General features: G+C 42.3%; 2 protein-coding genes across 3 annotated transcripts; both read left to right on the plus strand.

The window, feature by feature from the left end:
• The first annotated feature begins 6,952 nt into the window (after window positions 1–6,952).
• On the plus strand, window positions 6,953–40,599 carry MOB1B (MOB kinase activator 1B). Of its 2 annotated transcripts, XM_084759354.1 has the most exons (6): window positions 6,958–7,224; window positions 17,059–17,225; window positions 19,583–19,676; window positions 24,679–24,812; window positions 28,719–28,882; window positions 31,799–40,599. In XM_084759354.1, exons 1-6 carry the CDS (start codon window positions 7,211–7,213, stop codon window positions 31,874–31,876), a joined length of 651 nt encoding a protein of 216 aa, XP_084615480.1. In that variant the 5' UTR covers window positions 6,958–7,210; the 3' UTR covers window positions 31,877–40,599. The 2 variants fall into 2 exon arrangements, with proteins under 2 accessions (XP_084615481.1, XP_084615480.1); XM_084759355.1 differs by lacking the exons at window positions 28,719–28,882; window positions 31,799–40,599 and adding an exon at window positions 25,457–26,246 and having other exon boundaries at window positions 6,953–7,224.
• A 2,349-nt stretch (window positions 40,600–42,948) lies between these two features.
• DCK (deoxycytidine kinase) lies at window positions 42,949–62,946 on the plus strand. The gene is made up of 7 exons (XM_084758204.1): window positions 42,949–43,237; window positions 48,747–48,862; window positions 53,140–53,333; window positions 54,566–54,713; window positions 57,267–57,382; window positions 59,231–59,321; window positions 60,928–62,946. Exons 1-7 carry the CDS (start codon window positions 43,147–43,149, stop codon window positions 60,952–60,954), a joined length of 783 nt encoding a protein of 260 aa, XP_084614330.1. The 5' UTR covers window positions 42,949–43,146; the 3' UTR covers window positions 60,955–62,946.
• The last annotated feature ends 81,233 nt before the right edge of the window (window positions 62,947–144,179 follow it).

Here is a 144,179-nt window from a genome sequence, read left to right on the forward strand (position 1 = left end):
TGAGGCCAGCCTGGTTTGGCCTAGACATGGAAACCCTGTCTTGAAAAACAAAACAAAACAAAACAAAGCAAAGCAAAACAAAACAAAAGGATTTGGGCCAGAGCAAGCATTCTTTCCCTCTGACATTAGTAGTGTCTGCTTTTAGTTTTATAGTTGAAAAAAACTTATCTTTAAATAGATACAGAAAGAAAGCTAATGTGGGGTGTTAGTTAATAAAGCATTATTATTTCTAGCAACTTTATGAAAATATCTTATTTACTCATTGACAAATCCTATCTGTATATGACGTATCATGATCATATCTACCCCCGGTTCCCTCCTGAGCCCTCTCGACACCCCCATACACACACCGCTCCTTCCCACTGTCCTTCCGGAATGCTGATGATGCACTGATCTCGCCTTGATCGCCGGCAGGCAATCACAGCCGCAGTGTTTGTGAGGGCGGTGACTGTTGTGTCCAGAAGCCTGTGTCTCACAGCACCCCGTCCCATCCTCCTGCTCTTGTGTTTTCTCCGTTCCTTCTTCCTCGTGCTCTGAGCCCTGTGTGTAAAAATAATATAGGGGCCCTTTCTTCCTTCCTTCCTTCCTTCCTTCCTTCCTTTCTTTCTTTCTTTTGAGACAGGGTTTCTCTGTGAAGCCTTGGCTGTTCTATACTCACTTTGTAGACCAGGCTGGCCTCGAACTCACAGAGATCCACCTGCCTCTGCCTCCCGAGTGCTGGGATTAAAGGTGTGCACCACCACGCCCAGCTATAGGGTCTTTTCTATGCCTGTTCTAGCTCCCAAATAATGACATGGAGACCCCCTACATGTATCACTAAGCTGTAAAACACTATGGCTGTTCTAACCTGACTGTGCTGGTCTGGACCACTTCCCAGACATGTGCCCCATTACCTGCCATTAGGCTTGCTCTGGCTGCTCCTGCTCCATGTTTGTCCTCATGGTGGCTACCTCCTCCTCCCTCCTCCTCCTCCTCCTCTTCCTCCTCCTCCTCCTCCACATCTCCTCTTTCCTCTGCAGCACCTTCTCCTCTCCTTTCCTAACCAGCTATTGGCTGTTCAGCTTTTTATTAACCAATCAATGACAATGACGAACAATGTTGGACAGGAGATTTCTTCAATACTAGTGATAATGCCCACATCTGGACTGCAACCAGATTTCTGGGCACAGAAATTAGCATTTGAATACACAGCGCACAAACCATCCCCCAACAGTATGTGTATGTGTGTGTGTCCGTGTGTGTGTGTGTGTCCGTGTGTGTGTGTGTGTGTGTGTGTGTGTGTGTGTGTTTGTATGTGCATGTGTGTGTGTCTATGTATAGATGTCTGTATGTTGTGTGTCTGTGTATGTCTATGTGTGCGTGTGGTGTGTGTGTGTGTGTGTGTAATGACTTGTTATAGATGTTTCACTTGGGCTGAACACTTACTTACCAGTCACTGTTTTTCAGCACTTTAACCAGTTATAAGTCATTCACTGCTTCCCTTTGCAGGAAGAAACTCTCTGGGCAAGGCTGAGGGCAGCACTGTGGGTATAAACACTGTCAGCCTCACCCTCACCAGGCTGTTATCAAGGATTTTGTCACAGTAACAGAAAGCTGACTCCCAGTTTCTCCTTCAGTGCTTTTCTTTTTCTTTTGTTGAAGGAATTAGGCCCAGCATGGTTCCCCCACACTCTGAATTTTGCTGATTGCCTGTGGTATGATTTTAATTTTATTTATTTATTTATTGGCTTTTTGAGACAGGGTTTCTTTTTTTTTTTTTTCTTTTTAAATTTTACTAATTTACTCAGATTAAAACTCAATTGCCATCTGATCACTTGTATCCTCCCATTCCTCCCTCCCTCCCACTTTCACCCTATTCCCCTCCCCTAGGTCTATAACCAAGGGGGACATCCTCTCCCAATATATGGTCATAGGCCTGCTTATTCTTTCTTTGAGTGCCATCAGGCCTCCCCACCAAGGGGAAGTGGTCAAATATGGAGCACCAGAGTTCATGTCAGAGTCAGTCCCCGCTCTCCACATAACTGTGGAGAATGTCCTGTCCATTGGGTAGATCAGAGTAGGGGTCCGATGTTTACTATTGTATTGTCCTTGGTTAGTGCAATAGTTTGAGCAGACACCCCTGGGCCCAGACCCATCCATCACGATGTTCTTCCTGTAGGTTTCCAGGTCCCTCTGGGTCCTTCTATTTCTCCGTCTCCTATATTTCTCTTACCTAGAGTCTTAGTAAGATGTCCTCACATCTATCCCAATCTCCTGGTAAGTGAAGAATTTCATGGGCCATCCCTTTTGGGCTAGTGCCCAATTATAAGTGAGTATATACCATGTGAGTCTCTCTGCTTCTGGATTAACTCATTCATTATGATCATTTCTAGTTCCATCCATTTGTCCACAAATTTCAGGATTTCCTTGTTTTTAATAGCTGAGTAGTATTTCATAGTGTAAATGTACCACAGTTTCTTTATCCATTCTTCTACTGAGGGGCATTTGGGCCATTTCCAGGTTCTGGCTATTATGAATAAGGCTGCTATGAACATGGTTGAGCATATGACCTTGTTGTGTGGTAGAGCATTTTCTGGGTATATTCCAAGGAGTGGAATAGCTGGGTCTTGAGGAAGCCCTATTCCCAGTTTTCTGAGATAACGCCAGATAGATTTCCAAAGTGGCTGTACTAGTTTGCATTCCCACCAGCAATGAAGGAGTGTTCCTCTCTCTCTACATCCTCGCCAGCATGTGGTGTCACTTGAATTTTTTATCTTAGCCATTCTGATGGGTGTAAGATGGAATCTCAGAGTCATTTTGATTTGCAATTCTCTGATGACTAAAGATGTTGAGCATTTCTTTAAGTGTTTCTCAGCCATTCGATATTCCTCTGTTGAGAGTTCTCTGTTTAATTCTGAGCCCCGTTTCTCAATTGAGTTATTTGGTTTGGTGGTGTTTAATTGAGATAGGGTTTCTTTATGTTATCTTGGCTGTCCTGGTCTTGCTTTGTAGACCAGGCTGGCCTCGAATTCACAGTAATCCGCCTGAGTGCTGGGATTAAAGGCATGCGCTACCAAGCCTGGCTTTTTTTTTTTTTTAACCCACATCCTTTTCTCACCTACATTTTCTATGAGTTGGTAAGTCAGATCTAGAGGTTTGATTAGATTCTATTTCTATTTTGGGAAGAGAATTAAAGAAAGAAGAAACACAGATGTGTAAAGGTGACACTTTGCTGGTCTATTTTTACCTGGCATGATTTCCTATGTAAACCTCCTCTGGAGACTTTGAAAGCTGATCATTTGCTGAAGACAAAGACACTTACATCCACGGTTTGGGTTCAGACTCCTCCAAGGCATCACAGGGAGGCCAAAACTTGACCTGGGTGCCTAACAGACATCTCAAAGTGGACATGTTCCAAATGAAGCCTTTGGAGGTAACCCTCAGCCTGACTCACAGTAGTACAAATTGGCAGTACTACTCAGTAATTGGCCACGTGAAACCCACAGCCATCTTTGACCCCTTTCTTCCACTAAACCCCACCACCAACTCCAGGTGCTGTTGGGTTTACTTCATCTTTCTTTCCTTATTTCTGTGAATAACAGCATTGTAAGTAAAATATCAGTTTCTGAGAACCAGTTGGACGGTTTTAGAAGTCCACGGCCTCAGGAGGGATGGATACCAACAGTACATTCGCTGCAAGGGGCAGTGAAATCCAGAAGAGATGCTCATAAAGGTCAAAAGCTAATTGTGAGCCCTGTGGCTTTTTGTTTGTTTGTTTTTTTTTAAATTTTAGCCTATGGCCATTTGCATGTGTTTAATTTTTTTTAAATATTCCAACTAATTGTATATTATTATTACTTATATCGTGCTTTCTGACTTCTTAGTGCTCTTGGATTAAAATACAAATGTTAGCCTGCAGAATCCGAGAGTGTTGCTGAGCACTGGAAGGCCCTGTCTGCTTCCTGTCCAAATGTCCACCCTAGTCCGATGCCACCCTTCTCCTTGCCCACTCTACCCAGGCTTTATAACCTGAAAGAGTAACTTTCTTTAAAACCTAAATTCAGTAGTTAAGGGCAGCGCTAGTCCTGCAGAGGAGCCATGTTTGGTTCCCAGCACCCATATCAGGCGGCTACAATCAGCTATAACTCTAATCTATAACTCTATACATCTAAAAGGGGGTGAGATGAACCCCTTTGATCTCTGAGGGTCCCTGTGTACACACGGTGCACATACCGACATGTAGGCACACACTCACACACATAAATAAAACCCATACACAATCAAAACTTTAGGTCCTGGGAGATGATGACTCAGTGTGAAATGCCACTTATGCAGCAGCCAGTGTGAGGCCTGGAGTTCAGGACCCCAGAATGCTGGTAAGTGCCAGGTGGGTGTGACCACCCACTCATGATTCCCGTGGCTCACAAGACGTGGGTGGGATCCCTGTAGCAAGCTGGCTGGATTCGGTAGTGAACTGTGGATTCGACTGAGAGACTCTGCTTCGCCAAATAAGGTGAAAGCGCTTGAGGCCCCTAAAACCAGCCTTGTGACTTTACACACATTAGCCTACACGGTACACACACACACACACACACACACACACGCACACGCGAGCGCGCGCGCGCGCACACACACACACACACACACACACACACACACTTAAAAACTTTAGTGTATTCAAACTCCAGAACTGGAAAAAAAAAAAACCCAAAACTTTAGAAAGTGGAATTAGATATATACTGCTAAAGGAGAAATCATTAAAAAAAAAAAATCTACTCGAACGCAATTGTCTTTGATTCCAAAATACTCAGTATATCTAGTATACGAAGACTTTCATGTAACAGTCATGGCTTGATTTAAAGTCTAACCTTGCAGAATTATATTCTGCATTATTAACATGACATTTCTCTCTCTCTCTCTCTCTCTCTCTCGAGTTTCTCTGTGTAGTGTAGCTTTGGCTGTCCTAGACTCACTTTGTAGACCAGGTTAATCTCGAACTCACAGTGATCTGCCTGCCTCTGCCTCCTAAGTGCTGAGATTAAAGGCATGTGCCACTACGCCCGGTCCGTTTCTCTCATTTTTAGGACCAACATGTTTGAGTTTTCTCATGTGTCAATCCAAGGAGGCGATGGAATAGAGCAGCGCTCAGCAGTTATGCGTGCAGTCTTCCCTCTGCCCGTCTTTTTCCTGATTCAGCATGATAGGATGCATAGAAGTTATACCAGACGAAAGACAGGGCCACCTAACTCAAATCAGGCGACCAGATAAGAGCTGTGTGCCGTGCCAGGCTTAGAAGGATGCCTTTGGCAGGATAGAACTTTAGAACGGAAAGGTTTCTTTTCTTTTCTTTTTTTTTTTTTCCGAGACAGGGTGTCCCTGTGTAGCCTTGGCTGTCCTAGACTCACTTTGTAGACCAGGTTAATCTCGAACTCACATCGATCCTCCTGCCTCTGCCTCCCGAGTGCTAGGATTAAAGGCGTGAGCCACGCCCGGCTAGAACGGAAAAGTTTCTTAAAGATCATGTAATAGCCAGACTGTGGTGGCAGAAGCAGGCGGATCTCTGAGCTCGAGGCCAGCCTGGTCAACAGAGCAAGTTCTAGGACAGCTAGGGCTACACAGAGAAACCCTGTCTCAAACAAACAAACAAAGAAACCAAACCAAAACAACAAACGATCCAAAGCTTTATTGTGTACTGTTTTGCTGAGTCAGTGTCTGGCTATACAGTCCCAGACTGTTGTCACAGTCAGTATCCTCCTGTCCTTGTAGCCTTCTTTCCCAAGCACACAGCCATGGCTGGGGACCACAGTTAAAAGCGAGTGAGACTGAGGCTCTGATGTCTCAACTATTCTTTCTCAAATATTTCCTAACCTGCTGAGGCAAATCTTACTTTTGGAAGACCTTTATGGGATTATATACTGTACGATAGTATTATATCAAGATTTGAACACAAGGCTTTTACATCCCCAACCTGCTTTTATTACAATAAATTCTTTTCCTGTTATGTTTTGCTGGGAATTGAACTCAGGACCACTGAGCCATCTCTCCAGCCCTCTTGTTTTTGTTTTTGTTTTTGTTTTGTTTTTGAGACAGCATCTCACTGTTTATCTCTAGTTGGCCTGGAATTCAATATGGCTTTGGACTCACACAGATCTGCCTACCTTTGCCTCTCACCTGAGCCTCTTGTTACCTTCTGAGGCTGCCTTTCAAATTATTATTTGCTGTTCCTGAGAGTTCCTATGCTGAACTGGTGTACTTCCAACTTGAGATACTTCTGCCTCGATCTCTGACGTATAGGGAGGGGTTCAGGCAGGGCCACCAAGCACAGTATCAACCACTCTGATTTAACTGCATATGCGTGGAAGGCAGAGGACAACTTGTAGAAACTGGTTCTCTTTACTGTGTGGGTTCCAGGCTGTTGGGCTTGGTGGGAAGCTCCTTTACTGGCTAGGCCATCTTGGGAACCACCAACCATTCTTACACATAAAGCTTTGCCCTCAGCCTCTAAAGCACGTGAGAATTAAAGGTCCTCTAAGGGCCACGCTGACAACTGGTTAATCCATAAGGCCACTGATAATCAGTTTCCCTGCCACTCTGGGGCTCATGATATATCGACCTCAGCTCTCCTTGGCTCCCTCGGTTTCCCTAATTGCTGTCCCCAAGTCATTCTGAGCAGAAAGAAAAAGATGGATCTTTGTTTATAGAAGTGAGCATAGAGGGACTGAGGATGTAGCGCAGTTGGTGGAGTGCTTGCCTAAACTTGAGCACAGAAACCGAGTCCTCTTTAACTGCGATTCTCTCCCTCACTACTAGACCCAGGCATCCAGGAATCGAAGTCCGCTTCCCTCCCGGTGACCGCCGCCTGGCCATGACTTCGGGTCACGTGCTCGGGCAAACTCCACCGCAGGTCAGAGTCGGGTGCTGAGGTGACCCGAAGGTGATCCCGAGGTGGGCAGGGCGCCTGCGCTCTCTCGCGAGACTTCGCTGCCGCGGGGCGCGGAGCTAACTGAGGTGGACGCGGCGGGCGGTGCTTTCTTGGCTGCTCCGCTTCCAGTCGGCCGAGCTCGGCGAGCCCAGGTCCCTAACTTCCGCCCCTCCGCGGGCCGCCGGCAGTAGCGAGGCTGAAGAAGTCGCGGCCGGCGAGCGTCCTCCTTCCTCCTTCTCGTTTCTTCTGATTCAAGCCGGCCGCCCCAGGTTTCGCTCTGCCGAACCGGCAGCTCACGGCGCGGCCGACATGAGCTTCTTGTTGTAAGTAAACCAGCCGCGCCAGCTTTGTTCCGCCGCCCCCTGGGCCGCGGGCTCCCGAGGCCCTGTCCTCCCGGTGCTGCCCAGGTCCTGCCTCCCTGTCCTCCCGGTGCTGCCCGGGCCCTGCCTCCCTGCCCTCCCGGTGCTGCCCGGGCCCTGCCTCCCTGCCCTCCCGGTGCTGCCCAGGTCCTGCCTCTCCGTCCTCCCGGTGCTGCCCGGGTCCTGCCTCTCCGTCCTCCCTGTGCTGCCCGGGTCCTGCCTCTCCGTCCTCCCGGTGCTGCCCGGGTCCTGCCTCTCCGTCCTCCCGGTGCTGCCCGGGCCCTGCCTCCCTGCCCTCCCAGTGCTGCCCAGGTCCTGCCTCTCCGTCCTCCCGGTGCTGCCCGGGCCCTACCTCCCTGTCCTCCTGGTGCTGCCCAGGTCCTGCCTCTCCGTCCTCCCGGTGTTGCCCGGGCCCTGCCTCCCTGTCCTCCGTGTGCTGCCCGGGCCCTGCCTCCATGTCCTCCCGGTGCTGCCTGGGCCCTGCCTCTCTCCGTCCTCCGTGTGCTGCCCTGGCCCTGCCTCTCCGTCCTGTCGGTGCTGCCCGGGTCCTGCCTCCCTGTCCTCCCGGTGCTGCCCGGGCCCTGCCTCTCCGTCCTGTCGGTGCTGCCCGGGCCCTGCCTCCCTGTCCTCCCGGTGCTGCCCGGGTCATTGACCCCCATGTCCATGTCTGCATACTCCAACGTGCTTGGTCTTTGCTCATCTGTCTGTATCTATCGGTACAGTATAGGTGTAGGGTGTGTGTGTGTGTGTGCGCGTGTGTGTGTGTGTTGCCAGATGCCCATTGCTATTTTCTTAGTCCCAAGCATAGAAGGTGGATTGTTCTTATAGTGCTACCCTGACCCCCTTAACATACTTGTTAGGTCTTCGCTAAGTTCCATAGAGATAACTTCAAAATAGGACTGCTTTGAGGGCTTGGATTCCCTGCTGACAGTCTGGGGACTTCAGCACCCTACCTCTTGAAGTGTTTTAGTTTGTTTTTGTTTTTGATTTGTAGGGATTATATTTTGTTAATCACCATCCAGGTAGGAATTAGGTAATGTGCCCAGGATTAATGTAGGTCCACTGGGCTGTAGTTTTGCAACTCTTTTTTTTTTTTTTTTTTTTTTTTTTTTGGTTTTTCGAGACAAGGTCTCTCTGTGTTAGCCTTGGCTGTCCTGGACTCACTTTGTAGACCAGGCCTCGAACTCACAGTGATCCACCTGCCTCTGCCTCCCGAGTGCTGGGATTACAGGCGTGCGCCACCATGCCTGGCTTGCAACTCATTTTTTAATACCAGCTTTAGCCATACATTTAGTGCTGGTCATTATTTTACTTATTATTTATTTAATATCAGTTTGAAGTGAAGGTGGAGGTCAGGGTAGAAAAATGGGACAGGAAGGTTATGGAACCAACAGACAAACTTTAGGTCCCATCTCAATTGTTATCCCATCCCTTGTATCCTCCCATTCCTCCCTCCCTCCCATTTTCCCCTTACTCCCCTCCCCTATGACTGTGACTGAGGGGTATCAGATCTCTTCTTTGGTAGCCTGCTATCCCTGAAGAGTAACTCTTGAACATTTTCTTAAGATTTGCTTTAAGAGAAAGCTACTTGAAAGTTGGCCTTGGTGGCCCACGTCTTTAACCCCAGCACTCGGGAGACATAGGTAAGTGGATCACTTAGTTGATCTACAAAGCCTACAAAGTGAGTAGGACAGCCAAGGCTACACAGAGAAACCTTGTCTGGAAAAAAAAAAAAACAACAACACAACCCCCCCACCCCCACTCCCACCAAAAGATACTTTAAAGCAAAAATTAAAAATCTGTAAAGGCTGTAATCTACCTCACATGCTTCTTTATTATTGTGGAGCAAATGGCATTTAGCAATTCCTGTCTGTTGAGATTTCTCTCTCCCCACTTGCATAAGTTTTAGGCACCCTATTGGTAGCCCCTTACTTTCACATCCTCATATATAGGATACCACTTCTTTTTAGGGTGTTCAGGCAAAGCTGAACTATTAGGAAAGGTTCACCCTGGACAGATTTTTCTCCTAGGCACAGGGTCTGACTTGTGTCAACCTGCCTGACACGTTTGAACTTGTTCATCTATTCTAGGACTGATTCTCAGTCTGTCACTGGGTGGCTTATACAGTAAATTGTTTCATATTTTACCTTTAGCCAACATACCAAGCAACTCCCACATTGAGTGTAATTTTGCATTGCTTATATTCTCTTTTCAAGAATTATTATTATTATTATTATTATTATTATTATTATTATTATTATTATTATTTGAGGCAAAGTTTCCCTGTGTAGCCTTGGCTGTCCTAGACTCCCTTTGTAGACCAGACTGGCCTTGAACTCACAGCGATCCGCCTGCCTCTGCCTCCTAAATGCTGGGATTAAAGGCATGCACCACCACTCCTGGCCTGTTTTCAAGAATTTAAAAGCTGTAAAGTAGCAGCGAGGATGGCTACTTCTGACAGGCTTGTGTCTTGGAACTCATAAGCTAAAGTGGTTGAAGTGTAGGACAGCTGTATTTGACTGAAACTCGGTGAAGGGAAAGGTCCTAGTGCTGTTTTCTGGATATAAATATAGCAGTGTCCTGTTTTTATGTGGTGCAGTATTAGGTGCAGGTATGAGGCAGATTAGTTCAATTTTTTTTCCTGATGATTATTAGTTATATAAGACAGTATTGCTGTAACTAATGTGATCATCTAGAGTGTTTGCACTGTTTGGGGAACAATTTTTAGCAAGGTTAGAAATAGAAGTTAATACATTCTCAACAGGTTTTTCCTACACTTTAACAAGCCAAAAAAGTTAATCTGGAGGGAGCCAGGCACGTGGCACACACCTTTAATCCCAGCCAGCATTTAGGAGGCAGAGCCTGGTGGATCTCTGTGAGTTCAAGGTAAGCCTGGACTACCTAGCCGGTTCTAGGCCAGCCGGGGCTAATAGTGAGACCCTGTCTAAGAAAACAAACAAAATTTTAATCTTGCAATTTTGTTTTCTTTTTTTTTTTTTCGAGACAAGGTTTCTCTACATAGACTTGGCTGTCTTGGACTCACTTTGTAGATTAAGGCCTGCACCACCACGCCTGGTTTAATCTTGCTTTTTTTTTTTTTTTTTTTTTGAGACAGGGTCTCTCTATGTAGCCCAGGCTGGCCTCGAACTCACAGAGATCCGTCTGCCTCTGCCTCTCAAGTGCTGGACTAAAGGTGTGCGCCACCACGTCCGGCAGTCTTGGAATTTTTTTTTTTTTCAAGACAGGGTTTCTCTGTGTAGCCTTGGCTGTCCTGGACTCACTTTGTAGACCAGGCTGGCATCGAACTCACAGCGATCTGCCTGCCTCTGCCTCCCGAGTGCTGGGATTAAAGGCGTGCGCCACCACACCCGGCTAGTCTTGCAATTTTTATTTAATAGTTTCTTGAGTATTATACAGGAGAAGCAAGAAAAGAGGAAAAAATAAGTTAAGTACAGATATTCTCTGGCTTTTGGAACCTTTTTGGGAAGGCTGAGGTCAGTAGATAAAGCAGAGGAAACAGGACAGTGTGAGATAGGGTTAGAACAACATGAGTCATGTCTGAGAAGGAAAGCTCTATTATTAAAACCCCCACAACTCTCACTATGTCCCAGCACAGTGAAGACATGAGTATCATTTATGATAAGATGGACAAGCTTCCTACTTAGTGGGACTTATGTTTCAGCCAGTGACCACAGTATTAAATGTCAGTAAAGTATGTCATGTGGAAGAGCGGAAGTGCTGTGGAGCAAAGTTAGGCAGGGTAAGGACTTCTGGGTGGGACTGGAGGCAGTTAAGGGTGGTCCTGGTGGGTACAGGACAGTCTTCCAGAGTGACACTTTTGTATAAGTTTTGTATGAATGTTCAGGATAAATTTTTCTTGTGTTATGTGAAAAGGCTGGGCTAACCTGTGGTTGTGCTGCACACTGGCCTCTGTGTGTCTGCAGATTAAACTGAACCCCCACATGGTGAATATAGAAACCTAAGGTAGTTTGCAGACTTGAATCTTTAACTGCCTGTGTGGAGAGTGTGGGTACTCTAGAGACAGCAGGTGGTATAGCGACATCCTCTCTAGTGGGCCAGTGTACTCATGGGGTCCTGAAGCCTAGGAAGCAGTTTGTTCTAAGTAGACTACAGGGAAGTTTATGAAAAAAATTGGGTGATATTTAATGTAACGTGAGAGTTTTCTAAGAAAGAAAGGGGGAAATAATACATTTTACTTGGCAGTAAATTGGTGCTTCTCAGTAATGGCCTGTTCCCTATTTTACTGGAGGGATAACATCACAATTACCAAATTAGGATTGCTGGCCTTGTCTTTGGAACATAGGTCTCCTTACTTAGGAGTTTTCCTCCCCATCTTGCTATTTTATGTGTGTAAAATACAGAGAAATTAGGATAAAAGTGATTTTTAGTAATCATCAAAAAGTATATTGAGTGTTTTCTTTTTTTTCTAGCATTTTAAAATTCTTTTGAGAAATAATGAAAAAATGAAAGTACATGACTTCTATTAAATTAAAAAAAATTATGTATACAGTATTCTGCATGCCAGAAGAGGGCACCAGATTCTCATTATAATGCTTGTGAGCCACCATGTGGTTGCTGGGAATTGAACTCAGGGCCTTTGTAAGAGCAGGCTTACCTCTGAGCCATCTCTCCAGCCCAATATAAGGCTTTGTGATAGAGTTAAAACAGTGCAGTTAACTAAGGAACAAAACATGGTTTATTTGTGTGAATGAATATAAATCAGTCTGTTTACCATAGAAACAAAAATGGTTTGGGAATGGAAGGGAGAAAGGAAGAAAATATGTACGACTTTCTATGCTGGGTGCCTTCCATTTTTCTTTTGTAACAATACAAATGTAAGAAAGGAGACCCAGCTTTTTGTTTGTTTTGTTTTGTTTTGTTTTTCAAGGCAGGTTTTTCTGTGTAGCCTTGGCTGTCCGAGACTCACTTTTTAGACCAGGCTAGCCTCGAACTCACAGCAATCTGCCTGTCTCTGTCTCCTGAGTGCTGGGATTAAAGGTGGGCGCCACCACCCCTGGCCCAATTTTTTTTTTCCAGGACAGGGACTCTCGCAAAGCATGGTGGCACACACCTTTAATCCTAGAGGCAGAGGCAGGTGGATCGCTGTGAGTTCAAGGCCAGCCTGGTCTACAAAGTGAGTCCAGGACAGCCAAGGCTAACACAGAGAGACCATGTCTCTGAAAAACCGAAAAAAAAAAAAAAGACAGGGATTCTCTATGTATCTCTGCCTGTCCTGGAACTCACTCTGTAGGCCAGAATCTCGAACTCAGGGAAGCGCTGTGTGTGGGGATCAGGAACTCGGGTGAAAGGGGTGAGTGGCAGGGAGCCCACACAGAATCTCAGGAAGTAAGACTCTCGAGACCAGCCGAGCATGGTGGCGCACGCCTGTAATCCCAGCACTTGGCAGCCAGGCATGGTGGCGCACGCCTGTAATCCCAGCACTTGGCAGCCAGGCATGGTGGCGCACGCCTGTAATCCCAGCACTTGGGAGGCAGAGGCAGGTGGATTGCTGTGAGTTTGAGGCTGACCTGGTCTACAAATGGAGTCCAGGACAGACAAGGCTACACAGAGAGACCCTTTCTCAAAAAACCAAACAAAAACAAAAAAGACTCTGGAGACCAGACTCAAAGGTGCAGCTCTAACTTTGTTGTTCTGTGTATAAGCCTTTAAAAGGTTGAAAGGCCAATCAGACCATCCCATGCTAGCCTCAAGCACCAATAGCAATCAGTGAGGTTGGTGTAGCTGTGAGGAAATGTGTGTGTATGTGTGTGTGTTTGGGGCGGGGGGGGGGGGAGGGGGGGGGGAGACGGGACTCGGGACACACCTGAAGGGCCACCTCAGGAGACTTCTGTAAGGAAGGGGGAAGTAGTCACTGTCCTCGTCTTGGATCCACTTTGAGACTTCACTAGTGTGCTAAGAGTCCCTAGTAGGTGACTACCGTGCAGTGGATCAGGATCTTTTGAGGAGCCGTGGGAGCCGCAGAGACTTCACTCACCATGTCTGTAGGCCTCCAAAAGGCTCATCCCCACAGCTGTGAACTGTTAATATAATACCCCTTATAAGTACTTGTGTTTAACCGTAAGAGTCTAACTTCTTTGTAAGTGTGGTGCTGTGTTGGGAACTAAAAAGGGGAATTTTCAGTCTAATTCTTATCTTCAAAGATTAGCTATTCTCATCGGGTGTTAATAAGATTTTTGAAGCATGTAACTTGTTTGTGGAGGAAAAAAGCACTATAAAATTAAAAATTACATGCGCTCTATAGTACAGCAGTCATACACATTTTTTGCATATACATTGAATGCTGCTGCAGAAGCACATGATGGGAAATGAGCTAAGTCAATAGAGGCTGATGCAGCTATTGTATGCTGTGTCTATTGAAGCTTTAAAAGGAATCTTTTAACACACACTGGACTCACTTTGTAGACCAGGCTGGCCTTGAACTCACAGCGATCCACCTGCCTCTGCCTCTGGGATTAAAGGTGTGTGCCACCATGCTTTGCGAGAATCCCTGTCCTGAAAAAAAAGGTTTTTTTGGGCCGGGGTGGTGGCGCCCACCTTTAATCCCAGCACCCAGCTGCTGGATGTGAGTTCAGGACAGTGAGGGCTACACAGAGAAACTTTGTCTCGAAAAACCTAAGCAGAAGAGAGGAGTGTTAAAGTGTTAGTATCTTAAAACATACTAACATCTCATCTTTAAATTTCTGGACTCTGAAAAAAAAATTGAAAACCAGGTGCTAAGTTGTGATTTCTTTTCTTTTTTTGGTTTTTCAAGACAAGGTTTCTCTGTGTAGCCTTGCCTGTCCTGGACTAACTTTGTAGACCAGGCTGGCCTCGAACTCACAGCGATCCGCCTGCCTCTGCCTCCTGAGTGCTGGGATGCGTGCACCACTGCCCGGCTTGTGATTTCTTTCTTTCCTTACTTATTTGTTCTCAATGTGTTCTGCGCCTGCGTTTACACCTGGGCACCACTTGTGTGCTGCTGCCGGTGGAGGCCAGAAGAGGGCGTCGGATCCTCTGGCACTGGAGTTGCAGGCCTTGGTGTGGGTGCTGGGAAGTGAACCTGCGTCCTGGGCAAAAGCAGCCCGTGCTCTTAACTGCTGAGCCATATTGTTCGCTCTCTTAGTTTTTTGAGACAGGGTTTCTCTGTGCTGCCTTGACTGTCCTGGATAGATCAGGCTGGCCTCGATCTCCTAAAAGGTGTGTACCACTACCACCCATCTTGGGAATTTGGTGTTTATTTTGTTTTTGTTTTTGTTTTTTTTCAAGACAGAGTTTCTCTTGTAGTCCTGGCTGTCCTGGACTTGTTTTGTAGACCAGGCTGGCCTGGAATTTACCTCTTGATTGCTGGGATTAAAGGCTTGCGCTACCATGCTGGTGGGAATTTGGTGTTTAATGCATTATGATTAAATCGAAGAAAAGTCTGCATGCTCTAGTGTGTTCTACAGCTTGACCTTATCCAGCATTTCACCTTTGGATTTGTTCTGCGAGCACTGGGAAGCCACTCAGTGGTTCTCACAGGAGGAGTGACATCTACTTATTAATGGTTTTAAAGAGATCCCTTGGCTGTTGAGTAAAGACATTGGAGGAGGATGTATATGTTCAGAGTTGAGAAATGCCAATCTAATTTTAATTAAGCACTCAAGAAGAGACAACATTTAAATGAGAAAGTGTCATTAGAGTAATGCTGCTGTTTGCGTTGGGTATTTGGGCTGATTGGTAGACTAAAGCTTACTTCACGATCCTTCATAGTAAGGTACAGCTAGGGTTGAGAACTACAGCTGTATCTTGAGGAAGAGGGAAGGGATGTGGAATTTAAACTTCAGAGAAAGGGTTGAGGAAAGCTATGGAGCCTGTAATGGTTCACCATTGTGTGTCCTGTTAAAAGTTATTTTTATAAAACTGTAATTGTTCCTCAGTTTCTCTCTTAACCCAGATACCACACAAATAAATGAGACTTATTTATATTTGCTTAATACTAAGCTTCACAGCACAAGAACTGAGCAGTTATCTCTCTATTCTTAACTCTCTAAGCTATTCTGGTTTGCTTCCAGCTTACATCCCAAAGATACTTGCACTTTGTAGCATTCCTTCTCCAGCTCCTTCTGATGTCTCCAGTGGCACAATCCCCTACTTTCTCTTCCAACTCCTCCTCCCCTGGCTGGCAGGAAATCCAACCCTATTCTCTTCCCTGCTCAGTGACTGGTTGTAAGCTGTTTTATTGACATATCAGGGACAACTGGGAAGTAGTAATATGGGGGTACAGAAATTAGCATTTGAATTACACAATAATCTTATGCCTACAGTGTTGCCTTTAGGCTTCTGTTTTCATTGCTATATCTTCAAATGTCTAAATGTTTTGGGGTTTTGTTTTGTTTAGCTTTTTTTGAGACAGGGTTTCTCTGTAACAATCCTGGCTATCCTGGACTAAATTTTTGTAGGCCAGGCTGGCCTCGAACTCTGCCTCCCAGGTGCTGGAAGTAAAGGCATGAGCCACCATACCCCGCTAAATGTTTGTTTTTGAGACAGGGTTTCTTTTTGTACTCCTGGCTGTTCTGAAACTCAGTATGTACACTAGGCTCACCTCAAACTCTCAGAGATCTGCCTGGCTCTGCCTCCTGAGACCAAAAGTTGTCTACCACCGCACCCTACTCTTAATCTTTTAAAACTATTTTTAAACCTAGTTTAAAACACTCTGTCTGTCTCTGTCTCTCTGTCTGTCTCTGTCTGTCTCTGTCTCTCTCTCTCTCTCTTTCTTGTCCTGCCATCTTCATGGGGGATTGGGTCCAGGATCGTGCAAACATTATAAAGTCTGTATGTATGTGCATAAATGTTTTTATAGAATGTTATGATTCTTGCATATATACTATATTCACCCTCTTATGACTTTTAAGCTCATTTCTTGTTTACTTGCACAGTCTAAGTGCTATTATACTCTATTTAGAGAATGACAGGGAAGCAATGTGTATATGTTTTGTAAAGTATAATTTCCTTGGGTGTTTTCAGTTTTTGTTTGGTTGAGTCTATACATGTTGATTCATGGAGGGCTGTGTGTGTGTGTTACATACACTACACTACATGTATATATGTATACATTATGAAATTTGAGCATATCAGTCATATTACCTGTTTAACCAGAATTCTGTATTAAGGTTGATTGGAAATGCTTCCTACAGTTGGGTAGAGAACATTTACCTTTTTTCCCCCTTGCTCATGGGTTTTTGTGTTTTATTGATTCAAAAGTATGTCTGCATCTTATAAGAAAAATTAAAGCAGAGCAGTTGTGATTCATGCTTTTAATTCTATCTTTAGGGAGAGGCAGGCAGATCTCTGTGAGTTCGAGGCCAGCCTGGTCTACAAAGAGAGTTCCAGGACAGCCAAGGCTACACAGAGAAACTGTCTTTAAAAAAAATAAAAAATAAAAAACAAACCACAAAGTAAAATTCAAAATATTTATTATGGAAGCGCCTCTCTGTTTTTGTAGATCACAGTCTGTAATATAGAATGGTTAGTTTGCTGTGGCGAGCTGTGTTAGTTACAGCTGAAAGTTCTTTTTCTCCCTCTAACTTAGAGAATGTAGAGGAAGTTTGTATGTGTTTTGGATAGTGAGCATAGTCATTACTGCAACTACATTATTGCTAGGATTAATGTAGCTAGTATTTCCCAATAAATTTTGGATATTTAATATGACTTATTTTATCCGGTAATAAAATGTAGATTCTATTGATAGTATTTATTCAAATAATAAAGCCTTCCCTCCCCCTCCCTTTTTCTTTTTAGTGGTAGTCGCTCTTCTAAAACTTTTAAACCAAAGAAGAACATCCCAGAGGGGTCTCACCAGTATGAGCTCTTAAAACATGCAGAAGCCACACTTGGCAGTGGCAACCTCCGCATGGCTGTCATGCTTCCTGAGGGAGAGGATCTAAATGAGTGGGTTGCAGTTAACAGTAAGTAGCTCTTCTGTTTCTCCGCACACTCTGAATTGGGTCAGTGACCTCATTATGTGAATGTTGAGGTGTTATCTAGTCTAGGATCTATTCAGCCCTATAGTCACAATATAGTGATGATGTCACAATCCAGCTTTAGTCTTTATGATTTTTGTATGAAATTTTATGAAATGTCAATAGAATGTTGCTATCAGTATTTTAAGATTATGTGATTAATTAATTATGTGATTATAGTTTTGGACTAAGACAGTTTTCTTATTAAAAATAAATGTTGTTATTGTTGTTTTTCTTCATTTTATTGGTGAGAGCCATCTTACCTATAAGATTTTTTTTGAGGAGCTGGAGAAACAGGCACCCTGCTTGTCTGCTCTTCTAGAGTAGAGTTCAATTCTCATCAACCACATTGTGACTCACAATCATCTGTAATGAGATTTGGTGCCCTCTTCTGGCATGCAGGTGTACATGCAGATAGAGCACTCATATACATACATAAAAACTTCTAAAAAGATTTTTTGATATCTCAAAGATAATCAGAATAAACTTCCAATGTATATGTGTATCATATAGGGTATTACTGTGTATCCCTGGCTGGTAGAGAACTCACTATGTAGATTAGGCTGGTCTTTGATTCAGAGAGATCTGTCTGCCTCCCAGTTGCTGGGATTAAAGATGCAAGCTAACATTCCCTGCCTGCTCTGCCCTTCCTGTCCCCTCCTCTCCTGTTTGCTCTTTATTCTTTTCTTTTTCTTTTTTCTTTCCTTTTCTTTTTTCTTTTGGCACTTGCTTGTGTTTTTGTACCTTTGAGAGCTCATTTATTAACTTATTTAGTTATTTAAAATTTGTTATATTTATTTGTGTGTTCATGTTTGTGTTAGTGTGCATGGGTGGTACACATGCCACACCTCAAATATGTGGAGGTCAGAAGACAGTTTTCTCCCTTTACCATGTGGGTCCTGGGGATCGAACTCAGGTTGTCAGGCTTGGTGATAGGTGCTCTTACCCACTAAGTCATTTTGCCAGCTTGCATAGACTAATTAAGAATTAAGAATGGCTATGTCCCAGCGCTGTGGCGCATGCCTGTAGTTCTAGCACTCAGGAGAGGCCGATGGATCTCTGTGAGTTTGAGGCCAGCCTGGTTTACAAAGTGAGTCCAGGACAGCCAAGGCTACACAGAGAGACCCTGCCTTAAAAAAAAAAAGGAGCCAGGCATGGTGGCACATGCCTATAATCCCAACACTCAGGAGGCAGAGGCAGGCGGATCACTGTGAGTTCGAGGCCAGCCTGGTCTACAAAGTGAGTCCAGGACAGCCAAGGCTACACAGAGAAACTCTGTCTCAAAAAAAAAAAAAAAAAAAAAAAAAGGGGGGGCTGGAGAGATGGCTCAGAGGTTAAGGGCACTGACTGCTCCTCCAGAGGTCCTGAGTTCAATTCCCAGCAACCACATGGTGGCTCACAACCATCTATAATGTGATCTAATGACCTCTTCTGGCATGCAGGTGTACATGCAGGCAGAGCACCATATACATGATAATAAATAAATAATAAATCTTAAAAAAAAAAAAAAGGGGGTGGGGTGGCTGGAGAGATGGCTCAGCAGTTAAGAGCACTTGCTGCTTTTCCAAAGGACCTGGGTTCAATTCCCAGCACCCACATGGCAGTTCACAGCTGTCTGTAACTCCCAGTTCCAGAGAGTTCCAGGTTCATCACCCTCATACAGACATACATGTAGGCAAAACACCGGTGCACATTAAATTAAAAATAAATAAATTATTTAAAAAAAAAAAAAGAGAAACCAAAAATATTTTCTGTCTGTATTTTCTCCGTCTCAGTTGCTAGAAGTGAATGTCTGTGGTACTAGGCTAGCAGCCGATGCTCTTCTCTGGCCTTTGCACGCACACACAGACATTTAAAGTGTGCTGGGTGTTCTTGACTCTTTGCATTTTGAAGTAAGTTTTTAGCTGGTGGGTGGCTTTGGAATGGCAACCCATTATATTTAAATTTATGGTTTCATTATTGCCAACATTTTTCCCCTTAGAATTTTATGATTATCTAGAAACCTTTTTTGTGAAGGGGCATTTTAAATTATTACATTTCCTGGTGTGCTGTCTTTTCTTACTCACATATAGTTTTTTGAATATTTTATATATTAATTTTTAATAAGAATTGTCAATAATTTTTCATACTCTTTGTCCTCTTGCTCTTTAATACATGCTCTAATTTTAGTACGGTCAACAGTTGAGAATTTGTGAGGTTGCTACCTGTGTTTATAGGGAAGAAGAGCCAGGGATTCTGCTTCAGTAGAGTCAAAACTACTTTTCACTGTTTTATTTTACTTATAATAGACATTTGCTTTGCAGCTGTGGATTTTTTCAATCAAATCAATATGCTTTATGGAACCATCACTGACTTCTGTACAGAGGAGAGCTGTCCGGTGATGTCAGCTGGACCAAAGTAAGATACTGTTCATGACCAGTTTCCCTTGTCACTGTGGTTGGGCTCTTAGACGAGAAGACAGCGAGTAGCCATGCATGTCCAGCTTCCAGCAGGTTCCTCAGCGGCTGCCCTGGGAGCAGTCAGCTTGTTGCCACCCTGCCTGCTGGCTGCCTCCTACCTTTCCTCTCCTGCCCCTGCCTGCTGCCTGCCTCCTACCTTTCCTCTCCTGCCCCTGCCCATCTTCCATCCTCCTGAACCAGCCCCCTGGACACTCCTTGCTCGTCGCTGTTTCTTCTGAAAAGTCACTTCATCTATTCTTGGACGGATCCTTGTTCTCTTCTTTTTACCTTATGCTAATATATTTTAATGTCTCACCCCTGTTGCAGGCCCATGTTGAACATTTCTTTCCTTTTGGAGGTGCCTAGGATTCTTCAGTGTAGATGTGCTCTTTCTGCTTAACTTTTTCATTTAAAAAATACTGTTGTTAAGTGTGTGTGTAGGTGTGTGCATGTGAGTGCAGGTGCCCGCGATGGCCGGAGTTACCTGCTCTCTGGAGCTGCCCGAAGTTGGAGCTGATCTCAGGTCCTCTGAGACGGCTTTGCATGCTCCAGACAGCTGAGGCGTCTCTCCAGCTCTAGTGGTTTAACTTTTATAAGGATTATAGTTTGCATTACCTAGTGTTTATACTGTAATAATGTGGCTCAAATCTGGGGTTTCAGGTGTGCCACTCAAGTTCTTTATTCTTTTAAATCTGTCTTGGTTCAAAGGCAGCACTTACCACCTCTTCAGCAATCAATAAATATTGGTTGAGCCAATGCCCTTTTCAAGTTGGCTTTTATCATTACTACCAATAAAGGCTGCTATTTATTAGTGATATGTCAATATAACATATGCTTTACTTCATATTCTAACATTCACCAGAAAAGTACTGGCTTATATTTCACTGTGAACATAAAGAATTTAGTCAGCTGATCTTTAACTTGCAGCAGAGATGTGGAAGCTTGGGAAAGATGTGTTGCTCTCTTAGAAAGAAGTACAACACACACTGGCCATTTTCACTAGAAAAGCAGAGAGCTGTGTCTGATTTGCACTACTTTCTTACCACATGCTGAAGGATTATTTAATATTGAGTTATTATTTTAGTGGTACCAATAGCTACTCCTTAATCCAGGCTTATACCCAGATAACCACACAGGATCTTTTTTTTTTTTTCCGAGATAGCGTTTCTCTGTGTAATAGCTCTAGATACCCTGGAACTTGCTCTGTAGACCAGGCTGACCTCGAACTCACAGAGACCACCTGCCTCTGCCTCCCAAGTGCTGGCATTAAAGGTATGCGCCACCATTGCCCGGCCACATAGGATCTATTAATTAGCCTATAGCACAGTGCTTTGCAATAATCACTCCATCTTAAACCTCCATGCTAGTATAGTTTCCTCTTGTTCTGGTTTCCCACTTGATACTTGCTTTTACTCATCACCTAGGTCTGGCTCATTCCTCCTGGTGCTTCCTGGTCTTCCTCCTCCAGGGTCCAACCTTACCTTCCTTCTCTTTCTCCTCCCCTCACTGGATCAGGATGTCCCTCCCTATTCTCTGTTATTGCTCAGCATTGGCTAGTTGGTTTTATTGGCAACACAGAGAACAAATGGTGACATGTTTACACAAACAGGAAATATTTAGAATAAACATCACATCAATCCACCTGCCTCTGCCTCTGGCTCTGGAGTGCTGGGATTAAAGGCACAAGCCACCATGCCTGGCCTGAGAGTTGAGATTATTTTTGAAACTTCAGGCTGGGCGTGGTTGGCGCATGCCTTTAATCCCAGCACACTGGAGGCAGAGGCAAGTGGATCATTGTGAGTTCTAGGCCAACGTGGTCTACAAAGTGAGCCTAGGACAGCTAAGGCTACAGAGGGAAACCCTGTCTTGAAAAACCAAACCAAACCAAACCAAACAAAAAAACTCCAAAAACTTCAGGACACTGAATATGAATCTTTGATTTACTGTTTGCTTTTGGTTTTTATATGCAGAAATGGGTGAACACCTGAAAATCAATAACAAGTTAACAAGCATTGTGAAGACTTTCAATTTTCATACTGTAGAGAAAAAAATAGAGATGCCTTTTGGTTTCATTTTTTAAATTTATTTTTATTTTATGTGCATCGGTGTTTTGCCTGCATGTATGTCTGTGTGGGGGTGTCAGGTCCCCTGGAACTGGAGTTACAGTCAGTTTAGAGCTCCCATGTGGTTGCTGACAATTAAATCCAGGTCCTCTGGAAGAACAGCCAGTACTGCTAACCACTGAGCCATCTCTTCAGCCCACATTCTTCTTTTTTAAAGATTTATTTACTTTTCTATTATTTTATGTGTATGTGTGTGGACCATGTGTATACAAGGCCCACAGAGGCCAGAAGAGAGGGTATCAGATCCCCTAGAAAATTGGAGTTAAAGATAGCTGTGAGCTACTATGTGAGTGCTGGAAACTAAACCCAGGTCCTCTTGTAAGAGCAGCAAGCACACTTAACTTCAGCCTGAGTTCATTTGTCTTAAGTGAGAAATAGTGATCGGTAAGTCCTAGCTACAGTCTGTCTCTCAAGAGGATCAGAGAAGAGGAAATGGGCTTACAACTGCACTGAGCCTTTAAGTTTATAATAGAATTCTTGACTGGGAACGAGATGCTTGGGAGTCTCCATTTTGAGAGGTTACACTGGAATTGCTGGCCATGCCCTAGCAATGATAAGAAGGATGTTCTAAGAGCTGTTAATTATCAAGGTTATCGCTGCTTGGGATGGGTGTGGGTTATTGTTAAGGTATGGATTTGATAAATCTAAAGCATCCTCATTTGTACTATTGAAGATACTTTTTATCAGTTTAAATACCATGAACTATTTCTCTGTTATTTCCATTTCCTTTGTTGGGCTAACTTATCTATTCTTCGGTCAGGTTCTCAGTCACATCAAACTCCTGCAGAAAAGGTTAGAAAATAGTTGATAAAAAGAGTGAAGTATGCCAGGCGCGATTGTGCACGCTTGTAATCCCAGCACACAGGAGGCTGAGGCAGGAGGATCACTGTGAATTCCGGGCCAGTCTGGCCTACAAAGTGAGTCTAGGACAGCCGAGGCTATACACAGAGAAACCCTGTCTTTAAAAACCAAAAAAGAAAGAAAGAAGAAAAATAAACAAAACAAAAAGAATAAAGTAGCAGCTAGGCGTGGTGGCACACGCCTTTAATCTCAGCACTCGGGAGGCAGAGGCAGGCGGATCTCTGTAAATTCAGGCCATCCTGGTCTACAAAGTGAGTCCAGGACAGCCAGATCTACACAGAGAAACCTTGTCTTGGAAAAACAAATAAAAAAGTGAGTTAGCAGAAGAAATGTTGGAAACTAAAAATCTAAATGACAATTCAGTTTATAGATTTGGAGTTTGAGCTATGCACTTAGTTCTTTAGGGCTATGTTGATGGACATGCTTATTGTACAGTGCAAGAAAAGTCTTATTACCGTAAGTGTGTATGTGGGGTGTGTGTGTGTGTGTGTGTGTGTGTGTGTGTGTCTCAGAGAGAGAGGGGGGGGGGGTTTGGCCAAGGGCTGGAGAGATGGCTCAAGGGTTAAGAGCATTTCCTGCTCTTCCAAAGGATCAATTCCCAGCACCCACATGGCAGCTCACAATTGTCTGTAAGTCCAAGATATGACACCCTCATACCAACACACATAAATTTAAATTAAATAAAGTATTTTTTAAAAGAGGGTTTGGCCTGAATACAGATCAACATTTGCATTTATAGGTAGATCTTTCACGGGTAAATTGTTCACTTTAGACAGGCAGTTCATACATAATTTTACTTATATATTTTTGGCGTATCTTCTTCTCATCTTGTTTTTCAGAGTAGGGGAAATGCATTTCACTTTAGGGTTCCTTGTTTTTGACCTTGTGTTTCTCACATGATAGTTGCATATTAGATGTTTATTAAATCAAAGGGTAATATATCCAAAACCTGAGCTCTTTAGAGTTGCCAATTTCCTTTAAGGAGATATTAGTTCCTCATCCAAATGTACTAAACTACTGAACCATTCTTTCTTTAAAAATTTATATATATATGGCTGGAGAGATGGCTCAATGGTTAAAAATGTCACCTGTTCTCCCAAAGGTCCTGAGTTCAGTTCCCAGCAACCACATGGTGGCTCACAACCATCTATAATGTGATCTAATGCCCTCTTCTGGCTTGCAGGTGTACATGCATACAGAACATTATATGCATAATAAATAAATAAATATTTTTAAAAATATATATGTGAATGTAGGAGTTCTCTGTCTGCATGTGGTCATGAGCCACCATGTGGTTGCTGGATATTAAACTCCGGACCTCTGGAAGAGCAGCAGCCAGTGTTCTTAACCACTAAGCTATCTCACCAGGCCACTGAGCCATTCTTAGTTACGTTAGCATTACTTTGAATTTTCTGTCATTCTTTATACTTAACCCCAAATTTAAAGCTCCTGTAAAAAGAATTGTTTTGTGTTTTATGTAAGGAAGAAAAACAGCTGTAAAGTTAACGAGTGCCATCATAGAATAGAGAAGTAAGTTCTCCCACTTGAGCAATGTATTATTCTACTCTCTGTTAGAGAACTCTTTAAGAAACTTTTGGGGCTGTGCATGGTAACCCCAGACCTTGGGAGGCAGAGACAGGTGGATCCCTTTGAGTTTCAAGCCAGCATGGTCTATATAGTGAGACATTGTCTTAAAAAAAAAAAAAAAAGAAAAGAAAAGAGAATCAGACAGGTGAAGAAAACATCTAAATAGAAGATGAGTTGATGTGATTCCTTAGGTTGGATTGTGGTAAGTGCAAAACAGGCTACTGGTGACTGAAAAATGTATACTTGGAAGAACAGATTGTTTAGAACATGTTTGTGTATATATTCATTATATATGTGTGTGTATGTATATATATATACATACACACACATATATATGTGCACATTTGCCTCTCTTCTGATGTTCTGTTTGCTTTCTATCTTTCCATTCAGATATGAGTATCATTGGGCAGATGGAACAAACATAAAAAAGCCCATTAAGTGCTCTGCACCAAAGTACATTGATTACCTGATGACTTGGGTTCAGGACCAGCTGGATGATGAGACATTATTTCCATCAAAGATTGGTAAAATTATTTAATATAATTGGGATAATTTTGTTTCTACAGTTCCTCTGTCCCTTCTTTTCCCACAGATTTCGTAGTTCCTTGGGACTGTGTAGATGAGTTTGTGCATTAAGTAGTTTCCAAGAAGAGGCACAGAGCTTGTGAGCCCAGTCATAACAAAAGCTGTCTCATGTAAACTGATCGCCCCCCCCCCCCCTTGTATTTGTAGTGTTTTGGTCTGGTTTGGTTTTAGTTTTTCTGAGACAGGGTTTTTCTATGTAACAGCCCTGGCTGTCCTAGACTCACTTTGTAGACCAGGCTGGCCTTGAACTCCCAGAGATCTACCTGCCTCTGCCTCCAGAGTGCTGGGATTACAGGAGTGTGCCGCCACACCCAGCTGTATGCATCTAGTGTTTGAATTGAATTGAATTGAATAGAAAATAAGCTGGGTGGTGGTGGCGCACGCCTTTAATTCCTGCACTTGGGAGGCAGAGGCAGGTGGATCACTGTGTGTTCCAGGCCAGCCTGGTCTACAGAGTCCAGGACAGTCCAGGCTACACAGAGAAACCCTGTCTTGAAAAACTGAAAAAAGAAAAGAAGTAATTTACTTCTTGACTTAATTTATTTATTAAGTTTTAAATTTTATTTATTTCTTGTGTATACAGTGTTTTGCCTGCATGTACACCTGCAGGCCAGAAGAGGGCGTCAGATCACATTACAGATGGATATGAGCCACCATGTGCCGGCTGGAAATTGGACTCAGGACCTCTGGAAGAGCAGCCTGAGCGAGCGTTCTCTCCAGTCTTTGACTTAAATTTATTATTTGCTGAAATTTTTTGTGATATTTCAGATTAAAATGTCACTAACATTTCTAATCAAAAAAGGTTATTTTTTATTTTTCTGAGGCAGGGTTTCTCTGTGTAGCCTTGGCTGTCCTGGACTCGCTTTGTAGTCTAGGCTGGCCTCGAACTCGCAGAGATCACCTGCCTCTACCTCCCAAGTGCTGGGCTTACAGGCGTGTGTCACCACGCCTGGCAAAGAAGGTTATTTGAATGTGTGTTTGGGTGTTTGCATATTTTTACCCTCCTCAAGACTGGGCTTCTCTGTGTAACCTTGGCTGTCCTGGAACTTGCTCTGTAGACCAGATCAGAGATCCGCCAGCTTCTGCCTCCTGCGTTCCTCAGAGTCCTGAGACAGCCAGAGCTACACACAGAGGAACTCTGTCTCATAAACAAATAAACACAAGAAAATTATTCTTAAGATTTTGTTTTTTTCTTTTGTTTTGAGATAGGGTCTCCCTCCTGCCTGAACCTCATGAATGTGACTCCAGGCAGGCACTACCACATATAACATAGATTCTGAAATCAAGATATGTGAGAGAAAGAAGAGACATGAGGGTTTAGCCCGAGTGACTTGTTTGGTGTTCCTATTAAGTTTAAATCGTAACCATTAGACAATTCCCATGTGTTTTTAGTTATCAAAATATACGCAACTGTGTTTTCTGAAAAAACTGTTTAACAGTTTGCCCTCAGAGTATTGTTGAATAACTTTTGGGTAGCATCATGTGCTTTCAGTAGAGCACTACTCTCTGGAGTCTTAGGTCTTCTCGGATCTTAGGTCCTGTTTATGTTTTTCAGGTTTTACTAGTAATGGCCTTTATAGTTAAAGAGAAGATCATTGCTAATGGTTTTCATGTAGTGCTGTGTCTTGTCATCTCCATAGTCTAGAATATGTGGACTCCAGTCTTTTTGGTCTATCATGCCTTTGACATTTTAGAATGTCCCTTGGTTGTGGTGTGTTTGTTTCCTTGTGATCTTTAGTGGTGGTAAATGGGCAATAGATATGACAATGAGCCACTAATACCAGTGTTTGCTTTCCTTGCCAACTTTAACATTTAGAGTATAGCATTTTGTATTCTTTTTTAAAAAAATCTATTTACAACTACTGTGTTTATGCGTGTGTGTGGATGTGGGGGTCGGAGGTCAACTTGGTGGCACCTCTTCCCTCCTTCACTTTTACATGCTTTCTGGGGATTAAACTCAGGCCACTGGGCTCACTCAGTAAGTGCTTTTACTTGCTAAACAATCTCACTGGCCAGCTTGTTGTTGATTTTTGAGACAGGGTTTCTCTGTATAGCCTTAGCTCTCCTGGACCTGCTTTGTAGACCAGGCTGGCCTCACAGCAGTCCTCCTGCTTCTGTCCCCTGAGTGCTGGGATTAAAGATGTGCACCACCGTGCCTGGCCTGGCCCAGATTTTTATTGAAAAATTAAAAAATTGTATATATTTGTTATAGCATGGTAGTAGTATATATATTTATAGTATAATAGCTTTCATAGTAAAATTAGTATGCATTGTGTTATAGTTAACCTATTTTATTCTGTTGTGAAAGCAGCTATAATTACCCAACTATTAAAAAATTATAGTGGTGTTAAATGGAGAATAGTATTATTTATTCAGTAGTATTTATATATTCAATAGTATTATAATTAATATAGTATATTGTTATGAATTTTATTCTTATATTTTATATTAGGTCTTTAGACCTGACTACCATGTATCTTTGCTCCAGATATATCTTATCCTATCCCATTATCCCATAACCATGATTTTAGCTTCTTTATATTTCATCTTCTTTCTTACTCAAAATATAAGTAAGATCAAAGAATAATCTCTTGGGGTCTGGTATGCACTTAGGATAATATCCTTCCAAGTTGTAAATCTCATTTTTATTTTTATTTTCTTGAGCTAGGATCTTGCTCTGAATCTCAGGCTGGTCTTGAACTCACTGTCGTCCTTTCTCAGCCTCCAAGGTCCTGAGATTGCAGATACTTGTCAGTATGCCTGGATCAGAATCTCCTTAGGCTAAGAGTGTGTGCGTGCGTGCATGTGTGTGCGCGCGTGCGTCTGGTAAACTATAAGCATTTTAAACATAACTGAAGTTGTTAATACATTATTTATGTTAGCACATATATGTGTAGTGCTTAATGTTAACAAACTTCACAACCCAGGAGTGAGTTTTAGCTGCACTGCCTCTTAGATATTTGTAAAGTGGCATTATGTTAGAAGTACAGTATGCCATAAAGAATCATTCTGAGCTGGGTGTGATGGCACCCGCCTGTAATCCCAGCACTTGGGAGGCAGAGGCAAGCAGATCTCTGTGAGTTCGAGGTCACCCTGTTCTACAAAATGAGACCAGGACAGCCAAGGCTACACAGAGAAATGCTGTCTCGGAAAAAAAACAAAACAAAAACCAACCTTCTTTGATTAGAAATAAGGTTAGTGACATTTTAATCTGAAATATTACAAAAGAATTCAGCAAATAATAAAATTAAGTCAAGGGCTGAAGAGATGGCTCGGAGGTTAAGCGCACTGACGGCTCTTCCAGAGGTCCTGAGTTCAATTCCCAGCAACCACATGTAATGTGATCTGATGCCTACTGCTGGCCTGCAGGTGTACATGCAGGCAGAACACCATATACATAAGAAATAAATAAGACTTAAAACATAATAAATGAATTAAGTCAAGAAGTAGACTACTTATTTTCTATTATCTGACCTTTCAGTTAAAACTCTAGATGTATATAGCCGGGTGTGGTGGTGCACGCCTGTAATCCTAGTACTGTGGAGGCGGAGGCAGAGGCAGGCAAATTTCTGTGAGTTCTAGGCCAGCCTGGTCTACAAAGTGAGTCCAGGACAGCCAAGAAACCCTGTCTCGGAAAAAAAAAAAAGAAAAGAAAAGAAGAAGAATTCTAAGCTGGGTGTGGTAGTGCATTTTCATTCATCATGTGTGAAGAATTTCACAAAGATTTTATGGGCATGTAAAATAGAAATTCGTGTGCACTACAGTTTTCAGCACTGTTGCTACTCGATGACAAATCATGCTGTTCTGTGCGCTTATTAATAGAGGGGTGCTTATCTCTTTACTAGGTGTTCCATTCCCGAAGAATTTCATGTCAGTGGCAAAAACAATACTCAAACGACTCTTTAGAGTTTATGCTCACATTTATCACCAACATTTTGACCCTGTGATCCAGCTTCAGGAGGAAGCACATCTGAACACGTCTTTCAAGCACTTTATTTTTTTTGTTCAGGTAGGTTGACTAATGAGGCTTTCCTTGCTTCATGTTTATTTTTAGAATTCTGTGAATAAATAGTGCATATACACTATCAGGACGGAACTTGCTATCTCTAATCTGCATTCTGCTTAGTTTCATTAGTCTCTCGGTTTATGGTAGGCAGCCTAGACCAGTTCTAAGATGCCTTGCCTAGCTTGGACTGCGTGAATTCCCAGGCCATGTACAGAGGCTAAATAAGAACTCTGACTGGTGAGTCAGATGTTATGAACGTGTCTATAATGTTGGCCCTCGAGAGGCTGAAGCCTAAAGACTATGCTTTCAAAGCCAGCCTGCTATTTAGTAAGCTTCAGGCCATCCCAGGGCCCTACCATCCTATCTCAACAAACAAAAAATGGATAGCCAACAACTGAAACCAACAGAAACAAGCAACAAACAAAAACCAACCAAAATAGGGGGGGGGGTAAAAAAAAAGGAACTGAATCTGAATTCCAACTGAACTAGTTGGGCGGACATGTAGTGAACTTGGTTGCAAGCATTTTAGCACCCTTTTTTTCTCTTAAACCTCTACTTTAAGAAAAATCTTGGATCTTTATTAGTGGATTCTTTTCTGGATTTATGCTTTGAATATCACATCCTTTTTTTCCTCATTAAAAAAAAAACAAAAAACTTTAATCCCAGCACTTGGGAGGCAGAGGTAGGCGGATCACTGAGTTCGAGGTCTACAAAACGAGTCCAGGACAGTCAAGCCTACACAGAGAGACCTTGTCTCTAAACCCTCCCTCCCAAGAAAAAACCCCCAAAACGAGACAAAAAACCAAGCTGGGTGTGATGGTGCACTCCTTTAATCCTAACACTTGGGAGGCAGAAGCAGGTGGATCACTGTGAGTTTAAGGCTAGCCTGGTCTACAAAGTGAGTCCAGGACAGTCAAGGCTACACAGAGAAACCCTGTCTGGAAAAACAAAACAAAACAAAACACCCCAAACCAAACCAAAACAAAAACCCAAACATATTCTAAGTAATTTTGAAGCTAATGACTATCTGTCCTGTGTGGGGAAAGGAGTCAGAGTGTCTTCTAGAGGTTCCTTAGAGTTCGAACTGACTTGCTAGATGATGTCCCCTTTCTTTAATCCTCAGAGATCTAGCCTTAGGAAAAAAGCCAGGTACGGTGGCCTCTACACACAGTCCTAGTACTCTTAGAGGTTGAGGCAAGAGAATCAGGAATTGAAGGCCAGCCTGGGTTGCCTATCAGTACTTTGTCTTCAACAAACAAGGAATGAAAAAAAAAACTATATATGAGTATATTTTTATTTAATTCTCTAATTAGAGAAATATAAGGAAATGCGAGAGAGTTAGAAATAGATGAGCCAACTAGTATGATTCCTGTTCCTGGAGAGATTACAAGAAGATGGTGGTTGGGAGAAAGCAAGTGTTACTTTGTGTTGTTTTTATATGTGAGCATAAGTCTTCACTTTCCACTGAAGAAAAGTGTCCATTTTCATTAATACTCCTTATATTGAAGGCACAGTTCTTTAAAATTTTCTGTGAAAACACATTTAAAGAGATTGTAATTTAGCCGGGCGGTGGTGGCACACACCTTTAATCCCAGCACTCGGGAGGCAGAGGCAGGAGGATCACTATGAGTTCAAGGCCAGCCTGGTCTACAAAGTGAGTCTAGGACAGCCAAGGCTACACAGAGAAACCCTGTCTCGAAAACCCAAAGAGGTAGTGGGGTGATGGTGGAGAGAGATTGTAACTTTCTAAAACTTTTTTGGGAATTGTTTGACAGTGTCATCTGCAGACCCATAAAAACAAAAACCACATTAATATTTTAGTTAGCAGATTATGATTGCCAAAGTTTAGGAGAAACTGCTGCTTCAGGAGAAAATATTAAGGCCAGTCTGGACTATAAAGCGAGCCCAGGACGTTTTGCACATCTCACCCTAGCGGCAGCACCTTCTGATTAAGAAGATTACTTGCTCGGGCCTTTCAATTTAGGTAATCTTGTTGTGATCGCAGATAGTTTAGACTCCACAGGGCCAACAACAGACTTTCCCAGGTCCTTTTAGTATCTCATGTACTTAAAATATATGTGATCCCAGAATTTCCTACCCACGTGCTCTCAGATAAAGTGCTGTGTACTCTTCGGAGACTAGGTCACGTGTCAGATAGGTGTAACTTCAGACATGAGGAGTATCCAGATGACAGCTGCCTGTTAGAGGTATGTGGACATCACTCATACGTGCCAGGCAACTTATCTGTACTCATTTGCATGAGGCCTCTTCCGTCGCAGATGGAGATTGGGGTGGAAAGACAGGCTAACGGAGGGCCAGGAGCTCAGAGCCATCTGCTTTCTAGTGTGGAATCCTGAGGACTTTTCAGAATTCTAAATTTGAGTTTGCTTTTTTCTCACTCTGAAGATTTGTCAAGATGAAGATAGGACATGCTTTATTTAACAGTATTACTTTAATGTGCAATACAAAAATGTAGGCAGTGGTATGTATTGCCATATGTTGTTGGCCCAGACTGCACTGATCTGAGGGGTAGGCTTGTAATACTGGGCCTAATGCTTCTCTAGACTTCTCCTGTGGCGCTTGGCATATGATGGATGTTAATGATGGATTACATTGGACGTTGAGACTAGTCCATCATACAGAAGATTGGAAGTATATGTGACCTTTATTCATTAAAAAAAATGTAGTTCAGGAGAAATCATTCAAAAAGTCATTTTAAAAGATGTAGTATTTTATTATTGGCACAGTTTGAAGCATTCTGATTTCTTAATTTTTCCATGGAAAAATCTTTTCTTTGCAGTGATATCAAATCCCTATTTGATTGGTATATTTCAGTGTTTATTCCAGAAGCTGATATCCAGTAATGTTCATGGTAATCTGCTTGGGAATTAGATGCAAATAATGTTTTGCTTTTTGTAGGAGTTCAACCTGATTGACAGAAGAGAACTCGCACCACTCCAAGAACTGATTGAAAAACTCACCTCAAAGGACAGATAAAAGGATGAAAAGCTGTGCAAATTCTTCCTCAAGTGGAGCTATGTAGAGTGTACTTGGGTGTTGTTATATTTCGTTTTTATCTGGATTGCTTCTGTTTTAGGTTTGAGGCTTGCTTGGGTTACCTTTTTTTCTCTTCTGAATATTAAAATCATACTCTGTTGCTAGAGGAGCCAAGAACCTTCTCTACAGTTGAAAGGGGCAAGTTTTGTCTTAGTGGTGTACAGTGTTTTTATATTACTTTTATTAACCTGGTTTTGTTTATTGAGGACTTTCTATGATATTGTATGCTGAAAACAAATGGTGATGGATTAGATACCGTTGTGTAAATTGTGGCCCACTTTGAAGTCCCTAAAAAAGACTTACATGTTTTTAAGTGCCTTGATAGGCTCACTTCTGAGGTGCAAAGCACAGATACAGGACTGAACAGAACTTGAAACAATATTAGAATTTCTATCTAGGGCACTTACTTGTGCATGTTGTAAAGTAATCTGTTATAAAAGCCATAGTCTACTCAAATTGATGTCCAGCTTTTACTACATTGAAAAAAACATAATTTGTAAAGTTGTGCATGTAGAACATAAATGTAAAACAACTAAAATTATTTCTTAATTATTTTTGCCATAATTTGTAAAGGTGTGCATGTAGAACATAAATGTAGAACAACAAAAGTTTTAATTATTATTATTTTTTCTTAATACAAAACAAATAATGTAGCTGCCTGAGAACTCAAAAGTGCTGTCTCAGAAGTCAGTAATCACTGTGGTGAGGCATAACCTGGAGGGCTGGGGGGCCCAGGTGGCATTATGGGGTAGTAGTGGAATGCAGTAATTTAACTTGGTCAGGAACCATGAGGTAGCCATGTTCCTGTGAATAGAAACAGGAAAACTCAGAGGGCAATGAAGTAGTGGCCCCAAACAACTCTTATTTTATAAATTCTCATAATATTCAAACCAGGCTGGCAGTGCCAAATCTTCCCAAATCTGCTCACAACCATTCATGATAACGATCTTCTTGTTCTCAGGATCGTCATCCGTGGAACTCCATCCATGGGCCTTGTCCCCTAACTGACAATCAGGGTGCTGTAATTGAGCTCTGCACTGATGACAAAACCATGAGGCTGTATCCATGAGGATAGTAACTAAGTGCTGCCCACAGCCCTTCATTTAAGTGATCTTGATTTCCTCCAGCTGTCTGGGATTTAACTCCTGCTGTCTCAGCGGCTTGGGGTGGTGAGGACTGGCATTCACTTCTGGGGGATTTTGAGAGGCCAGGGATGAAGGCAGGATCGGATGCATTTCTGGGGAAGTGAAGGGCATAGACTTTGTAGTTGATTGCTTCCATCAACCCTGTGGAGCCTCAGGGATTGGAGAGCTGTCTGGTTCCTAATGCCATAGGGCTGTTTCTAGCTGACCCTGCTAGCCCACCCGCCCCGGTCTGGACCACCTTGAAGATCCGAAGCACTTAGTACATTGCCACGAGGCAGCCTTGAAGTGTGGTCGTGTGGAAGGGGGTTGAGAGCTTCAGGAGTGGAGCCATCATGCGGCAGGTCATCCAGCGGGCGCTGCTCCTAGTCAAGATCGGCATCAGACTGTTGTGGATCAGGTGCTGACATTCCTCCTTTTCTTCCCTTTCACTATCTGAACCCAGAAGCTGGAAAGGTGGATAGGATTCTCTCAGGCCTCCCGAGGAGCTTCCTCTGCTTGTTCCCGGGTCCTCAGACTGATGGTGGATTGCAGTCTAGGTCCTGTTCAACAATAGCTGTCATGCTGGCCTAGAGCATGTGGGAGATGTGGAGGCCACTTGAGGAGGCATGGATTAGTGGATCCTGCAGTGAGGGGGTCTGGTCCTCCTGCTGCTGCACCCCCAATGGCAGCTGCTAACTGCTTGAGCTTCTCATGTTTCGTAGCCAGTATGACATCAGCCTGCAGTGTCCCAATCTCATGCTTCTTTCTGTTGAACTCACAGAAGGATCTCTGCTTCAGCCTGGTCAAGACCTCAGCATGTGCCTGGAGTTCCCATCCGGCCTCACTAGCTGCTTCCCTGAGTTGTTGGTATTGTTCCCTCACAGTGACCCCAGCCAAAGTGCTTTCATGAGCTGTCGATATCCCCAGTGCAATTGCAGGAAGAGGCCATGCTCCAGATTTTTACTCCTGACAGACTAAGGGGCATACTCCTTGTGCCTGGCTAGCCCTTTCAGAGCAGGCTGAAGGCTGTCAACCTCTGCTCTCACTCCAGCGTCTGAACCAAGGGATGAAGCATAGCATGGTTACCTTCATGATGTAAAATATGATCCTGCACCGTTTTGACCGTGAGTAGCCCTGAGAAGCGTGCCTGGGCCACCGAGCTAGTAATAACAATGTCCTCGGCATCGTGCCTGGCTTCCAGATTCAGTCCATGATGGATAAACAGGAGCTTAAAGGTAAAACTAGCCTGCATTATTCCAGAAACAATGGTCATGAGCCCTGTCGCCTTCCCACCAGCAGGATATTGTGGCAATCCCTACTCAGCATGAATATTGATTTGATGCAAAACCTTCTCCAAACATACTTTTTCACCGACAACAAGTTTGGGAAGGAAAAGGCTGCAAAAAGAAAGAAATTGGCCTATGTGTCACAGTTCAAGATTATTGTTAGTTGATGTACGGAGGGTCTGTTTTGTTGCGCATCGCAGTCCAGCTGAAGGGAAGAGTTGATGAAGGTCACTGTTCTCCTTGTTCTCAAGTGCTTTCAGGATGAGACCATTGGCTTCCAAATACTGATGGGACAGGCAGCACTACCATCAAAAACCCAGCGGTTGCCCTCATAAGCATGATGTAGACATACGTTAACAAGCAGCTGTCCAGCAGGTCACCGAAGTCGGTGCTTGCTTCAGTAGCATCTGGGTATAAACCTCACTGGGCTCAGCAACCACCAGAGCATGGATTTTTTTGGATGCGCACAGAGGATTCAACCAGTTGTGACCCAAGATTCAAGATGTCAGGCAAGTCAGTGCCCCCACTGTCATTGTTGTAGGAATGATACACACATGATGTGTGTATGCTGATTGTGATAGACGACACGTGATGACCAGCTCCAGCTCCATAGTGATGGACATGTGATGACCAGCCCCAGCTCCATAGTGATGGACATGTGATGACCAGCCCCAACTTCGTAGTGATGGACATGTGATGACCAGCCCCAGCTCCGTAGTGATAGATAAGTTTCTCCAGGGATGTGGCAGCTTCTTTGAGTTGGCATTGTGATGTGAATTGTAATATAATGTGGCAACTGATAGAAGAATTAATCTTCTTCCAATTATTTTTGATATTGACTAATATATTCTGTTCCACAGACATTTAAGGTTCTACAAGCAGGTCTTTTCCCATCTCTTAATATCTGTGATATTGAAATGTGAGGATGTTGAAATGTAATAGCTATTGCATTTTAGCTTCTTTATACATGTAAGTGCACTGTAAGTGTAAAGCTTCAGGTTATATATAGAATTGCCATCTCCAGAAAGGATGCTGAACTGTGAGGTTTCCTAGCAACTGCCAAATGAGCCATAAGTGCAGAATCCCCTTGTACTCCAAAGAGGAAAGGAAAATGAGAACGGTTGGCCACAGGCATTAGTTCGTTGGGGAAATTACAGAAAGGATTAAGTGTGGCGGTCAAATTCTAGAAAGTCCTGTTTTAATACCTGGAATAGAATGGTGACTATTACTTATAATCAGAGTCTTGGAGACTTTTTTTAAAGAAATCAGTTTCCATGAAAAGTTAAAATAGTTTTAGGTACAGACATTAACCATGGAATTAAACAACTATTTGGGGAAATTAATCACTTTTTAGCATTTCCATTCAGTGAATGGAGCTAGTATTTGCCTGTCATTTTAAATGATACACTACCTTGATTATTGGTGCAAATTGAAGCATCCTGACTTTTTATTTTTTCACTGTGAAATATTTTTTCTTTTCAGTGATATTAAGTAATGAAAATGCTAGCTCGGTCATTAATGACTTAAATTCTAGTTGACATGGCACTCTGTTCTATTATCATCAATTACACGTTCGGGAGTTTGGTTTTTAGAATTAATTTTGAGGTTCCCCCTTTCAGTTTTGTTCTTGAGAAATGCTCTTTTTAGACTCTGAAAGTCTTGTTTTTTTTTCAAGACAGGGTCTTTCTGTGTAGCCTTGGTTGTCCTGGACTCACTTTGTAGACCAAGCTGACCTGGAACTTAGAGATCAGCCTGCCTCTGCCTCCTGAGTGCTGGGATTAAAGGCGTGCACTATCACAGCAGGTTAGACTCTGAGTTTTATCTTGTCAGTTTGGATAAATTTGTTTCCCTCAATATTCTCATTCATATTTTGTCTCTCTGTCTGTCTGTCTCTGACTCTGTCTCTGTCTCTCTCATTAGAGACTCATGCCTTTCCCCTAGTAAAATAGAAATGCTTTCTCTGAATTTGTATGCATATGCTTAGTAGAAAAGAGTCTAAAAATTCGGTAAATTTGGCATTGTTGTTACCAAGTGGACAATGATACAATTGAATTTCCTTGCAATTATGATCACTAGGAACTGCCTTTTTCTCCATTTCATTTCTATAATGGTAATTACTCACCAAGTACCAATAATAAAAGGAACATGAAGCAGCTTGGAAAAGGTACCTAATACTGGGCATTGATTAGTGATGCTTATTTATGAACTGACAGCTAGCTAGCTGATTCTTAAAATACTTTTTTAGTATCTAAATAGATAATGTCAACCATTATGGGTTGCTTCAGAATTCTGATGTTTGGGTCCTCTCTGTGCAGGAAATGGAGCACACAGCCACTCCCGGAGGTAGTCTTCCATGGCATATACGACTCCGTATCACCTCTGACAAGGGGCTTCCGTTGCAGCAGCATGTAGAGAGAGGAGTGAGCAGCTGCTTCTGTCCTTTAAGCCTTACGTATAGCATATTGTCAAAATGGGAAACTAGTCCTAGACATCAGTGCTTGGTAGGAGGACTTATCTTCTCACTGTATGTAGATAGGAGTTTGTTTTCACTGTGCCGGAATCTCAGGTGCCACGGTTTCAAGTATTTGCTCAGTTTTTGGGAATAAGGAGATACATATGTATGTATGTATGGTGAGAAAGAGTGGCAGTTCTGGGGAGCCGGCTGGCAGTTGTACATGGTGGTAGATGGCTGTAAGTAAAGAGACATGGCACCAGAACACAGAGAAAGTCAGTTCAATAGAAGTTGGCTAAGTGCCCTTTTATATAGGAAAGATCAGAGCTTGATTGTGCAGGAGAGCTTACTTATAAGTGTCTTTGAGGGTTTTTTTTTTTCAGATCTTTTCATTTATAAATAAGTGAGATAATAATCCCTCTCCTCCTTATTTATTTTTGAGACCAGATTGACCTGCACCTCTAAGAGATCTGCTTGCCTCACCACCCTACATGCTGGGATTAACTGTGCACCACCACACCTGGGTATCCCATTTTTTTATACAGTTATAAAAACACAAGTTGTTTTTCCTCGTTCTTTCATAAGCTCATCCCATACAATTGAATGTAGTAAGTTATCATTATCTTGTTACTCACAGTGCTTTGGTTAAATGTGGATATGATGAAGCAAGATTTAGGAATTATGTAGTTGTCAGACTAGTTAGTGGTGGTGACTGAGTGACATGTTTGTCCTTAGCAGTAGGTGCTGCTGCTGGCCTTGTTCCTTTGCTGACCTCGTTCTTCCACGTCCCACAAAAGCCATGCAATTAGACTGCCCCAGACAGAAAGCATATGTGTGTGCCAGTGGGTGGCTATGGAGCTCTGTGTACCTGAAAATGAATGATTGTTAGATGTTGCCTCTTTTTAACTCTGATTTATTAGTCACTGTAAATTCTAAATGTCACATACAGTGTGTTAGGTAGCAGAGTATATTTTTAATTGTGTATTTCAGACTGAGTTACTACCTGGATTATCAGGATGGATGAAGCACTACACTCTTTCCAGAAATAGAAATGTGGATATTTATATTTTGCATATGTAATCACTAGATTCCATTTTATGTAATGAGCATTTTCCTTGCTTATGGGAAAAGTAGCAAAACAACAGATTTCTTTCTTAGCTTTGTCTACACCCTCTCCAAGAGAGGTTTTGATAACCACTGAAATAGTAGATTATGTGAGATGCAGATACTAAGTTGTCCGAACTTTGTTTCAAAATGAGTATATTGTACCTTACCATCCAGGTGAGAGTTGACTGAGCAGTTCTCTTTGGAGCACTGTTTATTTTAGCTGTGCTGCTAAATGTGGTTGTGGACCCTTGTCACGTGCCCTAGGTGCTTTGAGAATTGGCTATGACTATGTAAGAAAAACCAGCTTCATTTTTTTATTGCACAAAAACAATTTTCAAGCTTAATAGAACCTACGTTAACTACCAAACCAAGCTCACTAACTTGGCTATTCTTTGACAACTAAGCCAGTGGGGAAAGCAAGAGAATAGTTTAGGCTCTACATCTGCGGAGGGCTCCAGACATTGACTGCATTGCAGAAGAGAAGCCAGGTTCATGATGTCACTGCTGGAAGTAGGAACGGTCATGTGAAAACTTTTTTAAAAAATTCAGTTTAATTACTTTGTATTTAAATAGAATTTTAAAACCAAGATTTTTCTATAGAACTTGCTTTCTAATTTTTGCCTCCTTTTTCTTTAAAACTTGTGAATTGTGTAGGATATTTTGATTGAGAGGATAGTATGGAAAAGTGGATCCAATACTTAAAACAGCAGTTTAAAGAAATAAAGCCTTTACTTATCTCCATTGTTTTCTATTTTATTTTAAACAGGCTTTTCTTTCAACTTGACTTTAATGAAAGATTGGAGGTTGATGTACAGGAAAATTATAAGGAATTTTATTCATACATTTGCCAAGTTTTAGCCTACGTATTATGAATAGCATCTAAAATTATGTAAGTATTCAGCACATATCATTTATAACATTAAATTCTAATTGTCTTTTGAAAATATGCTAGACTAAAAGTTTATTTGTAATTTAGAATGTGACTGCATACTAGGAAAACATCTTAGTTTACAACATCCTCCATCTTCAAGCATCCCTCCTACTGCACTTTAAGCATCAGGGTTTTGCCATACCACAGAGACTGACCACAGGAGCTGCTGTTACCAGCGTGGCTGTATGTGAGATGATAAGTGATCAGAGGTCTGTTTCAAGATTTTATAGGAAAGCCCAAAGCTAACAGACATGCAGCAACATTCTGAATGCAAATGATTTGAAATTTTAAGGCTTTCCTAACAAGTTATTTTCTAAGAATTCATTTTGAAGGTATAAGACTGCTCTCTGTCTAACATTCATTTATATACTGACGAAAGAGAAGAAAATACAGATGAAAATATTGGGCCCTCAGTTTTCAAAGCTTTTTGTTGTTGTTGTTGTTTCTCTGTGTAGCCTTGGCTGTCCTGGACTCCCTTTGTAGACCAGGCTGGCCTTGAGCTCACAAAGATCCGCCTGCCTCTGCCTCCTGAGTGCTGGGATTAAAGGTATGTGCCACCATGCCAGGGCCCTCAGTTTTATAAGTGTGGTGCAAGTTCCCCCTCCCTTCCTCCCTCCCTCCCTCTCTCCCTCCCTCCCTCTGTCCCCCCTCCCTTTCCCCCTCCCTCCTTTCTCTTTTGCACATAGTGGTACACAGAGGAAACTTTGGAGTAAAATTCTCAGACATGCAGTAAAGTAAAGCCTTTACAGATTAGTGTTTTCCCACTCACATCTGTGTTGTGTGTATGCACATATCCGCTCACATGCACTCAAGGCTGATTTTACCTGTCATCATTGTTAAAGAATCTGAAGTACTGTTGACATACAAGTTTTCTTTTGTTTGGTTGAAAGGCTTCTTTATGTCACCAAAGTTTTAGTTATTGTTAGTTATTGGTGACGTAATGTGACAATTTCTTATTTTCTCTTCCATTATTATTCCTTGTAAGTGGATATTTCTTCTACTTTTGCACAAATTTGCATTTTTATTTTGATTTCAAAATAGATGTATTGGTTGTAAAATAGATTAGTACATTTTCATACACTTTTCTTCTTAAATTGTCCTGCAGAAATGACTATTTTTAGGGAAAATAGTTTTTTACAGCTACTAAATTGTATTTGTTATTTTTGTACATGCATAACCAGGGTGGTAAAATCACTAATATTTTAGGAAATACCTTTGTTATGTTTGATTTTTCCCTATACATTTAAGTTATTATTTAAAATTAGTAGAAATAATCTCATGAAGATAGCAAATATAAGGAACACTTAAGGTTGGAGTAGAAATCATTTCTGAAGACAGAAATCAGAAGTACTGCCAGTGCCAAGTACTGGAAGCAGAGGGGCAGCGCTCACAGTCTGCTCTCGGCGAGGAAGTGCATGCACGGAGACAAGAGTGTCCTCAGAAGGGGGGCAGCCTCTCTAGGGAGGCAGTTAGGTGGGACAAGAATGGTCTACATAGGAAATGCAACGTGGGCGCCATATTGTAAATTGTGCCAAGATTATGCAAATTGTAGTTATTGATCAAAGTTTGCTTTGTTATTGTTATTTGAAAGGAAATACTGAATGTCAGAAAATTTGTAATGTTTTATTTGAGAGATGTAAATAATGTATACAGTCTTAAATGTGGTGGAATGGGAGGTATTTAATTTCTAGTTTTTTTTTTTTAAAAGAAAAACTGTTCATAAGAAACAAAACCCCTAATAAATAGTTATGTTTGGCCATGAATCCTGACTTTGTATTACTATTTATTTTTACTATAGTTATTTAAACACTGAACACATTTCAAAGCAAAGCAGAGAGTATACAGAACATATTGGACATTTCAACATTTGTTAGGCAGTGCTTTCTGTAATTCTCACAACACTGGTCGTTATCATCTATGTACCTTTACATAATAGAAAACTAACTTTAGAGATTGTGTCATTGGGTCTAGGGTTTAAAGGCTCTTATATGCCTGCAATTTAAACTAATGCTTTTTAAAAATTAATTTACTATGTATACTGTGTTCAGTATACACTTTCACGACAGAAGAGGGCACCGGATCTCATTACAGATGGTTATGAACCACTATGTGGTTGCTGAGACTTGAACTCAGGACCTTTGGAAGAGCACGCAGTGCTCTTAACCTCTGAGCCATCTTTCCAGCCCCATAAACTAATGCTTTCTTTAGTGTATAATATTGCAGTAAAAAAAGAAACAACAGCAAAATAATGAAATATTTGTGGGTTTTTCAACTGAACTAAGAAATAATCTATTATAAATCATTAAATATTAATAAACAATGTTATAGGATAATTTACCCTGATTACTGAAGTTACAAGAGGAAATGTGTATTCTACAGTATTATCAAAATATTATCATTATTTGGAGGTATTTATGTTAGCGGCATTGTTCTTAGATCTTAAGGGTGAAAGTATTTCGGTAGTGGCTATAGTTGTCAGTCACTAATGGTGCAGTGTGTAGACAAAGAGGCCAGAGGTCAGGCTCCAGTATTGTGTATTTCATACTCAGACACATAGTGTATTTATGTGTGCCTGAATGTACATATATGTATACTGGAGCCCATGGAGGTCAGAAGTGGGACCCCTAAAACTGGAATTAAAGGTGGTTGTGAGCTGCTGGGAATTGAACCTGGGTCCTCTGCAAGGCAGGCAGTACTCTTAACCCTTGAGCCATCACGCCAGCCTCTTAATTGAAAAAAAATATTTTTTATACACTATATTCTGATTCTGGCTTCCCTTCCTCCAACTCCTCCCAGATCCTTTCCATCTCTCTACCCACCCAACTCCATAACCTTTCATCAGAATACAAACATATCTGAAGGAGAGAAAACCATGTTTTTTGTTTAGATCACAAATGGAGGATGACAAAAGACTTGTGAGAGAGCAGGTGATGTTTATCCCCTTAGAAGTGGAACCACCATGTGGGGGAGATTGGTTATTACCCAGCTGAAAGACATCCTTGAACAAATTCTGAGAGGAGGTATAAAAATGAGCCAAAAACAAGAGGCGGGGCCTTTGGAGATGGGATAGTTTTGGCTGTTCATCGCTCCACTTTGAGAAGCTCCTAGAGAGAAACGCTTAAGGGAAGGCTTCGGGGCTCCAGGGTCTGGCCGAGGTTCCGGCTTCTGGTTGCTCCAGATTCCAGCAGAAGAAATGCTGCTGATTACTGCCAGGAGAATTGTTTCTTGGAACTGATATCCTTAGGGTTTCGTTATTGTATTCTTTAATCTTCTTTTCCTATTGTTTAGGTTAGTCGGGTTATAAGTGAGGTACTCCAGGTTAATAAGTTCATAATAAAATATATTTGCTAAGAAAATTGAGCCTACAATAAGTCCTTTAGTTTTTGTAGATAATTTGAATCTAACCTCTAGATTGGGTAATTGTTTTATTAGGTCTTTATCCTGACTAAGAATAAACTGCATCTGGTTCGAGTTGTCTTATAGATGAGTGACTGTGTGTGTGTGTATGCAGAGTACATCTCTATATAGACACACATATATAACATTAAAATTAATCACGTGTTAGGCGAAGGACGTGCAATGTTGAGTCATGGCCATGCTGCTGAGAAACACACCTAGTGTTAGGTAACTTTATAAACGGCAGAGTGGAGCATGCAAATTAAGGCGGAGAGCTCTTGGGTGGCTTGATAACTTGTTTCCTGTCTCAGTTCCCCGTGGCCTGTCTTTAAACCAGTAGTTCCTGCTCCCTACTTTCCTGTCATTCCTGGCACTTGGTGTTATTCCGGCACTATGGTAGGATTCGCACTGGTAACGAAAGCAAGCTTAAAATACTGGAGGACAGCTACATGTTTCCAGCCGGAGACACCAGCTGAGGCTCTTACATTTGAATTTACTATCAAGCCTGGCGGGGTCCCAAGGGCTCATGCTGCAGGGCCAGCGCCCCGTTTCGCGCAAGCCCCGCCCCCGGCCCTCAAATGAGCTCATCGCTCAAGGCCCGCCCGCCCCCTTCCTCCCGCCCTCCTCCCTTGGCTCATTGCACGGTGTCCGTAGCCCCGCCCTCTCCAGGTTCGCTTCACAAGCCCCGCCCCCGGGGCCCTCGCTCGCCTGGAGGAACCACACACAGGGCAAATCCCGCAAGCGCGGGAGAGGCTTGGAGGGTGGGAGTCCCGGCCGTCAGGGCGTGGCCGCCCCACAGGCCCGCCCAGTCTCTCCGCCTCCGCGCGCCAAAGTCAAAGTGCCCCAGTCCCGCCGGCGCGAGACTGACGCCGCAACCCGGAGCCACCCGCACCCACCGCTGCCGCCAGCCAGCCATGGCCACCCCTCCTAAGAGACTCTGCCCTTCTCCCTCGACCAGCTCCGAGGGGACCCGCATCAAGAAGATCTCCATCGAGGGGAACATCGGTAAGGCTGCGTGCGCTCCGGTGCCGGCGCCTCGGCGTTTCCTCCCCGCCGCCCTGCACGCGCCGGCGCGGTGGCTCGTCCGGCCCGGCGCCAGCCCCGGGCTTTGTGAGGCACGCTCAGGGCTTCCAAACGCCAGGGTTGGTGGTGGAGGTGAGGGTGCTGCCTTTCTTGAGATATATTAGGTAAGCGAAACCCTTTTTAGGTGTGCTCTTCCCGTGGGTTTCACCGACTTGCGGTTTTACCGCAAAATTGAGAATATTTTCGTCATCTCCCATCTCCAATTCCATTGCGCTTCTTTGTATTCAGCTCTTTCTCCCTTCTCCATCCCCTTACAAGCCCTGACATGTTTTTGTTTTTGTTTTTGTTTTTGTTTTTAAATCGCTGCAAGTTTGGTTTCTCCAGAACCAGAGTGTCTGGTCTTCTGTATCTTGTTTGGTTTTCCAGAGTGCTTTTAAGATTCACTCATGCTGTTAATTTTCTGTAGTGCTTTTGATTTTTATCTGTTTATTTGGCTTTTTGAGACTGGTTTTCTATGTAGTCTGGCTTTCCTGAACTCACTTTGTAGACCAGGCTGGCCTTGAACTCATAGCAATCGCTTGCCTCTGCCTCCCTAGTGCTGGGATTAAAGGCGTGTGCCACCACTCCTGGCCTAGGAAAGTTTTTTTTTTGTTTTTGTTTTTGTTTTTTTTGTGTGTTAGGATTAAAGTCGTGCACCACCATGCCCAGCTCAAGAAAGAAGTTTTTAATGATTCTGACAGCGGCATTTTTAAAAATCCCTTTCCCCTGACAGGTAAACACTGGGTTATGGCTCAAAGACCGTTAGAGTTTCTGTTCTTATCCCTAATTGGGGGGGTCAACTACCCTGTGCAAGGTGAACATGAACTTCCCATAGTTTTACATTTCCTACCACAAAAAATCAACTGCTGTTTCCTGTTTTGATACAGCTGTTATGTTTTGGGCTGCAGATTGAGTACTGAGCAGCAGATGTTTTCATTTTTACCACATTCAAAGCACTGTCTCTTTAAGAAGCAGGTATAAGCACTCAAGAAGGCATGTTTTACTTGCTCCACAGTTAAAACAGGTCTTTTTTTTTTTTTTTTTTTTTTTCGTTTTGGTTTTGTTTTCTTGAGACAAGGTTTCTTCCTGTAGCCTTGGCTGTCCTGGACTCGATATGTAGACCAGGCTGGCCTTGAATTCACAGCGATCCATCCGCCTGCCGCTGCCTCCGGAGTGCTGGGATTAAAAGTGTGTACCACCACGCCCGGCACTGAATTAAAGGTGTGTACCACCATGCCCGGCACTGGGCATCCCTGGTGGTGCAGTCCTTTAATCCCTGCGCTCTGGAGGCAGAGGCAGGCCTGTGAGTTTGAGGCCAGCCTGGTGTCTACAAGGAGAGAGTTCCAGCCCAGCAGCCAGGACTACCCAGAGAAACCCTGTCTCCCAGGAAACCAAAAAAGATGACCATAAGTAATGATGGGAGAAAGTTCTCAGTAAAGTCATCTTTGAGGTAAATTCCAACGGGCAACCTTGTGAATCAACTATAATGTCCTTGTCCCCAAATCCAGGTAGGCAACACACACCTGGAAGTCCCGGCTTCCCTCCCTGCGTCCTGTAGCCTTTGCAGCTCTGAAGACTGAGCCACCCCATCTCCCGTTCACTGCTTTTAGGGCTGTCTTTCTCCATACAGATGTAACTGTGCTATTTATGCCTAACCCCCGCTGTTGGACTGAGAAGAGCTGCACGTTAATGGCCCGCATTTACACACTTAGGAAAAAAGTGGCTACTAGCATTTCCAAGTATTTGAGAGTTCCCTTAAGCATCTAGGTCTCTGACTGAACGCACCCCCCCCCCAAAAAAAATCAAAACAAGCAAACAAAAACCCTGAAGATTTGATGGCACTTAGATGTTTAGCTCTGTGGGAGCAATTGCCATTTAGATCAAGTGTGTTCTTTGCCATCTGTTATCTTTCCTAGGAGGAGGGCCTCATCAGCTGCCCGTGGCTCTCAGAAACGGTTGTTTACATCACCTTCACCTTATTTGTCAGGACCAAACCTGTAAGAATTTCGCAATCTGTGAAGACTGGTTTGTTATTCTTAGTGTTCTTCCTGAAATTTGAAGTCTTGCTTGGTCATTTTTAGCTGCATGTGTAGTTAGATGATGTTTCCTCAGGTTCTGTGGGAGCTGTTCCCCCAGATGAGATCTGTGGAGGCTTCTTGGGCTCCGGTTCATTGTGCTCAGCGTGACTTTTGGTATGCTGATGCTTAACATGAAGGATTCTGACCAAGACTTTCCGCTGGGTGATTGTGTTTTGTTCGAGACAGGGTTTCACTGCGCAGTACTGACTGGCCTGGAACTCACCATGTGGACCAGGCTGGCCTCAGACTCACAGAATTCTACCTGCTTTACAGTGCTCAGGATCAAAGCCTTGTGCAGCTATGTCTCTTCCCATGACTTGTAAAGCCAATAGTAGGTGTCCCTGCTTCTCTTAGCCTTTCACCTTTCTAGAATATTAGTTCATTAGCTCTTCTCCGTGCTGATGCTGCCCCCCAAAAAGCTGAAGAACTGGGTAGTAACTATTTGGGGAACTGCAGCTGACTAGATTACTCAGCTTGAAGCAAAATTAACCATTTACAATTTTATATATTTTTTTTTCCCCAGACAGGATTTCTTTATGTAGTCTTTGCTGTCCTGGACTCACTTGTAGACCAGGCTGGCCTCGAACTCACAGCGATCCGCCTGCCTCTGCCTCCCGAGTGCTGGGATTAAATTCGTGCGCCACCACCGCCCGGCTAGCATTTACAAGTTTAGAGCATGACTATGTTATACTTTAAACGCAGCTTCCTGTGCCAGCCTTAAGCACCTTTAGCCTCTTGACTAGTCTGAGATGCTTTAATGTCTCCTGTGGACCCTGAATTCCACGTTCTCTCTTCCGCCTAGTCCAATGAGCGATGGGCATTTGATTCTTTGTTCTAAATGCGTCAGTTACTCTCTGTAAATTGAAACCTTTCCACACAATTTTGGTCACAAGTGTTCTCCTGACAAACTCAGTAGCCACCCAGCTCATCTTTACATCTGTTTCTTCTGCCTTTGGATTTAATATACTTCTGTGTTTTGCTCTTCACTGTCAACTTATTGATTCATCCCTTTCCTGTGCTCTGTGCATGAGACTTTAAGGTCTTTCGTGATCCGCTCTTGCCTTGTACAGTTGTGCAACTCAAGGTAAGTTCTTTTGTGCCAGTCTTAAGTCCATTTTATAAGGAAGAGGGCACTTGGCAAATATATTGAAGCTATGTAGGTGTGTGTGTATATGTGTGTGTGTGTAAGAGGTAAAGGAAAACAGGACATGATACTGGCCAGTGATGCCTCATATAACCACATTTGGTGACTTCTGATAGAAAGGGTGTGGTGGTCATTAAAAGTACTGCTACACCCTCAGAGATAAAAAGTCCAGACTCACCCATACTAAAATGGAGACTATAGTATGTCCTGATTTCACAGAAGCTATTTTTGTTTTTGTTTTCCTTAGATAATCTTAGACACTAGTGAACGATTGGGAAAAGTAATGCATATCTTGTGTGTGTGTGTTTTTTAAGGGTTTGGTAGAGAGCACAGAGCCATAAATGTGAGGCAGATTTCTACAGCTATTACTCGTAGGGAATGCTTTGCAAGACTTAAAATAATTTCTATTAGTTTAATCCCAGCACTCGGGAGGCAGAGGCAGGAGGATTGCTGTGAGTTTGAGGGCATCCTGGTCTACAAAATGAGTCCAGGATAGCCAAGGCTACACAGAGAAACCCTATTTCGGGGGGAAAAATTCTGTTAGCTATAGGGTTTATTGTGGCCAGATATCAATAGTCAACAGCTCTTAAGCATTAGGTGAACCTTCACATCGATTTTATAGTTCTTTCTTTTCTTTTTCTTTTTTTTTTTTTTTTTAAAGATTTATTTACAGTGGTCTGCCTGCATGTACACCTGCAGGCCAGAAGAGGGCATCAGATCACATTATAGATGGTTGTGAGTCACCATGTGGTTGCTGGGAATTGAACTCAGGACCTCTAGAAGAGCAGTCAGTGCTCTTAACCTCTGAGCCATCTCTCTAGCCCCTTATATTATTTCTTAATTGGTTTATTTATTACTAGTTCCTTTTTTTTTTTTTTTTTTTTTTTTTTTTTTTTTGAGACAGGGTTTCTCTGTGTAGCTCTGGCTGCCCTGGAACTCACTGTACACCAGGCTGGCTTCAAACTTAAGAAATTTGCCTGCCTCTGCTTCCCAAGTACTGGGATCAAAGGCATGCACGATTGGTTCTTTTTGTTTGTTTGTTTGTTGTTGTTGTTCTTGTTCAATTGGGGTCTCTAGCCTCCTTTCCCCCCTCATTAAAAAAAAAAATTAGGTGGTTTTTGTTGCAGTTACTTTACCAGTATGGCCTAATAATATTATTACAATAGTATTTTCGAACCTCCTAGCAATCAATCAAGACACAGACACCCGTTATATTATAAAATAGCCATAGTTAACCTCGGGCACGGCAGATATTAATCCCCTAAAGTACCTTCCATATGGGGGCAGGAATCCCGTACCTGCCCCAATCCCATGCCATCTACTTCTAATAAAATCTATTGAGCTACTTCCCATCCATAATCCCAAATACTTGCTAATATTCTTCATCTGGGCCAGGTTCTCCATCCTCACCAGCCGTGTGCTTCTCCTCCACCTAACCCAAGGCACACCTTTCTTCCTCTTACCTTCTTCTGTCTCCTCCCAGGATTCTTATTATCTCCTCCAGCCCTGGAACCTTAACCACACCTATCCCATTTGCCCCGCCCAGGTGTGGTGGACTTTTTTTTTTAATCAAACAGATTAGGTGCTGGTGGGGCACAGAATGCAAGCAGTAATTAGCATCGAAATACATCAGACCAACCTCCAACAGGTTTTTGGTGTATTGGTTTTTGGTTTTTCCGAGACAGGGTTTCTCTGTGTAGCCTTGGCTGTTCTAGACTAGCTTTGTAGACCAGGCTGGCCTTGAATTTACAGTGATCAACCTGCCTCTGCCTCCCGAGTGCTAGGATTACAGGCGTGCTTTGTTTGTAAACAAACATCTTTTAAAAACTTGGCCAGGTTTTTAATTCTTCTGTTTTGTCTTTGGAAAATAAAAAATAAAAACAGATTTGCTCAGCACAATTGGACCATCTTTATAAGTTGAAATTTATATAAAAGATGAAGAAAAAGGTCTTTGTGTTTCTGTGTGTGTATTGTTCATTATTAATCTTTTATTTTGTGTTGTTTTGGTTTTTGAGACAGGCTTTCTTTGTGTAACAGCCCTCGATGTCTTAGAACAGTCTACCCTCGAACTCACAGGGATCCACCTGCCTCTGTCTCCCAAGTGCTGATATTCAAGGCGTGTATCACCACTGCCCGATGTTCACGATTGATCTTGATGACCACTGCTTATGTTTTGCTTTTTTTTTGTTTTTTAAACACATTCTTAATTTTTGTCTTTGTTTTACAACAGCTGCTGGGAAGTCAACGTTTGTGAATATCCTGAAACAAGTTTCTGAGGATTGGGAAGTGGTTCCTGAGCCCGTCGCCAGATGGTGCAATGTTCAGAATACTCAAGATGAATTTGAGGTATGCTAGACAATCTAAGTGTCCTTAGGGCCTGGAGGTGGCTGTTCTACAGGCCCCTGTGCTAGCTCGGAACTGTCTGCAACTCCAGTTCTAGGAGTTCTGCTGCCCTCTTGTGGTGTCTGTGGCCACACAGGATATGGATGTGCACAGACACACATTCAGGGAAAATACCCACACACTAAAAAAAAAATAATAATTCTACAGTGTATTGTGTTTCTTGGACACCCCCACCCCAACTTTTCCAACAAAACTTCCAAGTCTAGTTCTGTGCGTAAAAATTCACCAAGCTGTGCATTGAAGATTGATGCGCTATCATATCTAAGTTAAAAAAAATCTAATTAGAAATTAAAAAATTTGAGCGATGTCTATATTTTAAATGAAAATGAGTAAGAAAACCCGAGCCTCCAATAATTGAATTTCATTAATCTTTTCAGCTCTTTGGCACCTAGAAAACCATTTATCTCCCATTTTTTTGGACTATACCATCGCTCTCCACACCCTTTCATTTTGGACGTGTTTCATTTTAGTAGCCTTTCTCAGGACAGCATTGCAAATGAGAAAATGGGAAATAACATTTCCTCACAGTGAAAGTTATGGCCTTGTGTGATAAGGACTGCTAAGTTGTGACTTCTAGAGAAGTGAAATTGAAAGCAGAGAAGATGGAAAGGTCTAGAAGGTTGTCCAGTCTGAAAAAAAGCATAGCTATTGATTGATATGAGGATTTCTGGGAATTACTGGATGTTTAAAATGTAAATCATATGTAGAAGGAAAAAGTAGCAAGAAACTGTGCATCCTTTGTTGACTGTCTTAGCCAGGGTCACCACTGCTGCTACGAGACACCTTGAGCAGTAGTAGCAGCTTTGGGAGGAAAAGGCTTACTTTGCTTACTCTTCCACATTCTCAGCTCATCATCTGAGGAAGTCAGGACAGGAACTCAAGTAGGGCAGGGACCTGGAGCAGATGCAGAGCCAACCAGGGTGCTGCTCACTGGCAGGTTCCCCATGGCTCGCCCAGCCTGCTTTCTTAGAGAATCCTGAACCACCAGCCCTTGGATGGCTCCGCCCACAATGAGGGTGGTCCCACCCTCCCCCATTAATTGCTAGTTAAGAAAATGCCCTATTGCCTTGCCTACACGGCCAGATTTAATGGAGGCATTCCCTAAATTGAGGCTCCCTCCTCATAGGACTATAGTGTGTTTCAAGTAGAGATAAGACAAGCCCACACAGGGATATATGTGACTTTTTGTTCCTTTGGGTATAAGGTTTTGAAAACTAAAAAAACTTCTCATATTTTTATTTGCAAAGTATAGTTAACTTTAGGCCAGGGGCACAACTAAGTATTTCTCAACTCTTTGGATTTCAAGTGCTAAATTTTATTTTATTTAATTTTATTTATTTATTTATTTTTTTGGTTTTTTGAGACAGGGTTTCTCTGTGTATCCCTGGCTGTCCTGGACTCACTTTGTAGACCAGGCTGGCCTCGAACTCACAGTGATCCGCCTGCCTCTGCCTCCCGAGTGCTAGGATTAAAGGCGTGCGCCACCACGCCCGGCTCAAGTGCTAAATTTTAAAGGGACTTCCTCCCCACGTGGAACCCATTTTCTTAAATTTTCATGTATGAGTTGAAGGCTATGGTATTCTGTACTTTAAGTAGGGATCTGGAAATGTGAGAAACAGAATTTTGTGGGTAATATGAAACATTAAGTATAAGATGGGCTTCTCTATGTTTTTGGATATTTTCCCTCCCTATCCCCAGACTTTACTAAACTCCAAAAAATGGGCTTTTTTTTTAAGGGCTGGTATGTCGCCCCATAGTAAGTCACTTGCCTAGCATGCACAAGGCCTAACAGCACAGAAAATAACACAGAACGAAACAGGTTTTATTCTTCCCAGAGCTCTTCTCCCGGCCATTTCTTGATCTGCTCTTTGTAGTTATAATGTGAATTACCTGGTGTCTGAAACTCAACCGCCTTAGATTACAGTCAGCAGTGAAAGGTGGACTGTCTGCACATCTAACTGGCCAATCACTTAGACTGCACTCTTCTCAGAGGCCGCAAAGCTGGAAGAATGTGGCTGTTGGTACCTTTCCCCGCTTCCCTCAGTAACTGTGTGCTTAGCTTATTTTGTTCTACCTGTTTAATTTTTTTTTTCACCCGCGATCTAGTGGCTGAAATGTCACCGCGCTACCAATAGTCTACCCCTACCAGTCTTGTCAAAATAAGACACGGTACAGTGCAAAGATGATATGGCTATCTTCCTAGTTCCTAAATTCAGGCAAAAATGATTTGGAAAATCAGCAGATGGCACAAGCAGAGGCAGGTGGATCTCTGTGAGTTCGAGGCCAGCCTGGTCTACAAAGAGAGTTCCAGGACAGCCAAGACTACACAGAGAAACAGTGTATCAAAAAGAAATAAACAAACAAAACAGACCAGCAAATGATTATTATTAATCTTTTTTTAAAGGACTTACTTAAAATAATAGTTTACTCTTTGGTGATTTACATGACTAGCCCCAAAGCTTTGAGTATAAAACACACACACACACACACACACAAACACACATCTATATACACACACATGCATACTGTGAGGAAGATTTCTCCTTTTGTTCTTCTGATCACTTTTTCCCCTCATTTGCATTATTTTAGGGGATCATTGTTATGAACGATCACTTTATGGTTGACAGTCTCCTCCTTTTCTACTTCCTACGTGCTAAGATCATAGCTGTGGGCTACCATGCCTGGCACTAAAGTTTACATCTTAAAAGGTTGAGGCTTGACAAGGTAGCTCAGCAGACAGAAGCATTTGCCATGCGGGCCTAACAACCTGAACCATCCTGGAAACTGCAAAGTGTCAGCTGTCATGGCATGCACCTGAAACCCAGCATTTGTAGGATGCAGCCATCTATCCTGTAGTATATAGTGCTGCTGGAAGAGCAAGTGACGGCCCCTCAAAAAATGGAGCAGGAGAGAACCAACTTCTGGAAGTTGTGCTCTGACCTCCACTCAAGCACTTGAACTTGCCTTAGAGTGCGCGCACCCCCCTCTGCCCCCCCATCCCCTCCACACACACAGTTTTGAGACAGGGTCTTTCTGTCTTAGCCTTGGCTTTCCTGGACTCCTTTGTAGACCAGGCTGTCCTCGAACTCATAGCGATCCTCCTGCCTCTGCCTCCCGAGTGCACAAACACACAGTCTTTTTCTTTTTTTCTTTTTTCTTGCATTATAATTTTTTTGTTAATTCATTCACATTACATCTCAATTGTTATCCCATCCCTTGTATCCTCCCATTCCTCCCTCTGCTTTCCCCCTACTCCCCTCCCCTATGACTGTGACTGAGGGGGACCTCCTGCCCCTGAATATGATCCTAGGGTATCAAGTCTCTTCTTGGTAGCCTGCTATCCTTCCTCTGAGTGCCCCCAGGCCTCCCATCAAGGCAACGTGGACAAATATGGGGCACCAGAGTTCTTGTGAAAGTCAGTCCCCACTCTCCACTCAACAGTGGAGAATCGCACACACAGTCTTAAGTTGACAGAATATTTAGGGTTTAGAACATAATGTGTTGAAATATGTACACATAGTGGAATGACTCAAGCTACTTTACATGCATCAATAATACTTTGCTCTAATATACTTCTTGCTTCTGAATCCATTTAGAAATTAGAAGCTAAGGGAAAGGATGTAAAATAATGTGTCATTTACCTATGAAACAGCAGCATTGTTTTCTGTTTTTATTTTGACATTTTTATTTATAATAACAATAATCTATATACTTCTTACAAAATAATGAGGTCATAAGGGGATAGCGAGTCTAAATTATGTAGAAGACAATAAAATTATCCATAATCCCAGTGTCCTATATGTTCTATAGTAATTTGATATATTTAATTTTAATGAGGGATGCTTTAATTTTTTTCATTTTATTTCTTTGTGAATATGTGCTTCTTGTCTGCGTATATGTCTGCACTATATGTATAAAGTTCTTCTGCAAGAGTAAGTGCTCTTAACCACAGAGCTATCTCTCCAGCGCCCCACTCCCCATTTCTCATTAAGAACCTCTCAAGACACTAAACTAGATGGGCGTAGTAGCGCAGGCCTTTAATCCCAGCACTTGTGAGGCAGAGGCAAGTGCATGTCTGTGTGTTCCAAGGCAGCTAGAGCTACATATTCAGAACCTTATCTCAAAAAAAAAAAAAAAACACAAAACAAACAAAAAAGTTACAGCAACTCTATTGGCAATTATATTGGTTTTTGTTTGTCTCTTTTGCCAATTTAAAATAGGAGCTGACAACATCTCAGAAAAGTGGCGGGAACGTTCTTCAAATGATGTACGAGAAACCTGAACGGTGGTCTTTTACCTTCCAAGCATACGCCTGTCTCAGCCGGATCCGAGCTCAGCTTGCTGCTCTCAGCGGCAAGCTCAAAGAAGCAGAGAACCCTGTGTTATTTTTTGAACGATCTGTATATAGTGACAGGTATGCAAATGGCTTATATTTGGCTCTTCGGCGTTTATAACTACACGCTTTTCTTTTTTTTCTCATTTCCTGATAATCAAATTAGAGGCTGAGCTGGAAGTTTGAGATAGAAAATGGCATTTCAAAGTCCCTTTAGCAGTGACAGTAGGCCAGGATGGGTGGAGAATGAGGTGGTCCAGGATGAGTGGAGAATGAAGTGGTCCAGGATGCGTGGAGAATGAGATGGTATAGGATGCATGGAGAATGAGATAGGTGGTCCAGGATGGATGGAGAATGAGGTGGTTCAGGATGCGTGGAGAATGAGATGGTCCAGGATGGATGGAGAATGAGGTGGTCCAGGATGGGTGGAGAATGAGATGGTCCAGGATGGATGGAGAATGAGGTGGTCCAGGATGGATGGAGAATGAGGTGGTCCAGGATGGATGGAGAATGAGATGGTCCAGGATGGATGGAGAGTGAGGTGGTTCAGGATGTGTGGAGAATGAGATGGTCATCTAATTGGAACTTCCAAAGAAATCTTTTCTTTCCAACCCTTTAAAATCCTCATCTGTTCTGATTATACCTGCATTTATATCCTAGATTCTCAACTAGAAAAAGGCTATAAAAACTGAACCTTTCTAAAGGTATTTTACAATTTCCCTGCTTATAAACAAGGAGCCTTTTCACCTCACTATCTCAGAATAGGGCCTTAGAAAGGTTTTGGTCTCGGGATCCCTTTTCTTTAGTTGTTTAGTAGTCTACCAAAGTTTGTCATTTGAGACGTCTGTTATTAGAATTTAAGATTGAGAATAATATACAAATATAAAATTAGAGAAGCATTAGTAATAAACACACTTTGTATTAACATAGTTAAACTTCTACTAAAAACGTTTTAAAACAAAAATATAATGAGAAGAGTAGCATTGCCTTACACTTTATAGCTCGTCAGTGCCTGTCTTAGTGACGGTGGGTTTTCATCCATGCTTGTGTATTTATGTGTGCGTAAATATGTGTTCTTATTGAAATATAATAGTGTGTGAGGTAAGCTGGCTTCTCAGGACTGGAAGGGGATTGGGGACCTCCAGGGACCCTTAGTCAGCTTTTTGAGAGCCACCGGCAAAGAACACATTTCTAGGAAAGACATTGTGTGTGTGCTTCCCAAGGCACTTGTTGCCACAGGGTTTAGGAGCCTGCTTTATGCCCATGGCCTCTTTCCTGTAAGGATGCACATGCTGATGAAAATTCTCTTTCAGGTATATTTTCGCATCTAACTTGTATGAATCTGACTGCATGAACGAAACAGAGTGGACAATATATCAAGATTGGCACGACTGGATGAATAGCCAGTTTGGTCAAAGCCTTGAATTGGATGGAATAATTTATCTTCAAGCTAAGCCAGAGGTGGGACCAATAAACAATTTGCTTGTGCCATTGAGATTTTAAAGTAGTATCAGAAATCACAAGAGGGATGTAGTAATGACAATTTAAAGCCAACTTCCAAGCTGGAGCGATAAGTCAGTGGTTAAGAGAACTGACTGCTCTTCCAGAAGACCCAAATTCAATTCCCAGTCTCTACATAGTGGCTCACAGGCATCCAGGTCCCGGGAATCTGATGCCCTCTTCAGGCTTCTGCTGGTACTACACATACGGGTGGCCAGACATACATGCAGCCAAACCTCATAGACATAAAATTAAAAATAAATAAGTAAAGCTAACCGTCTCTAGCTCTTCCCCTGGAAGCCCCTAGCAGTACAGATTTTCTCAGCAAATTAGAATCCAGATGTGGCAAGTTTGGTTTTTCTCTGTTCTTCACCAGTCCTATTTTATTTTTTTGTCTTAATTCCTAACTTACTCAGATTCTCATATCTCATCAGAGCTAGAATAAGAAACTTGCCGAAGCCCCTTCTAAAACAGGCTTAGGGAAGTGGGGCTTTGGATAGGGACTTCAGCTGTTGTTGGAGTCCTAGGGACAGAAGGTCTGGGGACACAGTGGAAACATAGCACTACTGCTGAGGTTCACTTTAAGAAACATTTTATGGTTACGTCTGACTTAGTACAAATAGTGGTACACTTGCAAAGAGACATAGAGATACTGTCATTTTCAGTTAAGGGACTTCCTCTGGAAATAGATCTTGTATTAAGTAAAATTTTCTTCTATTTATTATATATATTATGCAATGAATCCCAGAAAGGTCAAATCAGATATATAAGTGCTCTTTTTTTTTTTTTTAACATTCTTTCCTCCCTCCTCTCCTAATTTTTATCATGTCCTCACTTTCAGAATCATGCTTCTTAATCTTTAATTATTATTGTTACATATATGTGTACATATAAATTAGTAAGTACAGCCTTTTGAGCCCCTTCAGTGTTACTCCTATGAATGTGTTTAGGGGCTGGCTGCTTGGGATTAGATACCCTATCACAAGGCTTGTCCCTGGAGATGATGGCTTGTCTCTGCCTTAGCACCTTAATTTTTGAGAGGTCTCTGAAGCAGAAGCCCACTGGTTGGCTAGAATGGTGGCCAGCCTGGAGGATGCGCCTGCCTCTTACTGTCTCCCAGATTGCGCGTGTGTGCACTGGGCTGTAACATTAGGTCCTCCCGCATTCTGTGGTAAACGCATCACTGACTGAGCTGCATTCCCAGGCTATCATTTACGATATCTGTTTTGTGTTGTGTTGTGTTGTTTTGTTTTTTGGAGACAAGCTCTCTGTATATTATCCTGGAACTCACTATGTAGAATGGGTTGGCCTCTAACTCAGAGGTCTGCCTGCCTCTGCCTCCTGGCTACTGGGATTACAGGGTGTGTGGCATCATACCTGACTTACATATTTTAATTAGAGATTATTAAAAAAGGATTCATAGCAGACTGTGGCACAGTTTATGTGCTATCATATCATGAATATTGTTTGTTGGAGGTCCTTTTTTTTCTCCTTTCTGCAGTGCTGGGGATTGAACCCAGGACCGTGTACGTTGTAGACAGGTGTTTGACTACAGAGCAGTGTGCTGGATCTTACATTTGAGTCTCTACAAGCTCTCACAAATTGTATGAAATTTCACTTCTATGTATATTGGTAGAGAAAATGATTTAGAGTCACACAGTCTAATGTGGCTCTTTAAGGTTCTGATTATTAAAGTTATATGTAAAGTTTGAAAATTCTGTTCCTTGGTGGCCACATTAGCACATGCTTCAAGCGCTGAAAAGCTACAGTGGCCGGTGGTGACCTTGCTCAGTCGTGCAAACTGAGGACAGGTGTAAAGCACCCTGTGTTCCTTTAGGTCATAGTGGTTCAGAGCAGTGATGGACCAAGTGGTGAACCAGTCTTACAGGATGGAGCACAGACAGAACACAGACACAAACATGTTTGCTGAACAACCAACTTGGATAGATAGATTGACACACTTTAAGTTATTTTCTTTAAAAAAAAAATATTTAATGAACTATTAACTCCCCACACATATCCTTTTATTGTACTGAAATTAGTATTTCATGTGTGAGTACTGATTTATTTTTCAAAGTTCTGCTTATTTTAGAACTACCATGTGGCTGAAATGAGCACTTATATGGAAAAATTAGAGACTTCATTTTTTGTTTGTTTTGTGTTTTGTGTTTTTTTTTGTTGTTGTTTTGTTCTGGTTTTGTTTTTGTTTTTTTGGGGGGGGGGTGACAGGGTTTCTCTGTGTAGCCTTGGCTATCCTGGACTTGCTTTGAGACCAGGCTGACCTTGCTTCTGCCTCCCTGAGTGCTGGCATTAAAGGTGTGCACCACCACCGCCTGGCTTCTTCTGGTGTCTTTTGTTAAGTCAGCAAAGTGAGGCCAGGACAGCCAAGGCTATACAGAGAAACCCTGTCTTGAAAAACAAGAACAAAACAAAACAAAAGACATCAGAAGATAAAAATTTAATAGCAGTAGACACAAATAGTTACTTGACTTTTTTCTTATTGCTTGCGTTTAGAAATGCTTAAATAGGATATATTTGCGAGGAAGAAACGAAGAACAAGGCATTCCTCTTGAGTATTTAGAGAAACTTCACTATAAACACGAGAGCTGGCTCCTCCATCGAACTCTGAAGTAAGACTTCCTCACACTGCTTGCTGCTCACTGATCCCTTTACCAACTTTTAGTCTTGACCTGAGTAGTAGTATGTTTATTTATTCATGTATTTATTCCTTCATATTTCCGAGACACTTGTTTGAAGGTTTTGTAATAGTATCTTCTAAAGGTATATTTACTTTAAATAATAATGTAAGTCTGTCTATGTTATTAAGACCCACTTAGAAATAATTTTAAGGTGGAATAGTCTGGTGTCATATAGTTTTAATTTATGTGACGTTTCATAAAGAATTCATAAATTTGAAATTGTTTGCCAGGCTGATCATACCTGTCTGTAGTCCTGCGGCCTGGGAGGCCTGAGCCCAGAGGCTTGAGACTATCCGAGACAATGTTGCCTTCCGTTCTGAGTAGTGTTGAAATGCTGTGCTGTCCAGCTCTGTCCGGTTCCACCCAGAGATGTGCTGGATATGAGTGTTCCTTTTGTCCAGCTTGTCTAGGCATGTACAGGACATGCTCCGTAGCCATTAGGAGCTGTCCTGTTTTGGGAGTAACTGTCACAGTATGTCAGTGCTTGTAACCCAGCATCCGTTGCCTGAGTAATGGTTCTGAAGTGTTAGAGTAGTGACTGATGCTGGCAACCGTGTTCCAAAGAGATGCTACGATGTGCTTTAAGTGGGAAAGGAAACGTTCTTAACACAAGGAAAGGAAAGGGCAGTTTTAAGGTAGGAAGAGCGTTGAGTTTGTTGTGTAAGAAACACATACATAGAGTGCATGCCACCCTTCGCTTTAGACTTGAAATGCATCTGACGTGGCTAAGGGGGGATACTGGGATGTGCTTTAAACCCATATCTTCAGCTTATACCTGAGAGGTAGTGGCCTTGGGAGACAGTATCCTAGTGAATGGCAGGGAAATTGAACTAGCTCTTGGACAGTACATAACCGCGTAGTCCCTGGGGCTCTAAATGGCTCTGCTGGGTTTAGTTTTCTGTACATAATTTGGCAGAGTTGGGAGTGGAGCCTCATTGCCTTGGTCATGCTAGGCAAGTGCTCAACAGCCAAGCTATACCGGTAGCTTCTTCATCTTTAAAACAAAACCTCTTCCTCGTGATGCTTGCTTTTGAGGAATGGCACATCATAAATGCCTAGTGTTACATATCCTGTAACTGAGATTATTGTAAATTCACATGTAAACAGGAGACTCCCAGCTGTGTCATGCTGTTTTTAAAAAAAACCTAAATCCCATATCGTTCAATTTTACCAATGAAGACTCAGGAGCCAGATGCTGGGGTGAACACCTACTAGCTCAGAGAGGCAGAGAAAGCACCCAGCTGACCTTTCTACTTAGCTCAAAGCTAAAAGCCCTAAACCCCAAAAGGCTGAAAGCCATATCCCAAGGCCAAAGCCCACTAGCTCAGCTGACAGCCAAGAGGAAAAAGCCAAAAAGCTCTTCTCTCAGCGCATCTCCTTTCTGCTTAATCCCTGCCAGCTGGTTTCTTGCTCTGCCTCTTGGCCTAGGGTTGTCTTTATTAGATCCAGTGTATAGAAAGGTCTTGGATTAAAGGTGTGTGCTAGGGCTGGGCCACACCATAATCACATGTTTACAATAAACAGAAAGCTCTTGGATTAAAGGTGTGTGTTATGGCTGAATCACACCAAGCAAGAAACACAGGTTTTTACAGTTCACAGTCTTGGGGTTTGAAATGGGTCAAACACCCTGCAATAGCATCACTACCCAAAAAAAAAAAAAAAAAAAAAAAGCTAGGATAAAATGATTGACAATGTTTTGAGTTTTAAATGATAGGAATTTTTAATATTTTTCTTTGATTTGGTGCTTTTCTGATTTTGTTCATCTTTCTTTGTAAACAGGACCGACTTTGATTACCTCCAGGAGGTGCCTATCCTCATATTGGATGTTAACGAAGACTTTAAAGACAAACATGAAAGTCTGGTTGAAAAGGTCGGTTTAGAAAAACACTAGTGCTTGTTTTGTCTAAGAATCTAAGACAATTCTATTAATAGAAAACACCTTGCAGAAACGTTTCTATATATTACATGGAGAGGACTGGGGGTATGGCTTGGGAGTGGAGTGCTTCTAGGCATTCTACACACACACACACACACACACACACACACACACACACGCGCGCGCGCGCACACACCCTAGGCATTCTAGGTTTGTTTCTCTGACCTTATTTCCTAACCCAGTTATCACACTAATAACTGAGACTTCTTTTATATTTGTTTAAAATTAAGCTTCACAACACAATCTTGAGCAGTTTAAGTCTGTTCTTAACCCTCTATGTTATCCCGACTCCATCGATGTCACAATCCCCAAGTTACTTGCTTTTTAGTTCTTTTGTTGCTCCAGCTGAGTCTTCTTCATCTCCTGTGCACCTGTTTCTTGCTGAATCCCCCTACTTCCTCTTGTAACTCCTCCCCCCCTGGCTGGCAGGAAGTCCAGCCCTATTCTCTCCCCTGCTCGGTGATTGGCTGTAAGCTGCTTTACTGGCACACCAGGGAACCATTGGGGAACGGTGTTTACGCAGCATTGCGACAGAAATCAGAATTTAAACTACACAACACCCTTAAGCCTCCAAGATCCTCTGGGACTGGAGTTACAGGCAGATGGGAGCTGTCATCGTGGGAGCTGGGAATCAAACCTGGGTCCCGTGCAAATGCAGCAAGTTCTCTTAAACACCGAGTCTTCTCTTCAGTGCTGCATTTCTTGCTTGTAAATAAGCCCCTTCCTTTCTTATATCTGGACTCATTTCACACTATTCTTTTCAAAATTGATAATCCTGGAATTTGAGGGAGTAGTTTTACAAGTCACCAACCTCCGTCTTCTAAGGAGAGTTTTGTAGTCTAGAGTGGAGAACGAGAGTCTTGCGTTGTCTTCATCCGTTGGCTAGGTTTAGTCAGACTTTACAAAGCTTTGTCCAGACACTAACCCCTTGGGGCTAGGAGATGGCTCGGCACTTAAGAGCACTAGCTAGCTTCTCCTCAGAGGAGCCGGATTCCCAGCACCTATATGGTGACTTAAAACTGTCTGTAACTCTAACTTTAGGGACTCTGACAGCCTCTTTTGGCTTCTTCTGGCACCATGTGGTCATACACATGCAGACAGAATATTCTCACATAAAAATATAAAATAAAAAGAAATTTATGCCTTAATACTAGAGACATATATGTCTGAATTATAAAGGCGTTTAATATCTCATAATAATCAGTATATTAAAGCTATACACATCATTGGTCTATGTTATTTGAATGTACACGTGCAGATAAACATAGAGACCATAAAACTGGTGTTACAGGTCTTCTAGGATTGTATCAGTCTTTCTTTAAACTGGATCAACCTTAAGTGTAAATTAACTATAATCATTTTAGGCTATTCATCCTCCTACTGAAATACCTAGTGTTTGTTTTGAAAGTGAATACCGTGGCATTGAGATAGCATTAATATAATTGGCTGTTCAGCTCTTCTGTACTCTTAATATGAATATGAATAGGAGATATCAAGGTAACTGGAGGAACTGTGTTAATTTTTTTTTTCCTTTCTTCAGGTCAAAGAGTTTTTGAGTACTTTGTGATTGCACAGGAGACGGCCGGCATCAAAAGTTTCCAGAAACTTTATTTCATGTATCTTAGCTTGTTATTCATAAAAAGTCTTTACAATTCAAGGTTTTAAACCCTTTTTTGTTTTAAGGAAAAGACCCTTTTCTTTATATATATATATATATTTTTTTTTATTTAATATTCAGGATCCTATGTAAAACTTTGTGTCCCTCCTTTACTCCCCTACACACTCCACTTCCTTCCTCAGTTTTAAATCAGAGGTATTTATCTCTCACAAGGGGAAGTCTGGTGTTAGGTGTTCCTAAGTCAGTAAAGCCAGTGGATAAAGTGTCACCAAAAACCCAGCCTTAGTCTGCCTTCTCAGTCATCCCGAGCGGGTTATGTTTTCATTGTGCGGCTCGCTTTAATGGTGACCAGTTAAGTAGACACGTAAATGACACTTGTTTTATATGAGTGAGTATGCCTGTTACAGGCGGAGCAGCGGAGCTGGGGGAGGGAGTCCCTAGCACAGCGATGTTGACCCGTTTGTTTTATTTTTCTTTCTGTTCCCTTTGCTGGTGCTGGAGATCCGAAGCCAGGGTCTGTCATGCTAAGAAAGCTTTCTGCAGTAACTGTCCCCAGCCCTGAAGCTTTGTTTTTATCAAGTGCCTCCCCCTTCACTCTACTTAAGGCTGGAGATGAGACCATGTGCGCGCATGTTGCCACTGTGTGTCTGTGGTGCATTCGTAGAGGAGGAGGTTAGTCTGTTTATTATTTAATTTTTACCTCCGTGTCTTCACTCGTGATGAGCACTTTTTTATTTCTGTGAATTTCTGGACCAGAAGAACTCTATATTAAGAGGTAGCTAAGAAGTTCATTACATAAGTACAAAGCTTCATTTAGATATCTGTTTTTCTCATACAGTTAAAGTGCTTGTTTAAATTGTTTTTTTCCCCTTCCTTTTCCTTTTTTACCCCCCTATGTGAACTTGTGTGAACCAGTGAGCTTGAGTTTTTAATTACATTAGACATATGTTTTTATGTCATATATAATACCAATAAAAAAAGCACTCAGTACATTGGACCGGGCACCTTTGGGGAAAGCGTTGGCTCCTTCATTTTTTGCGGTCTTCCTCCAGCAGTCAACAGTTCCAGTGTACCAGGTCTCTCTAGCCCTGGCTGTCCTGGCTCTCACTGTGTAGACCAGGCTGGCCTGACCTTGAAACCCACACAGAGATCCACCCACATCTGCCTCCCTCCCTACTCCCAACCCTCACTTTAAAGCCATTGAGATAAGCCAAGCCAAGGGGACATCTTAGCTTTTAAGTCTGTTCAGTCTACTTGTCACCACCTGCTGTACACTTGGGCCTTCTTTCTGCTTGGAGTAATTAGGCAGCGGCTAACTTACTATTGGGGGTCACAGGTTTCTGCTGCGGATGTGCTGTGATCATACTTTGCTTCATAGTTTGGTTTGTAGGATTCTCCTTAAAGCTTTCCCACTTAAAGAAATTATTGATACAACAACTTTGCTTTATATTATAGTGTATCATGGAAATGTTACAATTTTTGTTGAGCTAGGAACCAGAATTAACAAATACAGAGAGGCTTAACGCTCCTGTTAATAATGCACCTGTCTAAACTACATCCATGTTTAGCTGTAATCTGCTTGGATTCATTGTCCACTTATATATAATTAAAGTATTTTTTTATTGTTTTATTCCCACTGTAGTTTGTTAAGTTAAGATGTACATTGTTTTTACCAAGTAATTAACCTTTCACATTAGGAAAAATGTATAATTTCTTGAATGCATTTATTTTGAAACTGTAATTTTCCTTTCTAAAATGCTACTTTATATTTTTGGTTTCTTATTCTAAGACACAGTACCACTGACCTTTTGAAGGAGGACTCAATTTCCAGTCTGTAAAAACCATAACTTGTCTTGTGATAGATCTGACTTCTATTTTTGTTTGAAATAAATAAATTTGCAACTTAAATATTTGTCAATAAATGAATTAAATCTTCTTGAACTGCGAGTTTAAAATTTTTTTCTGAATGAGAAATCATCTGGTTATTTCTTAGGAATTTTATAGCTTTGCATTTTCCATTCAGATCTCTTTCAAGGATTCATGAAGCTTTAGGTTTGCATGCAGATATGCATGTCTGCATGTGTACTGTGAACATGTGCACATGTATGCCTTCTCTAGCACGTCTCTGTTTCCTTGTATTGGCTTTGCTCCAGTTTTTAAAAAGATCAACTGACTTGTTTTATTTCTTATATATTACACCCCGACCATAGTTTCCCCTCCCTCTCTCTGCTCCCTATCTCCTGCATCCCCCTTTGTGTTTGAGACTGTCCTGCTGTGTAGACCAGGCTGCTCTCAAACTCACAATCTTGCAAGTGTGGAGACAGGTGGCAGGAGGTGTGTGTCATTGTGTACAGTCTCTATGATCCAATGGGACAGTGCTCCAGAGCATAATAGCAAAATTGACAAACAAGATTATATGAAGTTAAAAGGCTGCTGCATAGAGATTTCCAGAGTGAAGGTGTGGCCCACAGCCTGGCAGGTAGTGCCTGGCTATTTATCTAATGCGAGCAATATTCAGAATCTATAAAGACTTTAAATACCAAAAGAGCAAATATTTTAGTCATTAAGTGGGCATGTACATTGAACAGGATTCTCAAAGGACATGTAAACGGGACCTGGAAAGATGACTCAGCAGAAGCAACACTTGCTGCTCAAGTGAAAATGGCCAGTAAGTACACTACAAATGCTCAGCATCCTTAACCTGGGGAAAATACAGGTCACCTTCTATTAGAGACAGCAAAGGTGGATCAGGATGATATGGGTTGATTACTGTTAGTAAGCTGGGTGTGGTGGGGCATGCCTTTAATCCCAGATCTTGGAGGCAGAGGCAGATGGATCGAGTTTCGAGTATACAAAGTGAGTTTCAGGACAGTTAAGGCTGTTACAGAGAAACCGTGTCTCAAAATTAAAAAAACAAACAAACAAAACAAGCAAAGTACAACTGCTACAGAATCAATATGGAGGTCCTCAATGCATTAGGAATGGAACTGCCATCCTGGCTGTATGCCTCAAGGATTCAAGTCAGCATTCAAAAGTGATACTTTATTATATACACCCAACCTACCCATCAACAGATGGATGCATAAATGGCGTATATATGTACAATAGAATTTTAGCCATAAGGAAGACAGTCATTTGCCAGAAAATGGGCGGGTCTAGAGACCATCATACTAAGCAAAGTATGCCAGGCTCAGACATGTATGTTTTCTCTCATGTGCAGATGGTTGATGAGCAGCAACTGAAGGTGTTAAATTAAACTCTTGTGGGGTGGAATATGATTGAAATATATTACATACATGTATGAGAATGTCATAAACCTTTGTTTTGTATAAATACCAATAAGAGCAAGAAACAGACCCCATCACGTTCATTACATTTCTATTTGGTACGCATCACAGTAGTTACTAAGTAAGAATTAGCCTTAATAGACATTACAGAGGCAGTGTGTGCACAGGCTTGAAGACAACAGTGTAGCCTGCAGATCTGGTCTTACTATTTCTTGTCTTACTTTGGGCAAGTATAGACTCCAATGTCTTTATATTGGGCCATAAACTTGGTGTACTTGCCTCACATGTGCAAGGCACAATGTTTAATCCTCAGCACCACATGGATAAATAATAGCACTGGCCCATAAACCGTAACAGCTTAAATGTGTAATATATATGGATCATTTGAAAGAGCTCAGAGGTTGAGCATGGCGCCACATGGCTGTCATCCTGGCACTAGGGAGGCAGAGGCAGGATGGCCACCTCAAGTTTGAGGCTAATAACTAGGGCTGTATAGCGAGACCCTACCAGAAAAGGAGCAAAATTACTATCGTTATCTCTCCTTATTTAATGTGTTGACTGTTGAAAGTATCTGCAAAATTAGTGAGTCTGCTATAGTGAGCAGGAATGGGCTGGGTGTGATCTCAGCACTGGGAACGGACCAAGAGGATCATGAGTTCAGCATCACCCTGAGCTACAGAGACCCTGCCTCAGAACAGGAGAGTGAGGGGAGCAGAACCGCAGTAGGATACTACTTAGGATACTACTGTGTTTGGGCAAATGCAGTGTGATCTCCAAAATGTGGAGAGGCTCACAGAGCTATGATCCGTGCTTCCATCTGGGAAGCAGGATTGTTACGGTGGTTGAGATAATTGGGAAAATGTTCTTAGTATGAAAATTAAGTCAATTCATTTACTATTTGATTTGTTCATTAATGAATATTAAGTTTCTCCTGTATAACAAGGGCTGATAAAGGAAAAACGTATATTAGCGACTACTCTTCCTTTGGGGGAATTTTAAATTTATTAAGAGTTATTACTTAATAACTTTCTCTACTCTTATTATTTGAAAAGTGGTAAATATAAATATTTTGTATCTTAATATTGTAAAATTTATAGTTCTTTGTGAATGAAGACATTTTTCGTAAAAGAGTATTACCAATTTATTTTTTACAAGTCATAAAAATTATGAGAACACTCAGGAGCACTTGCAGCTTCCTAGTCCTGACATTGAGAAACCTTTCTCTCTTTTGTTTTTTAAGATTTATTTGTTTATTGTATTTATAGTGTACACCTGCAGGCCAGAAGAGGGCACCAGATTTCATTCTAGATGTTTGTGAGCCACTGTGTGGTTGCTGGGAATTGAACTCAGAACCTCTGGAAGAGCAGACAGCGAGTGTCTCTTAACCTCTGAGCCATCTCTCCAGCCCCCGTTTTTGTTTTTTTAAGACAGGCTTTCTTTGTAGCCCAGCTGTCCTGGACTCTGTAGACCAGGCTGACCTTGAACTCACAGAGATCCGGCGCCTGCTTCTGCCTACCTAGTGCTGAAATAAAAGGTGTGTGCCATCGCTGCCTGGATTTTAAACTATATGTATGCATAAATTTTAGTAAATACCATCATTAAGATTGTGAATGGGCTGGGCTGGGTGGCACACGCCTATACTCCCAGCACTCGGGAGGATGAGGTAGGTAGGTCTCTCTGAGTTCGAGGCCAGCCTGGTCTACGAAGTGAATCTAGGACAGCCAGAGCTACACTGAGAAACCCTGTCTCGAAAAACAAAAACCAAGAAAGAAAGAAAAAGAATGTGAATGACTATGCCAATGAGGAATTAAAAAAGAAACGCTTTGCTGTGGGTTTTCTGTGTGTTCAGGAGTCTCTGTGTGTGCGAGTGCTGCCTGTGCTTTCTCTTTGTTTCGCTTCTTGCCCTCTGTTTTTGCTTTATTCTTGTGTGTTTTATTTGGTTTTTCAAGACAGGGTTTCTCTGTGTTAGCCTTGGCTGTCCAGGACTCACTTTGTAGACCAGGCTGGCCTCAGAACTCACAGCGATCCACCTGCCTCTGCCTCCCGAGTGCTGGGATTAAAGGTGTGCGCCACCACACCTGGCCTCTGTTTGGTTTTGGTTACTATTTGTTTTTTAAAGAGGAGGAAAAAAAGCCTCAAGTTTGATGGGTGGGGGATGTGGGGAGGATCTGGGAGGAGAAACCCGTGATCAGAAACTAGTGTATGAAAGAAAATCTATTTTCAGTAAAAAGAAAGAAATATCACCAATACAATAACTCATCACATTTACAAGATACATAAAAAAAATCTACTTGAAGAAAATCAGTATGAGATGTAAATTTATATGGCAAGTGTTGGAACAGCACCTAATTTTACAAAAACAAACCGCTGCCAGACATAAAAAGGTTATTTAGGTCTAGCGCAGCGGCGGGTGACTTTCAATACCAAGAATACCTTTGCAAAGCTGGAGGAAACACCCCAAATTCAAGTCAGAGCACAGAAGACTCCAAATAGCCAAGGGAACCTAAGCAAAACCATATCGGAAGCCAAGTAAGATGTAAGGGAAACACATGAGGATGTTGGGCGCAAGTGGATTTTTCTATATAAGACTTCAGAAGTAAAGAGCTGACACCTGCAATTACCCCAAAGGTGCCGGGGGTGGGGGTGGGGTGGGGGGGGGCATTCTCTTTGCTCTCTGTGTATTGCTCGTGGCTTGAAATGTGAGCTCTCAGATATTGTCACTGATGTCATCGTTCTGCCTTGCCATCATGGATGCTAACCTGGAACCATACGCCCAATTAAATGTTTAATTCTATACACTTAAAAAAAAAAAGTGTATGCATATATTTGTATGTGTGGGTGTGTGCACAGGCATGCAGTTACCTGGGGAGGCCAGAAGAGGGCGACAGACTACTGGAGCTGGAGTTACTGATGGTTTTGATCCACCTGGGTAAGATGTTGCTGATTGAATGCTGGCCCTCTGCATGAGCAGTATGTGTTCTTCACTGTTGAGCCATTTCTCCAGCCCCTCCAGGGAGGGTTATTTAAGAGGAGAAAGCTCTATCTTGGATGTGGATAGCACCATCTAGTTTGCTAGGGTCTTGAATGGACTAAAAGGAAGAAGGAAGCCTACTAGTACAGAATTCTCTGAGCTCCTGGCTTCCGCGATGAAACTCCTATGTCTGCCGTGTCCTCACTCCCAGCCAACGGGCTGAAAATACAAGGTCAAAGGAAAATCCCTAGCTGTTTTGCTCGAGCGGTTTGTCATGAAGACCGAGTCTGTCTAACACAGATGGGTATAGCCCATGTTGCCTGGAACTATTCTGTACTGACTTTCTTGGTGATGCTAGGATTGTAATCATGCACTACCATGTCCAAATCTGTTACATTTAAGCAAGAGAGATTTTTTTTTTTTTTTTTTTTTTTTTTTTTTTTTGGTTTTTTGAGACAGGGTTTCTCTGTGTAGCCTTGGCTGTCCTGGACTCGCTTTGTAGACCAGGCTGGCCTCGAACTCACAGCGATCCGCCTGTCTCTGCCTCCCGAGTGCTGGGATTAAAGGCGTGCAAGAGAGATTTTTAGAAGATAGACTAAAATAAAAATAATTCCCAATGCGTATACGTTGATATTTGTTTTTTTTTAAATAGCTGTGTTTGTAAAAGAAAAAAAAACCTATTAATATTTTATTTTGTTAAAAGAATATTATGGGGGCTGGAGAGATGGCTCAGTTGTTAAGAGCACTGTCTGTTCTTCCAAAGGATCTGGGTTCAATTCCCAGCACCCACATGGCGGCTCACAACTGTCTGTAATTCCAGTTCCAAGGGATCTGACACCAATGCACATAAAATAAAATTAAATAAATTATTTTTAAAAAAGATTATGGTGGTTAGTGTAATGAACCTACTATTCCTAGAATGGTCAAAGGGACAGTACTGGGGACACCTAGGTAAAACTTCATGCAATGGAGACTAAAGGCAAAGTAAGCCTTTTGATAATGTGTGTTTTTTTCCTTCCTGCTTTGTAGTTTTTTATTTTATTATTCTAGTTAGCATCAGCTGTGAGCTTGATACAGCCAGAGCAATCTGAGGAGGTCTCAAGCAGCTTTGCCTTGATACAAGTGGCCTGTCTGTAGTGCATTCCCCCCCTACCCCTTTGTTTTTGTTTTTATTTTTGTTTTTTTTTTTTCTTTCTTTTTGGGTTTTCGAGACAGGGTTCCTCTCTGTAGCCTTGGTTGGTCTGGACTCTCTTTGTAGACCAGGCTGGCCTCGAACTCACAGAGATCCCCCTACCTCTGCCTATTGATGTAGGAGGCCACTGTGGGCTGTGCTACCGCTGGGTAGGAAGCCAGGCCAGAAGCAGCATAACATAGCTCCTGCCTCAGTGATGGATTGGTTGTGCCCTGAAGTGTAAGCCGAGCGACCCCTTTTCTCCTTAAGTTGCCTCTAGTCATGATGTGTATTGCAACAGCAGGAAGCAAACTAGAGAAACTAAACAAAGTACTCATGATAAAGAAAGAGAAGGGAGACGTTCCTACTTTGATGGGCCCTAAATAACGTTTAACAGAGAAAGTTAAACAATCTAGAAAATTATGAATAGAACACTAGAGTTTACCATAACCTCAGCCATATCCTTGCATATCACTGCTGCACATTCTCATGTGTGCGCATACAGCATACAGAATATGCATAGACTACATTTGTATATATTTGGTATCCTTTTTAATTTTTTAAAAATTTATTGTTATGTATACAGTGTTCTGCCTGCATTTACACCTGCAGGTCAGAAGAGGGCATCAGATCATATTATAGATGGTTGCTGGGAATTGAACTCAGGACCTCTGGAGGAACAGTCAGTGTCCTTAACCTCTGAGCCATCTCTCCAGCCCATATATTTGGTATCTTTCAGCAGACTGCTTTTCTTTATCTTTGTTATCATTCAGCAGTCTTGTTTAGATTCAGAAATTCAAATCTCGATTTCCATATTGGAAAGATAATAGAATATTTTTTATATTCAAATTTAGTTATCGGCAGAATTTATTGCTTCTAATTCATGCTAAATGAAAGGTACCTGGGCCTAACTTACACTGAAAGTTCAGTGAGTTAGAATTTGTGCACATTAGTATTTTCCTCTTGGTTTATAACGTCAGATTAAAAAAAAAATTGTTACTTAGTCTCTACTTGACAATCAAAGCAAACAATTCTTTATAAAAGAAGATGGGCGGGGAGATGGCTCTGCTGGTAAAGTGTCTGCTGTGTAGGCATGAGCAGCTGTGCCTGAGTTCTGCTGCACACCTGGCCGTGTGTGTCTTTAGCCTTCCACTTGGTGGTGGAAGAGAGGGTGTTTCTTCAGAGCTTGCTAGCCAGCCGCTTTAGCCAACTAGTGAGCCCCCAAGTAACAAAGAGAGTCAACCCTGTCTCAAAAACCAAACAAACAAAAACAAAAAACAAAACAAAAGAACAACAACAAAATGAAGGAAGGTACCCAGTGTCTACTTCGGCCTTCCACATGTGCACATATGCACAAAACAACAACAACAACAACAACAACAACAAAAAATAGAATATGTCCTTTAAAATAATTTAATGATTGAAGAAATATTAAAATAAGAAAATAGCTCCAGCTCACAAAATGCAGAGGCAATAATACTACTCCAGTGAACCATTGCTACCTAGCTTTATGTTGTAGTGTCTGCTAAGAAACATTGTTCTATTTTACCAATTTAAGGTTATTTTAGAGATTCAGTTTCATGTACTAGTGCTTATCTATCATCTATGTATGTATGTATGTATGTATGTATGTATGTATCTATCTATCTATCTATCTACCTATCTATCTACAGAAGGGGTGGGTGTTACTATGTAGCCCAGGTTGGTGTCTAACCCACAGCTCTTCTGCTAATCCAGTGCTCAGGATACAGGCACATGCATGCCATCATGCCTGGTTCTTCTAGAATTTAATTTTTTTCTTAGAGGTCATTTCACTGTGTTGCTTATGGTGGCCTTGAACTCGTGGGCTGAGGTAACCTTCTTGTTTGAACCCAAGTACTTGAGTAGTTGGGACAACAGGTGTGTGGCGTGCCTAGCTTTGCAGAGCTTATTCATAGTAGTATTTCCTGCATAAGGTACACGTGTGCGTGCTTGCATGTGTCTGTGGTAGAATGCTGGCATGTAGTTTTTGAAGTATTTGTGGCTTATCCAAAATCATTCATGTTTGTTGTCCAGCTTTTTCTTACGTTTTGTTGATCAGCAGCCAGCTTTCCCCATCCATTCCATGCTGGCTATCACACCTAGAGCCTTGTGTATGCTTGGCAAGTGATAGCTCACCATTGATACCCTAGCCCTTAATGTTTGGGTACAGAGTCTAACTATGTATGTAGCCCAGGCTGGCCTCAAACTCGCAATCCTGCCTCTGTTGGTTTGAATGAGAATGACGCTATCGACTTATACATTTGAATGTTTGGCCTCTAGTCTGTGGAACTGTTTTGGGAAGGATTAGGAGGTGTGGCCTTAGTGGAGGGGGTGTGTCACTGGCGGGGGTGGGGGGTGGACTTTGAGGTTTTCCGTATCATGCCCAGTCTCTCCCTTTCTCTGCTTCCAACTGCCTCCAGAAGATGAAAGCGCTCAGCTACCCCCCCCCCCCCAGCACTTGGGCTGCCTGTTGCCAATGCTCCCTTCCCGCTGGAACTGTAAACAAGCCTCCAATGAAATGCTTTCCTTTATAAGTTGCCTTGGCTACGGGGATCTCTTCAGAGTGATGGAACAATGATTAACACACTGCCTCAGCCTCCTGAGTGCCACTGTCACAAGGGCCATCACACCCAGCTTCATGATTTCTTAAGCCTGCCTAATATGACTAGCATGTGACAATGTGTTAATGCACGGAAACTGCTGAGCACACTTGATAAATCACTTGCTCTCTCTCCCGGTTCTTCCCTTAAATCCTGGAATCACAGTTGTCTGTCAGTAAAACCATAATTCTTTGCTTGTGAAGGGCCTTACGAGTTGCCTTTTAGATACTCAAACTTTAAAATGTTAAACCTTTCTTTTTATCTTAAGTATTACTTTATTTATCAAGTTTGTACAAAAAAAATCACCTTAGATTTTAGCTGAGACTCTTTTAAAATGAAAACATTTTCATTTTTCTTAAGATTTATTTATTTGCCGGGTGTAGTGGCGCATGCCTTTAATCTCAGCACTCGGGAGGCAGAGGCAGGCGGATCACTGTGAGTTCAAGGCCAGCCTGGTTTACAAAGTAAGTCCAGGACAGCCAAGGCAAGGGTACACAGAGAAATCCTGTCTCAAAAAAAGACCAAAAAAAAAAAAAAAAATGAAAGAAAGAAAGAAAGATTTATTTATTTATGTGTCTGAATGCTCTGTCTTCTTGTATGCCTGCAGGCCAGAAGAGGACTTCAGATGACATTAAAGATGTTTGTGAGCTGCTATGTGGTTGCTGAGAATTGAACTCAGGACCTCTGGGAGAACAACCAATGCTCTTAACCACTGAGCCATCTCTCCAGCCTCAAATGAAAACATTTTTAGAAGTCAGAATAGTACAGCCATTTCTCACTCTTCTGCTCCCTGCACGTTTCCACTGAGACCTCTCCTGGCACTTCCCTTTCCTCTTTTGGTTCTGGTTAACACTGGAACCTTCCCATCAGCCTCTGCTCCATTGCTTTAAAAAATAAATCACTTTCCCGTGTATATTGTAATATTTGGATTTATGATAGGAATTTAATACATTTGAAGATTAGGGGAAGGCAGGTGCAGTGGTTCAAACCTATATGCAAGCACTCAGGGAGGCAGAGGCGGATGGATTTCTGTGAGTTCAAGGTCATCTTGGTCTGCAAAGCAAATCCAGGACAGCCAAAGCTACACAGAGCAACCTTGTCTCAAAAAGCAAGGAGAAAGAAAGAAAGGAAGGAAGGAAGAAAAAAAATTAGGGGAAAGAGTTGTAACATCAGAGAATGAGAAGTTTTTATTGCTTCTTTTGTCACTTCTTAAATGTTGCACTGCAAACATGAACACAAGCATTCACTGCATACTTGAATTTAAGAAAAGTTGGAAATAGAGCAAAAATCAAGATATAAATTTAAAATGATCTCTATAGAAGAAACCAAGGCAAAGAAAAAAGGAGAGAGACAAGGAGAGGGCAGGCGGGCAACCAGTAAGAATCCCACAAGTGTGTGGACACAGCAGCTACATAAAGGAGTAAACTTTAAATACCACTTTATTTCAATACCTTTAGGGAGATTGTGTGTGTGTGTGTGTGTGTGTGTGTGTGTGTGTGTGTGTGTATAACAAGTGTAGAATTTGAATACAACCCTCTTTTGCCTGTGCTTTGGCTTCTGTGAGATCCAGTTTCCTTACTTGTGGCATTAGAACCTTTCCAAGATACAGGTTTGTTTTAAAGAACCAATAGTATAAAAACCTGTGAAAGGCCTTTGTTTATTATAATACATACGAATGTTAATAGTTGTGATTCAGAAAGCTCCAAGAAAGAGAAATAAAATGGAAAGACAGTTCACAATTCCCACCTTGTGGTTGGTTGTCTCTTCATAACAGATGGGCACTGCGTATGAAACAGCAGTAGGGCCTGGGAAACAGCTCAGCCACAAAAGCAGAGGATGCGCAGCCCGACAGGCCACGTTCACTGCAGAATTTGTGTCAGAGGCTAAATGTGCAATCCTGGTACTCCTACAGTGAGATGGGAGGCAGACAGGAGAACCGCCTGGAAACCCATGGACCAGGTAACCTCGAATATGGATGTGACCCAAGTCAGATTCCCAGAAACCACATAAAAGCAGGAGAGAACAGACTCCCAAAATAGTTCTCTGACCTCCACATGCACATCTCTCTCTCTCAATAAATAAATAAATAAATAAATAAATAAATAAATAAATGTAGAAGTAATAACCATAATGACTTTTGCATTTTCCTTACTATAATTTTTCCCAAATGACCACTTCATACAGAAGAAATATAAATATCTTTGTGTTATAATAATTTTGAACAAGAACCTTTCTGACTCTTAAAAAAAAAAAGAAAAAGAAAAAGAAAAAAGAAAAGAAAAGAAAAGAAAAAAGAGGACGGGAAAAAAAGCAAGAGGATGGTACATTTGTTGGCCATGACCTGCTGTTTTCAGATTGGCCAGGAGTCCCTGTTTGGCTGTGTTTCCCCATCTCACTTGGCAACTCTTGAGCTTGCATCTTTCAGAAGATACAAGGAGCTTAAAAGGTGGGTAGGTGGATTTCTTTGATTTTTCCAGGCATCGTTGCTGAAAAGGTATCACTGTAGACCAGTTGAAGGACACGGGCTGTAAGTACAACCATACGTGTTTTTATTTAGTGTAGTGGACGTGCAGCATCGAAGACAGGGTGCATTTCTACCTTACCGCCTTAATAGGGACTGACAAAACCACGAAGCTTCTGTCCTAATTTGATTTTCATCTATTATCAAGGGAAACACATTTAGAGAAAGATGCAGATGTTTCACATCTACAGGTTCAAATACTGCATGCGTTTTAATGGTATTTCATGATCAAATACGTAGAAAGAAGGGGAAACAACATCAGTGCCACGGGAAGACTGCCTGTGGGCCAACCAGGGTTATTACACTACGCTAGGTGAATTCAAAGCTAAATAAGTAGACGGTAAATAGAGAAACCGAATATCCCATCTACTTGCATAAAGGGCATGCTCTTATACCACTGACCAATTTTTTTGAAGTTTATAAAAAATGCTTCAAAATATTCTTGTTATAAGCAAAAATCTCTATTACCTGCTTTATGTACCAAGTCAGTGGTGCTATTTGCCTATGTTGTTTTATTATTTTGCTATGTTCCTGTACTAATTTTTCTTTACTGATAAATGATTCTATTGCCACAGTTGAAGAATTTTATTATTCAAGTTAATTAAAGTTCAAGGCTCAATATTTTATTATAGTTGATAATATCTGGTATTTTAATATACACACAAATTTGTTAATTTAAAGCCAGTCCTGTTTTAAGCTGTATAATTATTTAAAATAATTGTGTATTTAAGAAGAAATTGGCTTTTTCATAGCATTCTCCAAATTGGTAATTTTCTTTCTCCTTATTAAGATTTTGAGAAAGCCTCACTTTATAAGCTTAGTCTGAAGTGCAGTAAAACCATTAGGTGCAAAATATTATTGCTTTATTTGTTATTAAAGAGCTCAATGATGTATAAAGGAATGATCTCTCTCTATATGTCATGTATAAAGGAAAAAACTTAGAATGATGTCAAAGAAAGATACATTTTCAGGTTTAACTTGCTTGTAAAGAGAATACAGGGACCATTTATGAAGTGCTTTATTAGTCAAAACAACTTTACATATTTTTGTCATTTAGTCCTTAAATATTTCTTCCTCAGCTAATAAAAACATATGATCTATTTTTGTCTGTATATGCACCTGCTGTATAACAATATATAGTAGTAGGTCTTCTAAAACTGTTTATACTAAGTACAGATGCCTCAAACTATAGTAACATTTTTATATTTATTTTCATCATGATCTTTCCTTATTTGATCTTCAATGACATCTGTTAAACAGATCATTCAAGGAACATTTAACTACATGTTGTTGCTGTTTAACTGGGCTGTAAGATCATGGTGGGTATTGGCGGTGTTTATCCGTCTTCCAGTGCACTGTTATTGTCAGGTGTTCCTGGATGAGAATACAAGGGCATGCTATGGATTACTGGACCACGTGGCCAGAGGCTTGGGGCTTGAGGCTAGTGACTGATGGATGCAATTTATGCTTGACTATGGTAAGGTTTTGGCAGAAGACAAGAAGGTGTTTCTTCTTCTGTTTGTTTGGTTTTTGTTGTTGTTGTTGTTGTTTTGGCTTGGTTTTTGGTTTTTCGAGACAGAGTTTCTTCGTGTATCCTTGGCTGTCCTGGAGTCACTTTGTAGACCAAGCTGGCCTCGAACTCACAATGATCCACCTGCCTCTGCCTCCCAAGTGCTGGGATTAAAGGTGGGCGCTACCATGCCCATCGAGGTGTTTCTTTGGTTGCTGTTGTCAGTTGAAAGCCTGCACGTCATGATACTTATGATCAGTGGCAAACCCAGGAGGACCTATAGGAGAGTATGCTGTATTTCCAGAACAAGGTTATGTCTTGGTGGACGTTTTGAGGTCATCCTTGGCAAACATAATCTCCCCCAATTCTAGGCCTTTGAAAATATTTCCTGGCCTGGAGAGATGGCTCAGAGGTTAAGAGCACTGTCTGCTCTTCCAGAGGTCCTGAGTTCAATTCCCAGCAACCACATGGTGGCTCACAGCCATCTATAATGAGATCTGATGCCTAAAGGTGTACAGGCAGGCAGAGCACTCTCTACACAATAATACATAAATCTTTAAAAGAAGAAAAAAAATAACATTTTCTAACTTCCTGTGCTTCATTGGCTGACTTTTCTTCCTCACTCTTTTCTGCTGTAGTTTCTCCAAGAAACTCCTCTGGGGCCAGCCTGACACTTAGTGAGGTGCCTCTCTTCTGAGTTAGCACAGCACCAAACACTTTCCTTCTTCCCGTACATTATAAAACTGTGCTGTCTGTCGTGATCTATCTTTATTGTTGCTGTTTTTATTTTATTTGTATGTGTGTGTGTGTGTTCCCTACTAGATGAAGACTCCGTGGCAGTTGTACACTTTATTCATCATTTTACTCTAAGTTAGTGCCTCAACATATGAGTGAAAAGCAAATAATGAGAAAGTAGAAAGCTCTGAACGCAATTGTCATTTATTGAGTATCTGTTAAGTGACTCGGCCTTCATAGATGTTAATATTTAATTCTTGGAACAATCTAGATGGGACAACTGAGGTTCAAAGGACGTAACTTGGTAAGAAGCAATGACGCTCTGATTTATTTGAACTGGAATCTCAGAGTGGAAAGCCTTTTGTCTTTCTTTCCACCTGGAAACACTGCCCCTCTCACACCGTTACCTGTGTGAGTTGTTAGAGGCTGAGAAACCATCTTCATTCTTTCTCGCTAAGCTCGCCATTGTCCCCTGACTTACATCTAGTAGAAGGCGCTGGGTTCAGTCAGATACCCTAGGTCTTTCCCTTTGGCTCCATCACACAGCTCGCTCCTCATGGAGGACTCACACTCCACGGCAGTGAGGTGAATGAAGTTTAAAAGTAACTAAGAACCTTTAATTATAGAAACACCTCTAGACACGCCTACTTCAGAAGGGCTTGAGGAATTTTTATATTTTCTTTGCTATTTTTTCCTCCAAGAAAGTGTATAACAAACCTGGGAATAATTGCTGTTAATGTTATCAAGTCTGTGTCCGTCCCGCCCCCCCCCCCCGTTCCCCCCCCCTCCGCTTTTGGTGTCTGGCGATCGCGTAGTTTCATATCTCTGAACTCGCTCAGCGACTGCTGCTTATGTGATGGAGCGGTGCTGTAGCGTGGATTAGACGTACGCCCTTCTGTCCTGCCATCGGCCCTCCTGAAGCTGGTTGTGTACTAGTGACGTGGTTTGCCCAAGATTTTCGAATTGCAGCTTTTGGCAGGAGGTGCCTAGTGGGTTTTCCCCAGAGGTCACTGACTTGGCCGCTGTTGGCCTATGACTCTCCTTTACTCTTTACCCTCCCACTGCACTCTACTTCCGATGACAGGGGAGGGATCTGGCTTCTGATGTCAATGAGGAGTGCCTGTTTTTGACTGAAACAAGCACATTTGGTGTGAAAAAGAATATAAATGTATTTTCTGCGTGTTGTCCAGCCTGTTCGACAGCTGCCTTAATACATAAAGATCACTGGTGTGACAGGAAATACAAACGCAAAATCATAAAAAGAACATTTTTTTTTTAAATTTCAAAAATGTGTTTTAAGCAGATTTCAGTTTCCGAAAACCACAATCAACCAAAATTTTATTATAGTTTCTTATCATAATGTCAGACTTAAACGACAATTGCAAATTTAGGAATAAATTGCTCTAAATCAAATACAATCCTAACACACATCTCGGCCACTGGTTACTTTGTTCTGTGCCTTAGTGTTCTGTAAATGTTTGATGAAGCCGCAGTTCATTATTGACTTTTCTTTGATCTTCCCACCAGTTAAAAATATTTGTGTTTCTGCTTTCCTTGTGACTTTGCATTCGCCTCGTCTGGCATTGGAATTCTGTGAGCTTGTGGGGGAGAAAGAGAGAGGAATGTGGATAAGCGGGCATACGTAGGTTGCAGTTGAATAAAAAGAAATCCCAGGCTAGCTTTTTAAACGGTGAGGTATAGTTTATATAACGATTGTAAATTTAAGCAGAGCTCAATGGTGCATGCCCCTAATCAACAGCACTTTTAGGCAGAGGCCCAAGGATCCAGAGTTTGATGCCATCTTGGGCCACATCATGAGACCCTGTCACAAGACAACAACAACAACAAACAAATGAAACAAAAGATTACAAATCTAGAACAGATTACACACACACACACACACACACACACACACACACACACACACACACGGTTCTTCTCGCCCGTGTCCGTTATCTGTCTTATGTGATGGATTCCTAGCTGCGGAACTTCTGAGTCAAAGATGCAGCCACTTAAAAATCATCTTAATTCTTGCCAAGTTGCTTGCGGCAGAGCTCCTATCATAATGCGCAGCCGTTCCCTTTCCTCCCTGACGAAAAATGTCTTCCAATTCTGCTTTCTGTAGTATGGCATATATTTGAACTTATGATTTATAAACAGTTTCGGTGTTTTACATACTGAGTGATGCCTGCCCTACTGTGCTGAGGAAACTTTCTTTTGTTTCAGGTACTTTGATGCTTTTGTTTTCAATGTTTAAAGCTTTTATGCACTGAAAATTTGTGTTGGCAAGAAGGACGTGATATAAAAACTTCTCATAGATGGCTATTCTAATGGTTTCAAAACCTCTTTAAAGATGACTTTTCCCCACGGTTGTGTAATGCCCGTCTTTATTCATTACCTACATTCCCTCTTATATTTGTTTCTTTAGAAATTTTAAGCACCGTACACATGCATGTGCATATACCATGGTGTAAATGTGGATGTCAGAGGACAAAATAAAGGGTTCCGTATTCTCTGTCTACAGTGTGGGTTCTGGGGAACTCGATCCAGGCCATCAGGCTTGGCATCAAATGTCTTTACCTACTGTGTCATCGTGCGCAAGCCTTTGTTAGGACACCTAATTTCATCTAAAGAGATTACAAAGCTATAGAATATGAGTCTCTCTCTCTCTCTCTCTCTCTCTCTCTCTCTCTCTCTCTCTCTCTCTCTCTCTCTCTCTCTGTGTGTGTGTGTGTGTGTGTTTTGTATCCATTCCCTTGTATAGCTGTCATGTTCAGAGCCCAGGGGATAATAGACAGTGTCTTGTTTTACCACTCTCTGCCGTCTGTTGAGATAAGGGGTCTCACTGAACCACTAGCTGCCAATTTTTGGTGAGGATGGTACCGGCAATCCCAGGAGAAACTCCTGTGTCTGTCCCAGTACAGAGGCTAAAGTTACAAGCTTCATGCCTGGCGTGTGTGTGTGTGTGTGTGTGTGTGTGTGTGTGTGTGTGTGTGTGTGCATACACGTGCATACACACACTAGGGATCCAAACTCAGGTCTTCCTGCTTGCTCAGCAAGCACTCTATTTTTTTTCCATTTTTAAAATTAATTTATTCATATTACATCTCAATTGTTACCCCTTCTCTTGTATCCTCCTATTCCTCCCTCCCTCCCACTTCCCCCTTCTCCCCTCCCCTATGTCTGTGATTGAGGGAGACCTCCTCCTTCTATATATGCTTTTAGAGTATTGAGTCTCTTCTTGGTAACTTGCTATTTTTTCTCTGTGTGCTGCCAGGCCTCCCCATCCAGGGGACGTGGTCAGAAAAGGGGCACCAGAGCACTCTTAAGTCCTAGCTATCTCTCCATCTATAAAGGATGATTCTTTAAATTCCCACGGAGGAGGCTGTAGAGATAGATGCCTTAGCCATTTGCAGTGCTTACTGCTTTTACAGAGAACAGGAGTGGGTCCCAAGGAGTCCGCCCACGTTCCATGTATGCATAAATCAAAACATAATCTTTAGGCTCCCCACACGGAAGATAATATTAGAAAGGAAATGAGTTACAATGCTTCCTGAAGGGATGTCTTACATATTTGAGTGTTTCAAATATTTGTTCAAATGTGCCTTTCCCGTGAGACTGTATTTACTGTTTCTGCGTAGAATTATGCCCCACTCCTTTCTTGGCTCATTTCCCCTCCGTAACAGTGATCAGCATTTCACAACTTGACCTGTTTCTATAGTGCAGGTGCACCTCACTACTGGAAAGTAAGCTCATAGGAGCAGGAATTTTACCCTTTGCAGTCCTACTGCATCTTTAGCATGTAGAATTATATACCTAACACAAAAATTACATAAAACACGCAGTTATCAGCTCCAGACATTAAAAAAATAACCCTCAATACTTTATGGGTAGAATTTTCTCAGGATGATGTAAGAAAGGTGCCTTAGTAGATTGAAATAGAGAACAAGACTGAATTACTTAAAGTACTTGGGTGGATGCTAAACAATTATGAGGTAATATTAAAATCCCTAGTGCCTGTCATCTGTTTGCTGTAGTGATGGGCCACATCTGAGACTCTTCATGTCTCAGATGGGGAATGAGGGCCCAGGAAGCTGTGGTTTCCAGAGGAGAGTAGGCTGAAAGTTAGCAGACATGGTGGGAGAGTTCCCACGTAGTCCCGTAGTCCCCGACTAGCATCTGTTTTGAAAAACAAAGTAGTTTTCATCAGTTTATGGAAATGACCGCAGAAGTATTTCACTAGAAAGAGGATTCCCTAGAATGTGAGCTCTGTGGAACAACCTTCATATTGTTCAAAACAGAGGCTCTTTGTACCTAGTTTACTATTAAAATGAGCCATCGCAAAGATGCTCACTAACCTCGGTTCCAACAGTTTCAGGCTCAAGATGTAGCAATTATTATTTAAAAGGGAGAGGACTGAAGAAGAATGTTGGATCTTGCTTATGCATCCATTCAGTTAGTCTGTGTCTTTTTGTTGGAGAGTTGAGACCATTGATTTTGAGAGATATTAATGACCAGTGACTATTAAGTGTCTTGATTTTTGATGTTGGTTCAGTAGAGAGTTTGTGTGTTTGTGTTTTTGTGATGATGTAGTTATCTATTTCCTGTGTAGTTTTGGTTGTGGCTTGTTCCTTTGGGGTGGAGTTTCCCGTCTAGTAACTTCTGTAAAGCCGGATTTGTGGATAGGTACTGTTTGAATTTGTTTTTGTCATGGAATATTTTGTTTTCTCCGTCAATGGTTATTGATAGTTTTGCTGGGTACAGTAGTCTGGCCTGGCATCTGTGGTCTCTTAGGGTTTGCAGGACCTCTGTCCAGGCCCTTCTGGCATTCTCTGCTGAGAAGTCAGGTGTAATTCTGATAGGTTTGCCATTGTACGTTACTTTGCCTTTTTCTCTTGCTGCTTTTAATATTTTTCTTTGTTCTGTATATTTTGTGTTTTTATTATTATGTGTTGGGAAGATTTTCTTTTCTAGTCTATTCTATCTGGTATTCTGTAGGCCTCTTGTATGGGGAGCCCTGGTGGCACTCAAATGAAAGAATAAGCAGGCTACCAAGATGAGACTTGATAGCCTATGACCATATAGTGGGGGAGGAGGTCCCCCTCGGTCATGGACCTAGGGGAGGGGAATAGGGTGAAAGTGGGAGGGAGGGAGGAATGGGAGGATACAAGTGATGGGATAGCAATTGAGTTGTAATCTGAACAAAATAAAAAAAAAGGCGAGAGGAAGGAAGGGGGGAGGGGAACAAGAGGGAAGAGGAAGAGAGAGTGGAGAGAGGAGGGAGGGGGAGCGAAGCTCTTTTGGGGCCCTGTCCCAGGTGCTTGACTAGGAAAGGAGGCACTGCTGAGAGCATAGTCACTGCAGGAGGGACTTAATCCACACGGACACAATTATGGCAAGCCAGGGCCTGATGTCAACCTGGAGGACATGCAACAGCGCAGCAGAAGGAAAAATCCGAGCCTCTCTAGCCAGCGGCACCCTTCGAGTTTGTGCTATTCTTAGCCCACGATTAGGCAGCATTTAGACCGGATTCTTGCTCACCTGATGAGAAAATGGGAGGTTACTGCATTTAGACAGAAGAATGTCAGCCTGCTATTAGCAATGTTTTGGGGGTAAAAATTGCAGTAGCCAATGTTGTGGTCTTAATGTGGATTTTGCAGTCTGCTTCACCAGGACTCTTCTTTTTCTTTTGTCTTTTTTTTTTTTTTTTTTGGTTTTTCAAGACAGAGTTTCTCTTTGTAGCCTTGGCTGTCCTGGACTCACTTTATAGACCAGGCTGGCCTCGAACTCACAGAGATCCTCCTGCCTCTGCATCCCAAGTGCTGGGATTAAAGATGTGCACTACCGTGCCCTGCTTAAGTGTGGTTTGTATACGTAGGAAGACTCCATTAGAGAAAATGATTTTTTCCTTTCAAGCAGTTGTCAGTTGGAGAGAGCTTCTGGCTTAAAGGATGGGGTTCATTTCCACTTCCGCTCTCAGTGCTGGGACCCTATCTGGCTTGGACTTGCAACTGGCCCTGTAAATGCTGCCACAGTCTCTGTAAATTCATACATGCACCAGCCATGCTGTATGTGGAAGGCGCTGTTTCCTTGGTGTCTTCCATGCCCACTGCCTCGTTCAATCTTACTACCTCTTCTGTACAGTTCTCTGAGCCCTGAGAGGACGTCTGTGATGAAACCATCCCAACAAGGGCTGTAGCCTCCAAGCTCATTCACTCTGCGTATTGTCTGGCGGTGGGCCTTTCCATTTGTTTCCTCTCCCGGAGGAGGAAGCTTCTCTCAGGCTGGCCGAGCAAGACACCGACCTATGGGTGTAGCAGAATGCCGTTTAGGGTTGTTTTACAGCCATGTCCTTGAGCAGAACAACAGTATTTGGATTTCCCCTAGGCCCATGCATGGTCTATCTCATTTCAGTTCTTGGCCACCCAGGCAGTGTCAGGGATGTGTTCCATCTCATGGAGTGGGCCTTAATTCTAACCAGACTATTTGTTGGTTACTTTCAGAACTTTTGTGCCACTATTGTGTCAGTGTATCATGCAGGCAGGTCAGTCACCATTGTTTATTGGCTGACATTCATCGTACACGGCCATGGGTTTCATAAAGACATTTTTATAAAATTATGTGATGTGTTTTGATTGTATTCACCCCATACTCTCTTCTCTCCCCACCCCGTTTCCCGCCATGCCCCTTTCATCCCTCCCAACAGTTTCCCTTCTTTTCATGATGTGCTTGCATGAACGATTTGACATGTCTCAGGTCTACAAATGAGGGAGAACACAAAATATCTGCTTGAGTTTGACTTGTTTTGCTTAATAGGACTCTATCAAGTTGCATCAATTTTCCTGCAAATGACATAATTTCAATCGTTTTTATTGCTGAATAAAACTCCACACATTTTTTACTCACTCATATGTAAATGGACATTTAGGATGGTTCTATAATCAGATATTATGAATATTGCTGCAATAAACATGGTTGTGCAAGTATCTCCCCTAGGGCTTCCTGTTTTTCATCTTGATGTTAGGATACAGTGAGTTGCCCTGTTTGTTGAATACTTATCCTTTAAGTATTTTCCATGTAGAAACACTTAAGAGATTTCTCGTGTATTTGCCAAAAGAAACTGATGAACTGCTATGCTCCATGTCAATGGTACAGGGAAGGCTAATCCTACTTTACTCATATAACTAGACCTGTGCATTCAGTGCCAACACCTAGGCCTGGGTCCAGGCACTTGACTCTTTCGGCCTTGATATTTTCATGTACTCTGTTATTAGCATGACATTCATCCTGGGGCTCACGATCTTCAGACCCACCCTATGCCTGTGTTTACTCCATACTCAGGCCTGTGCCATCAAAGCAGGGCCCATGCACTTCATACAAGATTCCACATGTTGTATTCCCATGGGTTTGGCCCATGTGGCTAATGGGCACATTCATGTGCTCCAGACTAAAGCATGGTCTTGACCCATATGCTCAATGCGGGAGGCACTGCAGTCAACGCTGGAGCCACGTAGTCCAAGGCTATCCACTGTACTTGATCTGAAGCCTGCTTGACCCATGCCATGGCCTAGGCCTACAACCATCCACTTCCTACCAGCACCCCTAATGTGGTTATTGCCAGGGTCCATCCGCTGGACTCTGGGTTGCTGCCTCTTCATCCTCTATGCCTTGCCATAACCTCTCCTCACTTGAGAGCATGGCTTACTGTTCCCAGTCCTCTGTTCAAGGGCTTGCCAAAGCTCAAGGACATTTCCACACTCCATCTTGTTATCCAGCCCATGTTTATCTCAGACCCAAACAGCTGCCATGTTGTCAACACCACCACTTAGAGCTCTCTCCATACCTTTAATTTTACTCCTTCTAAATCCCATGCTATCCATTCTTGGTCATGCATTTTATACTTCCCATGTCAGTGCCTTTGTGTCGGCAATTTGCATCAACAGACTGCCCCTTGCCCACTCTCTCGGCCCTAACCACAGGCCAGTGCTAAGGAGCCCACAGGATGTTGCTGCGGACAATCATCCTGTCGTACGTTCCACTCATCCTCCGTGATGGACATTTGTGTATCAACCAGCAGTTCACTCTGAAACATAGACACACGGTGTGCACAGCTTCGGTGGACTTCTCAAAAGCCACAATTCCTATTTCTATGCCTTCTTTGTCTTCAGACTATCTTCTTGGACCATCATAGCAACCGTATTAAACAGGTCTTCAGTTTCTTCCAGCCAGCTTTCTGATCTGGGTCTGCTGCAGACCCCATGCTTCCAGCTCTCCCAGCCCTTTCATGGCTTTCTTGGTATGTTCACCCCTGGAACCTTCTTTGACTCTCAGTGACCTTCCATTCCTTTGAATTTCTTTCGGTGTCTACTAGAGAGGAGCACGCATGCTACCTCTCTGAGGTTTTCTTTAGCCAGTACTTAGAAAGTCACTGCCATTTTACATCATGAGATGTTTGTATTGAAGCCTCTGGATATTATTATTCAACAATTTATTTATTTTTAGTTTATATATAGGTGTTTTGCCTGTATGTATACCTCTGCATCACATGTGCGTGGAGGTCAGAAGAGGGCATCGAATCCCTGGGCACTGGAGTTACAGAGCATTCTTAGCTATGGTACGGGGGAGCTGGGATTCAAACCCAAGTCCTTTGCATGAGCATCACTCGTAACTGCTGAGCCATCTCTCCAGCCTGAGACCTGAATGCTTTAATTAGCTTGGCATGTGGCTGAAACCAGCTGCAGTCTCTGTTTAGGTTTTTCTCTTTCCCGTTCTCATTCTGAGTAGGCTGCATTCTACCCTTTGCGCCAGAGCCTGGGTACCACTTAGCATGCTCCGTGCCTTCAGTCTGGGCCGCCTTCCTAGCCACCATCTCTGTCACCCACGTAGACCCTTGCAGCCAGATTTTCCACATTTGGGGTTTGTCTTCTGTAGTAATTTTACCCTGAAGCGTGGGACTATGACATGATGTTTAGTCTTTGATCATGCACGGCTGCTCCTATGGCAAGGCTGAGAGTCTCTGAGTCAGCTCAGGGAGCCAGAAAACATTTACTGTCCAGTAGCCAAAATATCTGCAACCATCATTCCTTGTGAGGTGCCTCCTGGGGAAGGAGTGACAGTTGAGGTCTTTCAATGGGGCCAGACTCTCCTCTTGGAAGCTTATCATTTGTCGTCCTCAGACACGGACACAGGGCACATACAACTAAGAAAACCTATGTCTAATCGAAAGGATATGTCCATTATTGCTTTGAACGTCAGGTTTGCAACTTCATTCAAAGTTCTGCAGTCAGGATGACCTTCAAGCGTCGTTAGATCCTCAAAGACCGTGGTCATAGGATTTGAATTACTAGAAGAAAGGGCTTCAATTTTTTATGGATCACTTTTCATGAAGGCCAGGATGCCAGCAGGTTATCAGTTGTCGCTGTCTGGAGGCAAAGACTCCCCTGTGGGTAGCCAAGCATTTACTGGATGCAGGAAGAAAAGAAATGTAAGGACTATGGGGCTGTGTCATTCACAGTAGAAAAAAAATGCTGATAATCTGCCACACGCTGCCAGCAACACCCCTCTCCTCTCTGGAGGGACAAACATATGGACCAGCCCTTCGGAGGGCCCTGACCTCCCCTGGGGAGAGCCTGGTTAATCCCATAGTGTCTCTGAGGGCAGGCTTGGCAGGATCCGGTTGCCAGGAATCCAAGAGAGCTGTTACCTTGACAGCAGGAGTGCAGCATGCATGCGTCTTTCCTGGTCCCCATGTGATCCTTCGCTGTGACACTGCTTATATGTTTACACCTGAGCATGACTCAGGAAGACGGCCCATGTGTCCCCTATGCCCTTGTCAGGAGGCAGGGCTGAGGCAACTGGGGGCGGCTTGTCCTGGCCCTCTGCTGCTCTATTCAGAGGTCAGCTGATGGGAGCCCTTCAGCCAGAGGGGGTTTTCTCAGGGAAGACAGCATAATTCCTGATATGGACAAGGAGCTAGGTAAGTGCGGTGCACCTGTGTCTTCTGCACGAGCTGGTTCCTGAGCGCTTCCCGATTTGGGGCTATGTAAGAAGGTGAGTATTTTCAGTTTCCTGGGTGCCACAAACATCGCTGGACCATTCTCAACAGTGCCTCAAGACAAACGCTCACAGGTGGTCCGCCCCCCCCCCCACAGCCCTGCCATTGTCATTTTGATGGTTTTGCCTTTGCATATTCAAATAAATTGGAGATTGCTCTCAGCTCCAATGGATTTATGTGATCAGTAGGTGCAGTCGGAGATTTAAGGCCAACTGTGGGGTCAAACAGTGAGGTCATTGCCCGGCTCTCCTGGTCTTACCTGGATTTATGAGCTTAGTAGTTCCTGCTCTGAGCGGTCTGTCACTCCCCTTTTATACTTTTTATCTGCAGAATAAAATCCTAGTTACATCACAAAGTTCCTCTTAAAACCAGGCTGGAGGGCAACACACGAATCATTGGTTATAGGTAAAGACGTTGACGTTTATTTATAGGGTATTCATAAGTGACTATGGCTCCTTTGAATTTTCTGGAAACACCCCCTCCATTCCTTTCTTCACTAAAAACCCTCTAGGATCCCATATCTTAGAAGGACATAAATATGTTTTGAAAATGATGGAATTCAAACGTGTATTTAGTTTATTACGTTCTTCACCACCTTTGGAGTCCTAAGTCTTTGATAAACGCGATTGCTCACAGCAGCAAACGACCACGGTTTGAGTGTCTTGACCTCCCCCACCCCGAGAGCACAAACACTTTGGTATCTCACCTGCTCTGGTCTCCATCCACTGTTGAGAGTCCCTCCCCCCCCCCCCCCCCCGTTTGTGGAAATTCTAACAAATCGCTTTTGCTCATCCGTACCGAGCCCATGCTGCAGCTCACCACTTGTCCTTCCCAAACCCAGTGGCTGCAGCTGCCAATTCTGCAGCTGCAAGCTGGCTGTAGATTTCAGGGGAAAGCTGCTGCCAGGCTGAGCCCCTCTGGCTGCTGCTGCTGCTGCTGCTGCCGCCGCCGCCGCCTCCGCCGCACGGGTCTAGCTTTTCACACCATCTCCGCAGCTGCCTGCTGCAGCCACCGTCTCAGCCATCTCAACTTTCACAAAATGAGAAAAGGATGTCTTTTTGTTCTAGCTTATGATGACGATAGAGGGTCCGAGAGCAGGACAAGATTTGTTGGCTTTAGCACACGATGCAGCCGCCCCATCTGAGCAGAATTGCACCGCTCCTAGCTGCAGCGTGAACTACCCCGGAGCTGGTCCACTTGGAATTCTGATCTTGCTGTCTCTTGAGTCTAGGAAACTCGGACTTTGCTACCACCAGCCGTGTCTCTCATTTGGGGTCCCTGCTAACATCTGAGTCACTTTTTGCATTCGAAAACAAGTGTTTCTTCCTTTCTGTGTACCCGCAGGACGGCTTGTGTCCTAAACGGTCTAGGTTGAGACAGCTTGTAGTTCAGAGCTCACGTACTGTCCTGTCGGAATGCCCAGCCACTAGCTTAGCTGACTCTAACCCTTAGATCCTCTTGCTTGTACTAGGCTCTGTGTTTTCTGTTGTTGCTCTTTATCTGCAGATTATTTGAGATTTCGCCAGTTAATCCAATATAGAGCCACGTATATGTCAGTCCTAATTGGGGTTAGGGTTAATTATTTTCTCAGGATGATCTGCGGTCTCCAGGAATTTAAGTTTATTCTAATAGATGCTATCCGGTAGCTGGGATGCAGGGGCGTGGGCCCTCTTAGTCTCCTTCCTTGGGTATGTTTAACTCTCAGCTCCAGCCTAGCAAAGGCTCTGCACACTTGCTGTTAGTCAGCACGGTTCAAGCTTCAAACACTCTATTTGCAGCCGGCTCCCTTCACCATCTCCTTCCCCCCCCCCATCATTACTTTGATATCTCTTTCTCCCCAACTAGACTGCTAACAACAGTCACCAAACTACCCCACCTTCACAATGTGAGTGGACAGTGGGGAGCATGCGAGAGGCTTCTGCCAGCCTCTGTCCGTGCTCTTTTCTTTTTTCTCAGTGAGTATGTGTGTGTGTGTATGTATGTATGTATATATATATCTGTATGTATGTATGTATGTATGCATGTATGTATCATCTATCTATTTACCTATCTCCATTAAACATCAGAAAAATTGTGTTGAAAGAAAACACTTTATTTATTTTTGATTTATTTTTTTAATTAATTTATTCTTGTTACATCTCAATGGTTATCCCATCCCTTGTATCCTCCCATTCTTCCCTCCTCCCATTTTCCCCTTATTCCCCTCCTCTATGACTGTGTCTGAGGGGGACATCCTCCTTCTGTATATGCTCATAGAGTATCAAGTCTCTTCTTGGTAACCTGCTATCCTTCCTCTGAGTGCCACCAGATCTCTCCCTCCAGGGGACATGGTCAAATATGAGGCAGCAGAGTTCGTGTGAAAGTCACACCCCACTCTCCACTCAACTGTGGAGAATGTCCTGTCCATTGGCTAGATCTGGGTAGAGGTTTAAAGTTTACAGCCTGTATGTAACTATGCCATAGTTTGAGCAGGACCCCTGGGCCCAAATCTGCCTATCATAACGTTCTTCTTGTAGGATTCTAGGACCCTCTGGATCCTTCTACTTTGCTATTCTCCCATTCTTCTCTCACCTTGATTCCCAATAGGATGTCCTCCCCTCTGTCCCAGTGTCCTGGTAAGTGAAGGCTTCCATGGGACATGCCCCTTGGGCTAGTAAGCAATTAGACATCCAAGAAATGCTAGCAATTCATGCCATATAAATGCCACCTATACTGAACAAAGGGAAACTTTTTGATGTCTTTCCTTAGTGTTTTTATTTTTTGTTGTTATTGTTGTTGTTGTTTTGAGACAGGGTTTCTCTGTGTAGCCTTGGCTGTCCTGGACTCGCTTTATAGACCAGGCTGGCCTCGAACTCACATCAATCCTCCTGCCTCTGCCTCCTGAGTGCTGAGATTAAGATTTACTTTTGGTGTTTGAATATTTTGCCTGAGGTGTGGGTGTGCACCACATGTGTGCTTGGTGCCCGTGGAGGCACAAGAGGGTGTCAAATCTCCTGGAGTTGTAGTTATGGATGGTTGTGAGCCTCCGTGTGTGCACTGAGGACTGAACCCAGGTCTTCTGCAAGATCAGAGAGTGCTCTTAACCACTGCACCATCTCTTCAGGCCATCCTTAATATTTTAAAATTAGTACAAGCCCAGTGTTCTTTGTTTACTTATTAGAGCCATAACTTTTTCTTTCCTCCTCCTCCTCCTCCTCCTCCTCCTCCTCCTCCTCCTCCTCCTCCTCCTCCTTCTTTTCCCCCTGAGACAGAGTCTCTCCGTGTTAGCCTTTTCTGTCCTGGACTCACTTTGTAGACCAGGCTGGTCTCAAACTCACAGCGATCCTCCTGCCTCTGTCTCCCAAGTCCTGGGATTAAAGGCGTGCGACACCACCTCCCGGCCAATTCACTCATTTATAACTACTATAAGTACTGTATTTGACAGGGCCCTGGCTCAGTGGATTCTTGCTGCTCAAAGATGAGAATCTGAGTTTGGAAGCCTGGAACCTCATGTACAGCCAGACATGGTCCCAGCATCTATAACCCGGGTGCTCCTACCACCAGGCGGGAGGTGGAGACAGCAGTGCACCCCCAGCTCCCAGCTCAGCCGGCCTGCCATATGTGCCAGCAAACAAAGACCCAGTCTTGAACAAGGTGAAAAATGAAGCACCTGGTGTTGTCCCCTGACTTCTACCCATGTATTGTGGCGTGCTCCCACACTCCCACATTCACAACCCCCCCATCCACCAGAGACTTAAAAAAAGATTACATACACCTCAAGAAATATATCCATTTGAAATGATAAGCCAAACAGATGCCTTAAGCTCTCTTCTCTTAAATCCTTTGCTTTATTACCTCTTAAAAATTCCATCATTAGCCGGGTGTGGTGGCCGCACACCTTTGATCCCAGCACTCGGGAGGCAGAGGCAGGTGGATGGATGTAAGTTTGAGGCTAGCCTGGTCTACAGAGTGAGTCCAGGACAGCCAAGGCTACACAGAAAAACCCTGTTTCGAAAAACCAACCAACCAACAAAACAAACAAACAAAAATCCGTTATTAGTTGCTGATTCTGATTACTCTATGGTTACATTCTTTGTCTTTGATGTGGAAGGAAATGAATTGATACTTGAAGTAAAAGCCACAGCACTTAGGGAGACAGAGGACACAGTTATGGGCTCTGAAATAATGAGTGAAGATGAGATTAAAAAAAAAATGGATCGATAAAGATGCGGGGTTTAGGGCCAGCAAGGGCATGGGGATCAGGTGTAAGAATGTGAACCCACCACTATTTGCCAGGTGCACAAGTTTCTCCCTAAGCCTCTAAGAAAACTCTGAGTCTCTGTGGGGTGGGGACATAATCAAAACATATTGGCGTAAATAAAAAAAGACTCTCTGATGCTCAAGTTATTTTATATACAATTTATAGAGTCATCCTGAGTGCTAAGGGAAATAATTGTGTAAGGGTTACCCTGAAATGGCTGGTGTATGGAAAGCATCTTTGTCATGACAAATAGTTATTAGCTTATTGGAAGGCATACTCCTGCATATGGATCTACTTTTGTCTCCGCTGACCTTCCACTCCTGTGTGCGTGTTCAAGAGGAGAAGGGGAGGGGACTGCTGCCAAATATCTGACTTCTGTTTCACAGGCCAGTGGGACTTTCTGATGTTCTGAGAATTCTGTATTATTTCAAGGGAATCTATTTCTAGATTCTATACTAATTAGCATCTTCTTCATTTTTATGTGCATTGGTGTTCTGCCTGCCTGCATGTCTATATTAGGGTACCAGATCCTCTGGAACTGGAGTTACAGACAGTTGCCAACTGCCATGTGGGTGCTGGGAATTGAACTCAGGTCCTTTGAAAGAGTAGACAGTGCTCTTAACCGCTGAGCCATCTCTCCAGCCCTAATTAGCACCTTCTAAGAACATCATTAATAATGGGCCATAAGGATTGCCCTGAACATAGTCTATACGAATAGCTTGAAGGATTCCCTTGACATTCAATACAATTTACAGCAGTCTGTTCCTATGTCTGTCTTAATGTACCCGAGGCCCTCATGAGGACTCTTCAGTCTCTATTTAAAGCAACCCCAAATACTTAGCTGGGCATAGTGTTGAAGTACCTTTAATTCCAGCACTCAGGAGGCAGAGGCAAGAGGAGCTCTGTGAGTTCAAGACCGTGGGCATAGCAAGCCCTAGGCCAGCCAAAGCTGCACAGAAATATATTCTCTCAAAAATATGAACAAACAGACAGACAAATAAAAAGGCTTCCCTAAGTGAAAGACTTTTAGCAAACAGAATTTATATGCACAGATTAAAGGAGGGGGGTCATCAGTTGGGGTGATGAGAAGACTTTGTAGCTTAAGGGACTCGGTGGCTTCATTTTTATTCTTGTAAAGATTGTTTCACCCTTTAACTGAGAGTATTGCTTAGTCAGACATAGATGCTACTGAAAAGGGATAATGTTTATTTCTTGTTAGTAATACACTAAGGATGGAGGTAGAATGATAGTACTTAAAGTAGAATCTTCTCGGAGTGGCTTTCCCCACACGCTTGAGAAAAAGAGTGTTAGAGATATTTATTTTGAACAAGTCTCCTAAGACAAAATAGTTACTGCGATAATCATAGCCATGAGAGAGATCCAGGAAGAAGCAGGACCCAGTGAGAATGCTGAAAAGAAGGGAAGACACTCAACAGACTGTTCCCATTGAAGATAGATTTTCAGAGCTTCTGAAATGCATTAATCCTGAAGATGAACTGAGGGGGCTGTGTTGGTGGTACCCCAAATTCTCATGTAGCCAGCAGAGAGGCTGTGACCTGTCATATGATTACTCTCTGAGAATTCTGAATTTTCATTTCTTTCACAGGAACAGAAATAACAAGATATAGGCTTTGGGAAATATAGCACATCCCTTCTCCTAATACTAACTTTATGCTTATTCCTATATTTATATATAATATGTAGACTTGCTTCTCGTAAATATAATAAAATCTATAATAAAAACTAAGTGCTGGGTGTGGTGGTACACGCCTTTAATGCCAGCATTGGGAGGCAGAGGCTGTGGATCTCTGTGAGTTCGAAGTCAGCCTGGCCTACCAGGAGAGTTTCAGAATATTCAGGGCTACACAAAGAAACCCTGTCTCAAAAACAAACAAACAAACAAACAAACAAACAAACAACAAAAAAACCCTAAAAACTAAGCAGCACAAACTTTGTTTCTTCTTCCTTCTCCTTTTCTTCCTCTTCTTCTTTGTCGTCATCCTCCTCCTCCTCCTTCTCTTCTTTTAAACTGCATTTATACAATAGCTATTGTGTCCTTGAGGACCGTTAGTGGCCTGTATGTGGTACTTCCCTGCATGGCAAGAGAAAGTTTCATTCAGGGATACAGGATGCTGCAAGCTTCAACTGATCCTCTGGCAAGGATATTCCAGATACAAGTTTTAGTCACACATTGACTTTAAGTATCAATTATTTCTATAGAGTTAATATCCTCATGGTTAATGGGTTTCAGTAGATTTGTGTTTTGCTATATTTCAGTAAATATATATATATATATCCTTATGGTAAAACTTTCATTTTGACAAATGTGAAAATGGTTATATTTTTGTTGCTTTGTTTTTTTTTTTTCCAAGACAGGGTTTCTCTGTGTAGCCTTGGCTGTCCTGGACTCACATTGTAGATCAGGCTGGCCTCAAATTCACAGCAATCCACCTGCTTCTGCCTCCCGAGTGCTGGGATTAAAGGCATGCGCCACCACTGCCTGGCGAAAATGGTTATTTGTTTTATACGCTAAAACCCTCAATACAAGATTAATCGAGACATTTATTGACATTCTTTCTTTTGAGACAAGATCTTCCAAAGACCAGGCTAGCCTCTAACTCACTAGGTAGCCGAGGCTAGCTTTGAACTTCTGATTCTCCTACCTCTGCCTTCTAAGTGCTAGGACTGCAAGAGCGCACCACATGCCTAGCTCCTTTGTAGATGTTCATGAGGAGAGTTTTGCAGAGACAAGTTTCCCACACATTTTTCTAGCAAGAAATCTTTTATTTTGAAAAAACATATGCATTTTCCTTATGTAGACTCTAAAGTCCAGTTTATATATGTGTGCACACACAAACGTACATACATATATAATACATGTATCCCAACATAGAAAAGAAAAGGAAGGTGTACTCCTCCTTAGGAACGAGAAAGGGGAACAAGAGGAGATAAAGGACCATAAACAATCAGACAGATAGATGAGGGAGAAGGAGACCGCAGAGAGGAGTTTGGGGATGAGGGGATGTGGTGGAGGAGCAACTTAAAAACAGAGTATAATGATCTGTATATATGAAAATGTCACAGCCAAACCCACTATTTTATGTGCTAACTAAAAATTAAAGTGATAACTAGAACTACTCTAATTAATTAATTAATTAATTTTTGCAACAGGGACTCACTATGTAGACAGATAGGGTCTGTCCTGGGACTCACTGTGTAGACCAGGTTGGCCTTGAACTCACAGAGATCCTCCTGCCTCTGCCAAATGCTGGGGTTAAAGGTGTGTGCCATGATGCCAAGTTGGAACCTTTGAGTTTTAGATCTTTTTTTTTTCCTAGCTAATGGGAATTTGTGCATTGTACTACATCAGCAGCAAAAGCAGAAGAAGTGAGAAAACCGAACCCTGAGACTAGAACCTAGGATTTGCGGGGGAAAAAGAGATTGTGACCTAGATTTAAGCACCATGAGTATTGATTTGTCATTGAAAGATCTTTAGGTTGTTTGAAATACATCACACAATTATTTTCCTTTCCACAGATATCCACAGTTGTTTTGTGACCTCCTCTGGCTATAAACCTGAGCACTGATGCTTGACCTATTGTAAGTAAAGTCTCATCTTGCATTTGTCTTTACTTTGTCTTTGACCTCCCTTTATTTGTCTTTACTTAAGGAAAATTTAAACCATAGGCAGGTAGAAACAGAGGCAGCTTTTGTTTTTATAAGCAAGTGTTCTACCCTGGTTCAGGACTGGTAAGCTGTGTCAGTCTAATTTTGTTAACTTAAATTCCCAGAGTTGGTTTGTCATAGTGGTGGGCGCTCAAGAAGTAATCTAAGGTTTATGATTATGGACACAGTGATACAGCGGTGATGCATTTGCCCCTTTTGAGATTTAATATAAAAGTCCCTGTCCCACTCATTATAAGCACACATCTAGATGGCCTTACAGTGGTTTGTCACTGCTGTATCTTATTGAAATTTGGTCCAAATATGATAGGTTTTAATTTTCAATTAGACAAAAATTGGAGAGAAGTAATGAGATGCCATTTGGGGTTGTTGGCAACTTTGAATGTTCGAAAACCAAAATCACACAAGCAAGGGAACAGTGAGCCCCATCCTGCTGACTAGCTGATCCAGCCAGCAGTTGGTGCTGGCACCAAATTATTAGCCAGACTGGTTAAAAAAAAAAATCACAAGGCTGTTAACTCTGTCCTCTGTGGGGAAAAGATCTGAAATGTATTTCTCGTTATACTTTTTAGTATACAGATTTTCCTAGTAGATTTTTTGATTATAAGAAAAACCCAAGGATATGACATTGTAAGGAAAGACAGGAATGGAACAGGGGCTCATGAGCTGTGGTGGGAATTTTTTTTTTCCTTTGCAGTTTGAGGGGAGTTGGAGAATCAGATCCTCTATTAGGCTGTCTTGCCTGGCCTGCGTCTAGGCACAGTGGCCCACATATTGATGGTTAGAGGGAAGGACTCTGACAAGAATGGATTGGAAAAGTACTCATGCTAGCTGTGAAATCTTGTGTGGTGTGGGCTAGAATGCCCAGACCCTTTCCCAGACATTAAGAGGCATGTGCATCTACTTTGGGCACCACGTTAGAAATAGAGTGCGTGCTTTTATGATGCAGAAAAGGGCTTCCCTGGATACACCTATCCAGTTCTACGATGCTATGATATCGGAGGCTGCTCTCCTGGTTTTATAGATGATGCTAATTTCCTAGCCTGGTTCTTCCCTTTCTAAGTTTCAGTTCTTAGTCTCTGTAAGAGTAAGAATGTTGGAGAGTCCAGCAAGCTAGTGGTTTATTAACCACACAGTGTGGGTAACAGCATTCTCTAGGTCTTGTTTGATTGTTTTAAACTTATTTTGCAGAGTAAATTTAGGTCGTCTGCAACGTTTTTAAAGGATGACAAGAAGCTGTTATGTGCTAAAGTCTGTGTCTGGTTGGTGTAAGAGCCCCCATTTTCCCAAGCCAGGTCCCTCCCATCCCCCCCCTTCCCTCCACAGTTTTCAATGAAGTTCCTCAAAGTTAAGCTCTAAATTAATTAGCTTTGTTCTGTTGACCTTTGTTTTGTATATAGCCACAAGTGTTCAGCAGACAGGTTGAAAGTTAGTCAATGATTATTGCTTAACTTACAGGGTTAGGCATTTTTTTTTTTTACACCCCTCCAGTTGTCTGGTACAATCCTATGTGCTGCTTACACTTACTGTATAAGCATAAACATTTCAGAATGCTATGAATTTCTGTTGAGAAGGGCTTCCCAAATCTTTATGGTGTGCTTTTGGAACTTGGAAAACTTGAACCTCTTCCGCATGGTGGTGCAAAGCCATTTGGTATTCACTCTTTGATGAGACGCAAGAGCCAGGGAACAGCAGGTACAACCTCGCATCCTGGAAAAGATCAATGGCAGAGCGTTTGATCACACAGGAGCAGAACTGAGCTTCAGGGGGGGGTGGATGCTAAAGGCCAGATGGCCCTGCAGGGTCTGCCAAGATGCCCAGAAGCCCTAGGATAGCCAAGCCAACAAACGGACTGTTTTCTGCCTGTTACACAAGCAGCACAGGGTTATTTTGCGAGAGAAATGACTCCAGGATTAAGAAAAGGTGGGACTTGCAAATTAGCTGCTTCCTAGTCATAGCTGGACGTGAGAAATCTGTGCCCGGCTGTCTTTTGTTTATTGGCTCAATTGTCCGTTGACTGTATAGACTTTGAATGGTGTTTGAAGTTCACTGACTGCCCTCCCCTATTTAATTACTTAGCAGGGTCTGGTGGGAGCTGGGCGCCATGTTATGACTGGACGTGTGACAGAGAACAAAAGGAAGCTATCTCTCACCCTCATCTAGAGTGGAAACAAATGAGAACAAATAGTTGCAATAACGCATACAAGAGCTTTAAAAGACAAGATGATATTGAATTTATTGTTGTACATAGCAAGGGAAGCATAATACAGCCAAGAGGCCAGAGAAGGGCACTGTGGCCTATGAAGGGCTATAAGGAGCATGTGTAAGGGACTGAGGAGAAATTTGAGAGTGTGAGGTTGGGAGTTTGACCTATTTGAGTGACTGGAGGGCGAAATGGAAATGACGGTGAGAAGAGGTCTTGGGTGATTCCTGTCACTTCTTTCTTTCTTCTTGTACCATAGGCTACAAGGCAGGCATCAGGAAGGCAAGGTCATGACTATTGATGAATCCATCTATTAAAACTTGTCAAATTAAAGTACCTCACTGGAAGTTGAAAAATAGTTTTCTGAAAATGCGTCGCAGGCATAGGCACCCGACCCACAGGGACAGAGGATTGGCTTGGACTAGGGGGACTCTTACTCCTGTAGTGTGGTTGGGGGGTGAAGGGAGGGGGAAGCAGTTAGCAACCAGGAGAATATGGAAAACATTGCCAAGACAGGTAGCAGAGGAATTGCAAAGATGGCTGAGGAGACACACTAAAGAGAACTAATGACTCTGGTATGCTAGAAATGAAAGAAAGTCAACAACAACAACGAACATCCATGATGAACAAAACATCAACATTTTAAATAAATATGACATCAGAAGTCCTTCCTCCCTCCGTCCCTCCCTCTCTCTTTCCCTTCCTCCCTCCCTTCTTCTCTCCCTCCTTCCTTTTTGGAGGCACAGACAGCCATGGCTGTTCTGCACCTCATTCTGTAGACCAGGTTGGCCTTGAACCCCTGCCACTGCCTCCTGAGTACTGGGATTAAATCTGCAGTATGGCTGACAGGAGACTGTTACATAGTCGTATGTAGTGGTCATGTATTTTGAAGCAATTTGCTAGTACTACCCGAGGCTGAGACGTCAGGCAAGAAATAGCTACAATGAGTTCACTAGCTTTAGGGACAGACTTTTGTCACCGAGCCTTTTAATAAATCAGAACACGAGTTAATTAACAGACTCTGCAAACATAATCTCCACCTCTAAAATGCTGTCTTTTACTTTTGCCTTAGACAATGGAATAAATCAAATGTATATTTGCGTTCTTTCAAAATTTCATTGTAACAAAATGTACTTAGCATGAAGTTTTAAGCCCATGGTTTGATAATATTAAATAAATTTATATCATTGTGCAGTGATTACCATCTTAGAATTCTCTTAAGCCTTACAAAACAGACTCCGTGCATTAAAAGCCCTATATAGACTTAAATCAGCTCTGTCTGATATTAGTGTAGCCGTTCTTCTTAGAAATATTTGTTTATCTGTGTGTGCATATGTGTGTGTGCATGTGTGTGTGCACACTTACATGTGTGCTTGTGAACATGGACAACACGCACTGCGTCGAACCCCAGGATAGAACTCAGTCCTGGAGGCAAGGGCCCTTCCCCCCCTGAGCCATCTCCTGGGCCTAGTCTCTTCTTTTTCTTTTTGGATATCATTTGCATGCAACAGGTATTTTGGGATCCCTGAATATTCAGAGTGTTTCTTGTAGACAGCTTGTAAATAATAGGTTTTGGTCTGTTCTGCCAACCCCCGTCTTTAGACCAGGTTTAATTTAATTTAACTTAATCTACTTGTAGGTAAAGGAACCCTAATCGTTTTGCTATTTGTCCTTTGTATATGCTGTAGGGTTTTCTGGAATTTCTGCCTCCTTTTGATGTTTGTTAGTTGTATAGTTAAACATTTTGAAGCTATAGCACTGATTTGAATTTGTACCACCTTAAAAACCAGTAGCCTACAAGCCTGTTCCTTTCTATCTTTCTCTATCCTTTAAATTTGTTGATGTCATAAACAATATACCTATGGGTATGTAGCCTCATACAAGTGCTATTTTTTTTTTTAAGAATTAGTTTATTATACAGAACAGAAGATGTATTGTAACCCAAGTTAAAGTGATACTAGCTTTTATAGTTGCCATGACTTTATCTTTATTACGGTCATTATCTCTTTGTGTGGTTCCAGTTACTTCCTAATGTCCCTAACATTTTCTTAACATGTGTCTTAACATTATTTTGCAAGGCTGTTCTTGAGGTAATGGACTACCTCAGCTTTTATTTGGTATTATTCTAATTTCTTCCTCACTTTGGAAAAACAGTTTGACTGACCACATGTTAAACTTTCAGTTAACAATTTTTTCTCTTAGAACTTTATTAGCCTCCTACTCATTGGCTTACTGAGTCTCTTTATTTTTTTTCCTCCTTTATTAATTTATTCTTGTTACATCTCAATGGTTATCCCATCCCTTGTATCCTCCCCTTCTTCCCTCCCTCCCAATTTCCCCTGCTTACTGAGTCTCTTTATTTTTTATTTTTGTCTTTCTCCCTTTGCTCCCCAATGTGTGTTTGTGTGTGTGTGTGTGTGTGTGTGTGTGTGTGTGTGTGTGTGTGTGTGTGTGTGTTACAAGCACACAGGCGCCATAGGCACATTTGGAAATCATAGAACAACTTTTGAGAGTTGGTTCTCCCTTCTGCCTTGTGAAGACAGGGTCTCTCTTGTTCTTTCTGTTGCAACAGTGTACTCCAGGCTTTCTGGCCTGAAAGCTTAGGGATAGCTCTCCTGTCTTGTTGTAGGAACCCTGGGATTGTAGCTACCACTGCATCTGGCTCTTGTGGGGGCTGTGGGCACTGAACTCAGGTCATCAGGCTTACACAGCAAGCACTGTACGCACTGAGCCATCTCTCCAGTCATGGTATATTATATTTCTGATAAATAATAGGCTTCTAATTTTATTGATGGTCCCTTGCCATTTGAAAGTTTGGTTATACGGTGTCTCAGTGGGGATATTTAGGAGTTCATTCTACTTGGACTTTGTTAAACCTCTTGGATTTTGTAATGAAGTATTTTTAACAAATTTAAGGAATTATAAATTTCCATTTTAGCTGCATTTTCTTTCTCTGTATGTTGGTCTGCTTGGTCCCTATGCTGTCTTCTACTTGTTCAATCTTTTTTTTCCCCCTGCTTAGACTTAATAACATCACCTATCTTCACTTTGAATTGATAGAGTTTGTTTTCTTTATGTTCAATGATGTCATGAAACTTCTGCTGTGAATTTTTCTTTTTTCTTTTCTTTTCTTTTTTTTTTTTTCCAAGACAGGGTCTCTTTGTGTATCCTTGGCTTTCCTGGACTTGCTTTGTAGACCAGGTTGGCCTCGAACTCAGGGTGACCCACCTGCCTCTGCCTCCCAAGTGCTGGGATGAAAGGCGTGCTCCACCACCACGCCCAGCACTGCTGTGAATTTTTCATTCCAGTCATTTTGGTGCACAGGTTGAAGATTTCCTTATGGTTTGTTTTGAGGTTTTTCTTTCTGCATCCTGTCGCTTCGGTTTGTTCACCTGTTGTTTTCTTGATGTCTCGGTGTCTTGCTGTAAGTGTCTTTAAGACAGATGTGTTTATGAGTTCTACAAGGTTCTAGAGATTAAGGCACATGTGGGCCAAGTAGCCTACCACGGAGCTTTACCCTGTAATCTAAGACAACTTTTAAAATGTGCCTGTCAGATTTGTCCTCATGTATTTCTAGTGAACAGCTTTTATTTTTTCCTTTGAACAAAACGTATTTTCTTGTTTCTTTGTGTACTTTTTGTTTTGTTCTTGTTGAAACATAGATGTTTTAGTTAATATTGGCATCTCTAAAAATGTCAGATTTTTTTCCCTTCTCCAGAATTGTCTGCTCTTATTTTGTTTTACTCATTTTTGTTTTTTAATAAGACGGAGTCTCACAGTGTAGTTTAATCTAGCCTCAAACTCATTATGTAGACCGGGCTGGCCTTGAACTTGTGATTCTCCTGTCTGCTTCCCAAGTGCTATTGTTAAAGGCTATCTCTGGGCTCAGAGTCAGTTTGAGTTGTAAACTTCAGGTCTCTTCTGAACCTACCCTTCCCATAGCGATGGGTGATGATTTTATTGGTTACTCCACTTTTTGCAGAGACGAAGTAACCTTTGGGAGGAGGGTTTAACTCACGGTTTGAGGGTATAGTCCATGTGGTAGAGATCGCATGGTGGCAGGAACACGAAGTCCCCAGTCATAGGGTGTACTCTACCAGGACACTGAGAGAAATGAATGCAAGTGACCCCAGTCCACAAATCGGTGTCACTCAGCTCCAGGGAGGGTCTTTCCACATCAGTCAGACTTCCTCAGAAGTGCCCAAACAGGCACTCCCTGAGGTTTGTTCCCTAGGCAACTGTAATCTTGTCAAGTCGACAATCAAGATTAACTGTCACAGGCCCATCCCTTATCAACAGGACATCTTAACACAGCACCTTTAGATCATGACAGTCTACTTTTTAACAGCCCCCAGAATCTTCAAAAGTCCAAACAGTGTTCAAAACTCCAAAGTCTAACGTCTCTTCTAAAATTCAAGGAAGCCTCTTACATGTGAGACCCTGGGAAATCAACCAAACCAGGTTGACAAGACTGACTGACACAGTGACATTCTCCTTCCTGTCACAGAGTTCTTTAATGTCCCAAAGGTCAGCAGAGGGTGGGGAAGGAGCAGGGATGTCCCAGTTGTTCAGAGCCTCTGGGAGCCCTCCAGAGAGGTGGAAGGCTTGCTACAGTGACAGGAGATGCAGCTGCCTGGCTACTGAGACCAGAAGGGTGAGCCAAGGATCAGAGTAGATTTCTGGTGCTTGGAGGACCTTGCCTCTAGGAAGACACACACACACACACACACACACACACACACACACACACACACACACAGAGCTTCCTGTTAGCAGATGGATGTGGGGAGAACAGGCAGGGCTGGCGCTGGTCAGAATTAATCACTGTTTATCACCCAGCCCTGGAAGTTGCAAACTTTAACCGATCGGAGCTCCCAGCATGGTTGCATCAGACTCATCCTGGTGCAATTGCTGTTTTAGGGGAGAAAGGGCTCTGGTCCTTCTTACTCAGCTCCCTGGAATTCTCTCACGCAGTGCACCTTAAGCTTCCTAGCATCCTTCGTGTTCGAAGACAACATTTTATGAAAGTTTAGAATAAGCCTGAGTGGATTCTTGTTCTCCCTTAGGTCCATGGAGCAGGTCTGTATAGGGGTTAGCCTTACAGGCTAGGAAGCTAGGTTAAAATCCTGTTTACTGGAGAAAAAGCTAACTGGACTTATTTGTATGTTTTGGCTCTGTTTGGGAGACACTAGATCCTTTTATGTAATTGGCTGCCTGAGAGGCCTTTCCGTCGGAAGTACTATTGTAATTCAGCTTCATGCCCAATAACGCCCCCACTCAGGTCCTTTCTAATGAAGCTCTTTCTATATCCCTTCTCAAGGGCTTCTCTGCCCTTTATTGACTGTGTTCCTGACTCAAAAAGGACAGGTTGGATCTCCTAACCATAACTGGAATTTTGTTGTTGTTGTTGTTGTTGTTCTTTTTCTATACAGAGTTTCTCTATGTATCCCTGGCTGTCCTAGACTCGATTTGTAGACCAGGCTGGCCTTGAACTCACAGTGATCCAACTGCCTCTGCCTCCCCAGTGCTGGGAATTACAGGCATGCGCCACCATGCCTGGCTATGACTGGAATTCTTTAGAGGTTTGGGAGTCTCTGGCCTTGATACCAGGGATAGCAAACTGTTTGGGAGGCCATGCCAGGGGAATCATGAATTCAAAGCCCATCTGGGCTACAGTGTGAGTTCAAGGCCACCTGGGTAACTAGTGAGGCCCTAGGTGAGAAAGTACAAAATAAGTAGATTAATAAACAGTAAAGGGCTGAGGATATAGTGCAGTGGAAGAATACTTGTCTACAAGGGAAAGGTATTGAGCTTGGCCCTCAGAAACACACACACACACACACACACACACACACACACACACACACACACACACACACATGCATTTAGAAGTAAGTTTAGAAGGTGTCCCATTGGTGGGGAAATTTAGATTTCCTCTCAGTGTGTCAAGAGGCAAACTGTGTTTACAACATTAAAAAACAGTTCACTTACATCTTATAAGCTCCGTCTCCTTCTATAGGATGTCCCGTCCCCCTGGCTTGCCTTGGACTATGCAGTTTTTAGCATTATCAACTCTGTACCCTAGAAAACCCCTCATCACTGAGAGAAATTGGGCGACCCTTTACCATCTTTAGTCCAGAAGCACGCTCTTCTTTTTAAAGGTCACATCACTCTTCTGTGTGAGGGTAGCAGCTACCTGCTAATTCTGCACAGTCGTCAGAAGTAAATTTCTTAGCATTCATGGACTGTTGGCAGTTTTGAGCAAGAAGGGCGGCAAGAGACCTCACTCTATAAGTGCCTTGTTTTCCAGATGACTGCAAGCCTCAAGTGCACTGGCAAGAGGAAGCTGCCTTCTTCCACTCCGGCTGCTATGGCACGAATTTCTGAAATGTCTTCACACAGCTCCCTTCCCCCTCATGAAAACCAAAACGTTATGTGGGGAGACCAGCGACAGTAATAGGAAAAAGTGGCAGTCGGTTTGAAATTGTCCAATAATCTTTTTCTAATGCCTCCATTTGCGTCACAGGCATCTTAACGTCCCTTGTGCCTGAAGTTTTGCCGTCTCTCATGAATTACTCATATTGTCTGGGTGTGGAAATAAATACGGTCAGGTTAATTAGCTTGCATTTTAATAAGATCCCAAAGTAATTTTACACAATGGTTCCTGAAGAAAAAGAAATTAAACTCGATAACGGCAATGATGGGACCTAAAGTAGAAGCTATCCATGAAAGGAAATAAACACAGTAATGGGAGAAAGACAGTGGGTGGAATATACATGATAATATCAACACACTTTTCTTCTCAGAATCACACAGTCACGTGTGGTTGTCTCCAAAGGATGCGCAAGTTTTAATGATCAAAACCAGCCCTTCAGGGCTTACTAAACTTCAGACACCTGGGCCTACCTATCCTTAGTCACTGTGGTTGACTCAGTGTGGACTCCACTCTGAAAATATGTTTCTACTGAGATGGTATGGAGACACTTGTTTGATGGAGTGGTGTCTAGGTACCACGGAGCTGGGCTTTTTAAAACAGGAAAGGCTTTAATTTGTACTAATCATGTGTATGTGTGTGTGCATTTATATACGGATATGAGCATGCGATTGAAACTATCCACAGAGTACAGAAGTATCGGCTGGAGGTACCCAAAGGCCCGAGCCACCCGACATGGGTGCTGAGGACTGACGGTGGACGAGCAGCAAGTGCCCCTGACCACTGAGCCTTTCCATTTTTCACTAAGAAAAGTGCACAGATGTAGTAATTTCTTAGACTTTTGTCTTGTTTTTATGATGGTAGGGACCATGGCCCTTACTTTGAAGAAGGCATTAATTGAAGAAAAGAAAGCAGAAGTTTATTAAGAGAAAAAATATGAGAAATGAAAATTTTTACACTGAAAATTCACTTTGAAAATTTACCTCAAGTTTCTGAAAGAAAATTTGATACAGAGGAGGGTGCATTCCTCCACAGGGCAGTGGACATGCAGAAAATAATCCGGGCATTCTACACTTGGCCATAATAAAGGCAGAGACAGATGCTAGGATCTTTTTCAGTCTAGCATTTTTCAATCTGAATCTGACTTGGGCTGTAGAAATAGTCTCACCCAAATCGGATGGAGAAGAAGTGGCTGTGTCTTGTTGTCCGCGATGGAAGTACTTATTGTGTGCTCATGAGACAATGCACATCTCCATGTACCTTGAAAAATCCTCTGGGAAACTAGTACAAGTCCCCAGCTCCGTTATTAGTCGAGTCGATTCCCCAGTTCCTTTACCTAACGCTGTAGCACACGATGTGCTTAGAAATTAATTGGACAAACTGTAAAACCAGAATCCTGACCACTTGTGGTCATTAAAAATCCCAGGGTACTTTCTTTATAGCAGGTGGAGTTCTGGACAAATTCCAGCTCTGATAATTAAATTATGTTCTGCCCAAGCTTCCTTATACACTCTCCACTGGACTCTGTTCCCTCTCAATCTTTAATTGCAGTAGATTTGTACATTAATAGAAGCCTACAGTACAGCGAAAACTCCTCCTTGGTCAGGGAGCAAGGGTCAAGTGGTCGGGAGGCACATTTTTGTACAAAAAGGAAATTGTTGGATTGGTCTCTGAAGTGAGGTGTTCATACTCCTGAAGAAATTGAAACTATTAAACATTCCAGTATATAATAAAATGTGTATGTGTATTAACCTTAAAAAAAATCTGTGTTAGTGTGGCTTGAACTCCAGATCTACTTGGCTTAGCATGGGGATTATAAGCATGTGACACCATACTGGGCCCCGCTGGTTCTGGCCTGATCCTTCCATGTAAGGCGCCGTTCTGTAGTGACTGCTGCTACAAAGAGCACAGACAAACTTTTCTTATCAGACCAAATTTACTTGTTCAAGGGGAAAAAAAAACAAACCCACCCCCAAATGAGGTGGCTAACCCCAGTCCTTGTGATGGGAGCAGGATTAAGAACACTGAAACACACTGAGGATCGGCTTCAGGACTTGAGATCTGACGCAGAATTTGCCCTCATGTGACTCCTTATGAATAACCAACTGGCTCCTTAGTGACAGTTGTTCCGAGGTAAGGAAGTTTGAAGGGGGGCATACTTTTCTGTGACCATTTTATTTTGTCACTCACAAGTTGTTTTATAAAGACAAACTGTTTTTTTCATTAGGAAAAGAGATTTTAGTGTAATTACATAAGGCATACAGCATAATGTTATAGACACATACAGTAAAGTCACTACTGAGGTGAGATGAGTGAACAGCACCGTTAGCTCACGTACTCAACCATTTCTCCTGCAGCAAGGAACATCCGTAGTGTATTCATTTCATAACTCTCCTAAATTCAACACAATATTTCTTTTTTTTTTTAATTTTATTTTAAGACAGGGTTTCTCTGTGTGACCCTAGCTGTCCTGAACTTGCTTTGTAGACCAGGCTGGCCTTGAACTCACAGTAATCCACCTGCCTCTGCCTCTGGAGTGCTGGGATTAAAGGCGTGTGCCACCACTGCCCAGCCTCAACACACTACTCCTGATTACATCCTAACAGTGTATATGAAACCTTTTTATCTGTTTACTGCACATATTTTCTACTTTATATCTTTTGACTAAATGTCTCGTTTTCATCCCCACGGGAATGGCAACTGGTTCACTCTCCATCTGTATATATGACTTCAAAAAGATTCCACATCTTAATGACATCATGTAATATTTTCTAGGGAATCCTCCTGATCCTGACATGGGTGCTGGGGTTGCAGGTAGCATCATGTCTGCTTTTTACATGGAGATCCAAATTTAGATCCTTCTGTTTGCCCTGCGAGTATTTACCAACCAACCATTACCTTGGCACTTCCTCAAGCTTTTCAAATGTACAAGTGAAATGTTGTCATCTCAGTTTGGATAATTTTTTTATTTAAAGAGTATTTAATGTACAAGAAAAAGTATTTGCTGGGCATGGTGGTGCATACCTTTAATCTCAGCACTCGGGAGGCAGAGGCAGGTGGATTGCTGTGAGTTTGAGGCCAGCCTGGTCTACAAAGCGAGTCCAGGACAGCCAAGGCTAGACAAAGAAACCCCATCTCGAAAAACAAAACAAACAAACAACCCCCCCAAAACCAAAAAACAAAACCACACACACACACACAAAACCAAAAATAAATAAATAAATAAATAAATAAATAAATAAATAAATAAAAAAAAAAGTATTTAATGTACACTTTGTCAGATGACCCAAAGGGTCATATATTTTGTATACTGATTGACATTGGACATATTCAGGAAAGCAAAAGATACTTTGCAGTTGGAGATTGTTGGGAACATTGAATGCTTTATAAAGTGAAAATGCTCCTATAAAGGAAAATAATTTTCATTTATTTATTTAATTTCTTTATAGCCGGATCCCAGCTCCCTCCCTCCTCTCAGTCCCATCCTCACAATACCTCATTTCTTCCTCTTCTCCTCAGAGAAGGGAAGGCCCCCAAGGGGTACCAACCCACCCTGACACTTCAAGCCGTGGCAGGACTAAGTATATCTTCTCCCTCTGGGGTCTGACAAAGTAGCCCAGCTAGGGGGAAGGGATCCAGATGCAGGCAACAGACTTGGAGATACTTGGAGATAGCCCCTACTGTCATTGTTAGGGGACCCACGTGTTGGCCACACTGCGTATCTGCTACATATAGGTGGGGGGGGTGGTCTAGGTCCATGCATACTCTGGTTGGTGGTTCAGTCTCTGTGAGCTCCCATGGGCCCAGATTAGTTGATTTTGTAGGTCTTCTTGTCGTCCTTGACCCCTCTGGCTCCCTCAATCCTTCATCCCACTCTTCCACAAAACTCCCAGAGCTTCGCCTGTTGTTTGGCTGTGGGTCTCTGCAACTGTTTCCATCAGCTGCTGGATGAAGCCTCTCAGAAGACAGTTATGCTAGGCTTCTGTCTGCATTCAGAGCAGAGTATCATTAATAGTGTCAGGGGTTCCCTCTCACCCATGGGGTGGGTCTCAAGTTGGGCCAGTCATTGGTTTGCCGTTCCCTCAGTTTCTGCTATATCTTTATCCCTACACTTCTTATAGGCAAGGCAAATTATAGGTTGAAGGTTTTATGGATGGGTCAGTGTCTCCCTCCTTCCACTGGGAGTCCCAGCTCCCTCCAGGAGGTGGCAACTTTAGGCAAGGAACATAAATTTTTATGTTGCAATCTGCTCAGGGAAAATAAAAAGACTCTGAAAAGAACATTTACCTTACTTTCAAAGTGAAAATACGCAAAACACTGAATTTATCCAAACTTATTATCAAAAGAAAATGATATGTGCTAGATTTTAATATTCTTGAGTTTGGGCAAGTACACAAGTCTTTTAAAAAAGAAACATGGTTTACTTGCACAAAACTGATCAGTTTTGAGAGATCATTAATGCCCTTGAAGTGGTTTTTATGGGTGTGAAACAAATGGTGAGAATTTGAATTGGTCCCTCTTATTATAGTATTGAAATTAAGTCTACTTAATTTATCAAGTCATGTCCATGCCCTGATTTTATATACTTGTATCTATCAATAAACATTGTGATACTTGATGTAGTTGTACATGACTTCAAATAGTGCTTGCAAGTTAAAAAAAAAAAAAAAGAAAAGAAAAGAAAAGAAAATGAGAGTTATATTCTCAAATCTTAAAGAAAATGAACTCAGTCTGAGAATTCTAAACCCAGCCAAAACATCAATAAAACCATGTCGGAATACAAACCTTTTATTTTATCCCCATGTATCTTTCTCGAAAACTATGTTAATATTATGTTTTAGTAGAATGAGAGAAAGAAAAGAGATTTGGGGTGTATAAAATCTTTAGTGAGTGGGGCTGGGGAGATGGAGTACCCAGTAAAATATTGGCTGTGTAAACATGAACACCCTAGGGCAGATCCCAGTGCCCATGTAAAATGCTGTGCATGTCCTGTGCGTGAGAGGTTTCCGTGTTGAGTGTCTCGTTTGCTGCGTTCTTCTCTCTGGCTCTATGGAATCTGTGTTTGGCACTTTCGTGCTTTAATTAGTCAGCTGAACCCCATATGTTTGTGCACACTGCTTTCATTTCTCTAGTATGTTTACTTGACGGGTTGTGACACTTCAGCTCCCTGTTTTCCCAGCGGACACACACAGCCTGGTAATTGGGTGTACCGACACATACTACACGGATTGTCTCAGTCCCACACTCTCAACACTCAAGCTGTAAAGGAACACCTTGCAATTTTTACACATTCTACATTGTCAGATCCATGGCTCTTCCTTTTTCCTCCTCACTTTAATTCTACCAGTTTCGTTCACATCACCTCACTTGGCATCACTGGACTGGCCTTCTAACCCATCTTTCTACCTCTTAGCTTCCATCACCATCTCAACTGGCCTTGCTAAACTACTTTCTTCCAAATATTGCCTTGACGTCTCTCAGAAATCTTTAGTCGCTTCCCTTCTCTTTCCTTGGATCCCCTGTAACCAGAGGCCTAGGTGGTTGTGAGCTTCCTGACACATGGTCTGTGAACTGTCCTCTGCAAGAGCAGTGTAAGCTTCTAACTCCTGAGCCATCTCTGCAGCCTTGGTTGTTTTTATTTCTGAGGCAGGTTCCTACTGTAGCCCAGGCTGGTATAGAGCTCATAATGGTCCTCTTACCTCAGCCTTCTGAATGCTGGGCTTAGAGATGTGAGCCATATTCAGCTTTGGCTATGGGTTTATTGGTTATATGGCTTCTGGTATGGGCAAACATCTTAAAAATATTTCAGGAAGAGAGAACAAAAGAATAATGTCTTAGTTTGGGTTTCATTGCTGTGAAGAGACACCATGACCAAGGCCAACCGTAATAAAGGCGAACATCTAATTGGGGCTGGCTTACAGTTTCAGAGGTTTGGTCCATTATCATCATGGCGAGAAACATGGCAGCGGCAGGCAGACATGGTGCTGGAGAAGGAGCTGAGAGTTCCGCATCTTGATCTGCAAGCAGCAGCAGGAGACTGTGTGCCACACTGGGTGTTGCTTGAAAATAGGAGACCTCAAAACCTGCCCCCACAGTGACACACTTCCTCCAACAAGGCCACACCTGCTCCAATAAGGCTACACATACTGATAGTGCCACTCTCTCTGGCCAAGCAGTCAAACATATGAGTCTAAGGGGGGGGGTCGCCCCTACTCAAATCGCCAAAATAGTAACTGTAACTGTAAGAACAGTAAGTCCAAGAGTGTGTTCTTATCACAGGTACCTGTAGCGACACATTGCACAGCAACACCAATGCAAGTCATCAGAGCTGACAAAGACGTGTACTGTGTTTCAGACTTCAGGATCATATCAGGACACTGAACTAGCAGAATATTTAGAAGTTTTTAGCGGACAGACTCGGGTTCTGTGATTCTCGAACCTGAAATGAAGCCCTGTTTAAGAGAGAAAAAAATATATAAATAAATATGCAAAATCAGGCCAGCATTTTTATTTACCACGAGAAAAGATATTGCAACATGTTAGTCATGTTTTACGTTTGTGTGTGCATGTGTGTGTGTGTGTGCGTGCGCGCGTGTATGCGCACGCATGCATGCCTCTGGGTGTACACATGTGCAGGCATAGGCGCCATGGTGCACATGAGTTAACTTATGGGAGTCAATTCTCTCTTTCCACCATGCAAGTTCTGGAGACAGAACTCAGGTAGTGAGGCTTGGCGGCAAGTGCCTTTATCCACTAAGCCATCACCTGGCCATAGTCACCTTCAGTGTAACAGCTCTGGCTTTCCTGGAACTCTCTCTGTAGACCAGGCTATCTTTGAACTCACAGAGATCCGCATTCCAAGTGCTGGGATTAAAGGTGTGTGCCACCAGGACCAGCCTCCATAGTCACATTTGAAAATCAAGAAATTTCATAAATGGTGCAAGACTTGGAAAATAATAAATTTATAAGCCTATTGTGGATACATCTCTATAATGTCATTTTCAAGTATTTTTAGCTGCATCTTCTTTGATCATCATTTGATAAGACAATTGTTTTGAATATTTTTAAAAGACAGATAACTCATACTTCCTTCAGCATAGCTGATCAAAGTTTCTTTCTATTATTGAAAATAATTTGCTATTAATATTATTATGCAGGCTTTTAGAATTATTGTCAAGTTTTGGGAAATTCTTTTCTTTTTTACATGTAGTATTTTGTGATATTAATATTTTATCATGCAAGGGCCAGTTTAGATTCTCTTTAAACTAACAAGACTGAGTAATCTGAGAAAAATTCAAATGTATTTAAAAATTGATATTTCTATAATGATCTACTTAGTTGTATAATCTAATTAATATTATGACTTACTGATGAATTTTTGACTCACTGATAAATATGTGTAGGAATTCTGTCAATGGAACATATATCCTTTATTTTGTTCTGGCGGTGGCTGTCTTGTGTGGTATTTTACCTAGACATGTCAGATCTCATCTCCGGATATTGGAACATGCCAAGAAGTTCTCTGGTATATTAGGATACATAAAATATGTGAAATGCACACACAGTCATTGGTTGTATTGTAAGAGGCTTGTGCCTTATAAGCATAGGGATGATGATAAATTCTACTTCACATGATAATGATAATGTACAGTTTAGTTAAAACATGGTGGTGGGAGACTTTCAAGCTGAACCAAATCCCTCATTTGTGATTAAAAATAGTATTTTTTGAGATTATGGTATAATCACATAATTTCCTCCTCTTTGCTCCCTCTAAAACCTTCCACAAAATCCTCCTTCCTCTCTTTCCAATTCATGATGTTGTTTTTCATTAATTGTGGTTACATACATATGTATATATAGATAATTATGTATATGATATATATGTATATATATTATGTATATAATATATATGTATGTGCAATGTAGATGTAGGTGTCTGATACCCACGAGAGTTTCCTATTGACTAGATTAGGTCTTATAGCTACGAATCTTGTTTCTGTCCCACTTCGACATTTCCTTATTTTTATGTGTCACACTTATATGAGACATAACCTAAAGACAGCACCTTCGTGGCCCAACTGCAGTTGAGTGCAACCCTAAAGGACCTTGCCTCTTCGGCCGGCCTGCATTATTTCCAATCCTTGAAATACATTTTGCTAATGTCTTTCATCCATAGAGAGTCAGCCCCAGTTTCTCAGCTAGAATGCTCTCTCTTCTGTTGGTTTACTCAGTTTTTGCCACCTCCAGAGCTCTGTTCTACAGTCTTCAACAGTCTCTCATTTTGTTGAACAAACACTCAGTATCCATTTACTTACTATCAATACACTCTAAGCGCTAGGGGAGGTCATACATTAATGCATTTATCTCTTTTACTGTACTATTTCTTTTCTTTTCTTTCTTTCTTTCTTTCTTTCTTTCTTTTTTTTTTTTTTTGAGACAGGGTTTCTCTGTGTAGCCTTGGCTGTCCTGGACTTGATTTGTAGACCAGGCTGGCCTCGAACTCACAGTGATCCGCCTGCCTCTGCCTCTCGAGTGCTGGGATTAAAGGCGTGCACCACTGTACTATTTCTTTTATATAATATATCTCTCAGCTTTACAGCTTCTCCAAACCAAAGCCCTTCTTCATACTCTTGTTTACCCCACAAAACTTAAGTCTATGAGAATATGAGGTCTTCTGTGAATATCTGGGAGATCAATTCCTTTTTTGGAGAAAAGAAAAATCAAGTTGAGGGAGGTTTCTTTGGAGTTCACAGAACCCTTCATGGGAGGAGGGTGTGCGAAGCAGTCACAATGACAGGGATTCCCCCACCCGCCCCCCAGTGACACAGCGAGGGAACATTCTCCTCTTACACATTTCTCTTATGCAGAAAATGTTTTTTTTTTATGTAAATGTTCCACAGTGGCCTCCTAGACTGTGACACTGAAGGGAAAGAATGGCATTCCTTGGAGTCACGATGCAATTAACGCATTCCTTTTTGCAATTAGATAACCGTGTCTTCTCACCCACTTGCTCTCAGCTTTGGTCATCATAAGACCGTGTTTGCTAGGAATGGTGGGGAGAGATGGGGTTTGTCTGCTTGCCTTCTGCTAGGTTGGCACTTCCACGCAAAGGAAACAAACCAAGGAAAAGAATCCCGTCCCTTTTCAAGTGTCTTTCCCTTCAATGATGGCGGCGGCTCTTTTTAACAGCAGAGGTCCTCCTTGCTCAGGAAGCCTCTAGCTCAAGAAGCTTCTCATCCTCAAAGCAAGTGATGATTAGGTGCTGTGTGACTTAAACAGGCCATTACAAAGCCATTGTCTGTCACCACGTGCTGGCGAGGATGTGGAGAGAGAAAGGAACACTCCTTCATTGCTGGTGGGAACGCAAACTGGTACAACCACTTTGGAAATCTATCTGGTGCTATCTCAGAAAACTGGGAATAGGGCTTCCTCAAGACCCAGCTATTCCACTCCTTGAAATATACACAGAAAATACTCCACCACAAACAGGGACATATGCCCAACCATGTTCATAGTGGCCTTATTCATAATAGCCAGAACATGGAAACAGCCTAAGTGTCCCTCAGTAGAAGAATGGATAAAGAAACTGTGATACATTTATACTATGGAATACTACTCAGCTATTAAAAACAAGGAAATCCTGAAATTTGTGGACAAATGGATTGAACGAGAAATGATCATAATGAGTGAGTTAACCCAGAAGCAGAAAGTGGTATATACTCCTCACTTATATAGCCCAAGGGGCATGTCCCATGAAAGAATTTGCTTACCAGGAAAGTGGGTCAGAGGGGAAGACATCCTATTGGGACTTTAGGTGGAGAAGCATAGGAGAATGGGGAAATAGAAGGATCCAGAGGGTCCTAGAAACCTACAAGAAGAACATTATGATGGGCAGATCTGGGTCAAGGGGTCCTGCTCAAACTATGGCACCAGCCGAGGACAATACGGGAAGTAAACTTTGATCCCCTACCCAGATCTAGCTGATGGACAGGACATTCTCCACCATTGAATGGAGAGTGGGGACTGACTTTCACATGAACTCTGGTGCCCCATTTTTGACCACATCCCCTTGATGGGAAGGCCTGGTGGCACTCAGAGGAAGGATAGCAGGCTACCAAGAAGAGACTTGATACTGTATGAGCATATACAGGGCGAGGAGGTTCCTCTCAGTCACAGACATAGGAGAGGGGAGTAGGGGGAAAGCGGGAAGGAGGGAGGAATGGGAGGATACAAGGGATGGGCTAACAATTGAGATGTAATATGAATAAATTAATTAAAAAAAACAAAGCCATTGTCTGTGCTCTAACTGGGCTTATGAGGCCTTTTCATCTCAACACCTGCCAGCATCTCAGGGTTCTAATTAGCTGCCAGTCAGAGGGAAAGGCTCAGAGTAAGCAGCATTGTGCCTGGAATTGCTATGTGGAAGTGTATGCAAATTACTTGGGCGAAAAGATAAGAAAGAATCTGCGCGTTAGAGGATGAAATACGATGTGAATCTAAGATTACCAAACGCCACTAAACGTGTTACTGACCACGTCATAATAGTAGGCAAGGTGATGCCCGATCCAGAGACTGTGCAGACCCTGGACCCTGGTAAGACATGATGGCTCTGGACTGGTTTGTTCTGTCTGAATAGCAGGGAGTAGGAAGAAGGAAAGCCTACACTAATCTGAGTATGGCTAGGGTCCTAAGCCCATGGGATCAGGACGGATTCTGCTCATGCCACCCACCTTTTTCCATCTGTATCTATCTCCCACTGTGTTATCAGACTCCAGATGGAGCTCCCTGTGCACTGCTAATTATTATTATTATTTTTAATCTTTTCACCCATGATGTCTCTAAGTCTCCTGGCACCGCGACTGTCTTTGTTGGAAAGAGATGATAGGCTTGCAGAATGCTGACGGTGACACCGCTTTGTGAGCTTTCAGGAGCGATGCGGATGCTATTTAAGTTAAAAAAAAAATAATAATTATGTCCTGACACTTTACAAAAGTAAATTTCTTTGTAATTAGTTGTAGTGTTTAGGACTGCTTTGAAATTCACTAGGGTTCTTCCTTTAAAACAAGGAGAAAAAGAGTCAGCCAGCTTCCCTTGTTTTAGGATCCTTGGAGATAAAAAAGCAGTATAGAAATGTAAGCTATTATTAATCCACTCCTTCTCCAGACACATGTCGACGGGGGGAGGGGGAGCAGGGGGGCTCTAAAATGTGTTTTCAGCTGACGGTGAGTCTCAGCTCAAAGGAAGCCACAAAATTATTTTTAAATTTCCCAAAGTTGTCTACTCCTATGTTAACAGAAGTAACATCCCAAGTTAGTTTTTGTACTTATTGCAGCTTTGGCTGGACAGATGCCACCCCTTGGACAACACTTAGTGCCTTTGTTTAAGTATTATTATATAGCTAGGGCAGGGGTAGTTTCCGCTGATCTGCCTGAGACAGAGTCAGCGCAGATGTCTCGAAGCAATGCAATTCTGGAGTTAGACCTTGATAAGTGAAAACCAGCAGGTCTTTTCCTGGTAACTTTATCAGCTCTGCTTAGCCGCGATTTCTCAGTAGTGTTTCTTCTACAGTTAGTGTTGACAGACCCTAAGTAAACTGCAAACCCCAGCTTCTGCTGCCTTTTGCCCTCTCTGGATAAGTATAGCATGCACATTCCTGTCCGTTACTGCACATGCGAGACAGAGAGATGGCTCAGGTCACTACAGTGCAGATGGATATGTGGGGAATGTGGCAGGCTGGCAATCCCTGGACGTCAAAGGGATAGACATGACGACAGGTTTGTACTGACTACCTGCTTATGTCCAAAGCATTGGTGAAATCCCACGGTTAGCAGGAAATGACTCGCAGAAATGTAGAATATTTTCATTATGGTGTTGGGGATGAGTGGTGCTGTTAAGTTCTTTTTATTGCTAGCCCCAGGACACACGCAGGAGCCTTGGGAGCGAGGGAAACACCAAGACATCTCCTCTCACTCCTGCTACTTGTGTCTGGGTTCCTAAATAGATTGGCCACGTGCTCATTATTTGTTCTCCTCAGCACTCAGTGGTTCAAGCGGCATCCACTTATTTGCTTATGGCTATTTCAATTGGCTCTTACACAGCCCAGGAGTGTGTCGCCACTTTCTGAGATGGCTCGTGCCTTAGAAGTTGGTACTCTGTTGGAGCAGGCGGCCGAGGCCACCTCAGCTGGCAGAGTTTCTAAGCCCTTCTCCATGTGACAGAGAGAAGCCAGGCTTCTTATATTATGGCCATTCTGCCCCAACCCCAAAAGCAGAAGCTGGCGGACTTTTTAAGGCCTTGTCTTAAAACCATAACGGTGCCATTTCTGGTAGCTCAGAGAGGGAGCTTAGCTTCAAGAATCCGGCTACCCGAAGATAAGAGGACCAGGAAGTGTGCTACACTTTGTTCTCTTGGCAGGCACCAAATGCCTAGCCAGCCCTGCCTTGTTGCTACATTATTAATTTCCCCCGTGAAGTTTTCAGGAGACTGCCTCCCACGCTGCTCGGCTTCTCCTTACATTTCCAATTCTCAAATAGAGACCTGAATGCATCTAGGTGTGCGGGCATGTGCCAAGGTGTCTGGGAGACTGGCGAGGCACATGCATGAATCATCTCTGAAAGTTTTACTTGAAAATACAGGTTAAAAAGTTCTCATTGCAATCCCTTTTTTTAAAATATAAAAAAATTTTCTATATACAAGTTAATGTAACTATGGTTTTTTGTTTTTGTTTTTGTTTTTGTTTTTTAAAGACAGGGTTTCTCTGTGCATCTTTGGCTGTCTTGGAGTCATTTTGTAGTGACCAGTCTGGCCTTGAAGTCACATCAATCCCCCTGCCTCTGCCTCCCTGACTACTGGGATTTTGTACCACCACACCTGACTCGTGAATATGTTCTTGAATGAAGTGTGCGATTCCTCTGAAACTTACTGTGGTGTTCTCCCACGTGGCTGCCCTTTGGTACCACAAACTTTCCTTTAGTCTTGCTTCTCCTGCCATCCAGCCAGGTCCACATTAGTCTCCATTATGGTGTGACCTTGACCACACTATTTACAACGTTTAGACCAGTTTCCTACCAAGGGGGCCCTGCCGTTTGCTAAAGAAAGAGAGCCTGTACTTTCCATCTGCATCTTCTTTGTGGGGCCCCGAGAAAGTGTTCTAAACTTAACAACCAACCCCCTATTTTCTGCTGTGTTTCCCTCCCTCGCTGATTGGTCCCAGCCTCTCAGTCCCCTGAACACGAGAGAAGACTGCTTCCATAGCAGCCCAGAGGCTGCAGCTGTCCCCTGCTGCTGTCCTCTGCATGGCCCAGCTCTGCTGCTGGGAGTGTAAGCGGCTTCTCAACTCCTGTTTCTTGTTTTTTTTATTTTGTGAAGTCTAAGGTTTCATTGTCCCCAAAGTTGAGTCAGTAATGGTGGGTCCTAGCTCTACTTCCCAAATCAGGACAACTATGTCTCGACAGCATGCTGGTAACTTTGGGCAGGGACTTGGGAACACATGCTCCTGGGTCCTGTCTTCTCTGAGTGCACACACACTAGGGCATTCAACTCCAAAGCCAGGATGATGAAGCACCTTCCTGAGCAGAAGATGTGTGTCTGGAGACCACGGAAGGGACTTCCTGGGGACCACACTACCGAGTTTCAGGGGGACCAAAAACCAACACAGAAAACTAAGATTGTTCTTTAATGCTTCTGGAATCTTGGCCCGACTAAGTTCATGGTACTGATGTGTTCTCTACTTACTGATTCTTTAAATCATAACATGTTACGTAGCTACTGAATGCAACATGATGTTTTGAAATATGCAGATTGAGTGTCTGTAATATCTGGAAAGATATGTATTGATGTACAGGCCGTGGAAACAGCTAAGTCAAGTTAACTAACATAAGTAACACACCCATTGATGCAGGAACATTTTAAATCCTTCTCTTAGCACCTTTCAAGAGTACGTCCTTTTCTATTAACTACTGTCACCATGCTGCACAATAGACCTCTCGTACTTATTCCTCCCATCTAACTGAACTGCCCCTTGGCCACTTTCTCCTCACTCTCCCACGTACCCCTGCCCCAGCTCCAGCCCTCAGTAGCTCCTATTTTATCCTCTGATTCCACACCTTTACGATTCCTAATATAGGTGATGTATGTATCTCATGCTATTTCAACCCAGCCTTATCTAAACTGAAGCTACAGGTGAGTACAGCATTTATCTACTTTGTGTTGTTGAGGTATTGAGGCTTAGGTAGTCTCCTCAAAGAGCATGGTGTTTTTGACATAAGGGAGACTTTCAGCGCTTTCAGTGTCATTTTGGTTAAAATGTCAAACTCTCAGTATTTCTTTTTGATGGCTCCTAGTGTTGGAGAGGCAGACTTGAGGGAACCATAAGATCCTGAACTTTCTTTATAGTCTTCTCCCTAGGAACGTGTGGCCTTAATGTCTGGTCCAGCCAGCCCTTTGTGAGCACAGGATCAGCTATTCATTGCAAACCCTGTTTTAATGCTTTACTGTTAGTCTCATCACAAGTCCTTTGACTGGGATTTCTGTGCTATAGAACTCAATGCTGGGCATGTCTTGGATGACCAACAACTGCCTCCAAGTCCATTGTGACTAGGGAAGGAACCTAATGCATAGGGGAGTGCTTTGGCCACTCTGTGATCGTCTGTGGAATGTGTGCTTTCAGTTCCTTTGAGAGACAGCCAGAAGTTCACTGGCCACTTGGAACAGATAAGAGGGGAGCTCCTTATTCATACAAAAAGGTGAAGAATAAAGGAGCCACAGATGAGGTTGGCACACCAGTGTAGGGAAAGACTCTCCTGTTTCTTTAAGATTAAAGGTGAAGGACTGCCTTTGTGAGACGTTTCATTTGCAAAAAACAACTTTGTGAACTCAGCCATAATTCCTTAGCCAAAGAAAGTGGCTCCTGACATGAGATATGCTCCTTTGTTGGTAATGGGAAAATACTAAAAAGATCTTGCTGGAGTTTCAGTAGTAACACTGCATGGATGTATTTGCCAAATACATTAAAAAAAATTTTTTTTTTCTATTCAACAGCAGCGTAGCAGGGCTACAAACCATAGACTTCATGCATTATTAGTATGCCCTTGGAATGACAAGCCAGGTAGTTAAGTTGACTAATGGGGGCTATTGTTTATTCATCAGCGAGAATAAAATGAAGTCCGAGGGGTCAGTACGTGAACCTCTGGAGGCCAGTACTGTTATCACTCCCATGGAAAAAATTAACATTGTCCTTTCTCTGGCCGCCTCACCAATCAATTCTTTTTCACATCCATTTGGATTGCAGGCTAAGTTCTTTCCCAAGGCTTGTCCTGACGAACAAGATAAATCACAGGTGACAATCACATCAAATGATGGCCGTGATTGTCTTTTTAACACTTTTAAGTGGGGTCCACAGGAAAGAGCACTTCCTACTGAGGCAAGAAGGGAGTGACCGAGGTCATAGCAAGCCTTTCCATCTCTCCTGCCAGAAAAATAACTCAACCATTGAGCCTCACTCTATTTATATTATCTCCACGGAGCTTGTACAGTCACCGAACAAAGTTCCCTTCAACAGCTAATCTCAAGGTCCACAGAGTATACAAACACCGTGTCTTTTTTGGACTGACTCTCTCCTTCTACCTTTGTCACAATGCTTCATACTTCTCTGCCAACAAAATAAGGTTTTTTTACTTGGCAGAACTGTCTGGTGGATTTGCTGAAGGCCAGAGGAAAGGTACAGACAAAGGATGTCGATGCTTGATTCGTTTTTTTTTTTTTTTAACAGTAGTGGATTATCTGGTTGGGAGAGGAGTGATGATCAATCAATATAAGTCACCTAGCTAAACTGCCCAGTGTGCGCATTTCTAGCCCTTACTGAAAACAAGAGCAAATTCACTAAATAGTCCCCACTGTTCATCACCGTTATCTGGTCCTCTTCAGCGACTAACACAGCACTTCTCAACCTATGGGTTGTGACCCCTTTAAGGGATTGAACTGACTCTTTCACAGGGGTCGAATATCAGACAGCCTGCACATCAGATATTTACGTTATTCTTTATAACCGAGCGAGATTACAGTTATGAAGTAGCAACAAAAACACTTTAATGTTTGGGGAAGACCACAACACGAGAACCTGTATCCAAGGACCTTAGGAAGATGGAGAACCACTGTTAACTGACCCTGCTGTGCCCCGCTGCTGGAGCCCAAGGTTTGACGGCCTTCCTTGTCACAGCGGAGCCTTGCTGGGGGTCTGTCACACCAACCTACAGCTTCTAGCAAAGTATGTGCCCAGCATGAAGAGGCTTCTCTAGCTCATATGGTAATATGGTGAGCTGTGGTCACACCCCATTCACCTTTGAGGCTGCTCCAGCTCTTCGCACATTGTTTCTCTACCTCTGTACTTTTTATTTATTTATTTATTTATTTATTTATTTATTTATTTATTTTTCTACCTCTGTACTTGAAGGTATTTTTCCCCCCAGAGCCATGTAGGTCACTTCAACCACACACAACTGTTTTTGTTTGTTTTGTTTTGGTTTGGTTTTTTTGGAGAAAGAGAAATCAAAGGTTCTGGTTCTATGCATTTTCAGTAACTTCCTTTAAAATTTTTTTCTAGTGAATTTATTTAAAAATAGGTGATTTTTGAACATATTATTGCATCTAATAGGAATAAATGCTACCTAATTAAATTGAATAAAGTCACTGCTGATTGGGTTTGGATGAAGCTGAATTTGACCTGTAGCACTAGCCCAAAACATTCATAACTAGTGACAATGACATTTGTATCTTCAATTTTTATTTCTTTGTCATTGCTAGACTTACGCATTTAATTGCTCTCTGTGTTCTATTAGATTTTTAAATAGGTATCACAAACACACCATTTTGATATTTTCCCCCCAAACGCTGACTCTCTCCCTTTGCCACACTGTTTACTAATTAATTGCTCATTTAGCATTTACTAATTGCTCATTTAGCATTTACTAATTAATTGCTCATTTAGCATTTACTAATTGCTCATATTCAAGAGCTCACTTTTGAGTCTTTCCTTCCTCAGAGCATGGCAATCTCACTTTCAAGATATGTAGCAAACACGACCCATTTTCATCCCTTGTACCTCTCTCCATGTAGCTCTGGAGGCCACGTACATCTTGGCTATGGACTGTTAAGTCTGGGCTTCTGTGCTTGCCCTACTCCATTATGATCCTGCAGCCAAACGGATCACCCACTTCCTTGCTCCTAACTGTTCTTATGACCATATCTGCAAACTCCCTATGATTCTTTAAGGTTCATTTTCAATTCATTCATGCTGCCTCAACCTCTCAAATATTTTCCACCGCTGAGCTTGCTTTTGCATGTTGCTCTTGAGCCATCTTCCCCTCGTGCCTTCACCCGGCATCATCTCCCTTGCTTCACTTGAGTCATTTTCGGCTCACAAGTTGCCATCCTGTAGTTACATCTTCCTGGGATGGAGACACATACCTCCAACCTCGCCATTCCGGAGGCTGATACAGGAGGATGTACTGGGGACTCAACCAGAGCGAGTAGAAAACCAAGGATCAATAGATCTTTCAAGCTAGGGCTCAATGCTTGGAGAAAAACAGGAGAAGGAATAAGGGTGGCCATAAATGTGGCTCCTTTCTAACATTTTCCTCTTTCAATAAAAAAACAAACAAACAAACCTACACTGGGAAAACATTTATTGATGGTGTCTTTTTTTATATTGCACAGGAGAGGTGAATACAAAAATTGCAGAATCCGTGTTACAATGTGCTCCTACCTGCTGAGGTAACTCTGCTGTGCCCTTGTGGGACCATTTCTAGCTCCCTATGACATCCAGTAGTCAGCTCCTGCACCTTCTGTATTAGGGGACACTAGGACTCCAGGAGTGCTGTCAGGATGAGGGATCTCTCTCCGCCCCACCCCTGCCCCGCCCAGGGCACATTAGGGACTAGATCCTGTTACAAGCCTTAGACAACCTCAGTGTGGCCTCTGTGGCAACTTCACGTTGCTTTTCTTGGAGACGATCCAAGACATTCGAAATGGGTAGTGTGAACTCAGCTTTCTCTAGTCATTTTAAGAAAGAAACCTTTATCTTTCCCTGGAAGACGGGGAACTGCGTGGATTCTGTTGCCAGTGAGAAGCTCTTTTCTCCTTTCAAATTTCTCTCTTTTCATTTCTTTCCCCCTTTACTTTTACTTTTTGTCTTCGCCTCTGCTTCTTTTGATTCTCTCCCCTGCTGTGTGTCTTCTTCCTCACCTTGCCCAGAGGTAATAAGCATTCAGAGAGATGAACTCGGAGTGGTCCACTGTGGGAAGCCACATCACACGCTGCAGAGATGCCTTGCTCGCCTACCCCCTGGCGCTTCTACCCAGGATGTAGCAAGGTCTTGAGTTCTTCTGCTGGGGCATCATCGTGAAACAGAGTTAGAGAAAGAGGAAATAGGAAACAAATGGGGCTTGACTTCAACACACCAGGAGTTCAGTTGTCAGAATAGCAAGTGAATTTATCACATCATGAAAGAAATATTTCCTCAGCTTATACAGTCAAATCAGGTTGGATCTCATGGGTTTTCAGAGGGGACTTAAGGAGGCCTTGCAACCCTCTGTCTATTTGTAGCCACAAAAAAAAAAAAAAAAAACAAAAAACAAAACAAAAAACCAAAAAAAAAAAAAACCAAAAAGCCATTTTCTGAATCTCTGAGACTGGGTTTGTTTTGGCTGAACTCCGTGTGCCCAGTAGCAGACTGGCCTGGTCTGGTTGTCCTGAGGGAAGATGGAGAACTTCCCACAGCAGTGACTCCAGAGGGAAGTGTCTGGAAAGAGGAAAGCCCTGAGCCTGCAGGGAGATACTTGGTGCTTTCTCTCTAGTCAGGGCACAAGGCCTGGTCCCCAGTTTGTTTTGAGTTTTTTTGTTTTCTTCTTTTCTTTTGTTTTTTAATGCTATGAAGGGGGCTCATGGAAACCAAAGCCTTGGGACTGGAAAGGGCTTTAGAAGCCGGAAGTCCTCACCGTTCTTTTACTTTCTATTCATCTGCCCTCCTGCTGAGTAGTGAGTGACAGGGGACTTGCCAGGTCCTGAGATAGCACACCAAGTTGTATAATTTCGGGGCAAGCCCTGATAATAAAAAGTTTTTTTCCTATGGAGCCAACATGTCTCTTCTTCTTGAAGGTTTTTTCTCATTGGCCTCTCAGGGATCTTTGAGGACTCTGGAAAACAAGTTTCAGATCAGTCTAAAGGATTAATAAATGGGACCTCATGAGGCTGAGAGGCTTCTGTAAGGCAGGAGGCAGGAGACACTGTCAACAGAACAAAGCGACAGCCTACAGACTGGGAAAAGATCTTCACCAACCCTTCATCTGACAAAGGCCTAATATCCAAAATATATAAAGAACTCAAGAAATTAAACACCACAAAACCAAACAACCCAGTTGCGAAATGGGGCTTGGAACTTAACAGAGAATTCTCAACAGAGGAATATTAAATGGCTGAGAAACACTTAAAGAAATGCTCGTCCTCATTAGTCATCAGAGAAATGCAAATCAAAACAACACTAAAGGAACCACATCTTAAAACCCACTACAGAGATAGATTTCCTCAAGTCATCAGGACAAAAGGACTCAGACCCTTAAGGCTGACATAAGAGGAACTGGTTGAAGCAAGGTGTACCACAAAAACAATGACTTTAATCAAAGGCGTGTTTTCTTTCCTTGAATGTTCTCACTATTCACCCTCTGGTAGTTGGCATGGAGACACTACCATTAGTTTAAAACTAAGAGGCTAAACATAGATGCTACTATGAGGGAAGACAATAAAAGGAGATGCCCCTAATTGTTGGAAAGCTTCCAAATGATAGTCTTTCTCTCAGCTCCTTTCTAATATGACTTTGGGTCATTGGTTCAAAAGGGACAAAAGGAATAAGACAGCTCTTTTGAAATATGTTCAAAAGGCCTTATGCGAGGGAATTAAAGACCATCAGCTCCTGGATCAAACTAGGGAGTCTCCGAACCTCTATCAGGGAGAGATCGGAACCTTATAGCTACCCCTAAGTAAGGATGGGGCTTGGTACTCTGTTTCTCATAATCTGCTATTTTCAGCCACAAGTCAGGCACTGCCTTCCATACGGATGGGGCTGGGAGGGCCAGTGCTCTATTTTACCTTCTTTAGCTTAATGTGGAGTTTGTGTTATCAATTCTGCTGACAGCTTTGGATGAAATTTGCTGCCCACTAATGGCTTTTCTCTTCCTAGCACTACGAAGATGCAGGCAAGGCCAGCCAGCATTTTACTGGCCTACTTTCAATAATGGCATTATATTTTTCGATTCATCAAATAGAAACCCTCAATCCAATTAGCCATCTGGCTTAACTGTTCATCGATTAAGTGTGAATTCCTATATTAATATGTGTATATATATTTGTAAATATTCATCTAACACAAATGTTCAAAGAACATGCTTTGAATTTTAGGGCTGAAAAAGAAAAGCACATCGTCTATCTTGTGTTACATTATGAAAATAAAAGTTGAACACTGAAAAATCCATGGAGTGTACAAGCAATGAGATTCAGTACATAGTGATGTTGCCCATGGAAACACAGTATCTAGAAACAGAAACCAAACTGGAGTTTGGGAAGTGGGGAAGTAGCAGATCTGTTCACATTACTATATGAACAGCTGGGGAGCCAGGTCCTTTCTGGCAAATGGAGGTGGTGTTTAAGCCTCTTTGCTTTGAGAGCTGAGGTTTACCAGGCCAGGTCTGTAAATATGTAAGGCCCTCTTATACGGGAGAACAGAGCCTGAACACCACGAGCCCTTTTTTTAGCCAGCAGAAGGCAAATAAAAGCGCAGTGCGTGTGTCATCCAAATGGAAGAGTAAGTTTAATTTTCAATATGTTGCACATGTCCTGCCATTCGGCAGGACAAGCAGAAATGATGATTTAAAAAAAAATCAAATCCTTAGTCTTATCTCATCAACAGTGTCCAATGAACGACCTCTTTACTGCGCAGAGATCAGCAGGGGAGAAGTGTAGGGGAGCATGCTTTGGAGCTTGAGATCTGAATTGTCTTTGAGATGACACTTTTGTGTTTTAGACTGCCAAGTGGTCAGAGCCACTAGCCTCTGGGTTTGCCTTCCCATTCCTTTTCCATCAGCTTGCCCCATTTTCCTTTCTGCATTTTTCTTCTATCTTCTTATAAACTTGAAGGAACCTTGGGGACGGTGACAGAGACTTCTGCTGTGATCAGGAGTGTTATGGGGCAGATATGCTGCCCCATGACAGGTCCATACCTCAGGTCATCCTCAGGTGACTTCCCCTCATTCCCAGAGGTGAGGAGGTGAAGATGCCTTGCACTGTCCATTACAGCTGTCACTGACCATATGTGACCATTTTCTCTCAAAGTAATTAGCATCAAGTTGACATTCAGTTTCTTTGTCACACCTGCCAAGAGACTGGACTAGTGAATAGGTAGACATTTCTGATGTTCTGTTGGGTAGCGCTACCATGCTAGTTTTCTATTTACCTTCCCCATTTCCTGGTACACGCCTTGAAATACCCATCCACCTGGCTGCTTAGCTTTGCACTTAAATGTCACTCGTGTAACTCTTTACTTCTTGTGTGTCAAACACAGACACATATGTGTCACACACACGTTTGTATCATCAGCATACACACATATACATGGCCACACTTTCATCTGAGACTCAATAAGCATAGGGTAGCTCAGCCTCCATGAGTTCCTTAGGGTCCACTCAGCTTTAGGTATACACGCTGAAAGATTGCTGCTCTACCATGTTTAAATCAACATACAAAACAAAGGGTGTTTGACAACCAGGCTGGGCATGGTGGCGCACACCTGTAATCTCAACACTCCGGAGGCAGAGACAGGTGGATCTCTGTGAGTTCGAGACCAGCCTGGTCTACAAAGTGAGTCCAAGACAGCCTGTCTTGAAAACCAAAAACCAAAAACCAAAAAACCCCAACCCAACCAAACCAAGACAAAGAGAAAAGCAGAGTGAAGATTCAAACAGAAGTACACGAGGACTTTAGTACATGCCTAACATTTTCTCGTGTTTACTTCACCCATGCATTCCTAAGAACAAACAATTTTCTCACTGTGACAGCAAGTCAGCTATACTAAGAGGCAAGTTTTTGCAGCCTTCTTAAGCCTACTCCCTAAAGTACTGGCCAGCAGTGGCTAGATTGCTGAATTTCTCTTGTCGGGACATCCTGCCAACTCTTTTGGTAATTCCAATACAATACAACACACACATACACAGACACAAACACACACACACACACACACACACACACACACACACACACATGCGCGCACATGCACTCACAAGCATGCACACACTCACATGCACATGCACAGTCCTTCAGTATAGCTTTTGCAATGTGTATATTTCTAACTATTTCACCTTTCTCCTAATGCCTCCTTGTGGCTCCCTGACTAACCCTTTTCCTCCATTGTAGCCCGCCTCTCTCTTCGTCACTGTGTGCTCTTGTATATAGTCTGCATGCTTATGGCAAACTTCTTTTATGAACAGTTTAAAAATGCTAAAATATGTGTGAAGGGTATAAGTAAAATACACTGTACATAGTTTATGAAAATAAGTGCTGTTACATTCTTACCGACTATCCAAAGATCTAGAAGAGTGCCCATGCAGATACTCTAAAGTGGCCTTCTCCTACCTCATAAAAATATACTACATAGTTTTTCTTGATGTTTGAAACACACACTCACTTACTCACCCCCCCACACATATACACTCTCACAATCACACACATACCATGAATATACATATATTCTCTCTCACAAACACATAGACACTCTCACAACACACTCACATACATAGTCACACATTCACACATCCTGTCACACACACCAAACACACAATCTCTCTTTCTCTCTCACACTCTCACATACATACACTCTCACACACATGCATTCACAAACACTCTTACACACATGCATTCACAAACACTCTTACACACACACATACTCTCTCACATACACAGAACCACACTGTACATTTTTTCCAATTACTTCCTTCTTTGCTCAGCATTCCATTTATAAAATTATTCACTAGTGATGTGTTCTTCAATAAGAATTTCTGTTCTTCAAATTACACTTTTGAGAATAATTAATTTTTCACATGTATATATGTAGTTTATAATATTTCTACCCATATGGGAATTCATTATGTGAATATATTATAATTTATTTACCCATTTTCCTCTTGATGGGCATTTAAGCTCTTTCTACTACTGCTTTTGTTATCATCACCAAATATATTATAGATGAGCATCCCCTGCTTGATGCCTGTGTGCCAGATGTCTCCAGATATTCACTTCAGGCTATGCTTGTTTCACAATTTATTTGAGCATTCTTCCATGTTCGTTTCACATTTATTTTCTCCACTCTGCCTGCCTCATTTCTCTATTGTAATCTATTTACTCGTTTGTTAAGTGAAGAGGCTAATTATTTTATCCTCAAAGTAGGGTCATCTTAGAGAAAAAGGCAGGCTTCCTGGAAGCCTGAGGGAGTGGAGAAAAGATTGATTTAGTCAGAAGCCCCAGTTCTTCTACAAGATATGTGCCCACGGGCAAGTCACTCAGTGCAATGAAAATGGCGTCTTTTGCAGGGATGATATGGATATCCAATGAGAGAACATGTGTATGGCTTTCAGCATTTGGCATGGAAGATAGTAGGCAGGCAGTATGTCTCCTCCTTGTTAGAGAGGAGCACATAAAATATTCTATTATGTGCACCACACCTTATGAAAAGGAAGTCAGAGCCACATCCATCCCACTGATTAGTAGACAGCGAAGAGCAGAAAGATCTCATTGGCTTCCAGTGGCTCAGACTGACTTTCTAGTACACATCCTTGTCTGGCCACTGGTAGGCTGGCCACTAGTAACCAGGGTGCATGCGATAGGGAACACAGACGACCGCTGGTCTGCTCTAGCACACCTGAAAGGGTGAAGAGGCAGCTGGGTGAATGAGGCAAAGTCACACACTCTCAACGCTTGTTCAGTCTCACCACAATCCATCCAGACATGAGATGAATGAGGGTATGACTGACATATACCTTTCAGGAGAGAAGAACTCCAATGGGTTTAGTATGTCTCTAGTACTGGGTGGGAAATAGCCAAAGAGAAGGGCACTTTCATACATTAGCACTCATTGAAGTTGAGTTCCACAAATGCCCATGGCCTTGAGAATCACCTTTCTGTAGCCATGGGAATGAGATTACGCTTTTGGTTTTTCAAAGGCTTTTTTTTTTGTTTTGTTTTTCGAGACAGGATTTCTCTGTGTAGCCTTGGCTGTCCTGGACTCACTTCGTAGACCAGGCTGGCCTCGAACTCACAGCGATCTGCCTGCCTCTGCCTCCCGAGTGCTGGGATTAAAGGCGTGTGCCACCACGCCCGGCTTTTTTTTTTTTTAACCATGGGGTTACGATGGCTGTTGGCCGAGCATCATGCTGCAGTGGGAAGCATGCCCCGTAGCAGGCCATGAGGGAAAGAATACTGGTTATAAAAATAGAGCACATTTGCAAGAAATGTGAGAGATGGGGCAACAAAACCCTACATGGCGTATGAGCTCAAAGCTGAGCATGATGCTGTGTATCTGTAATTCTAGGATCTGAAAGGCTGATAGAGGAAGATGGTAAGTTCAAGGCTGTTCTAGGCTACATAATGAGTTCCAGGATAGTCTGGGCTACATGGTAACACCTTCACTCAAAAAGAAAGAAAGAAAGGAACAGAGAAAGGAAGGAAGGAAGGAAGAGAGAGAGAGAGAGAAAGAAAGGGGAAGTAAAAACAAGTTGTTATTCAAAGTCATAGTAAGTTTTACAGGAAGGAGGAGAGGAGATGCTTGCTTTCATTGGGGCAGGGGCACAGCAAGAATTATTATATGAGGGCTCAGTTCACCAGTGCATGATGGAGAATTCTGGTTAACTTGATTAAAAGGTGAGGGTGGGAGAGCTCAGAATCATTATACAAATCTGTACTAGATGGACTCGGTTCAGAGGATAAGAGAAAGAAAAGAAATAACCACTCTAAGGAAGTATAGCAATTCAAGAACACATTAGTGTCAAAGTCAGGACAAAGGTCACAAAGATAAATAAGCTGGAAGAAAGCAAATCTATGAGAAATAAAGAGTAGCTAATAAATAATTGGTTATTTAGACTTAAATTTATGAAAGAAAATATGGTGATACATGTTAAAAGTTAATATGTAAAATGAGTCAATCCCCCTGCCTCAGCTTCCCAAGTGCTGGGACTATGGGTCCGGGTCAATAAACATGGCTTGTTAAGAATCCATTTTGTGTATCGTTGTCAAAAGAAAAAAATTTTTGCCCATGAACCATTTTATCATTATAAATTTATAATGGTTTCAGTGTGGCATAAATTGAAGCCTATCTAATGAACAACAAAATTCAATGAACACTTGAAATACAGTTGAATAGAAAGTATTAGAGTTTGTTTCATAAAATAAAGGGAATTACTATTTTGTGACATTTGTTATTGTTAATGGATATAGTTGTAGTGTGTGTGAGTATGTGTTATATGTGTGTGTATATTGTTAATAGAAATAATAGGAGTGTGTGTGTATATTGTTAATAGAAGTAGTAGGAGTGTGTGTGTATCATATGTGTATATGTGTCATATGTGTATGGGTGTGTATATGTGTGTATATGTTGTGTGTTATATGTATGTGTGCATATGTATATTTTGTGGATATGTGTTGTGTATGTGTGTCTGCATACAGTTTGTATGAGGCTAAAAAGTTTAAAAGACATCAACACAGGCGACTTCTCATGGGTCTTTCTAATTATTCATTGTTAAGTAATTTGTGTTCTGTAGCTGGAAATAATTTCATTGTCTTTCAACAGAAGTCCAATTAGGGATAGCATTGCTTTGTATCGGGTGAAACCAAATTACAGTATCTCCATTTTGCAGTTTGAAGAAAAGAGAATTTAAGAGCTTAGTGTGGGGGTCAAAGATAGGCAGACCACTGTGAGTCTGAGGCCTGCCTGTTCTACATAGTGAGTTGCAGTACAGCCAGGGCTACACAATGAGACCCTGTTTTAATCCCCCAAACACACCCCCCCCCACCAAAAAACCTAACCCCTAACAACAACAACAACAACAAAAAAAAAAAAAAAAAAAAAGAAGAAGAAAGAAAGAAAAAGAAAAAAAAAGAAAGGAGAAAAAAAAAAACTAAAGAAAGGGGAATTTAATTACTGAAAACTAAATAGAGCTGCAATGCCACTAGTGTCATTCCTAAGGTGTTCCTAAGGTCTAAGCTAGCAGGAACAAGTGGGTGCATGATGGCATAAAAATTTTTTTTGTATTTATGTTTTATTATCTCAAGGTTTATTAGAGTTATTAGAATTACCTGATTAATTGAATATACAACTTCATGAATTATAATAAATGCCTATATGTGCTTTTAAAAAGCCTATTTGGAGTTGGATATGGTGGCACTTATAACCCAGTACTAAGGAGGTAGAGGTAAAAAGATCTTGAGTTCAAAGCTAATATGATCTTGTCTCAAAATCATCATCATCATCATCGTCGTCGACATCATTATCAACAACAATGATAACAACAGCAAAAGTACCCACATCCCCCCTCCACCACCACATTCATTTAGTTCCATAGATGGTGGAAACACTACTTTGGATTGCTTGGGTGTCTAAGTTGGGATTTCTATTGCTATGATAAAATAACATGACCAAAAGCAACTTGGGGGCGGGGGAGGGTTTATTTAATCTTACAGCTTGAATTACTCTGTCCAAAAAAAGTCAAGGACAGAACTCAAGGCAGGAAGCTGGAGGCTGAAATGGATGCAGAGGCCATGGAAGAGTCTTGCTTGCTTGCTTGCTTGCTCCTTATGGCTTGCTCAGCTCGCTCCCTTATAGTACCCAGGACTTTACACCCAGGGCTGGAACCATCCACAACGCTCTGGGGCCCTCCCAAAATAGTCACTAATTGATGAAATGTACCACTGTCTTGCATACAGACTAATCTTATGGAGGCATTTTCTTAAATAAGAGTCAATCTTTCCGAATGACTCTAGTTTGTGTCCAAGTTAACGTAAAACTAGCCAACACCCTGGGTAACACGCATGTGCATCAACTTCGCACACCACAGTTTTGTTTGTTTGTTTTTTGCTTTGTTTTGAGACAGTGTCTTTCTTTCTCTATAGCCCTGGAACTCAAATAATCTCCCTGCTTCTGCCTCCCAAGTCCTGGGTTCACAAGTGTGTGCATGCAGTGTGCCCAGCACCTCATGACTCTTTATAGAGCAGCCAGCACAAAACGTACGAGAGTACACATGACCTTTGCTGGCTTTTAATAAACAGGAGCCCAGCCTGCTCCTCCTTGTTATGTTTCTTTGCTATTATTCATAAAGGCCCATTTGGGCCCCGTGGGAACGATGATGCATCGTCTCAACAGGCTAGCTCCATGGCAAGAACTCCATGAAGTGTTGCCAATGAGCTTTTGTGGTGGGAAGTGAGTTAGGCTTTCTTACCCTCTGTCTCCTTATGCATTGGTCAGAGGTTCTGAAAAGCCTCAGAAAGGATCCTTGACATGTAATCATGGGCTGATGAGGTAGGTGTGTGTGTGTGTGTGTGTGTGTGTGTGTGTGTGTGTGTGTGTGTGTGTTTCCTCTCCCAAACTATGGTTCTAACAACAATTTCATTGCTACAATATTTTTTTTTCCACTTTGTGCATAGTTGCATGTCCACCTTGTGAACATATGGATTGATTTTTTGTTAAGTTTTCTTATACTCTGACTATGCTATACTTGACAATTTTATAAGTAGAGTTCCTAGAGCTTTAATCATAACTGACTCATGTGGTCAAACTTATTGGGATAACCTAGTAAAACTGTGTTTTGATAGATGTTGGCTCCTGTCCAAACATACCCATTCTGATTCTTGGAAGGCTGGTATAAAAAAATACTGTCTTAAAAAAAAAAAAGACCTAACAGGGCTGGGCATATGACTCTGTAGAGTATTTGCATAGCATATGTCAAGCCATGAGGTTGATCTCCAGCAGTACGCAAAGCTTGAATGGTGGTAGACACCTGTAATCCCAGCACTCAGGAGGCAGGAAGAGCAAAGCTCAAGGCCATATAGGAAGTGAAAGGTCAACCTGGCGCACATGAGACCCTGTCTTGGGGGAAAAAAAAAAAAAAGACCTGCCTGACAGCTGAAGCAATTGGAGGCCTGGTGTGTGGCCATCTTCACATGTCCCTTTCTTGTGGAACTCCTGCTTCTCATCCACAGCAGTGTTTGACCTTGCCCAGCATTGACTTATCTTTCTGCTCTAAACCCTTAACAAGCTCTAATCAACAGGACTGATTCAGCTCAGGCTTAGCGGTTTTATTTACTTATTTATTTTTTTTTTGCAAAGTGATTTATAATCATTTTCATTAGTTATTCTAAATTGAGATTTAGAACGGCAGGTCATAAAGAAAATGCTTCCTGTTTTCCTGACTATTCTCCTACCCAGCACTTGTCTAAAGAGCATAATTATGGCCGCGTTGCTCACTCATTGTTTAATTATTTATTCCTTAGTCTGTAGAGGTAAACACGGCACTCTTAACCTGTAATTACGAAAGGCCTGCAAACCTGAGTTGTGAAACATAACTATCTGATATCTTCGAGAACATATGACGCTAAGATAAGGATGTACCTACAGCTGAAATGTTGTTAAAGAAAACAGAAGTTGGAATGATAAGTTGTTTAAGTATGAAGGACAGTTAGAAACCAAGCTAGCAGAATACTGCCATTATCTTCACTTCTGAAAATGGCTGATAAATAGAACATGGAGTATGCCCTTGTAACACGGCCAGCCTGATGATTTAAAAAGTACCTCTGTACCTAACACAACTAAAATTTTTATAAGTTTATAGGTTTTTATAAGCTTATATAGTTTTGAATTGAGTTTCTTAGACTTTGTGCATCCGGACCCTTTGTATACTAAGAAGTACGAAAATAGGCCATAAATAGTATTGTATGGAGGACCTGCTTGTTGTTTCTGCGTACACTGCATGCACGCGCTACACTACACGTGTAGGGACCTTTTCGGGGTGAGGCCTGGAGAATGGAGAGAGGAGGCACTCAGCATCACTCTGCTTGCTGAGGTTCCCGAGGAGGAAAGCAATAGGGTGAAAGGAAAACCAAGCTTCCTAAACACCCAGCACACTAGGAAATGCCACGCCTGACTTAAGATTTAAATACGATTTTAAGATCATTAAATGATGAAAAACAAATTTTATGAGAACTCTCTCTCTCTCTCTGGTTGCTATGGTGTTTATAAGGAAGGAAAACCATAAACAGTAACCTAAGTTTATGGGGGAAAGACCCAATTGAAACTCAGAATTTCAGGCAAAGACCCTCTTGCCTCAAGTGCCCCTCTTTTAAAGGAACGAATAATGTTAGCACCATAGTCCCGAAATCACCTGCATAGATACTAAACGCGATAAGATTTACGAAAGTACAACTCTGAGTGCCCTGAATGAAAGGGCATGTCTAAACACAGTGAATCCAATTTTCTGCTTACACTGGCAAAGAAACCAACTACTGTGCCTAAAAAAACAGTTTAGTTTTATTAGCTAAATAAACAGGCTAATCAACACGGCTGATCCCCTGTTCCCACTTACCCTGAGCTTTTGTAGAAGCTGGCTAGTTCTCAAAGGCTCGTTAGAGAGTTCACATGCTGAACTGATGTTTCTGAGACCTCTCAGTGCAAACCACGGCCTCCGTGGTACCTTCCCCTTTAAGCACCAGCCTCCCAAGTCCCCCAGAGTCTTGTAGCAGTGTTCTGAGGAAAGACACTTGTAAGGCTAATGCTATGAGATTTTGATTCCTCATCAGACCAGTTTCTCCTGGCTCTCCTGTGCTCTTTGCCACCCATGATGTTTGGGTTCTGGTTAGAGTGGAGGGGGAGTGTACAGAAAGCGTGGGTGGGCCAGTGTGGGAAGAGTTAGCTTGTGTGCAGCTGTCCGAAGGTGACCGTTCGAGGAGAGTGCTGAAGTGGCAGGTTCATCTTTTTTTTTTTTTTTAACCTTCAGATAGAAAAGAAGTTCCTCTTTTTTGTCTGTGAAATGCCTGGGTGAATTTCCCAGTGCTCCATATGGGCTTACATGTTAAAGTATGGCTGGCTTATCAATAAACATAAACCTTTTAAGTTGTAATGTAAAATCTATGTTAACAATGTGCTATATAGTCATACAAAGGATGTGGAACTGTGTTTGACACCCTTTCTACAAACTCCTGCTTTCTCTCAACATTGTGGACAATCAAAAAGATGGACCATATGGCATTTAACTGATTCTCAGTTGTTTTAAAATGTTATTTTACAACTGCAGCAGTGATGACGCACATTTATGTGACCTTTTCCTCCCTCTTTTTAGACTCTTCCTAGGAAGATTCCTTGATGAGTGTTAACTTTATCCTTATTCTTTTCATTTGCTATGATGATGATGAGCTTTCTGTGCAGTCCTATAATATACATACATATATACATATAATCTAATACACATATTGTATATAAGATATTATTTTGTCTTATACATATACACTATTGACTCTAGACCCCGTTTTCAAGACTACAGAACCTGCAATTGTACATGCACAAATATTTTTAGTGCTATTTTTTTCAGTCCTGGGTGAAACTGTAGTTGTTTTTCTGCACACTGAATTGTTCTCCCATGGAACACCTCTGTTCTTCTATACTTGATCTTAGCCAAAAGTTAGAGAAATGACTCCATTTATTTCTGCAACAAGTCGATGAAAGGAAAAAGTATGTTTACCTTGGAAATTCAGAAGCCAGCTTAAATAGTGAGGAAATGAAACCGGAAACGGAGGTGGGGGAAAAGTCTGGACACAGAGAGGGACGTCAATATCACGGAGTTCAGAGAAGTCCTGTGAGATGTAAAAATGGGATAAGAGAATAAGGGCTTGGCCAGGAAAAAAAAAAAAAGACAAACTGTGAAAGACTGAAACAAAATCCTATGGGAAAGAAAGTGCACAAATGAAAACATTGGCTAGCAGTACTCAGAGTTGCTCATATTTTTGCCACATTCAAAGGGGCAAAAATATATGCAGCACTGGGCAGAAAGAGGAAGAAGGTGCTTCTGGCACACACCTTCCATGTCGTGGATGAGAATGAGATGCGATGATCCCCTGAAGGAGGGCACACGCTTTGAAGAGTGGGGTGCTGTCAGTAGTAAATGTTTACCATCCAGGTCACTAGACACTAGTCTTAAGGATGCATTAAATTGCAACTCCCCTGCAAATTCTGAGAATTGTTTAGGGCTGTATGCCTGAGGAGAGGGATTTTTTTTTTTTTTTGGCATTTCCAGTTTGATTTTCATTCCTTTAAGAACCTGAGCCATTGCTGATCTGTAGAATTCCAATGGAGACACCAACTTGAGCCCTTCAACACAAAACAAACAGGCCACTCACTGTGCAGTAAGCAAACAATTTGTGGGATTTCCCTAAAGGCAAGTATAGCGTTATAGGGTGAGAAAAGCTGTCATGTGGCACTATGATTCTCTCATTAATTTACTCTACAGGAACATTCATTGCCCCACCCAAGCAGGACCATCCATGCCCCATTGTTGTGTTCCACTGAGAGATGATGTCAGTGGCAGGGAACGTGGAGACAGAAAGGTTGTCTTCTGTTGTCATCCCTTTAGGTGTTAGGTGCCCACTCACCAGAACTCATCGAGTTGGTCTCCAGCTATTTCTTTTCAAAGATGACTGCTGTCCAACTTTTTTGTAATTAACCATTTTGTAATCACAACCATTTGTAATGAACAAATTGCCTATTTCTCTGTTCACTTAATATTGGTCTTTTGTAGGACCATTTCAGTAAGCTTTCTGAGGACAAGGACGGCGCCACGCCTTGCTACCTGTTCCTACAACTGTATCTCCTAATGAGTGTAGGATTCCAGGGAGATTACAATCCCAGGGAATGGGGTGTGAATTTAATAGTGAGGACCATTTGCTGTGCTCATCTTCATGCCAAGACGGAGATAACAGTCTTACTTCCCCAACAGAACACAGATATAGATCAAAGCGGTAGGTACGTTTGGTGCACTGAGAAGGCTTTGCAGCAATATTTTAGTACTCTACACTGCGCCTTTATGTGGTTAGTAAGTGACTAGTTCCTGAGAGGGCAAGGAGCAACCAAGCTCTGGATCTCGCATGGTCTGATTCCAAAGCTTCATGGTACATTCGTAAGACAAGTGAACTCTTCCTAGCGAGGTCCTTCTCAAAGCAATAGGAATGTTACGTCCCACTCTGACTGCCATTGTCAGGAAAAGTCATGCGTGTAGCTGGGAATCAGATACTTGAGCACGGGATACAGAGGACCTGAGTTTTGTTCTCTCTCTCTCTCTCTCTCTCTCTCTCTCTCTCTCTCTCTCTCTCTCTCTCTCTCAGCTTTCTTTGTCCTTATCCTTCACGTGGAGCGACAGTTCACCAGAGTGGGAGTGTGACCCGCTAATGACTGTACAGCACAGGGGAAGCTGGGTTCGGTGGATTAGTTCAGGAAAGAACAAAGGCTCAGCAATGCCAGAGAACATTTTCTGCTTGATTTCAGACCTCGGTGTGTCCGATGTTGGAGAGACCTTAAAAAAAGCTAGAAAGTGTTTGGTAACACAAGCTGGGAAGGAAACAAGCAGTTCAGGGCAAGCTGATGACAGATGTCTCACGTGGCCACAGGAGCACAGGATCTGCTTCTATGAGTGTAGAAGCAGGAGGTCATTAGATACTTTATGAAGTTAATCTTTTAATTTCTTCCTGTCTTTCACTTTTCTTTTATATAGGAGGAGTATGTATGTTTAAGCTTTCCTTTGGTCACATTAGTCCTATTAGGTTGTTTAATGAAGGCACGTGCTGTCTTTTTACACCTATTTTTCCATTTGGCAACACCGCATACAGTCTGTGGCTCAGTCTCTCCCGCCTCTTGTGTTCCGGAGTAGCTCTGTAGCATTCCAACTACTGACGTCATAGGATGATTGACTTATCTCGGACCTCCTCCGCAGCACAGGAGGTGGGGCTGAGTAAGGAGGCGTGGGGTAGCCTCAAAGAAAACGAAAACAATGAGTACAAAGCCACATTAAGGCATCTGAAAGGTAGCTATTGGTAAAAGGTAGCCTTTGGGTCAAATCTGGCCACACCCATTCATTTGCATACTATTTACAATTATTTTCTCAAAGGGGAGAGAGACTGGCTAGCAAAGTCAAACATTTTTCTGCTTGACATTTTATAGAAGATTTGTAATCCCCTGTTAAAAATAAGTTCTGTTTTCTTTAAAAAAAAAAAAAAGATTTTACTTTGTGTGTGTTTCTATGCATGTTTTACACAATGCCATGGCACACATGTGCATATCAGAGGACTCCTTGCTGCAAGTGATTCTCTCTCCCCACCCTGGGAGATCAGTAGACAGAGCTCAGGCCATCAGGCTTGCTGCCCAGTGACTTCACCTGCTGCGCCATCTCGCCAGCTCCTAAACTAAGTTTTTAAAATCTCACTTTTACTGTACACATAATTCTGAAAAAAAAAACCCTCTTAAATCAGACTCTTTAGAAAACAACAGCAAATAAACATACAAACATATTTGTTTTGTTGAAAGATGTGGCCCCAGTAAATAACAATAAAAAAAATTCCCTATTGTATCTGGAACAGTATAAGGCTTCAACACTATCATGGGTTATTTATTTATTTATTTTGTGAAAAAAGAAAAAAGTATTGAAATGCCAGGAGTGGTGGCACATATCTTTAATCAGGAGGCAGAGACAGGTGGATCTTTTTTTTTTTTTTTTTTTTTTTGGTTTTTCGAGACAGGGTCTCTCTGTGTAGTCGTGACTGTCCTGGACTCACTTTGTAGACCAGGCTGGCCTCGAACTCACAGTGATCCACCTGCCTCTGCCTCCCGAGTGCTGGGATTAAAGGCGTGTGCCACCACGCCCGGCCGACAGGTGGATCTTTATGAGTTTGAGACCAGCCAGGTCTACATAGTCAGTTCCAGGACAGCCAGAGCTACATAATAATAGAAAGTGCCTGTCTCAAAAAAAAACCACAAAACAAAACATTAAGTACATAGCGTTACTACGGTGTGTGTGTGTGTGTGTGTGTGTGTGTGTGTGTGTGTGTGTGTGTTGGTGGGGGGTGGTTCCATAATTCTAACACCCGTAAGTCCGTTCCATTGGCTAATGGAAACCCTGAAGTCTTGAGTTCAATTCATTTTGTTCATAAAGGATAAACGGAGAGGCGGTGCTGGAGTGATAGCTCTGCAGGTAAGAACCTGGGTTCCGCTCCCAGCTCCGCCATAGCGGCCCACAGCCACCTGTATCTCCAGTTCCAGGGCATCTCTTGTGGCTTCCAGTGGCACCGGCCATGCACACGGTGCACATACATACGACTAGGCAGATACTTATACAGAGAAGATCAAACTAAACAAAAAAGTTAAATATTTTAAAAAAGTAAAAGATCCTTTTTTTTTTCATCTTGGCTATGGATCTGAAAGAGCAATACTAGCCCCGCCTATGTGGACTTAACTTCACGAGAACTGCTAATGGGATGTAAGAAAAATCATGAGCTTTGAATATGCACCAGGGCTCAGAAACGTGGCTCCTTGACTTTAGCTTTTTTCAAACCTGAATATGTTTTACTATTAAACTTAGTTTTATTGAGAGGCATTAAAGTACCAAATTCATGTCTGAACCTCAGATTCCTTGTCTGACCAATAGGTACTGCAAATGCAGTTATTTAGACTTCATTAGAGTGCATTTAAATATTTTTTTCAGGATTGCACACATCTGTGCTATTGATATATGTATTTGAATTATATACACGTATGTTATTTATATGAAATATGTACATATGCAGCATATTGGTGGCACTGTAGCTTAATTTATTCTTTTAGTGTTTGATTAACTGGCCAACCTGGATACTTCTGCCGCTAAATAAATGATTTCAGGATTTACTGTGGTAATCATTCTATTCCGTTCTTGGTTTCTGTGGGTTAGGAGGAAATTGCCTCCTCTACAGGGTTTATAATTCTAACAGAGATGTGAGGCTGGGTGGATTTCATGCTTGGGGGTCGGGACCGTGTGGAGACTCCTTCCTCACTCGCATATCTGTGTCGGGAAGACCTGCCAACTAGACTGCCCATAGGCAGTGGCTTGGCAGCAAGCATGGCAGCTTTGGGGTAATTGGATTTCTTACACTGCAGTCATAGCTCAAAGCCTGTCTAGCCTAGCAAACAGCAGTGGAATCGTCCTACTGTGGAATCTGTGTTGCACAGCCTCACTCTCCCTGTGCTGTGTGGTCTCACAAGCGCATAAAGATTCAAGGAAAGCCGGGTTACACCTGCCCATTTGCTAGTGGGTGCTGCCAAGATCAGGTAGGAAAAGAGGATGTGAGGATAGGAGAGGTGGCAGACACTCTTTTTTAGAAATAAAATACCATACAATGGCTCAGGAAAAAGTGAGAGCAGAACTGAAAGACTGCGGAGATTAGGAGAAGCTGTAAAGGAAAGAGGGGTTCCTCACGCACACCAGATCTGGAGGACCAGAAGAAGCTACAGCAGAGCAGAAGCCTCCCCTCTCCCCATGCCTGAACCCAGAGAATGTTGAGACTTCAGAGGACAACAGACTGTCCAAGGCACAGGGATCAGAGAACTTCACTTTTCAACTCAGCATAGCTGTGGTGCCTAGTTTTATGTTGACACACAGTAGAGTCATTTTGGGAGACTTAATTGAGAAAATACCCCACCAGAGTGGCCTGTGTGCAAGCCTGTGGCGCCATTTCTTGATTGATGATAGATGTAGGAAGTGTTCACACCGAGGCTGGTGATGCCGGGTGAGGTAAGAAAGCAGGCTGAGCAGACCATGAAGAATAAGCTAGTAAGCAAGCAAGCGTCCCTCCATGGCCTCTGTGTTAGTTCCTGCCTCCAGGTTTCTGCCCTGGTGGAATTCCTGCCTGGACTTCTACGCCAGAGATGGGCCCTTTCTTGGAAGTATAAGATGAAGTAAACCTTTTTCTCCACAAGTATCTCTTCGGTCATGGTGTTTCTCATAGCAATAGAAATCCTAAGATGGTAGCTGTGCCAACAACTCAGTCTGTAGGTGTTCTTTTTATTTTTATTTTTATTTTCTATTATTTAATTTCCACTCTTGTATAGGTGTCCCATGGTGGGTTAGCTTTTGTTCACTTGTTGTTCAGCTAAGTTTCACGGCTGATATTTTATGTTTACTACACTCTTTAGCCACATTTCCTCTCTTATTCCTGTCCTATTTCTGCCTCCTTTTCCCCTCTTTAGTTCCTCTTCTATTTGCTTTTCAATTATAGCTTTCCATAGCTTTAATAATCTATAAAACTTGGGGACCATAACAGTATATCAACTTTACTGTTGTAGCTGCTTTACCCACCAACTAACTCTGCAAGCCTCCTGAGGAGACTCAACACGCACCTACTCACTCCCGATAGGAAGGAAGCCCATGACAGAGCAAAGTGTGGATACCACCAAAGTTCAATTTGGCGAAGCAATAAGTTTTATCGGGGTCACTTAGAGGAATATGGGTTGGGGGGTAACTTAGCAGAGCAGAAGTGACTCAAAGCCCACTCCAGCATGGCTGACAGCTCACAAAAGCCGGGAACCTGGAACACACTGCACCCAGCCTGCCGGCAGCTCAGCAGGTTGGAGAGTGTCCTTCCCTAGTGACTCTTCCAAGCCACTCAGCTGGTTTCTGCTTCTTCCAGGAAGCTGCTCTGGTCCCAGAGTCTCCTTTGCAGCTCAATTCTCTCCCGTCTGACGGAACTCTCATCTTACTCTGGCAGGGAGGATGCCTAGTGATTCCGATCAGTTTCAGGGATTTCCTGAAACCATTTTGAAGTGTTTACCTTTCTGCTTAAGGAGCTTCTGGAAGGATGGATGTATCAGATTTGGAGGAAACTATTACACTGCACCCACTCCCTTGATTTTTTTTTTCTTTTTAGAGCTGGCGTAATATTCAATTCTCATTCTTACCCACCATACCTCAAGTTACATCCCACTCTTAATATTACTAAACAAAATCGAGTATACCTGTAGTGGATATAAACCTGTTTTTGTTTTGGTCTCAAGTGTGGGATGAGAGAACAAGTGATGTTTATCCACTTAGAAGTCGAACCACTTAGTGAGGGGGCTTGGCTGTTGCCAGCTGAAAACATCCTAGTACAAACTCTGAGAGGATATATAAGCCCACAACAGGAGGCTGGGCATTTTTGGGTCTTGGTATTGTTTGGCTGTCCATCAATCCATTTTGAGACACTCCTAGAGAGACTGCTTCAAGCCTCTGAGCTCCAGCTGCTGTTCCAGGCTCCAGCAGCAACTTTGGTAGAATTGCTGGTCTGCTGAAATCTTGCCAACTACACCAGAAGAATCCCTCCCAGGAACTGAATTCAATGAATGTCTACATCTTCTGTTCCCTTAAACCTCTTTTCTCTCCTATCTAGGTTAGGTGGGTTGGAAGGGAGGTATAAGCATTTAAAGAACCCAAAATAAAGTAGGTTTGGAAAAGGCAAAGCCTATATATACCCTATATTACCCTTGATTGTTTATTCTCCCATAGTTGTTGAAGTTGACCAGGTTATAATAGTTGTTGGCTAATATAATGTTTACCTAGTGGTAATACAAGCTTCTGTGATTGCTCTCACTGTTATATCACTCAGGGAATAATACAGAATTTGCAACCAGTTTCCTGAGCTCCTGAACTGAGCAACTATTTTCTGAACTACACATTCAACTCCAAGTCCCACATGAACACACTTCAATGAAAATAAATAATATAGTTGATAAAAATATACAAGCAAAGACGTAATACTAAGTATGTAAACTCCACCATAAGAACACAAGAAATTAAAAAAAAAACCCAAAACCATGACTCATAACTCCTCCAAAAATTACTAACTAGTCATGACATCTAGTGAGACTGATTCAGATGAAATAGAGACAACTCAATAGAATGATTATAAATGTGTCAAAAAGGGGGAAAGAAACAAAGAAAGGAAAGAAAAGAAAGAGAAAACAAATGTCTGTTGAGAATACAAACAGCTGAAAAAATGAGGAAAGTAATGCAAAATACAAAAGGAGGAATTTGCTGGACATGGTAGCACACACATTTAATCCCAGCATTTGGGAGGCAGAGGCAGGGGATCTCTATGAGTTTGAGGCGTGCCTGACAAACAAAACAAACATAAAGAAAAAGGAAGAATTCAACAAAGAGATAGAAATACTAAAGGGAAAAAAAAACCATGTAAAGTGTCAGAAATAAACACAATACATCAAATAAAAGCTCGGTGGAAATTCTCACCAATAGAATACGTTAAAAGGAGATCAGAGTAACCAAACTTGAAGGCCACATGAAGGAATCAGAATAATCAAAGAAGGATAAAAGTAAGTAAAAGGTCCATGTGGCGTTTCTAAGGAAGCAATGATACTCTGAAAAAAAACGAACTCCATGGATTTTCCAGAGGTGAAAGAAGATATGTCAGTCTAGATACAGGAGACATTTGAGACACCGGACAGTCATGACCAGAAAAGAGCCTCCCCTCTTTTTATTACAAACAAAACAAAACAAAACTATAAATACACAGAACAAAGAAAGCATATTAAAAGCAGCAAAACAGGAGCAGCAAGTTAGATATTAAGTGGGTCCCTCAGAATGACAGGATATCATTTAACCAAACAATTAAAAACGAAGAGGGCCTAGACTGAGGTGTTTTAGGTCGTAGAGGGCAATGGGTGTCAAGGCAGACTACTATACCCAGCGAAGCTGTCATGATTTTAGGGGTAGGAGAGAAAGGTTTCCAAGATTAAAATAGGCTAAAGAAATTTAAACCACCGAACCAACTCTATGGAAAATACTAGAAGGAATCTTTCAGATTGAAGAGAAAACAAATCTATTCGGGAGGACACCGTAAAGAACAAACCGTGCTAGACCAATAGGTAATCAAGCAAGGAAGAGGAAAAAAATACAAACACGATAAACTCAGAAAAATGACAGGACTCAGTGCTCACAACTTTCGGTAATTGCTCTGAATATTAATATTCTCGATTCTCCAACCGAAAGACACAAACTGGTAGATTAGACAGAAAGCAGGTGCCACCTGTCTGCTGCACCCATGCGATGAGCCTCATTACATGTAACGGACATTGCCTGAGGGGGAAAGGAGTTTAAAAAGGTGTTCCACCTAAATGGGAAGAGGAAACAAGCAGTTGACACTGTAAAATCTGTCAGAACAGACTTCAAACCAAGAATAGCGAGAAGAAATGATTATTTTTATTTATTTATTTTTCCAAAACAGTGTTTTTCTGTGTAGCCTTTGTTGTCCTGGAACTCACTCTGTAGATCAGGATGACCTTGAACACAGGAGCTCTGCCTCTGCCTCCCAGGGTGCTGGGATTAAAGGCATGCACTACCGTGCCCTGTGTGGTCAACTTCATTCTTATTGGAGGAGAAATCCTTGAAGAAAACAGGATTGAAAACAGATATACCCTAAACACAGGTGCACCCAACTTGATCAAACAAACAAACAAACAAACAAACAGGTTTAGGCATAAAGCTGTAAAGTAATCCTAGTAAAATAGTAGCAGATGACATCAATACTCCCCTCCTCTGGATTGAGAGGACTTCTCTATAAAAAAAAAGTAAACAGAAATATGAATGTTAGAAGACATCATAGATCAAGAGGACTTAACACAACGTACAGAATATTTCATCCAAAAAATGCTGAATACACGTTTTTCTCAACAGCTCATGGAACTTTCTCCAAAAGAAACAGTAAGTTATGGCATAAAGCAGATCTCAAAAAGCACAGGAAAATGGAAACAACGTCTTATATCCTGTCTGATTATAATGGAATGAGATTACAAATAAATAGCAAAAGAAATTTTAGAACGTACACAAATTCATGGAGATTAAACCAAACACTACTGGATGAGGAATGTGCTATTGAATACATAAAGGACATTAAAAAAAATCCTAGAATCAAGTGAAATTGAAAACACTGCATGCCCAACCCTATACCATACAATAGAAGAAGTCCTAAGAGGAACATTTATAGTCCCTACTACCTACATGAAGAAACCAGAGAGATAGCAAATAAATAACTTAAGGATGCACTGTAGAATACTGGGAAAAGTACAAGTTAAACCCAGAATCACTAGACCACTTAAAATCAGTAGAATGGGAAAAAAACAAGAAGAGAGAGAGAGAGAGAGAGAGAGAGAGAGAGAGAGAGAGAGAGAGAGAGAGAGACTCATGTTTTATAAAAGCGCCAGTCTCATTGCTCCTTTGAAGTCTTAGTATCTTACTATTTTTGCAGTGGCAGGAAGTCACTTTGTGAGCTTTGTAGAGGGTCACTATTCAGACTACAACACTCCACAAGGCACTCTACCTTCTGCTCCAATCTGTTCTCCACTCAGTTCTAAAAGTAAACTTTGCAGTGCCTTAATGTGAGCACATGTCATCCTCGTTTACACATTTTCAGTAGCTTCAGATCGATCACCTAATACAACGGCAATTCCTTCCTGGATATGTAGCTCCCTGTGAGATAAGGCACCTTCCTCTTCCTCCAGATGCCACGCCTGTTTCCTTTGGTCATCGTGCCCCACCATTACCCACCCTTTCTGTTCTTCTGCCCTCAAGTGTCTTTTGACTTTTCTGTTTCATCTACCTGGATGGCTTTCCCTACATAGTCCCGTGCAGCTGCCTCATTCAACCAGCTACTGCTATGTTATGCCTTTGGGGCAGTGGACCTCAATCACTTAATCGCTGGATTCTCTACTTTAGTATTCCATGATACAACTTACTTTATGTTTGCTTATTACTCACTGTCTCTTTTCCCACTAGAATTTAAGTTCCCTGTACTTAGTGATCTCGTCTGTCTTGCTCATCTATTTCTTCAATACTTGTTGGGTTTTGAGGAATCTGGGCAACTCCATGAACATTTGTTTGAATAAATGAGTGCAAAATGGTTCAACACAGATGAAATCATGTGCCTCGGTCTCCATGAATATTCACCCACATCTTACCCAACCCTACAGCTTCTTAAAAGATGACTTTCATATAACAGATTATGAAAAATAAAAATGCCAAGTGCTTTCTGTGTTCATTCTTTCTAGGAGGGGCTCTTACTATATTTAACTTGTAATTGTTTTTCTTTCACCTCCATTTATTCAGTGCTTCATTTATTCAGATTTTGATTTAAAAGTTCAAACAGTTATTATGACTGATGCTAGTGCTGCTGCTGCTGTATGTGTGAGCATATGCACACACGCTGTACATGGGAGCGGCACATTAGCTACCATGAAGGTGGAGGTGAAAGAACATTTGTGAAATCTGTTCTCTCCTTTAGTTCTTTATGGTCTCCGGGGATCAAATCTACGGCTCTATGCTTATATAATTGGGTGGCAAGCATCTTTACCCTTTGAGCCATCTCACAGGTCTGACTCATCCTGTTTTAACAAAAGACCACTGCTAGTATGGGATCATATGAAAGATATAAACAATACGTATTTTAAGACACATGTCTTATCTTTGCAACTAACAGGTTTTTGTTTTTTTGTTTTTTTGTGGAGGGGCAGGAGAAGACAATTTATTAAAAGCTTCAATGTGTGGTGAAGCTAGAATAATGAAATGGCACATTCAAAATGTTCTCTGTAAGGGGGGAGGAAGAGAGAGAGA

The sequence above is a fragment of the Acomys minous genome, assembly GCF_964271855.1.
Source record: "Acomys minous genome assembly, chromosome: 15".
Lineage (NCBI taxonomy): Eukaryota > Metazoa > Chordata > Mammalia > Rodentia > Muridae > Acomys > Acomys minous.

Bases quoted from the DNA above. Each gene is read 5' to 3' on its own strand.
- MOB1B (XM_084759354.1), top strand. The intron at 17,226-19,582 runs GTAAGTAGCTCT...TTTGCTTTGCAG, and splicing joins TGAGTGGGTTGCAGTTAACA to CTGTGGATTTTTTCAATCAA. The intron at 28,883-31,798 runs GTAGGTTGACTA...TGCTTTTTGTAG, and splicing joins ACTTTATTTTTTTTGTTCAG to GAGTTCAACCTGATTGACAG.
- DCK (XM_084758204.1), top strand. From the start codon at position 43,147: ATGGCCACCCCTCCTAAGAGACTCTGCCCTTCTCCCTCGACCAGCTCC. The intron at 43,238-48,746 runs GTAAGGCTGCGT...GTTTTACAACAG, and splicing joins CTCCATCGAGGGGAACATCG to CTGCTGGGAAGTCAACGTTT. The intron at 48,863-53,139 runs GTATGCTAGACA...AATTTAAAATAG, and splicing joins ATACTCAAGATGAATTTGAG to GAGCTGACAACATCTCAGAA.